The sequence below is a fragment of the Chiloscyllium plagiosum genome, unplaced genomic scaffold, assembly GCF_037043375.1.
Source record: "Chiloscyllium plagiosum isolate Xiang-an unplaced genomic scaffold, Cpla_swu_hap1 HiC_scaffold_12, whole genome shotgun sequence".
Lineage (NCBI taxonomy): Eukaryota > Metazoa > Chordata > Chondrichthyes > Orectolobiformes > Hemiscylliidae > Chiloscyllium > Chiloscyllium plagiosum.
The window spans coordinates 33,520,987-33,650,692 of NW_028270150.1; the positions used below are offsets into that span (position 1 = coordinate 33,520,987).

A 129,706-nucleotide genomic window follows, 5' to 3' on the forward strand; every position below is an offset into this window, starting at 1 on the left:
GGAGAATTAGCTGATGGGCAGAAGGCAGAGAGCATGGATAAAGGAGTCTTTTTCAAGATGGCAGCAGGTGACTAGAGGGGTTTCTCAGGGGTCCATGTTGGGACCATAATTATTCACGTTATACATTACAATTTGGATGAAGGCTATGAGGGCGATGTTGTTAAGTTTGCAGATGACACAAAGATAGAGAGCCGGTAGTGTTGAGGAAGCTAGGGCATTGCAAAAGAATCTGGACAGGCTGGGAGAGTGGGCAACGTAGTTGCAGATGGAATACAGTGTAGGAAAACACGAGATTACGCACTTGGTAGAAAGAATAGAAGTATAAACTATTTTATGAATGAGGAAATGCTTTTGAAACCTGAAGCAGAAAAGTAACTGGAACCCCCAGTTCAGGGTTCTCTTAAGTTTAAAATGCACGTTTAGTTGGCAGTTAGGAAGGCAAATGCAATGTTAGCAATCTTTTCAAGTTGGCTGAAATGCAAGAGCAAAGGTCATCTACTGAATCTGTTCAGATCATATTTGGAATATTGTGAGCAGTTTAGGGCCCCGTATCTAAGGAAGATATGCTGGTGTTGGAGTAGGCCAAAATGATGATTCAGGGGATGAATGGTTTGTTATGTGAGGAGTAGTTGAGGACTCTGGGAGTGTACTTGATGGAGTTTAGAAGGATGAGGGAAATCTGATTGAAAGCTAAGGAATACTGAGAGGCCTGGATAGAGTTGACATGGAGAAAATGTTTCCACTGGTAGGTGAAACCAGGATACGAGGGCACAGCCTCAGAGTGAAGGGACTATGCTTTAGATCTGAGATGAGGAGGAATTTGTTCAGCAAAAAGGTGATGAATCTATGGAAGTCATTGCTACAGAGGGCTGTAGAGACCATGTCATTGAGTGTGTTTAAGGCATAGGTTCTTGATTGCTAAGGGAATCAAGCATTATGGGGGGAAAACACGAGAAATGGGTTGAGAAACATAGCAGCCATGTTCACACTTGATGGGCTGAATGGCCTAGTTCTGTTCCTCTGTCTTATGATGTTAAGACCACTTTTGGCATTTCGCACACAGTTTTGGTCTCTGTATCTGAGGAAGGATGTTCTTGCTATAGAGGGACAGCAGGACTGACATATGAGGAGAGGTTGAATTGGTTAAGATTATATTCACTGGAGTTCAGAGGAATGAGGGGGAGGTCTCATAAAACTTACAGTAAAATTCAATCAGGACTGGACGTGATCAATGCTGGAAGGGTGTTCTCAATGGAAGGACAGTCCAGACCAGGGGTCACCATCTAAGGATACAGGGTAACCCATTTGGGACCGAGATGAGGAGAAATCTCTTCACCCACGGAGTGGAGAGCCTGTGGAATTCATATCATAGAAAACAGTCAAGGCCAAACCATTGTATTATTCCAAAAAGGAGTTGGATGTGATACTCGGAATGAAAGAAATCAAAGGATATGGAAGAAAAGCCAGGTACACCAAATAATGCCTGGGAAATATGCAAACACTTTGACCAGTTCATTAATCATAAAACACATTTAACCAGGTGGTCTTACTGTATGAGACAAACGAAGTACTGCAGTTCAATATAGTTTTATTAAAACACTTACAAGTTAAAGAAAATAATATTCTTACACAAATTGAATTACCTTTTTTTCCAAACCATGCTGATTGCCTGAAAAGCACGTATACTGCCTTCTCTGGTGAACATAATTGAGTTGCTGGACCCATTCACTGAGCTCCATCAACTGGGCAATCAGACTTATTTTGGTACGAAGGTGGATCTCACACGGAGTCCTCATTTGAGTCTTTGTTGAGGGAATGGCAGGCATCCCATACTATCCTCCCTTTCTGAACCCTTCTGGAATATTCTCTAATTTCAGCCAATAGGTTACAACACCAATGAGATTAGGCCAAATCATTCTTGTTGTATCCATCCCCTTTCCAAGGTATGATTACTGCACAGAGCTAAGCTGTGTGGCCAAAACTGAGGAATACACAAACATATTGTTTCTCCCTAATGTTCTGTCTGAGTACAATTAATGAGCTTTGGGTAATAACAACTCTCCCATTGTTAGTGTCAAGTACTCCTTTTCATTTTGCAAAACAGATCAGGGTTGGTCCTTGTTTGCTTTTGACTTGTAGTAACCATTCCTATTCAATGCAGAACTTACACTTATGAACCAGGCATAGTCAAAAATCACATGACACCACGTTACAGTCCAACAGGTTTATTTGAAATTGCAAGCTTGTGGAGTGACACTCCTTCATAAGGTGTAGTGAGAGAGGGCTCACCGACACCGAGCTTATAAGCACAGAAATCAAAGGATCGTACAATTGGAGTAAGTGTAGTGAACAAACTGAAGATGGCAGATGCAGAACTCTGCAAGAAAGTAGATGTAATTTTTGATTGATTAACACGCAAATTCAGAATCTGTTCCAAGTCACTGCCCAGAGATAGTTAAAGGTTTTATCAGTGTCTGCCTAACTTTCCAAACTTCAATCAGGCATAGATACAAAAGGGGACATCTCAGGTCAGACACTGAATTGTAGGTGTGAGACCTCGTTCAGAATCTGTCTCTGAGTTTTTTTTTCCGAAAGCAGGAATTTATCAACGGATGTTATAGCTCAGTTTCCATAGCTTCAGTGAAAAATCAGATTGAGGTCACAAAATCCCCATTTGGTGTCATGCATTCTCCTACATTGCCATCTCCGAAGCAGACATCAGTACTCAATGGCTTGCAGAATCTCATGTAGACAAACCAAGCAGCATCAGGAGGTGGAGAAGTTAACGTTTCAGGTGTAACCCTTCTTCAAGACTGGGGGTGGGTGTAGGGGAGCTGCAGATAAAGAGGGTAGGGGGACAGGGTGGTGAGATGGGGATAGGTGAACACAGGTAGACAGCATGACCGGTTAGTCGATGGGACAAATGATTCCAGTAGGTGGCTGAGAGGAATGGAAGGGAAGGAAGAGGCTGGGAAGGGAGTCGGGGTATGAAATTGGAGAACTCAATGTTGAGTCCTTTGGACTGTATGCTAACCATGTGGAAGATGAGGTGTTATTCCTCCAATTTGCAGCTTGATTCATTGTGGCAAAGGATGAATCTCATAGCAATCCTGAAATCTGTTATCCAACAGGTGGTGCAACCTGAAGCCAGAGCTGCTTGAATCCACTGCGCGGTTTCCCCCAGTGAAATCAGCAGCCATTGTGTTTATAGTATATCTCAAGTGATGTGCACACAAAAATCCAGTGTAAGCAATGGACGGTGCCCTGCACCATAAGAAACCTGTGGACTTGGCAGAGCCACATCCTCACTCTGGTCAGAGAGAACATAATGACCTACCCTTTGCTGGCATAAAGAGGATTTGCAACTTTTCCAATACAGCTGCACTGAACTGCAACATGATTCACACTTGCTTCATGCACAACAATTCAGGGCAATAGTCACATTTATAATCACTGCCAACACCACTTTTACCATGCTCTGAATCTGCAGATCTGGTTGCAAGGGAAGGCAGAGTTCCATATGTGCACATGTCTCACCTAAACTGGGGTTAATGTTTCAAGAACACTTTTGATAGATACTTCCTGCTGAGATTTTAACTTACTTGCTAGTTGTTGATTACATCACGCTTGCAGACTATTCTTTTTTTCTACTGATATATGTTCAGCTACATATATATTTAAGAGAGGGCATTAGCTGAATTGGCATGATGAAAATGACAGTACTGGTTTGATATCAGCACTTCTTATGTAATCTACTCTGCGTAATTCCTCCTAACACAGTCATCAAGAAGACACTCAGCGCAAATGTGTTGCAAATGCGTACAACTGAAATGGACACAATTTTGCTACCAAAATACCACCTATGGCTCTGAAACTAGGGGTACCATAGAATCAAATTTTGTGGTCTCTATTTGATTATTTACCTGTTTTTTGTGGAAGCTGGCATTTGTAAATTGACTGCCATATTTCCCTTTGGTACAATAGTGATTAAATTTCAAAAATACTTCACTAGCTTTTTTTGGATGTTGTGACTATATTCTTTGCAACACTCATTCCATTTACATTAGTCACACAGATGCCAGTCAGGTGTAGATAAAAATAACTTTTATTGGCAATGAACTGATTTACCGAGTTGACCACTCTCAGACAAAATCAGAGACTCCACAACAAGAAAATATAAAAGAAATAAATAGTTTTCCCTCTCCAGCAACATTTCTAATAAGCAGCACTTCTTAACGTTAAAGAGTTCCTGTTAATGCCACAGACTTAAATTGAGTACTTCACACATCAACAGCCAACCATCCAACCTCCTTGAATCATGAATCTGCCCTTGCAGGGTCTGACTCAATTGCATAACCTCTGTTGTTCTCAATCGGGCACAGAATGATGGATAAGAATGAAAGAGGGTAAACTATCAAAGTCACCTAGAATATAATACAAAATTAACAAGCATCATAACATTTAAATGCAAAGTTCTACTTGTTGCAGTTGACAACATTCAGCAACAGACATTAGTTTTCCAAGGTCTACAGGTACACACTAATACAAATTAATGACAGAGATTCAACTGCCACAGTCACTGAGAATACATATAATAAACAAATAATGTAAAGCATAAATGCAAAAACTCTACTTGTTACAGATGACCACATTCTGCAAAAGTCATTAGCTTTCCAAGATCTGCAGATATGGTCTGAAACCTGCGGATCACCCTAGCATGTCCTCATTCACTTTATAACATCTCAAGCATGAACTATTCTATCCAGGTCACCTTCAAAACAAACGTATTGCATAAAAAAAATTAGTTCCCAAATTATTCAAAATGTCTCACAATAAACAACATAAGTGATAAAATGTGCTGCAAACATTGCTAGAAACTTACAAATGTCTTTAAATAAAGCTTTTAAATCTACTTCTTTAAGGACGCCATCACAAATAAAGTAAAAGTGATGAAATCTATCAACTCTTGCAGATTTTGCCAAATGATCAGCTTTTCTTTGCCTCAAATATATCATTTGTAATCTAAAACCAGTAATATTTATCTGTCCTGCATACTATTTTTATCAATGTTTCAGTTCACTGTGCAACCTGTTGCAATCTCTGAGAAACCATCTTAAGTGAATTTCTGTAGAGGTTCTGCCAAACTGAATTTCTAGTTGATCATTTATATTATTTTTCTAAGGTTTTTTCCTACAATTCCTCCTACTGCAAAAGAACTGGGACATCTCTTCCTGGCTTAGTTTGCTATATTTTATCATGTAGACAGGGACTGTACTCACTAGAATGAGGGAGGGATATTATAATTCATTGAGGCCATGTTTTTGCTTGTAAACAAACAAAGTACTCGTGTTGTTTGGACTGATATCTGAAGTAGGACATTGTACATGGACAGATATAGTAGACTTAGTGTTGGATTATCAGTCTCTAGAGGAATGTAGAAGTTAGTGACATTTCTAAACTGACAGTATCATCACCACATTAAACTGCACTTCAGAAAGAGAACTTTTAATACTCAGGTAGAATTAGCAGGTGTTCAATCACATGCAACTGAACAAATCTGACCATCGACATATTATTAAAACTTTGTTCCATAAGATATTTTGTATCATTTTGTAGGACTACAGGGTAGATTGGATAAAATATTCTTTATCTATTCAGAATAGCAATCTCATTTGCTTCCTATTGTAGGATCTATTTCTTGAATGAACTCTTGCTTTAAGTAGACTTGTGGTAATCCATTGCATCTTTTGATCATCATCAGAATGAATGTATTCTGTAACCATAAACACGCTCTCCTCACCTCTGAAATTGGGGCCCTGTTCTATTGTTGTTTTGCTATTTTTGGAAATATTATTCCACACTTTCATTCTGAATTCCATTAAAAATCCTATACATGTCCATAAATGACTTCAGCCACAAAAATAAATTTCATTGAAGGGTGGTTCTATAATAGGAAGCCAAACTGAAATACTAGATTGCATGTTCAAGCAACATGACGAAAAGCTAGCCCACTTTGTCTAAAGTATTTCATTCTAACATAAAATAGTCAACAAAAAAAGAATTGGGGTTCTCCAGGCATAGTAGTAGCATCCCTAACTCTGGGCTGAGTTCAAGACCCACCTGGAACCCTGGAGATATCATAATGTGTTTGAAATGATTGATTAAAGTTACTATTAAAAATAATTGTTCAAAAACACTCTGACATGTGAGTATAAATATATAAAAGGAGTTTGAACTACAGAAGCAATGGGGACTAATTTCAAGTTAGCTTTCTAGATATAAACTCACATGTCTGTGGTAGAATCCATAGATGCAAAGTCAAACAGATATTTTTTAAATAAGTTACTTGAGAAATACAGTTAATTCATTGAGGTGAGCCACTAGTGCAGGAAGCCCAATAGACAAACTGGGTTGTATGATTTCTAGTTGACCATTCAAAGCTTTCACCTTAAGGTTAACATATTGGATTTTCCAGTTGCTTCCACCAACAGGTGTGCGGATGAGTCCAAAAAGTTGCTCAAAGATACTCACACACTGTTTGTTCTTATGAATGGTTCCTGCCACAGCAATCCCATGTAGAGGGGTTGCACATCTCATTCCATTCTTGCTGATGTTGGGATTGAAGAGCAGTTCTTCATCCTTGACCAGGGACAGCAAGCGCAGACTGATGATTCTTGAGCTCTGATATTGCTCTGTTTTGTCTTCATGGACAGAATAAGCAAAGTGAGGCATTGCATCATCCCAAAAGTGCTGTGGATCCCACTCTTCTGGTTGTCGGCCAAATAAAGGATTTTGGGAATTCAGAAGAATAAAGAACCATTAGCAGACCTCCTTTCCTATTATTTGGCAGTCGAAGTCTCCCCATCTGAGATGATGCCTTGGACTAGAATGTTTTAAGAAACAGAAATAAAGTCAGATCATTAGAACATATAAATTAAGAACAACAACAGACATTATTACATTTATTGTGTAGGGAATGCAAGAGGGGGTTGCAACTTTGCTCTTTCTCCTTCCTGAGAATTAATGGTTGAAATCTTCACCAATAATTATGTGGTGAACATAGAGGAAATTTGTTAACTACTTGAGAGGACCTAAAATCTACAAACAAAAAACAAGATTTTCTCAGTTTGTGAGAAGAACACAGAATGCAATGAGAGGTCTTCCCTAGATCCTCAAGGAACATAAACATCCACAGAATAATAAATTGAAAATTACGGGATAATATTCAGATCATTAGAAAGGCAAAGAGCATGTTGCACCACCATACCATCTATCTCCTAAACTTCCATCTCTTGAATTAAGTTAATACAATATGTAAGAAAGATGTCAGAGTTCTGTTCACAAATATGAAAAGAATATAGGAACAGAAATAGGTCAGTCACTTGATTCAATTAGATTGTACCTGGTCAGTATTTTCTCTGCATCTATTTATTTTTATTTACTAACTTATAATTCTCGTGTGTGTGGGAAATAGTGTCTCACAAACTTACAGTCATCAAGTCATATAGTACAGACACAGACCTTTGGCCCAACTTGTCGATGCTGACAAGGTTTCCCAAACTAAACTAGCCCCATTTGCCTGCATTTGGCCCATATTCCTCTAAACCTTTCCTATTCATGTACTTGTCCAAATGTTTTTTTTTAAACTGTTGTGAATATACCTGCATCTACCATTTCCTCTGGCAGGTCATTCCACATATGAACTACTATCTATGTGAAAAACTTGCCCCTCAGGTCCCTGTTAAATCTTTCCCTACTCTCTTTAAACTTATGTCCTCTAGTTTTGAACTCCTCTACCCTAGGGAAAAGACTTTTGCAATTCACCCTATCTATGCTCCTCACGATTTTATAAATCTCTATAAGGTCACTCCTCAACTTTAGATGCTCCAGTGGGAAGAAAAAAACCTTTCAGCTTTTCCTTATAACTCAAACCCTCCAGTGCCAGCAACATCCTTATAAATCTTTTCCGTACCCTTTCTAATTAGAGTGGTTTCAAATTGGAGCTACCAACAAATATTCTATCTAAATATTTGCTTTGTAAACACTGCTACAAAACAAGACATAAAGGAATCCGGCATTTAGAAAATTCTATTGTTCCTGCAACACTCATGCAAGAAGAGTAGAAATCGTAAGTATTTGCCATCCATTAACAACATACAAAATTCTACCCAGTAACCATGGGAGTGAGAAGGTCAGACAATATCTTGTCCGCTCCACCTGAATCCCGAAACAATATGTACACCTGGAAGCAGCACATCTCATTAACAACCCATTTGGCCACAAGCAAACTTCTGTTGTTGTGCAGTAACACTCCAGCAATTTGATACCTTTACCTTACAAAGTGCTTTGCCTAGTATGCAAATGATCTAGAATACTAATAGAATAGGCAACCCTAATTCTGGGCAACTTCCATCACCCAACGCATCTACATGGTAATTTCTTTCCAAATCTGCATTCCTGAAAGAAGTATCACATATGTTTTACTGTTTCATTTTTCTCAGATTCTAAGATATTGATTGTGTTTTTAGAGGATGTAACCAAAAAGATAGATGAGGGTAGAGAGGTGGACGTTGTCTACATGGACTTTGCAAAGCCTTTGACACGGTATGCATGGTAGAGTAATTAGTAAAGTTAGATCACATAGGATTCAGGGAAAGCTTTCCAATTGGATTAAAAATTGGCTTGACGGTAGGAGACAGAGTGCTAGTGGAGGGTTGTTTTCAGACTGAAAGCCTGTGACCAGTAGCATTCCACAGGGATAATGCTCATTTCTGAAGGGCTTTTGCCCGAAACATCAACTCTCCTGCTCCTCGGATGCTGCTTGACCTGCTGTGCTTTTCCAGCACCATACGCTCAACTCTAATCTCCAGCATCTGCAGTTCTCACTTCCACAGCAATAAGGGGCGGCACAGTGGCACAGTGGTTAGCACTGCTGCCTCACATGCCAGAGACCTGGGTTCAATTCCCACCTCAGGCAGCTGTCTGTGTGGAGTTTGCACATTCTCCCCGTGTCTGCGTGGGTTTCCTCCGGGTACTCCGGTTTCCTCCCACAGTCCAAAGATGTGCAGGTTAGGTGAATTGGCCAGGCTAAAGTTGCCCATAGTGTTAGGTGTAGGAGAATGGGTCTGGGTGGGTTGCTCTTCGGAGGGTGGGTGTGGACTTGTTGGGCCGAAGGGGCCTGTTTCACACTGTAAGTAATCTAACCTAATATTGTGTCCATGTTTGCTTGTCATTTCTATAAACGGTTTGGATGAGAATTTAGGTGGCACGGTTAGTATGTTTGTGGATGACATCAAAATTGGTGGTACATTTGACAGAGAAGAAGGTTATCTAAGATTACAAAGTGATCTTGATCAATTGGGTCAATGGGCTGAGATGTGACAGATGGAGGTTAATTTGAATAAATGCGAGATAATGCATTGTAGTAAAACAAAATAGGGCATGACATATAATTGACGGTAGTCCCCTGGATAGTATTGTAGAACAGAGAGACCAAGGGGTACAGGTATATGTTACTATGAAGTTTGCATCACACATAGATAGGGTAATTAAGAAGGCATTTCACATGCTTGCCTTTATTGCTCAGACCTTTAAGTATAGGAGTTAGGATGTAAAGTTAAGGTTGTACAGGACATTGGTCAGGCCTTTTCTGGAGAAATGTGTGCAATCTGGTGAACCTGCTATAGGAAGGATATTATTAAATTGGAGAAGGTTCAGAAAATATACACCAGGATGTTGCTAAGACTTGAGTTATAGAGATATGCTGCAGTGAAAAAAGTCCCAGCCTAAGAGGTTGAGCGGCGACATTACAGGGGTCTATAAAATCAATGAGGAGTATAAATAAGGTGAACAGCAAAGATCTTCCCCCCCTTATGGTGGGGCAATTCAAAACTAGGGGAGACATTTTTAAGATGAGAGGAGAAAGGTTTAAAAGGGATCCGAGGGACAACTTTTTCACATAGACAGCGGTTTGCATGTGGAATGAATTGGCAGAGGAAATGGTGGCTGCAGCTACAAGTACACCATTTAAAAGGCATTTGGATAGGTACATGAATAAGAAAGGTTCAGAAGGATATGGGCTAAATGCAGGCAAACTAATTTTGTTTGGGAAACTTTGTTGGTATGGATGAACTGGACCAAAGTGTCTGGTTCCATGCTGTATGACTCTATTGCATAAATCTGATAAATCTCAGTTTTGAAATTTTCAATTCAACAACGTATTATGGGAAAGAGTTTCCGACTTCCACTGCACTGTGAGTAAAGAAATGCAAACATCCCCTAAATGACGGAGCTGTTTTGGACTCACCCAAAAAGAACAGAAAATGCCCTGAACCAAATGAAACAAAAGCAGGAAATATTGGAAAAGTACAGCAAGACTGCCCAACATCTGCAGAAAGAATATAAAAGTGTTTTTTTGGATGTGAGTATCTCCCTCTAAAGCAGGAGTCAGTTGAGGATCAACATAAGGTACATGCACTGCTAGCTTGACAATGAGCTTCTAGTATTTTCTGTGGTTTATCAGATTTTAATTGCTACAGTATATTGTTCATCCACAATAAATGTTGCCTACAGTACTGTTTTGGTGCTTTTCAAACTGGTATTAAGCAACAATGACAACTTGGAAAGATCAGTGACCCATGTCTTTAATATAGAAGGCACCGATGAAGTAGCAAACTTAATAAGATTCAGTGAACCACAACTTTAGATAATTGAATCACATCCCAAATCAAGATATTTATCAATTCTGAACCAAGTTATAGGAATGCAATTAATTAAAAATGTGAATAAATCATTTCACTCAATCAGTCTGGTCCATAATTTTGTTAGTCACATCTGTTTTATTGCTTTGAACCCAAATCCTTTTCCAGACCCCTTAACAATTATTTCCTTAGAAAGTATCTCCCATCTTTTATAATACATCATCTAATATTAAATCTACTACAGTTTGCATTCGCAATCTTTTGTGCAACTTTGTTTTTTCTGCGATTTGTGAACAGTATGATAAAAGCTAATGAAAAAAATTACTTCCTTCTAATAAATATGAACATATAAAGACCTTGAGTAAACTTTGATAATGTAGGGGTTCAGACTCAAAATCTCTGCAAAACATGAAACATTTTTCATGGGAATTGTAATTACCTGTGTAATATTCAGATGTATATTAATTTGCATTGTCAATTGCCTCTTTGCCTCATCCTGTGCTTGTGCAGTTATTTGTTCCTGCAATTCTCTCTGGACTCCCTCCTCAGCTTGTCTTCTCTGCTGCTCATTGGATTACTTACAGTGTGGAAACAGGCCCTTCGGCCCAACAAGTCCACACCGACCCTCCGAAGAGCAACCCACCTAGATCCACTCCCCTACATCTAAGACTACAGGCAATTTAGCATGGCCATTTCACCTAACCTGCACATTTTTGGACTGTGGGAGGAAACTGGAGCACCCGGAGGAAACCCACGCAGACACGGGGAGAATGTGCAAACTCCACAGTTGCCTGAGGCAGGAATTGAACCCAGGTCTCTGGCGCTGTGAAGCGGCAGTGCTAACCACTGTGCCACCGTGCCGTCCAAAATGCTCATCTCACCAGCTCCTCACTTTTCCTTCTCTGCTCCTCGAATTGTCTTCTCAACTGATCCTCCCTTTGCCTTGCCTCCTCCAGTTCTTTCTTTGCTTTTTTCACTTCTTGTGCCATTGTTTGTATCTTTGCGTTTTCAATTTCCTGTTTCACCTTTTGCTCACTCTTCTTTCCTAATTTGTGCCAGAAGGTTGTGTCTTGTTTTATCTGTTGCCTCTTTGCTCTTCCATTCTTGCTGCATCCAACAGAACAAAGCTTTATCAATAAGTTGCCGTTTGTCTGATGCAACAGATACGGTGACACCATGTCAGATTAAGTACTTCAATATAACCTCTCGTACAACCTTCCTCTGTTTTAGTAGTTCTTCAGCACTTTGGCTACAGTTTAGAATGACACTGATGACATCTACAAGAAAGTCATGTACATTTTAAAATTTTTCATATATGCAACATTCATATAACTTTCATGTAAACAACATTGTTCAGTTGCTTACTCAATTTCAACTTGAAACCATTCTCTTTGGCAGTGCATTCCAGATCCTAACTAATCACCACATACAAAGTTTTCTTCATGGTGCTGCTGCTCTTTCTACATTCACTTTAAATTTGGCTCTTGTGCTCAAGACAGCAGCTTCTCTCTCTATCTGTTCCGAACAGGCCCCGTGATTATTAACAGTTCAGTTCTGGTCTCCCTACTTGAGGAAGGATGTTGTAAAACTTGAAAGGGACCAGAAAGGATTTACCAGGAATTTGCCAGGGTTGGAGGGTTTGAGCTTCCGGGTGTGGCTGAGGCTGTTTTCCCTGGAGCATCGGAGCCTGAGGGATGACCTTATAGAAGTTTATAAAATCATGTGGGGCATGGATAGGGTAAATTGACAAGGTATTTTCCCTGTGGTGGGGGAGTCGAAGACTAGAGGCCATAGGTTTAAAGTTAGAGAGGAAAGATTTAAAAGGGATCTAAGGAGCAACCTTTTCACGCTGAGGGTGGTGTGTGTATGGAATGAGCTGCCAGAGGATGTACTGGAGGCTGGTACAATTATAACATTTAAGAGGCATCTGGACAGGTACATGAATAGAAAGGGTTTAAAGGAATATGAGCCCAATGGGACTGGATTAGTTTAGAAAGTCTGGTCGGCGTGGATGAGTTGGATGGAAGAGTCTGTTTCTGTGCTGTACATCTCTATGACTCTATGTTGAATGCTCTACTGCTCCTTTTTCTTATGTTTCTCCCTGCATTATGAAAGGGATTGTGAAAAAAAATAGGGTGTACAGCAGGTGCCAGCTTGATAATACAAGTCAGAACAAGGCTAAATACAGGAAGTTCAAGATGGAATTGATGAAGAAAATGAAAAAAGAGCTAGCATTAAATGATCCAAAAGTCTTTTGGCATGTAATAATGAAAGAATGGATGGATTGACTTGGGATCACTAATGTGATCTATACATTAAGATTGAGGTATTTATTGAATGTTTTACATCTGCATTTATTGTGAAAGAAAATGCAATCAAATTCATGTTGGAAGAGGAGGTATTTGACATGATGAATGTGTCTTAGAAAGGTTGTACTTGTAATTGAAAAATCACCAGAACTGAATAGGATACATTGAATGAGAATGGGACAAATAAAGGTGGAAAATGCAGATGCAGTTGCCATATTTATCTAATATTCCTTTGATAAAGAATTAGTGCTGGAAGACTGGAGAATTACAAATATTAAATCTATATTTTAAAAGAAAGGTATGTAAGAATAAGCTAAAGTAAACACAAACCAGTTGGTACAACATGGGTGATGGTAAAGCTTTTAATAATACTAATCCTGAACAAAATTAATAGTCACTTGAATATTGGTGGATTAATTAAGGAAAACTTACATAAACTTGTTAAAGGCAAATGGTGCTTAAATAATTTGGGTCACTTGATAAGGTAAAAAGAGAGGATTAATGAAAGTAATGCAGTTGATGTATACAAAAGGTATTTGATTATGACCCACACGATCAAGGCTGAAGTTCAATTTAATGGACTAAGTGGGACTCAGAGCATGGATGTGAAGTAGACAGAATGTTAAGAAACAAGGAGTTTTGTGGGTTAAGTGTATCCAAACTAATAGACAGTTGGGATAAAAGAGGCTATTTTTGTAGGCTGGCAACTTGGAACTATTGGAGTGCCACAGTATTGACATTACTGTATAATGACTTGGAAGTTTGTAGGTGATATAAAAATAGGCATGAAAACAAGTGTAGAATGGCACAAGGAGTCTGGAAAAGGTATTAACAAGTTAAGTGAGTAGGCAAAAACTTGGTAAATCAAACATAATGTGGAAAACTGTGCACTTTGACAGGAAGAAGAGGAACACAATGTTATTTAAATAGAGAATGACTGCAGTAAGCTATAGAACAGAGGGATTTGGGGGTGCTAATGCATGAATCACAAAAAGATAGTTTTCCTATTACTGGGTGAAGAGGGATGCTAAGTGCAACATTGGAATAAAGTAACCCTTGGGAGGTCTTGCTAAACCTATAGAAGGCGTTCATCTGACCACAGTTGGAATACCATGAACTGTCTTGGAAGCATACTAGCATTGGAGGCAGTCCAAGGAAAGCTGATGTAAGGGATGGAAGGATTTTCTTATGAGGAGTTGAGTAGTTTGGGCTTGTACTCATTGGAGTTTCGGAGAATGAAAGAAGAGCATAACAATGCCTTTTTCACTACTCTGCCTACCCATGACTCCACTTTCATAGAGGCATTGAGTGACAGAGATGTACAGCATGGAAACTGACCCTTCTAATCCCATTTGCCAGCATTTGGACGATATCTCTTTAAACCCTTCTTATTCATATACCCATCCAGATACCTTTTAAATGTTGTGATCGTACCAGCCTCCACCACTTCCTCTGGCAGCTCATCCTATACATGCACCACCCTTTTCATGAAAACGTTGCTCCTTAGGTCCCTTTTATATCTTGCCCCTCTCACCTTAACTCTTGGGCCTCTAGTTTTGAGCTCCCCCACCACAGGAAAAAGACCTTGCCTATTCACCCAATGCATGCCCCTCATGATTTTATAAACTTCTATAAGGTCACCCTCAGTCTCCGATGATCCAGGGAAAATAGCCCCAGCCTATTCAACCTCGCCCTAAAGTTTAAACCTTCCAACTCTGGCAATACCCTCGTAATTTTTCCTGAAGCCTTTCTAGTTTAACAACATCCTTCCTATAGGACGGAGACCAGAATTGCACGCAATGTTTCAAAAGTAGCCAACTCAATGCTCTGTACAGTCACAACATGTCCTCCCAATCCCTATGGTCAATGCATTGAATAATAAAGGCACGCATACCAAACACCTCCTTCACTATCCTGTTTTCCTGCGACTCCACTTTCAAGGGACTATGAACCTGACACTCCAAGGTCTCTTTGTTCAGCAACATTCCTCTGGATCTTACCATTAAGTAATAAGTCCTGCCCTGATATGCCATTTCAAAATTCATCACTTCACACTTATCTAAATTAAACTCTGCCGCTGTTCGGCCCATTGGCCCATCTGATCAAGATCCCATTGTATTCTGAGGTAACCTTCTTCGCTGTTCACTATACCTCTCTGCAAACTTACTAACCATACCTTCTATGTTCACATTCAAATCATTTATATAAATGTCAAATAGCAGTGGACCCAGCATTGATCCTTGTGGGCATACTACTGGTCATATAGATCACATCACTGCTCTGCCCTCATCAATCCTCATTACTTCTTCAAAAAACTCAATCAAGTTTGTGAGATACAATTTCCCATGCACAAAGTCACATTGACTTTCCAGCATCTGCACTCTTCACTTTCTCCTGATTAGGGACAGTCAGAATTGAATTGAAAAGTGTGGTGCTGAAAAAGCACAGCAGGTCAGGCAGCATCCAAGAGCAGGAGAGTCGAAATTTCGGGCATAAGCCCTTCATCAGGAATCCCTAATTAGTTCTTGCCTTTCCAAATACATGTAAATCCTGTCCTTCAGGATGCCCCCCAACAACTTGCCCACCATAAATGTCAGGCTCACCAGTCTAAGGTTTCCTGGCTTTTCCTTACCACCTTTCTTAAATAATGGCACACTGTTAGCCAACCTCCAGTACCTGACCTACGGCTCACAATGACAACAACCTCAGCAAGGGGCCCACCAAACTCTTCCCTAGCTTCCCAAATAATTCTGGGTACACCTGATCAGGTTCCAGGGATTTATGCATTTTAAGACATTCAGCAGCTTCTCTCTATAATATGGACATCTTTCAAATTGTCGCTTTTTATTCCCCCTTGCTATCTTCCATACCTTTCCCCATAGTAAACACTGCTGCAAAATACTCATTTAGTATCTCCTCCATCTCCTGCAGTTTCACACATACGTGGCCTTGCTATTCTTTAAGGGGCCCTATTCTCTCCCTAGGTACTCTTTTATCCTTCATGTATTTGTAGAATCCCTTTGGACTTTCCTCAACTCCATTTGCCGAAGCTATTTCATGTCCCATTTTTGCATTCCTGATTTCCCTCTTAAGTATACTCCTCCTGCCTTTATACATTTCTAGGGATTCACTCTATCCCTGCTCTCCAGACCTGACATATGCTTCTTCCTTTTCCATGACCAAAACCTCAATTTCGCTCATCATCTAGCATTCCCTACACCTACCACCAGAAACTATGAACCAATGCCAGTAAATGTAGGAGCAGAAGTATGCCATTTCACCATTCAATGCGATCATGACTGATCTGATAATCCTCAACTCTGCTTTCCTACCTTTCCATAACTCTTGATTCTCTCACTCATTATAAATCTATCTCAGGCTTGAATATACTTTATGGACCCAGTCTCAGGGACTAATGGTTCAGATATACTACCCTCACAGAAGAGATTTCTCCCCATCACTGCCATAAATGGACAACCCCATATTCTGAGATCACATTCTCTGGTCTATGACTCATGATCATGGATGTTTTGTGTTTAATTCAATTTCCCCATCAAATCACCATATTGCTTGATTCTTTGTGGTCAAAACCCTGTCATATCAATCATAAATATACTGTATTCAACAAAGAAGCATTGCCAAACTCTTTCTGGACATAATTTCAAATATTCAGAATGGAGGAAGTGAGGACCGCAGATGCTGGAAATCAGAGCTGAGTGTGCGGTGCTGGAAAAGCACAGGTCAGGCAGTATCCGAGGAGCAGGAGAATCAATGTTTCGAGCAAAAGCCCTTCCCATATTCACAAATGCAGAGTGAAGCTCTTGCTTTATTTACCCTACTTCTACTTGCTCGCATGAATGTTCATGACTGGATCATAAGACCATAAAACACAGGAGTGGAAGCAAGGCTGTTTGGCCCATCAAGTCCACTCCGTTATTTAATCATTGCTGATGGGAGTATCAATTCTACTTAGCCGCACTCTCCCCGTAGCCCTTAATTGATCAATCTCTGCCTTGAAGACACCCAACGTCCCGGCCTCCACGGCACTCTGTGGCAATGATTTCCACAGGCCCACCACTCTCTGGCTGAAGAAATGTTTCCTCATTTCCGTTCTAATTTGACTCCCCTCTAATTTTAAGGCTGTGCCCATGGGCCCTAGTCTTCTGCCTAACGGAAACAACTTCCCAGCATCCACCCTTTCTAAGACATGCATTATATTGCAAGTTTCTATTAGATTTCCCTTCAACCTTCTAAACTCTAATGAATACAATCCCAGGATCCTCAGCTGATCATCATATGTTAGGCCTACCATTCCAGGGATCATCTATGTGAATCTCCACTGGACATGCTTCATGTCCTTCCTGAGGTGTGGGGCCCAAACTTGGACACAGTATTCTAAATGGGGCCTAACTAGAACTTTATAAAGTCTCAGAAACACATCACTGCTTTCCTATTCCAACCCTCTTGAGATAAATAATGCATCTTCCTTTTTAAATGCAGCCTATCCCACCTTTTGGTTTTACATGCTAATCTTTCACTTCCACTTATCTGGAACTGATCAATTCTCACCCTACTATAAGTTGGTACTGATTCAATTAAATATTTTGCCATAGATTATTTAGTGTTGTTCTCCTTATCTTGTGAGATAACTCCTCTACCTGATAGAAAAATGATCCTTTTAGGCAGCCATAGTTGGATTGTGACCTGGACTGAAATTACATGGACAAAAATTCCAACCTATTAAGGGATTGTGTTTTGTTTAGTTCCAGGAAAGAGGGAATTAGTTGGTTGTTATGCATTCTTTGAGATGGTGCTGAAGTTAGGAGAATTGACCAGATATTTTGCCTAATGACCTCAGTGCAATTCAGTATAAAATAATGCAATTGAATGGAGAGCGTTCTCTTTGCCCTGCCAAACTTCCTTCTCTGCAAACCCCAGTCTTGGGAGTCATAAGGCTGAGTAAGGCTCTTATAACTGCAATGGTGTATTCATCTTCTTTTTGGCAGCTGCTATCATCATTTTGGTGTTCCACAATACCTTTAGGTCTCCTCCTTTGTTAGTTGGTTCTTTAACCTTTTATTTGGTGTTGGCATATCTCTTAAAGCCCTGTTTGATTATAAACTAATCTACATTTCGTACTGTAATGTTTCGCATCTTTCTTTTTTAAAATCCTGGCCAAATTTAACATTAATATCTAGTCGCCATTACACCTCTTTGCAGATCCGTGCAGACTCTAGCATGTTTTTACAGTTTTGGAGGTGACATGCAAATGGAGTAACACATACTGGAATTGAGGAACCCCACCTGTTTCTGGAGAGTTGACATATTCTGAAACAAACAAATTGTCTTACATGAAAACAGAGAAACACCTCAAAATATTTAACAGCTCAGGTAGCATACCTTTTCTTGATGTAAACAATCAGCAGTGCAATCTAATTGTTCTAAAACATACAAAAATTGAGAAAAACAACATAGTTTGAGGTTCTGGTCCAAGATTTTGCCTGATAAGGAACGGGCAAAAAATACTTTCCATCCTAAAATAACCTTGGGCTGCTGAATTTTAAGTATTGTTTCCATTATGAAACATGATTAAGTGAAGTTTTAAGAGCTGTTTAGGAATACAGAAAAACAATACACACAAATTACCTTCACACATTTAAAAGTATCACAGACATTTGGTCACCATAGTGTGACCAACACTTGTAGAACTCACTCTAAAGGTGAGCCCCTACCTTCAAAAGACAGAAAACTATTTTAAAAAAATCAAGAGCTATTAAAAAATAGGCCTGTTATATCCTGCTCTTTAAAAATATTGCTTTTGATACATTAACATTTGGAATTTTTAAAATCTCAAAAGTTTGTTTTCTTGGCATCATTGGTTCAAATCCATTTTTCCCCATTAACGCAATTGAAATGCTGTCAAAATTACATTACATTGTGTATTAGTAAACTGATCTTAAATGCAGTGCAACCAAGTTTTAAACAAAGAAAAATATGCTTTCAAAAGTTTATGCATTATATTTGTGAAAATTTGTCCCATTCAATATTCTGAAGAGAAAAAATTGCCTGCACTGATTTAAACATGCATCAAAATCTAGCCTGCCTATCATCAAGTTAGTTACAAATTGAAAGCAGGTACTACTCTTAAGACACATTCTGGCAACTTGAGGCATGAGCAACTGCCCGATTCTACCTACCCTCTTTCATCCATATGTTCGTCAGCTTGTTGCTTACAGTGTCCTTCAGTACATACAAGTCACTGGGGCTTAAAGATTGTAGGATTTCAGTGCACCCTGCCTTTTGCTTCAAAGAAAAGTGAGAAATGCTTTTTAAGTCTGAATTTAGTAAAATGTTTAAAACAAAGCTGGAGAAAAAAAATCTAATTTCCTTTAAAGCGCCTCAGATATTGTTTCCAAAATTTGAAACATTCAAAATACAGATCAGCGTACTTAAAGCGAAGTCAGGATGAAGTGAAACTTATAGAAATTAATTGCATAATGGAAAATCGAAACTCAAGACGAGCTGATGTGAACAGGATGAATCAATCAAAAAGCACATGACACACAACTAATTTGTTTCACTTTGCTGAAAATGAGAGCTTTTGAAACACTCAACTTTGTAAAAACATTAGGGCAGTGTGCCCTCTACCTTCATTAACTTAAATTTTAAATAGTACACAAAATTATAGCAACAACTGACCCACAGACACCCAGATGTGACTTCAGAGATTAAATCTAAGATTTTGGCATTACATTGTGAAGGTGCCTTCAAAATAATCTGACTGCAGTCCCAGTTAGTGTGGTAAGTGGTTAGAGCAGGAGAGGCAGCAAGTAGGAGAAATGAGCAATGGGATTTGGCTCAATATCATACCATTATGATATTTTTTTATCAATGCACTAATTTTATTATTATTTTTATTATTTTATTATTTTGTTTTTTTTATTATTTTTATTATTATTATATTACTAATATTATTTTTGTATCAATGCACTTTATACAGTCATCGTCTTCAGGTAGTAGATGGCTTTAATTATAAACAACAGCTTAATTTTACTCTGGTTAAAAGTCTTGGCCAAATTATATCACATTGCTCCAAATAAGCATGTTCAGAAATGCTCCAGGGAATTAAATTTATTTTCAACAAAACAAATCCAGCAGTTACTGTGATCAAAGACTGACTCAGCGACCAGTTTTATTTGTTGAAATATGATACAGTACCTACAATTCAAACACACAAAGATCATTTCTATTTATAACACATTCGCATTTCATTATGTCTACAATATCTTACATTAACATTTGTTAACTATAAATCCAATCTTCAATAATAATCAGCAGAAAATATATACCAACAATCAGAACTAAAATGTGAAATGTGTATTTAGGAAGAACACAAATGTAGAGCTGGTGCCAAATAGATCGTTGAGTCCTACTGTTCATACTTCAAATGGAGTGCTAACAAAAAAAAAATAATTTTCAGCTGTCTTCAGAAATGGATGCACAATTAAAGTTTAATACTTTGAAGTGTGAGCTTTACAGATCTGTTCACAATGCTTGTGTCATACTCTTAACACATACTAAAAATGTTAAAATTATATTGGTAAAATTGGACAGGACTATCATATTTCAACACGGCAGGCACTTTAGAGGTCAGCTATGATATAGTTAAATGGCAGAAAGGCTGAGGGGTTGAACAGCCTACTCTGTTCCTATATTGAGGAGATTCCTGGCAGAAACAAGATGGCTCCTTAATAATACTCAGCATATTGGACAAGCTGCTTAACCATTTAACTAAGCCCCAACAGTTTCATTTTATCAATGGTCCCAGCAGATGATATTTTGGAAGAAAGTTCTCATCTATCAAGTAGGTAGAATTAAGTGTCAGCAGAGTTGAAAATGGTATTAAGTAATGCCTGGTGGGGTACCTTGGGAGGTTAGCTAGGTATTACCTCTTTCTTTTCCTTGTATTTGCTTTTTTTGGGGGGGGGGGGGGGGAAGTGTGGGAGACAGATGTGGTTGCTGTATGTAAACCAAGATTCTATAAATAGCAACGTAATGAGTGAGTAGCTAACTTGTTTTTGACTTCTTCAACCAATACCGACAATTTTAATTTGTGACAAAAACAAGCCACTGAGGACAGTGGAAATCTGAAATGCACACAAAATTATAATATGCATTCAACAGATCTGGTACTGTGGAGATGGCATCAGAATTAACATTTTAGGTTTTTAAACTTCCAACAGTTGTGAAACATTAACTCTGTTTCTCTCTACAGATGCTGACAGACCTGCTGAGAACCTCCAGCATTTCCTATCCTGAATTCTGGATCTCATCTGAGGATCAGCAACTCATACTCCTACAGCACTACCATATAGCATCAACCTAGTTTATTTGCTCATCGGACTAGAAGGAGGTCAAAGCCAATATTCTTAGTCAGGAGCCAAGTGCTAGCAACAAGAAGTCAAGCCGAAACTAAGAAAATAGCCTTATAGCCTTATCAAATACATAAATTAATTATGATCTAAGGGGAGAGCAAATATTCATCAGCAGCAAAGGTAGGGGCAGAAAAAGCAAAAGAATCTGGTGAAACAACATTTATCTGTTGAAGACTAATTTTGTAACATTTCTTCGCTCAGGAAGTTAGACTAAATCGCACATACTGGTAGTATGCTGCATGAGCAATAGTCTGTTTCCATAAGTTTTTATTTGGCACCAGAATTTACACACTAGCATGAATGGTAGTACTAGTTGCAGCACAATATAATTTATTGCCTTCTAGCACAAATGAAACGTTGCACTTCAGATTTTATGAAGCAGTAATGAGCAATTAGCAGACAACAATCTTCATAAAGGGCAACAGGCCACGCAGTTTCAATCACAAATTCCTAAGCTGTGTTCTTCAAAAACTTGCAGTAGCTCATTGGATTCATATTTAATGACAGGTGGCTCTGAATCGTCACTAGTCTGGACAGTTGGTGGCGTTGTTGTTGCACCACGACCAGTAATCTTTAGGTGAACAAACTTCATCTTCCAATTGTTCTCACTGTTCGGACAACGGATAAGACCAAAGATTTGCTCAAAAATTCCCAGGCAGACTGACTCTCTGTGAATGGTACCAGCCACTGCAATAATAACTAATCCATGAGGTGAATGGATGCACTTCAGTCCACTATTAGTCAGGTTAGGATTCAGGAATAGATGTTCCTCTTTCGTCAGTGCTAATAAACGAAGGCTGACCATAACTGCACCACTGTATACCTCCATCTGCTGTTCAGAAGTTCTGTAGGAAAACTTAAGTATAACATCTTCCCAAAAATGTTGGGGGCCCCAGTCTTTCGACTGTTCTTCCAGTAATGGATTCTGAGAGTTCAGAAGCTGATAAAACCACTTGCAGAATTCTAGTCCCATTGCTTGGTTATCGTTCCTGTAATTGGCTCTTAAATCATTCTGTGGGACATAACTTGCTGATGTGCTTCCTGAAGAATTATTTGTCTAATAGAGAGAGAGAGAAAAAAAAGTACATTTATCCACAGCAGAGAATACACTCTGTGTCTGAATAATAAACAGATTGAGCAGAGGATTTATTTTTTGCTTCATTTCATTTGAAAGTAGCTATAAAACCATGCACAAATATTCTGTCACAAGATTAAATTGAGTAACAGCATTTGCGAAGGCCTCTTTCTTGTATAGGATTCTCTAATTAGCCATGATTTCATTGAATGGCGGAGTGACTCTATGAGCTAAATGGCCTACTTCTCCTCTTATGGTCTTGAGTAAGGGAAAGGACCAGAAGAGCATGGAGGGAGCAATAAACAGATAATGGTGTGGCTCTTTTCATTCATACCTTGGGTACATCTAATCATTTTTCTTGCTACTTATGTAAAATCCTTGTTCCCAGTAGTCCACCCAAGCACTAAGTCACTATGCTATAAAGTACTGATCTTTGAATACCACGTTGATTTAACAAATGGATGTTCATTAACTTAAATGATTTTAAAAAGAGACCAAAAAATGACAACTTCAGTTGGCCACACACATCATCTAATCAATGTAAATTGGGCAAGTTCCTGAAATTATTGTGGATCAGATAAAAGACAGCCTGAATGGAAATTGACACATTTCCCCAAGGTTAATGAAACCAGTCAGCTAGTTTCTTGAAAGGTGTGCAAAGGCCCTCATCTCCTATTTTGAATTATACCAATATGAGAATAATCACATGTTGGAGATGAAACCTTGCCTGCAACGATCAAGTCTGAAAATAAAAGCAGACAGGGAATATACAACCAACTATTATCCATTTTGGTGACAAAAACAGGAAGGCAGATTATTATCTGAATGGTGACAGTTTAGGAAAAGTTGAGGTGCAACGAGACCTGGTTGCCAAGGTGGAACAGTTGCTTAAGGTTGGCATGCAGGTACAGTAAGCAGCGGGGAAAACTAATAGCATGCTCTCCTTCATAGTGAGAAGATTTGAATATTGGAGTAAGGATGTCTTGCTGCAGTTATACAGGGCCTTGAGGCCACACCTTGGCATTATGTGCAGTTTTGGTCTGTTAGTCTGAGGACATTCTTGCTATTGAGAGAGTCCAGCAAAAGTTCACAAGACTGATTCCCAGGATGGCAGGACTAACATGTAAGGGAAGACTGGATTGACGGGGTTTGTACTTGCTGGGATTTAGAAGAATGAGAGGGGATCTCATAAACATATAAAATCTTGATGGGCTTGGATGTTGGGAAAGTCCAGAACTAGGGGTCACAGTCTAAGAAAAGGGGTAAGTCATTTAGAACTGAGATGAGGAAGAATTTCTTCACTCACAGTTATGAACTTGTGGAATTCTCTCCCACAGGAAGCTGTTGGGGGTAGTTCATCAGATATATTCAGGAGGGAGCTGGACATGGTCCTTGTGGCTACAAGAATCAAGGGGTATGAAGAGAAAGTGGGAAGGGGACACTGAAATTGCGTGATGAGCCATGATCGTATTGAATGAGGTGCAGTCTTGAAGGGATGAATGGCCTACTCCTGCACGTATTTTCTATGTTTCTAAAGTCAGCCCGAGCTCTGCTCACGTGCAAACTGTCTCGCTTGTGCAGGTGTCATCTTCCTGAGTGACACAACCAATCCGAAGCTCTGTCTCATGTATCACATTCATCTGGCTTATCCTCCTACATCTGTATTCATTTGCACATGGCACTGGGAGTAATATGGAGAATATTACATTTGAAATCCTGCTTAATAATTGTCTACCTAGCTCTCTAACTTCTGATTGCAGAAAGATGTTACACGTTGGGATTATTTCCCTTACGTTATCTTTAATCTATTTTGGATTACTGTACTTGGTATGCATTACATATATTTGTATATTATTTTGGTTATGATTTTCCCTCAATCAAATCCCAAGTATAGCAAATTCTCTAAAATACTTCTTTAAATTTACAGCACTTTGAAGCCAGTATAGTAGTTTATCACCAACCAAGGTGTGACTTTTCCTTCACTCTCCTTTCAAACACAGCATGGGCCTGGTTCCAAGCAGCTGAATGATGTTTCTCTTTCATTGCCATCAAAGCAGTGTGAGCCTCATGACGTGTTCATGATTTACAGCCTCCCAACAAACTCTCCAACCCATATTCAAGACCTTGACTTTCCCCATCTCATGTGTTCAGCATATTGACTATAAAGAGGACCTGCTCTGTTCACTTCCTCATTTTGCTTTCTAGCCACACACACCTTCCCAGTGCCAACCCTACTTCCTTTACTGTTTATTCTAGAAAATAACTCTCCAGATTCACTTAGGGCTTATTTTTAATAATCCCACTTTCTAATCTTTGGCCCTTCATTCACCATGACAGATTTGCAGTTACCTCTTAGCTCAAGCATGTCCTTGACTCCACCTGTAAGTTCCTCATCCGCTTTTAAAATCATTACTCTCACACAATCTGGGTACTGTACAGGCACGAACCCTACCCCAGTCCTATAAGTCCAAGAGATGCAGTCTTAAATGGGTATAGTGGACAATTGCTTTGTGCATTCAGTTAGATCTGCTTAGGCCTTAAAGCACCTCACTAGTTCTGCTTCCATCTGCCAAAATTGCTCACTTTTCCGGGATCATTATGAGTGCAAAGCTAACACCCCAGATTCTCTCTCTACTGCAAACCTTCCTAAATGCTTTTCTCCTGTGTCCTTCATTCTCACATCCAACAATAAGCAGGAGCAGCTCATGGGTTTCTTTGTAGCAAAAATTAAACCTTCAAATCGTCTACTTCAGCCACTTCCCTCTCTTCCCCTTATCTATCACGTCAATCTTCCAAAGATCCCACTTGCTCGATCCAACTGTCTACACTATCTCTCTAAGCTCACCTTGAGCACAAGATTGATCGAGATTTTTGAGAAAGTAACTAAAAAGATTGTTGAGGGCAGAGTGATAAATGTTGTTTACAAGGCCTTTAATAAAGCCTTTGACAGAGTTCTGCATGGTTGACTAAGTTACAAAGTTAGATCACATGGGATTCAGGGCGAGTTTGCCAACTGGATACAAAATTGGCTTGACAGTAAGAGACAGAGGGTGGTGGTGGAGGATTGTTTTTCAAACTGGAGGCCTGTTACTGACTAGGACAGACCATTCAAAACATTCTTAAGCAGGCAGCCTAGAACGTAATTTTGCAATTTGTTTCAGTAAGTGTACAGTGAAAATCACTCGGAGTAAATTAGCTAGATTGACTACCAACGTTTAAAACAGACAAAAAACTTTATTCACAAAATTACGGAATGAATCACAAAGACAGAATATAGAATACACACAGAACTCAGACTATCCCAAACTAGACTTAACTATGCTGTTCCGAACAGACACAACAGTCCCCATAAACAAACCCCTTAAACACAGAACAAAAAATAAAACAAAGGCTTACAGGTTGAAGTTAGAAGAGAGAAGGAGAGAGCGTCTAGCAGCCTGTTTCCACACAGCTCGACTGCTGAACTTTCTAAAGTTCTGAACTGAACTGTTTAGCTAGACAGCTGGCCATACCCCTTGACTTAGACAATTTACTTCTAAAAACATAAAAGCTTTGACCTAAAGTCTCATCTGCTTACGTAAAAACAAAAAGGCCTCCAATAACCTTTTATCTCCAAACCAAACCCAGTCATTTCAGAGCCCAGAGTGTTTTATGACCCGTCTGAAACAAATCAAGGACACAGTATCCTTGAGAAAAGGAACAGCTTTTAGAGAAAAAAGGACCAGCAGTGTTCCCACAGGGATCAGTAGTGGGTCAGCTTTTGCTTATCGTTTATATATAGAAGCTATGATCAGCAAGTTTGCAGACGACTCCAAAATTGGTGGTATAGTAGACAGTGTAGGAGGTTATCTAAGATTACCAAAAAGATCTTGATCAATTAGATCAATGGGCTGAGGAGTGGCAGATGGAGTTTAACTTGGATAAATGTGATGTAGTGCATTTTGGTAAACAAACAAGGGCAGGACTTATCCAATTAATCGTAGGGCCCTAGGGTAATGCTATAGAACAGAAAGACTGAGGGATTCAGGTACATAATTTTTTGAAATTTGTGTCACAGGTAGACAGGGTAGTTAAGGAGGCATTTAACACACTTGCCTTCATTGTTCAGACCTTGCAGTGTAGGAGTTGGGATGTCATGTTGAGGTTACTCAGGATGTTGGTGAGGCCTCTTCTGAAGTATTGTGTGCCGTTCTGGTCATCCTACTATAGGAAGGATATTATTAAATTGGAGAGGATTCAGAGAAAATTTACCAGTATATTGCCAGGAATGGAGTTATAAAAGTAGGCTGGGACTTTTTATCGCTGAAGCATATAAGGTTGAGGGGTGACCTTATCGTGGCTTATAAAATCATGAGGAGCATGAGTAGTGGGAAGTTGCGTGTGGAGGCTGAAGAGATTGGGGAGACACTGAATGAATACTTTTCGTCAGTATTCAATCAGGAACAGGACATTGTTGTCAATGTGAGTACTGAGTCACAATTAAGTAGAATGGATGGCTTTGAGGTATGTAGAGAAGAGGTGTTGGAAATTCTGGAAAGGGTGAAAATAGATAAGTCCCCTCGGCCTGATGGCATTTATCCTAGGATTCTCTGGGAAGCAAGGGAGGAGATTGCAGAGCCATTGGCCTTGATTTTTATGTCCTGTTGTCTACAGGAGTAGTGCCAGAAGATTGGAGGCTAGCAAATGTGGTTCCCTTGTTCAAGAAGGGGAGTAGGGATAACCCTAGCAACTATAGGCCGGTGAGTCTCACTTCTGTTGTGGGCAAAATCTTAGAGAGAATTGTAAGGGATAGGATTTATGAACATCTGGATAGGAATAATGTGATCAAGGATAGTCAGCATGGTTTTGTGAAGGGCAGGTCATGCCTCACAAACCTTATTGAATTCTTTGAGAAGGTGACTAAGGAGGTGGACGAGGGGAAAGCAGTAGATGTGGTGTATATGGATTTTAGTAAGGCGTTTGATAAGGTTCCCCATGGTAGACTACTGCAAAAAATACGGAGGTATGGCATTGAGGGTGAGTTGGAGGTTTGGATTAGGAGTTGGCTGGCTGGAAGAAGACAGAGGGTAGTAGTTGATGGCAAAGGTTCATCTTGGAGTGCCGTCACTAGCGGTGTTCCGCAAGGATCTGTTTTGGGACCATTGCTGTTTGTCATTTTTATAAATGACCTGGAGGAGGGGTTAGAAGGTTGGGTGAGCAAGTTTGCGGATGATACGAAAGTCGGAGGAGTTGTTGACAGTGAGGAAGGATGTGGCAGGTTACAGCGGGATATAGATAAGCTGCAGAACTGGGCAGAAAGGTGGCAAATGGAGTTCAATGTAGCTAAGTGTGAGGTGATTCACTTTGGTAAGAGTAATAAAAAGATGGGGTACTGGGCTAACGGTCGGATACTTGGTAGTGTGGATGAGCAGAGGGATCTTGGTGTCCATGTACACAAATCTTTGAAAGTTGCCACCCAGGTAAATAATGCGGTGAGGAAGGCATATGGCGTACTGGCTTTTATTGGTAGAGGAATTGAGTTCCGGAGTACTGAGGTCATGTTGCAGTTGTATAAGACTCTGGTGCGGCCACATCTGGAGTATTGTGTGCAGTTTTGGTCGCCATACTATAGGAAGGATGTGGAGGCACTAGAACGGGTGCAGAAGAGGTTTACCAGGATGTTGCCTGGTATGGTAGAAAGATCGTATGAGGAAAGGCTGAGGCACTTGGGGTTGTTTTCATTGGAGAAAAGAAGGTTTAGGGGTGACTTGATAGAGGTGTATAAGATGATTAGGGGTTTAGATAGGGTCGACAGTGAGAATCTTTTTCCACGTATGGAGTCAGCTATTACAAAGGGGCATAGCTTTAAATTGAGGGGGGGTAGGTATAGGACAGATGTTAGGGGTAGGTTCTTTACTCAGCGAGTCGTGAGTTCATGGAATGCCCTGCCAGTAGCAGTGGTGGACTCTCCCTCATTATGGGCATTTAAGCGGGCATTGGATAGGCATATGGAGGATAGTGGGCTAGTGTAGGTTAGGTGGGCTTGGATCGGCGCAACATCGAGGGCCGAAGGGCCTGTACTGCGCTTTATTCTTCTATGTTCTATGATAAGGTGAATTAGCAAGAGTCTTTTCCTAAGGGTGGGGAAGTTCAAAACTAGAGAGCATATCTTTAAGGTGAGAGGAGAGAAAATATGAAGGACAACTGGTTTGTTTTTTTTAAAACACAGAGTGTGGATCATGTGTGAAATAAACGGCGAGAGGAAGTGGTGAATGCAGGTACAGTTACAATGCTTCAAAGATATTTGAAGAAGTACGTGAATATGGAAGGTTTGGAGAGATATGGGCCAAATGCAAGCAAGTGGGACTAGTTTAGTTTGGGAATGTGGTCAGTGGGTCTAGTTGGACCGAAGGATCTGTTTCCATGCTGGATGACTCTATGACTACCCATTTCCTGCTTCTTTGACCCAATTCATATTAAACTACCAAACATCAAGATTCTTTTCCTGGCTTCTGCATTAGCTGAGATCGTTAATGATTCTCACCCCTGAGGCATTGTCTTGTCTCCTTTAGAACAGCTCGCATTTCCCACCCACACCCTCTCCAAAAAAAAACTGGGCTCCCAATCCAAGCAAACGTCCGACCTTTCCCCCACCCACTCAGTCCGTAAGTATAAATCTGCCTCTAAAGCCTGAAACCATATTTTGCTGAACAGTATCTGAACATCTCAAGTCAAGATTTTGCCTTAGCCATAGTTTCAAAATGGATATTACAAGTTATAAATGGCATCCTTTGGTAGTCTGACAAAGATGTACTCTCTCTCTCTCCATCTTTGTATAAGTTTTGACATGGTTGACCATACCATCACCCTCTCACATCTCTTCACAGCTGTCTTCCCTGATGGGACTGTATCAGCGAAAAATGGCTTCTTGTCACAGTGGTAATGGTAGTAATGTCACTCCCCCAGCAGTCACGAATCCGAGGCTAATGTTCAGAGATATAGGTTTAAATATCACCGATGTAGACAGTGAAATTTGAAGTCAACTAAAATCTAGAATTAGAAGATAATTTAGTGGTGACTATCTAATCACTGCTAATTGGTATAAAAACCCATCTGTTTCTCCACTGCTCTTTAGTAAGATGCTTGTAACATTGGGGCATCGTACAGGAATTATGAGGAACTTCCATATGGGGAGACAGTGGTGTCTCAGCAATAGCACTGGACCAATGATAAGGACACAAGCTTTCATTCGAAGGTCGAAGCTCAAATCCATAATAGCCAGTGGAATTTTGTTAATTTAGTTCAAATTAAAGTAAAAAAGATCTGGAATTGGAAGCTAGTCTCAGTGAGTGACGACGGATGTGTGCAAAAATTGATCTGAATCATTAGGAGGTATGTCCTTTCGGAGGAATAACATCAAAATACTGCAGAAGCTTAAAATCTCAAACAAAACCAAAATGCTGGAGAAACTCAGCAGGTCTACCAGCATCTGCACAGAGAGAAAAACAGGGTTAACATTTCAAGACTCTCCTTTGGAACAGAATTCCCTCTAGAAGGTAAATCAGCTGTACTTATCTGGTCTGGACTACATGTGACTCTAGACCCACACCAATGTGACTGACTCTTGACTGCTCTCTGAAATGGCCCCTAGTAAGCCACTTAGTTCAAGGGCAGTTAGGAAATGGCAGTAAATGCTGGCCCAGCCAGTGATGTCCAAAGCCCAAAAATCAATATAAATGGAAAAGAAAAATTCTAATGCACCTCAAGGACATATGTTCAGAGCCCTCCAATTTGATATCTACATGCTACCCTTACATAACATAATCCAAAAACCTTTGGTTTACAAATACTGATAAAAACCAGCTTTACCTTACCAATGACTCTCCACTGTCTTTAGATTGCCAAAACTACTTGTCTGTCATTCAGTAAAAATTAAGAAAACTGAAGCCATTTGCCCTCAATCCTGGTTCTGTTCACCAGCTACACACCTGTGTCATCACCGATATTTCTGGCTCTGCGCCCCTCCCAATGTCAGCAATGCATGAGCTCGTCTACTGCTGAAACTCTCATCTAACATTTTTTATTTTCAGTTGACCATTCCAACAAACTCTTTGCCAGTCAACTATGATTTGCAGTCTGGAAAATGCTGTTATCCAAAATATTGTTGTTCAAGTTCTAACGCATCCCATCCACCGATTCCTAACTTGCACTGACCTACACTGGCTCTTGCGTTAAGCAAGATCTTAATTTTCAAACTCTCATCCTTATTGTTAAATCATTCCATTGCCTCTCATCTCTCCCTATCTCTGCAAACTCCTCCAACTCCAAAACCTTTAAGTTATTTGCATTCTTTCTTCTAAATCACCTATAATTCTTGACTGAAATCCAACCTCTTTGACCAAGGTGCAAGTCATCTGAGCTAGTCTGCTCAGTTCTAAATTCTGCTTCACAAAGCTCCACTGAAGTGCTTTGGGACATTTTACTTTGTTAAAAGGTGAGAGATAAATTCAAGGTATTGTTGTAGCTTCAAAAAGATAAATTGACGAAAAGAATATGCAACCTCAGCAGTAATAATAAAGAATGCTGTGTTTTCTAATAGGTTAAAAAATTCTCTTGCTTGAATTCAATCAAGGTTGGAAATATAATTAACTAACTAGAAAGCTGGACTTCAGTGACCAACATTCTCTTCAATCTTTATTTCTATCTCCACTTGGCAATAACATCACAGAGCAAGGCATTATTAAAGCTGGTAATAGCTGAGAGTACAAAGACACAATGGAATTGAAAAGGGCTGATGTATGAAACAACCCATAGCGCACAACTTCTACTCTGGCCAACCTAATTCAAATAAATGACTAACTGTGGTTAAATTACTGTTTTGAGGAGAAAATATCTACAAATTGGCATAAAAGTTATTCAGGCAAGATCTCTATGGGGTTAAGATATGCTATTTGCAACATTAATTCATAATTTCATCAACTGGTCATATAAACATAGGACCAGGAGTAGTCCATTCAGCTCATTGAGCCTGATCCACCATTTAATATGAATATGGTTGTTTTTTTTACTCACTCATGGGATGTGGGCACTGGCTGGCCAGTATTTGTTGTCCATTCCTGGTTGCCCTTTAGAGATAATTGTGGTTGTGTACCCACTTCAATGTCTTTCTCCCCCACACTGTCCTCATATCTATTTGTGTCACTGGTATTTAAAAATCTGCCAATTTCTACTTTAAACATCTTCAATGACTGAATTTTCACAGTCCTTTGGGGTAGAGAATTCTAAAGGGACACAATGTTTTTCAGTAAATAATTTCTCCTCCTCCTCGTGGTGTCCCCCTCATCTTGAACATGTATTCCCTTGCTCTCAACTCCAAAACTAGGGGTACACTTTATCTGCATCTACCCTGTCTACCTCTACATATTTTGTAAGTTTCAATTAGATCACCATTTTTTAAAGGGAATACAGGCCAAGTTTCACCAAGTTCTCTTCATGGGATTTTAAAGGTGAGAGGAGAGAGATTTAAAAAAGGCATGAGAGGCAATTTGTCTTTTTTAACACAGAGGATGGTTCGGGTGTGGAATGAACTTCCTGAAGAAGTAGTAGATGTGGGTATAATTACAACATTTAAAAGACATTTGGATAGATCATGAGTAGGAAAGGTCTGGAGGGACGTGGACCAGGAGTAGGCAGTTGGGACTAGTTTAGCTTGGGATTATGTTCGGCATGGAGGGTTGGACCGAAGCGTCTGTTTCTGTGCTATAGGACTCTATGACAATTGCCACCACAAAGAACAAGCCTTGTGAATCTTTAATGCACTCCTCCTATGGTAATAGCATCTTTCATAAGGAACTACTAGCAGTATTCCACATGTGGTCTAATCACAGTTCTATATAAGTGAAGCAAAACTGTGCTATTACTGTGTGCAAATCCTCTTGTAACAAAGGTTAACATTCCATTATCTTTCCTACTTGCTTGCTGCACTAGCACATTTGCTTTCAATGACTTATTACGTTTTGCTTTGGTCACAACTAGAGTACGTGCGCAGTTCTGGTCACCACATTATAGGAAGGATGCGATTGCACCGGAGAGGGTACAAGAAGATTCACCAAGATGTTGTCGGAGATGGAGCAGATTAGCTAGAGGACAGTCTGAATAAGCTCGGCTTGTTTTCTGTACAGCAGAGAAGGCTAAGAGGGGGCTGAGGTGTATAAAATTGAGAGACAAAGAGGGTGGATATGAAGAAACTGTTCTCCTTTGTTGAAGGGTCAAAACAAGGTGGCATAATTTTAAGGTGAAAAGCAGGAGGTTTAGAGCAGATTTGAGGAAAATATTTTAGACACACATATTCTGAAATGCACTGCCTGGGAGGGAAACTGAGGCAGGAAAACTCTCAAATCCTCAAAAAGCACTTGGATGAACACTTGCAATGTCATAACATTCAAGACTATGGGTCAATTGCTGCAAGGTGGGATTAATGTAGTGTTTTTTGTTGATATAGATACAATGGACTGAAGGATCTCTTCTCCACTAAATGCTTTTATGATTAACGAGGATGATCAGGTCCCTTTGTACATCTACATTTTACATCTCATACTATCAATGAAACATGCTGTGTGTCTGTTCCTCTTAGCAAAGTGGATAACTCATTTTTCAACATTACATTCTATCCGCTACACCCTTGCCCACTCACCAAATCAATCCAAATTCTCTTGAAACCATCTTGCCCACAAACTTTCATACTTAGTTTTGCATCATTCACAAACTTTGAAACATTAAAGTTGGTCCCCACATTCCAATCACGAACACACATTGCAAATAGTTTGGGCCCAAATACTATCTCCATCAAAGCTCTGGGATGTAGAATATCATGTACCAGGGACTTATCAACCATCAGTCCCATTAATTTCTTCAAACTAAGCTCCCTACTATTTTCTCTCAGTTCTCCATTATTGCCAGTCCTTTGGGTCTCTAATTCAAGATGACAGACACAAAGCAATTATTTAGCTTCTCTGCCATTTCTCAAATATAAATTCTCCTATTCTGCCTGTACGTCTCTTAGCCAAATGTTTCCTTTTTACATACCTACACAAGCTTTTACAGTCTTTTCTTGCTCACTCATATTTTATTCTCCCTTCATCATCAAATACAGAACTCTTTTTCCAAAAACTAAAGATACCTTTGCTAAACAAAGCAAAGGACACTGACTTGAAGTGACTGCTATTTTCCAATCCATGGAGAGGCACAGGAGACCCAGAGACAATTACACCAAAGAGGGTTGAACAACTTCTTTCTGGTGGATCATTTATTCACACAATGTCGGAACATTAAATATTCAATCGCCTTGACAATGGCTAAAAGGAAACTGAATCATGAACCAGTCATCTACATCATTTAGAGAATGCAATCTACATGGAAAGATGCCATATGATCAGACAAATCTTCTCAAAACTCGCTAAAATGTTTAGTGTGAATATTTTTTAGATTAGATTAGATTAGATTAGATTACATACAGTGTGGAAACAGGCCCTTCGGCCCAACAAGTCCACACCGCCCCGCCGAAGCGCAACCCACCATACCCCTACATTTACCCCTTACCTAACACTACGGGCAATTTAGCATGGCCAATTCACCTGACCTGCACATCTTTGGACTGTGGGAGGAAACCGGAGCACCCGGAGGAAACCCACGCAGACACGGGGAGAACGTGCAAACTCCACACAGTCAGTCGCCTGAGGCGGGAATTGAACCCGGGTCTCAGGCGCTGTGAGGCAGCAGTGCTAACCACTGTGCCACCGTGCCACCCAAAATTTCAATTTGGAATTTAGGTAGAGAGCACCCAAGCTGCCAGAATAAGGGACTAACCGACTATCTCTCTGGGAACTCTCAGGAAAGCCTTTTGAGTCAAGTTTGTAGCATGATAACCCATGTTAAATCTTCTCTGCTGCAGAGTATCTTAAAAAACAATTTCAACTCAGCAACAGTAATTCCAGGGGAAGGGGATCCACAGCTATCACCACAAAGCAAATGTTTCAGGGAAAAAACATCCAGATGCAGTCAGTAAATTCATAATGACTGTACACTTTAATCTTCATTTTGGCCTTAGCCAAGTTTAAACTTGGGATAATCTGTAAAGCTCTATTTTTCTGCATGCTTGAGGCTTGAATGGGTGCTTGGGCACCTTAATGCAAAGAGAAAGTGAGGACTGCAGATGCTGGAGATCAGAGCTGAAAATGTGTTGCTGGAAAAGTGCAGCAGATCATATGACCTGCTGCGCTTTTCCAGCAACACATTTTCACCTTAATGCGAAGTTTACATTTTTGCCATTTTCTAAATATTTTTACCTGAGAGGGCATGAGCAATAAAATTGACTCCTCATTTGTAACTAGAAGTGGTTAGGCCTAAAGACCCCATTCTTGAGGAACAGTTGCAGTAACACACTGAACCTGAGATAATTGTTACCCAGCAATCAAAAGCATGTTCTTCTTTTGTTTAGTGTGATTTCACAATCGGAAGGATGTTGTGTAACTTGAAAGGGTTCAGAAAAAATTTACAAGGATGATGCCAGGGTTGGAGGATTTGAGCTATAGGGAGGGGTTGAATAGGCTAGGGCTGTTTTCCCTGGAGTGTCGAAGGCTGAGGGGTGACCTTATTAGAAGTCTATAAAATCATGAGGGGCATGGATAGGATAAGTAGACAAAGTCTCTTCCCTGGGGAGGTGGGGAGTCCAGGATGAGAGGGTATAAAGTTTAGGGTGAGGGGGAAAGATATAAGAGAGACTGAAGGGGCAACATTTTCACACAGAGGGTGGTACGTGTATGGAATGAGCTGCCAGAGGAAGTGGTGGAAGCTAGTATGATTGCAACATTTAAAAGGCATCTGGATGGGTATGTGAATAGGAAGAGAGTCAAGATTAGAGTGATGCTGGAAAAGCACAGGTCAGGCAGCATCCTGATGAAAGGCTTTTGCCCAAAATGTAAATTTTCCCAGCTTCTTGGATGCTGCCTGACCTGCTTTGCTTTTCCAGCACCACTCTAATCTTGACTCTAATCTCCAGCACCCACTTCTGCCTCTATGAATAGGAAGGGCCAGGTGCTGGCAGGTGGGACTAGATTGGATTGGAATATCTGGTCGGCATGGACTAAATGGACCGAAGGGTCTGTTTCCGTGCTGTACATCTCTATGACCAAGTAGAAAGTTCTCCCTCCAAGTTCCATTGAAATTTTGTGGGTATTCCTTATGGCCACATTTGATCCTTGATCTTAAGAGCAATCATTCTCACCTCATCAAGAAGCAACACCAAAACTGAAAAAAAAAAAGTGAAGGCTACTGAAAAAGTGATGTTCACGGAGTTAAAGATATGGATGATAATTTAAAATCTATCAATATGGCTCAAATTTCTAAAAGAAAGGGTCACTAGGTTACCCTCATCCAGGATGATGATACTGATAGTCCACTTGAACATGAAATATTTGCTTACTCTTTCACAGAAGAGCATTATTAGGAACCACTTTTACAGAGGCAGAAAAATACAGAACTGATTATATAAAGGTGGCTGAAGATTAATATCATTATAATGAGGTTTAAAAGATTATATTTAGGGATTATTTTTAAAGGTAAACTGAATTACTTTAAGGTAAACTAAGTGGTCTGTGCTCAAGTCTGCCTGACTGCAAGTCAAGGTGCTTTAGTTTTTAAAAGAGATTAAAAAGGGACAGAGCTTATTTTACTAAGAAAAAAAGTGCAAAATGTTCACACCGGGAGACAATGTTAGTATCTTGTGTGCTAACAGTAGATACACTTAGTTTCCAAAGTCCAAGAAAAGTGTTGAGAATGTCAAGTTGTAAGCAGTCCATTTACTTTCACGACAAAAAAAAAGAGAATGGGCTTTAAGAGGGAATGGGTTTCTAAACAACCACAGAAACGTGGGCTAGAATGCCAGGATGCAGGAAAGGGACAGCAGCTACAAACAGCAAAATGCTATAAGCCCATGATGAGATCTTGCATCTGTACCACAAGGGGTCAAATTTGTTATGGGTTAAAACAATGTGGGGAAAAATATCTTCAGGAAAACATGAACCATGAAAGACAGTTCTGAATTAAATTGCAGGCTGGAGATGGAAAAGATCAAAGACAAACATTCAACAGTTAAGAATCTGTTTTGCATTATTCTGGGAGAGTTGAATGTCTATTTAAAATATGGTATATGATTACTTGCATTAATTTTTCCCCAGTTATATTAAAATATCTGTTCTGCAGTTTAAAATACAAGTTGGCAACAAAAATAACATTGGTTACTGTAAAAAAAAAAGACAAAGTAAAATATCATGCTGTGTTATTGTTTTAGCAATGAATTGAAAGTTGAAATTCTTTTTGTTAAAATGTAAACAATCTCTACAGGGATTAGAATAATTAACTCTTCCAAGAGAGATTATCCTGTATCCAATCTATTCAAAATTTTTTTTGAACAAATCTAAATCAGCTGGACACTAGTCCTCAAAAATAAAACACTTATTTGAAGAGAGTAATCCGAATTACAAAATTACGATTTTCAAACTTAATTTTGTTTTGAATTTCATTGTAAAAATATTTGAAAATAAAACTGTTACAAGATGATGCCACTTCAAGTTAAGTACCTGGGTTTCAGCGCTGCCTTCACTCCAATATTCTATAACTTTCTGAACAAGCTGGTATTTCTCTGCATTAGATGGCATAACAATATTATGTCTTGCTAAATATTGAAATATTATCTCACGGTGGATCTTCTTTCTTTTCAGCAGCTCTTCGGCACTCTGACTGTAACTCAGTATCGCATCTATGGCTTCTGCAGATGAAACAGCAGTAAGATGGTTATAAAAGTTAAAATGCTAATCCAAGTTGCACAGAAATTATTTTGGCTAAGCCTTTTGAAAACTCTCAATATTGTATTTCATTCCTATTGCTGTGGTTATTTCTCCCTATTCTTGCAACCCCCCCATCACTTCTTAATAGAACAATAGCATGGTTGAAGGGGCCTTCACTGAAAGGAACAGCAGACTTAGTCTCCTGAGAAACTTTTCTCCAGTACTTGTTGCATTAAATGTTGAAATATAATGTTGATATATCACAGAAGTCCCTACAGAATAAAAGTTCGCTTTTGCTTTGATTGTTCAAAATTTATGAACATTCTGGCACGCCATTTTTTCCATTTCCATGGTTTGAGAAAATACTCACACCCCAAAAGTTTGTACTAATACCAACAGATTGCCCTGATATCCTCAGGTCACTGCTTTTCCTCCTCCATTATGCAAAGGCCAAATATAGACTAAGAAGAGAGTTAACATTTTCAGTCCATTGTGACTCTTCTTCAGAACTGGCATGAACTGGTTCAGACCTCTGCACAGACCAGCTGGATTTCTCCAGCATTCAGTTTGTTCCAGATTTCCAGTATTTTGCTTTCAATGGATTAAGAAAAAAATTGATCTTTCCAGCAATTATCCACATTAATTTGACCAAAATCTTAAAACCAATGTGCTTTATATTTGTCATCAGCTATTTGGGGTGTTCGATAAGTAAGGAGTTACAGGATTTTCAGCCAGCAATGAAGGAACTGAGATATTGCTCCAAGTCAAAAGGTGTGCGGCCTGCAAGGGAACTTGTAGGGTCATGGTTTTCACATGTATCTATTGCAGCTCTAGTGTCAGAGGCCACGAATTTGGCAGACATTGTCAAAGGGACTGTGTGGAATTGTTGCAGTGCATATTGTAGATGTATTATACCATTACCATCAAGCTGGGGGGAATCAACCCTGGTTCAACGGTAAGCATAGGTGGGCTTGCCAAAGATGTCTAAAAGATTAGATATGAATATGGCGAAGATACAACACAGGACCTATCTGCATGCCAAACAGAACCATCATGCAATATATAGAGCTAGGTGACCACCACCCCTCAAGTTCTAGTTCACGTCTAGCCAAACTGTCTCACTGCTACAAGACGGGAATCTACCAGATATGAAAATTTGCAAAGGTAAGTAATGCCCAAAAAAAGGGCAAACTGAACATGGCCAATTAGTGCTTGATTTGAGGCATTCCTTGGCTTTCATGTTTGTTTCAACATTAAAAATGTGTCTATGAAGGCTATTCGTCGTGATATTAGATTAGATTAGATTACATTACAGTGTGGAAAAAGGCCCTTCGGCCCAACAAGTCCACACCGACCCGCCAAAGCGCAACCCATCCATACCCCTACATTTACCCCTTACCTAACACTACGGGCAATTTAGCATGGCCAATTCACCTGACCTGCACATCTTTGGACTGTGGGAGGAAACCGGAGCACCCGGAGGAAACCCACGCAGACACGGGGAGAACGTGCAAACTCCACACAGCCAGTCGCCTGAGGCGGGAATTGAACCCGGGTCTCAGGCGCTGCGAGGCAGCAGTGCTAACCACTGTGCTACCGTGCCGCCCGAGAATTGTGGCTGGGAATTGCAGAAATGATCCACCAACTCGGACCAACCGTTTCACTGCACAAGTATGACTACAGTATCTTTGAAAATACACTGTAAACTATATATAGAAAAGTCAGATTTGAGTGGTGGGCAATGAAGACTATTGGCTACAAAGTTGAGGTTAACTTTAAGGGGAACAAAGTTACTTGGCTAGTTTTCACAATTAATTTAGTTGAGATTTTCTGGTTTTTGGATGAGATCATGTGATTTTCAGTTGCAAACCCTTAACTCTAATTGAGGCTGTTTCATTTGGCCCCTAAAACAAACCCATTCGGTTCTGGTCGCTCCATCATAGGAAGGATGTGGAAGCATTGGAAAAGGTGCAGAGGAGATTTACCAGGATGTTGTCTGGTCTGAAAGGAAGGTCTTGTGAGGAAAGGCTGAGGGACTTGGGTCTGTTCTCATTGAAGAGAAGAAGGCTAAGATGGGATTTGATAAAGACATACAAAATGATCAGAGGATTAGACAGAGTGGATAGTACGAGTCTTTTTCCTCGGATGACGACGTCGGCTTGTCCGAGGGGACATAGCTGCAAACTCACAGGTGTTTGATTTAAGAAAGATGAGAGAGGCAGGTTCTTTACTCAGAGTGGTCAGGGCATGGAATGTCCTGCCTGCCAATGTAGTTAACTCAGCTACATTAGGCGGATTTAAACAGCCCTTGGATAAGCATATGGATGATGATGGGATAGTGTGGGTTAGATGGGCTTCAGATTGGTTCCACAGGTTGGCGCAACATCAAGGGCCATATATGTTCTATGCTTTATTGTTCTATTTTCTATTTGTCTACACTATCTACACAGCAAGGCGATGGAAGTTGTCAATGCAGTCAAGTAGAATTCGCTTTGCAATACACTGCTCACTGCCCTTTAGTTCCTGTTCCACTAAAGCCACTCGGCTCCTGAGACCATTACACCCTTGCTCCAAACATGGACAAAAGAGCTGAACTCCATAGGAGAGGTGAAAGTGACTGTCCTTGACATGAAGGAACCCTTGCAAAACTGGAGTCAATGGCAGTTAGGGAGAAAATTCTTCACTAGTTTGAAACATATCCAGAACAAAGGAAGATGGTTGTGGGTATTGGAAGTCAATCATCTCATTCCTGGAATATCACAGCAGGTGGGGAGACAAGGGAGGTGCGGTAGTAGTTTGGCGCACCGACCTTTACACCGCTGAGGCCCAGCAGACAAGGGAGGCGCAGTAGTAGTCTGGCGCACCGACCTTTACACCGCTGAGGCCAAACGCCAGCTCGCAGATACCTCCTCCTACTGCCCCCTTGACCATGACCTCACCCCCCACCACCAAACCATCATCTCCCAGACCATCCATAACCTCATCACCTTGGGTGATCTCCCATCCACCGCCTCCAAACTCAGTCCCACAACCCCGCACCGCCCGCTTCTACCTCCTGCCCAAAATCCACAAACCTGACTGCCCCGGCCGACCCATTGTCTCCGCCTGCTCCTGCCCCACCGAACTCATCTCCGCATACCTTGACATCGTCCTGTCCCCCTTAGTCCAAGAACTCCCCACCTACGTTCGGGACACCACCCTTGCCCTCCACCTGCTCCATGATTTTCGCTTCCCCGGTCCCCAACGCCTTATTTTCACCATGGACATCCAGTCCCTGTACACCTCCATTCCCCATCACGAAGGACTCAAAGCCCTCCGCTTCTTCCTTTCCCACCGTACCGACCAGTACCCTTCCACTGACACCCTCCTTCGACTGACTGAACTGGTCCTCACCCTGAACAACTTCTCTTTCCAATCCTCCCACTTCCTCCAAACGAAAGGAGTAGCCATGGGCACCCGCATGGGCCCCAGCTATGCCTGCCTTTTCGTAGGATATGTGGAACAGTCCATCTTCCGCAACTACACTGGCCCCACCCCCCACCTTTTCTTCCGCTACATCGATGACTGTATCGGCGCCGCCTCGTGCTCCCACGAGGAGGTTGAACAGTTCATCCACTTCACCAACACCTTCCACCCTGCCCTCAAATTCACCTGGACAGTCTCAGATTCCTCCCTCCCCTTCCTCGACCTTTCTATTTCTATCTCAGGCGACCAAATCAACACGGACATCTACTACAAACCGACCGACTCCCACAGCTACCTGGACTACACCTCCTCCCACCCTGCCCCCTGTAAAAACGCCATCCCATTCTCCCAATTCCTTCGACTCCGCCGCATCTGCTCCCAAGAGGACCAGTTCCAAAAACGTACAACACAGATGGGCCTCCTTCTTCAAGGACCGCAATTTCCCCCCCAACGTGGTCGACGATGCCCTCCACCGCATCTCTTCCACTTCCCGCTCCTCCGCCCTTGAGCCCCGCCCCTCCAACCGCCACCAGGACAGAACCCCACTGGTCCTCACCTACCACCCCACCAATCTCCATGTACAGCGCATCATCCGCCGTCATTTCCGCCACCTCCAAACGGACCCCACCACCAAGGATATATTTCCCTCCCCTCCCCTATCAGCATTCCGTAAAGACCACTCCCTCCGTGACTCCCTCGTCAGATCCACACCCCCCACCAACCCAACCTCCACTCCCGGCACCTTCCCCTGCAATCACAGGAGGTGCAAGACTTGCGCCCACACCTCCCCCCTCACCTCCCTCCAAGGCCCCAAAGGAAACTTCCATATCTGCCACAGATTCACCTGCACCTCCACACACATCATCTATTGCATCCTCTGCACCCGATGTGGCCTCCTCTATACTGGGGAGACAGGCCGGCTACTTGCGGAGCGTTTCAGAGAACACCTCTGGGACACCCGGACCAACCAACCCAACCACCCTGTGGCTCAACACTTCAACTCCCCCTCCCACTCCACCAAGGATATGCAGGTCTTTGGACTCCTCCATCGCCAGACCACAACAACACGACGGTTGGAGGAAGAGCGCCTCATCTTCCGCCTAGGAACCCTCCAACCACAAGGGATGAACTCGGATTTCACCAGTTTCATTTCCCCTCCCCCCACCTTGTCTCAGTCAAATCCATCAAATTCAGCACCGCCTTCCTAACCAGCAATCTTCTTCCTGACCTCTCCGCCCCCACCCCAGTCTGACCTATCACCCTCACCTTGACCTCTTTCCACCTATCACATTTCCGACGCCCCTCCCCCAAGTCCCTCCTCCCTACCTTTTATCTTAGCCTGCTGGACAAACTTTCCTCATTCCTGAAGAAGGGCTTATGCCCGAAACGTCGATTCTCCTGTTCCCTGGATGCTGCCTGACCTGCTGCACTTTTCCAGCAACACATTTTCAGCTATCACAGCAGGTATTCTACAGGGGAGTGTTCTGGCCCAAATATCTTCATTTGCCTCAATGACCTTCCTTCCAATCAAAGTCAGTGGTGGCAATTTCTGCTGATGGTTGCACAATGTTCAGCACCATTCAGATACTGAAGCAGTCAGTGTACATTTGCAGCAAAACTTGGGCTGATAGGTAGCAAGCAACATAATTGTTTAAGTATCAGGAAATGACCACCTCAAAACAAGAGAGAATTTAATAATTTCCCCTTGCCATTTAATGGCAATACCATCACAATCCCCATTGACCAGATCAGAGGCTGTGAATTCTAAGGCATCTACCCACCACTGACAGAGCACCAGTGAGATGGTATACTCTCCACTTGGATGAGTGCAGCTCCAACAACATCTAAAAGCTTATCATCCAGGACAAGACAATCTGTTTGAAAGGCAACGCAGCCATCACCTTGAAAATTCACTTCTTCCACCACCATTGCACAGTGTAAACAACTTCTTCAGCTCTAGACTAATGAGTACCTCAACCGCCAATAAATGAAGCACTATTTATATGAGCTGTACATGGACATCAGTCTCCTGGCAAATGATTGAATCACCCGTTTCACACATTGTGAAACAACCACAAACTGATCATTTCCATGGTTTGCAGCTTGATGCAGTGCAGAGGCTTGAGTGTTGCATTGATCCCAAGAGCAATGCAGTCAGCAGTTCTCAATTCCTGGCAGGACCATCCATGACAGTAAGTTTGAAGGGGAGGAACCAGACAAGACACAATCCAAAACAAGTCCTCGATGGTGATCCCAGGCAGTGGATATTTGTGTCATATTAATGGCTTTGATGATGAACAAAGGCTGCAGCAGGAGGGAGATCACCAGTTGTCAAGATTTCCTTGCCACTGGAACTGGATCGACTTTCTATCAAAGAGTGTATGCCGACTGATGTGCAACAGTGTTCCATCGTTAAAAGATCCCGCACAAGTGTCTACCTAAAGGAATTCAAACTCCCAATCCCAACACACACACGCCCTGCGATGTTTGGCAACAGATAATGGGGACAGGATAGAGAGATCTGAAATGCAGGTGATGAAATTTGAGTCAGTCATTTCGCTCTTGGACTGGGAACAGGAGTGAGTTTTAGTAGCCCTCTTCAGGATCAACTCTGCTTGCCCCACATAGGGAAGGGGCTAGAAAAGGTGCCCTAAACATAGTGTGTTCCATCACCCACTTGACTAGAAAACCACATCTAGCAAGCTCATCAACCTACAGTGCTCAGCAATTCCAAGTGAAATACCAGGAGCGACACCAACCATTCTACTGGCCTTCATTGATCTGACCAAGGCTTTTGACTCAGATAATCAGGAAGTGCTACTGAAGAACCTGTCAAGGACCGACTGTCTACTGCAATTCATCAACAACAGCTGAACTTTCCACAGTAAGATTTTGGCGATGGTCCTCACCAACTCTAATAGAGAAGCAGCCTGAGGTCAAAGGAGTGGTCAAGCAGGGATGAGTCACTGCCACTATTCATCTTGTCAATAACAACCTTCCTCGTGGTGTGGACATTGACTACAGCATTGACAGGAAACTTCTCAACCTCAACTCATTAAGTCCAAGAGGTAAATGACATCTCACTTGCAGAATTTCATTATGCGGATGACAATGTCGTCTCTGCTCTCTCATAAGAAAATCGTCAAGCTTTGCTTAACACCTTCAGGGAAGCATATTGAAGAATTAGTCTCAGCCTCAACAAGACTGACATCCTTTAATAACTCATCACTGGTTAGGTTTCAGTTCCTCTGATTTGAATGAAACAATTGTTCAAGAATACCTGTTGGCGTAAGGAAGTATGAAAAAAGAGAACTGGAGAAAGGAATGCCAGCAACCTCAAGGCTGAGGACCACTTCCATCACCTGGAAACACCTGCCAAATGCAGGATTAGCAATGTGGCTCCAGGATCAGGCCCTTCAGCCACACGAGAATGCACAGAACCCATGACCAGTGACTCAGAATTTCCTAGATAGGCAAACTACTCTTTAGCATAATTGCTAACAACAAAACATCTTCAATGATTGTAGTTCGTGATTCAAAGTTTATAACACTGACTTCCAAAATAATGGTCAACGTCACATTCACTCTGACTGCAAATTTCAGCTATCTGGCAAATAAACTCTATCGAAGGTTCAAACAAAGAGTAATTTTACACACTTAAAACATACTGGCAGGAGTGATGCTGTCTAGGCAAAAAAAAGTGTTCATTTGCATTACTGTTGACTACACTACAGAAATTGACAGAAAGAGAAAGAGAAAGTGAAAGTCAAGGAGGCTAGAATTTAGTTTTGGGGGAAGGGGAATATCAGGAAGATGAGTAAGTTGGACTGGTGGAAATAATTCAGAAGCAACCCAGAGTAGGTGTTGGGTCAGAAAAGGGGGCAGTCTTGGGGAGGATGTGTCAGACTGTGAGGGTGATGGGGGGGGTAATCAGACTGTGAGGGTGATGGGGGGGTGTCAGACTGTGAGGGTGATGGGGGGGTGTCAGACTGTAAGGGTGATGGGGGTGGGGGGGTCAGACTGAGGGGGCGATGGGGGTGGGGGGGGTCAGTGTAAGGGTGATGGGGGGGTCAGATGATGGGGGTGTGGGTCAGTCTCAGGGTAGGGGGTGTGTGGGGGTCAGTCTCGGTTTAGGGGTCAGTCTTGGTTTGGGGGGGGGGGGGGGGGTGTGGGTCAGTCTCAGGGTGGGGTGTGTGTATGGGCCAGTCTCGGGGTGGGGGTGTGTGTGTGTGTGTGGGTCAGTCTCGGGGTTTGGGTGTGTGTGTGTGTCAGTCTCGGGGTTTGGGGTGTGTGTGTGTGGGTCAGTCTCGGGGTTTGGGTGTGTGTGTGTGTGTGTGTGGGTCAGTCTCGGGGTTTGGGGTGTGTGTGTGGGTTAGTCTCGGGGTTTGGGTTAGTCTCGGGGTTTGGGTGTGTATGTGTGTGTGTCAGTCTCGGGGTTTGGGGTGTGTGTGTGGGTTAGTCTCGGGGTTTGGGTGTGTGTGTGTGTGTGTGGGTCAGTCTCGGAGTTTGGGTGTGTGTGTGTGGGTCAGTCTCGGGGTTTGGGTGTGTGTGTGTGTGTGGGTCAGTCTCGGGGTGTGTGTGTGTGGGTTAGTCTCGGGGTTTGGGTTAGTCTCGGGGTTTGGGTGTGTGTGTGTGTGTGGGTCAGTCTCGGGGTTTGGGGTGTGTGTGTGGGTCAGTCTCGGGGTTTGGGTGTGTGTGTGTGGGGGGGGGGGTTAGTCTCGGGGTTTGGGGTGTGTGTGTGGGTCAGTCTGAGGGTGGGGGGTGAGTCTCGGGGTGGGGAGGGTCAGTCTGAGGGTGGTGGGGGGTGAGTCTGAGGGTAGGGTGGGTCAGTCTGAGGGTGGGGGGTGAGTCTGAGGGTAGGGTGGGTCAGTCGGAGGGTGGGGGGAGGGTCAGTCTGAGGGTCGGGCATGAGTCTCGGGGTGGGGGTGTATGGGGTCAGTCTGAGGGTCGGGCATGAGTCTCGGGGTGGGGGTGTATGGGGTCAGTCCGGCCGGCCGGGCCCACCTCGGTCGCTGTCGATCTTTAACATGCGGTTGGTGACGGTGTCGGCGACACTGAAGAGCTCACAGTGGCCCAGGCTGTGCAGGATCTCGCGGAGGCCGCACCGCTCCCTCTCCGTCAGCACGGCCATGGTGATGGCCACCCGCCTCCGCTCCGGGCACCGCAACAACGTTCCCCCACCCCAGCACCCGCCTTAATGAGGACCCGGAGCCTCATCCCCGCACACAGCGGGCGCCATGACACTGACGGAGGGTCTTTGACTCTGTCTTTATCACATCCACCGCACGCTCCTATTATCGCTTTAGGATTTAAAACAAAAAAAACAATCAGGTCGAATCAATAATTCCACTCTCTCGGGGTGGGGGTGCGGAGGCTGTATTTTGTCGATCTATTCTGATGTTGGTCAGAATGTCCTCGGTATCACGGTCCGGCCGGAAACATTTGACGGGTGCACCGTCTCTCTCCCCCCCCCGGCGGTGCGTAGGGAGGGCACTAGGACCGTGAGGAAACCCCGAGTGAGGAATCTGGAGTCACCGGGAGACGATCTCTGTGAGTACACCCTCCACCCGGGAGTATTACAGAATACCGTGTACATCAACCCCAGAGAGAGAGAGAGCAGACCCCCACCCGGGAGACACTACCCCCCAGACAGACAGAGAATACACCCCCAGAGTGTGTCCTTCTAGAGAGAGTTCACCTGCACACCGAGAAAGTAAGTGTGTGCGCGCGTACACTTGAAGAGTAAGTGTGTGTGCATGTGAAGAGTGAGTGAGTGTGTGCGCGTTTACACTTGACGGGTGAGTGAGTGTGAGCGCGCGTGTACACTTGAGTGTGTGCGCGCGCATGTGTACACTTGAGTGTGTGCGCGCGTACTCTTGACGAGTGAGTCATTGTGTGCACGCAAATGTACACTTGACGAGTGAGTGCGCGCGAGTACACTTGATGAGTGAGTGAGTGCGCGTACACTTGATGAGTGAGTGAGTGTGCGCGCGTACCCTTGACGAATGAGAATGTGTGCGCGCGCGCGTGTACCCTTGATGAGTGAGTGAGTGCACGAGCGCGAACCCTTGATGAGTGAATGAGTGTGTGCGTGTACACTTGACGAGTGAGTGAGTGTGCGTGCACGCGTACACTTGACGACTGACTGAGTGAGTGTGCGCGCGCGCGAGTACACTTGACGAGTGTGTGCGTGCGTGCGCGCGCGTATCCTTGACGAGTGAGTGAGCGTGTGCGCGCGCGTACCCTTGACGAGTGAGTGAGTGTGCGCGCGCGTACCCTTGACGAGTGAGTGAGTGTGCGCACGCGTGTACCTTTGATGAGTGAGTGAGTGCGTGTGTACCCTTGACGAGTGAGTGAGTGAATGTGTGCGCGTGCGTACCCTTGATAAGTGAGTGCACGCACGCGAACCCTTGAGTGAGTGAGTGAGTGCGTGTGCGTGAAGAGCGAGCGAGTGTGTGTGCGCCTAAGTATACTTGAAGAGTGAGAGTGCACTTATAATTTGGAGGAATCGGTGTTGGACTGGGCTGGAGAAATCAACTAGGAGAAAGTGAGGGCTGCAGATGCTGGAGATCAGAGCTGAAAAACGTGTTGCTGGAAAAGCGCAGCAGGTCAGGCAGCATCCAAGGAGCAGAAGAATCGACGTTTCGGGCATAAGCCCTTCTTCAGGCAGGCTGGAGAAAGTTTAAAATCACACAATGCCAGGTTTTGGTACAATAGGTTTATCTGGAATAAACCAAATAAACCTGTTGGACTATAACCTGGTGTTGTGTGATTTATTTTTAGCTGTGTGCACCTAGAGAGAGTGTATTTTTACGGATAGACCACACCAGACTCCATTCCCTCCTCCCCCCCCACCCCATCCCACCCCCAAAAAATAATTAATTAAGGAGATAGGCTTAGACCCTTTTATTCTGAGACTGTATCCTCTAGGTCATGATCCTATAGCTAGGGAAACCTCCTTTGCAGCCCTTATGAATTTTCCATGTTTCTATGAAATCACCTCTCATTTTCCTAAATTCCATCCAGGTAATCTCCTCAGATGACAGTGTCAGCGTTCCAGGAATGAGTTTGATGAGTCTTTGCTGCACCCTTTGTGTAATATATATACATCTTTAAGCAAGAAAACCAAAACTTTGGTGATGTGTACAGTTGCAGCAAGACTTCTTTGCTTCTGTTCCCAAATATTTTTGTGAAGAAGGCTAACATATTGTTTACCTTTCAAGTTGCTTGCTGCACCTGCGTACTGGCTTTCAAAACATCAAAACTTTCCGACCTCTCACCATTTAAAAAAAAATGCACTGCTTTACTACTGTCAGAGTGGAAATCTCACACCCATTTATATTATATTGCATCTGCCACTTTTTCCTCACTTTCACCACTTGTCTTAATCCCCATGAAACATCTTTGGATCCTCTTCATAACTCTTATTCCCACTAAGTCTCATATCACCTGCAAACTTGGAAATGCTGCAATCGTCTGTATTTGGATGCATTTCCAAATGACATATGTTGGAGACGCCGGTACAGTTTCGCTTACTTATTATAAAACCATTGCAGCAGAATTAGGCCATTCAGCTCACTGAGTTCACTGACATTCAATAACATCATTGGGTTATTATGATCATTATTATAGATCATGATAATAAAAGTACCAGTGCCCAGGACTAGAACTTTTGTAGGAGGTATCTCCAGCTGCAGCTCCTGAGAGCCTGAGTTTTGGAGTTGGTGTAGCGTTTGGGACACTGCAGAGCATCTGCAAATCTGAGAGTATCGTGGGTACTATATAGAGAGGTAGTTACTCCACAGGCTAAAACTCCACAAATAGGGAGTGAATGGATAACTACCAGGCAGAATAAGAGTACTTGACAAGCAATGCAGAAATCCCATGTGGTCATTACCCTGCAGAACAGATTTATAATTTTCAATACTGTTGTGGGGGAAATGGCCTCTCAAAGGCAATGGCCAAGTTCCATTGCGCCTTTGTTAGCTTTGCTCCGCAGGAGAGGAGGAACAAATATGGGAAGGCAGTAGTATTGAAGGGTAAGTAGATAAATATTTTAGTCACCACAAAAGCAGTTTGCTAAAATAAACTAAGAACTGCAGGTGCTGGAAATCTAAAGCAAAAACAGAAATTGCTGGAGAAACTCAGCAGGTCTCGCAGCATCTGTGGAAAGAAAGCAGAGTTGCTTCTTGGGTGCTAGGGTCAAAGATATTTCACAGAAGCTACAGGATATTCTGAAATGGAAGGGTGAACAGCCAGTGGTCGTGGTATACATCAGTACCAGCAATGTAGTTAAAAAAAAAGGAATGAGATCCTAAAAGCAGAGTGTAGGGAGTTAGGAAGCAAGTTCAAATACAGCATCTCAAAGGGAGTGATCTCAGTCAAGCGTAGAAAATAGCAGGATATTATCAAATAAATGTGTGGCTGCAGAGTTGACGTGAGGGGGAGGGTTTGAGATTCCTAGGATGTTGGGACTGGTTCTGGGGAGGTGCGACCAGTGCCAGCTGGATGGGTTATACCTGGACGGGAACTTGTCCCCTATGGATGTATTTATTAGTGTGTTTGGGAAGGGTTTAAACTAAAATAGAAAGGGGATGGGAACCTATTCTAAGAGACAGAAGAGAGGGAAACAAGTGAAACAAAAAAAAGAAACAGAATGGGAATAAACAGTGGTAGACAATTCAAGGGCAAGAATCAAACAGGGCCACAGTGCAAAATAATGTGAACAAGACTGGGCATGTTAAAAAGGCAAGCCTTAAGGCCTTTTGTCTTAATGTGTGAAACATTCAGGATTAAGTGGATAAGTTATTCGTGTAAGTGGATCTAAGCAGGTCTGATATTGTTGGGATTCCAGAGGTGTCGCTGTAGCATGATCAGGGAAGAAAATTGAACATCTAGGTGTATTCAGTTTTTTGGAAAGACAGACAAAAAGGGAAAGCATTACTGGTTAATGAGAAAATTAAGGCAAGAGTGAGGAAGAATATTAGCTTTGGTGAAGTTGAATCTCTATCAATGTGTAGAGCTTAGAAAAAAAATACCATGGGCAGATAATGATTCCAAGCATTGTATATATACACTCAAATTGTAGTTGCAATGTTAAGGAAGATATTCAACAGAAAATTAGAAATCCAAGCAATAATGGTACAGCTGTAAGTGATTTTAATTGGCATTTGGAGAAGGTAAATCAAATCATTGGTGTGTCATAAAGGAAGAATTCCTGGAATCTATATGGGATGGATTTCTGGATCAATACAGTGAGTAATCAACTAGATATCAGGCATTCTTGATTATGTACTATGTAATGAGAATGGATTAATTATCAACTTAGCTGTGTGAGAACACCTGGGGAAGAGTGACCATGGTATGATGGAATTCTTCATTAAGATGGAGACTGGCATAATTGATTCTGAGACTAAGTCCTGAATCTAAATAAAGGAAACTACAATAGCATATGAAGTGGAGGAACATTACTTAAACAGATAAAGGTGGATAGACAAAGGCAAGCATTTAAACAGTGACTGGATGAACTACAGCGTTCTTACCTGGCACAAAAATAAAACGAGAAAGGTGTCCTAACTGTTGCTAATAGGAGAATTTCAGGATAGTATTATTGGCATACAAATTGGCAGCAGACCTGAGGATCAGTTTCAGTTTCAGCAAAGGAGGACACAAGGATCGATTAAGAGGAGGAAAATAGATTATGAGAGTAAGCTTTCGGGGAATGTACAAAGTGAGTGTAAAATCACCTATAAGTTTGTGAAGCGAAAAGGATTAATAAAGGCAAATATAGATACCATACAGTCAGAAACGGGGAAAGTTATAGTGTGGAACAAAGAGATGGCAGACCAGTTAAATACTTTGTTTCTGTGTTCACAAGTAACATATAAGAAATATTGGGATACGCGGGGTTTATTTAGTGAGAGGGAGGAGCTGAAGGAAATCTGTATTAGTCAGGAAATAGTGTTGGCGAAATTGACAAGATTAAATGCTGATGCATTACCGTGTTAGAGGCAAAAAATTGCAGATGCTGGAATCCAAAGTAGACAGACAGGAGGCTGGAAGAACACGGCAAGCCAGGCTGAATGGAGGTGAGGGGGGGTGATGTGCTAGCAGGTTCTGCATCTTTTCCATTTGCAGGAAAGGTACCTGGGGGTTCGGTTGTGGGTGGGGGGGGAGGGAAGGGAGGGTGGTCGTTGGGGTCAGTGAGGAGAGTGGCACAAACCAAAGACTATCGAAGGAAATGGTCCTTGCAGAAGGCAAAGAGCGGTGGGATGGGGAAGATGTTCTCGGTGGTGGGGTCATGTTGGAGTTGGCAGAAGTGTTTAAGGATGACGCATTGGATGCGGAGAATGGTGGACTGGTAGGTGAGAACAAAGGGGACTTTTTTTTACGTTGGGGGTGTTTAGAGCAGTGGAATGAGGCATGGAGGTGGTGCAGCGAAGGGCTATGTGGATGACAGAGGGAGAAAAGTACATTGCTCAAAATAGGTGGACTTCGGGATGCTCGCGAGTGGAGTGTCTGCTCATGTGAGCAGATGTGACAGAGCCAGAAGAATTAGGAGAATGCGATGGAATTCTTGCAGGATACTGGGTGGGAGGAGTTGTAGTGCAGGTAGTTATGGGAGTCTGTGGGTTTGTAATAAATGTCCACCTGGAGACTGTCGCCAGAGATGGAAGTTGTGAGGTCCAGAAAGGGGAGGAAGGTGTCTGAGCTGGATCAACTGAATTTGAGGATGGGGTGGAAGTTGTGGGCGAAGTCGATGAACTGCTCCTGTTCAGCCCAGGTGCAGGACGCCTCATTGATGTAATGGCATAAGAGTTGGGTCACTGTGCCTGTGTGGGTACTGAAGAGGGACTATTCGACATAACCAACAAAGAGGCAGGTGTAGCTGGGGCCCATTTGGGTACCCATGGCCATCCCCTGGAATTGGAGGAAGTGGGAAGAGTTAAAGAGAGGGTAAGGACCAGTTCGGCAAGGTAGTGTAGGGTATTGGCGGAGGGGCACTGGATGGATCTATTGGAGAGGAATACGCGGAGGGCCTGGATGGTGTCCTTGTGGGGTATGGACGTGTCTAATGACTGTACATCCATAGGGAAGAAAAAACACTGGAGGCCAGAGAACTGGAAGTTGCTGAAGAGATGGAGAGAGTGGTCGGTGTCGCGGATGTAGGTGGGAGTACTTGAGCTAAGGGGGACAGGATGGAGTTGCAGTGGGATAAGATGGGTTCGGTGGGGCAGGAGCATGCCGAGATGGTGGGTGGGCTGGGGTAGTTGGGCTTGTGGATCTTGGGGAGCAGGTAGAACCAGGCAGTGCAGGGATGGGGGGGCTGTGAGTTTGGAGGCAGTGGAGGGGAGATCCGCTCCCCACCTCTCTCTGCCTTTTACAAGGACCATTCCCTTAGATAGTCCTTGGTTTGCGCCACTCTCCCCATCGATTTCTCCCCCTCCCCACCCCCCAGTACCTTCCCCTCCAAATAGAAAAGATGCAGAACCTGCCGGTACACCACCTCGCTCACCTCAATCCATGGTTCCAAACAGTCCTTCCAGGCGTGACAGATGTTCACCTGCCTCTCTTCCAACCTAGTTTATTGCATGAGATGCTCCTGATGTGATCTTCACTACATCAGGGAGACTGAACGTTAACTTAGGGAACAGTTCAACAAGCATCGCAGGCGGGCCCACAGGGGTCAACTGGACCTCCCAGTCACTGCCCATTTCAATTCCCCCAACCACTTCCATTCCGACATGACCATCCTTGGCCTCCTCCATGGCCGCAATAGAGCAAATTAGAGGAACAACACCTCATCTTCCGTCTGGGCAGCCTACAGCCCGGAGGACTCAACATTGAGTTCTCCAATTTCAAATAACCTCCCTCCCCATTCCTGACCCCCTTCCCACTTCCCCCCACTGCCTTCCATTCCTCCCAGCCAGCAAACAAATTCATCCCTCCCATTGACCAACCAGCTCGTACCCTCTACCTGTCTTCACCTATCCCCACTTCACTACCCTGCTCCTGCCACCCTCTTTATCTGCAGCTCCCCCCACACCCACCCCCAATCCTGAAGAAGGGTTGCACCCGAAACATTGACTTCTCCACATCCTAATGCTGCCTGGCTTGCTGTGTTCTTCTGCTTCCTGTCTGTCTATGGTACATTACCAGGGCCCAATATTCTACATTCTAATATACATAAGGTGTAGCCATAGAACACGTGGATGCATTGAATTGAATTAGCTTTATTGTCATGTGTACTCAAATGAGTTCAGTGAAAAGTTTATATGTCGCCACTTACAGCACCATCTTAGGTCCAAAGATACCTAGATAGTCTCTTCAGTTGCAAGATTAGTTACAGTGTAACAATCCCACCAACACAAGGCATTGTCTTTGATACAGAGTAGCTAGGTGCAATCTTTAGTTACAGAATAGAGAAATGAAGAAAAAAGTTACATTATAGCTATATACCATATGAACATAGGTCAGAAAAAACCAAAAGCAAAATTAAAAAGACAGTTGTCACAGTCTCTGTCCAAGGGCTGTTCAGAGTAAACCAGCACAGGGCACCTCCACGTGGTCTGACCATTGGCTGCCACCATGCTCCACAAGCATACGCTCATAAACATAATTAAGAACTCATTATATTAACAAAAAATTGACAAGCTACTTGTATCATCAAAAAATTACTTATTGTTATGCTGTACGTTCACAGCATTTCACAAACAGTTCTCATTCTGTGTTCACCTTGTTGCGAAACAGTTGTTGCATCAGCTTAATCTCCTGTTACATTACCCACCCAGATATATCCTGCACCCAATTTCTAGTTTGCTAATTTCTGTATTCATTTCTACATTATCCCAGTAAATGATTACGAGCTTGCTTGCCAATAAACAGTGTCCCATTTTAGCCCTTGGCCCAAGTTAGCCATACACCAGTATCCTCTATTTATGATTGACCTGGGGCCCTCAAGGCACCATAAATTTCAGATACTACTCAAAGCCACATGTCTCTGATGACTTTGCATTTGATATTTCTCTATTAGCCTCCTCTAGTTCTGGATAAATGTGAGCAAATGGAGCAATATAGACCAAGCTATCATTGTTTTATTTTGAGACCTCTTACTGGTTGGTTCTAGTTGGCTCCTTTTTTGTTTAGTGGCACTGTTTTGGCCTTTGTTAGAGTTTTAGCAAATTCTTCATTTCACTTTTATTTCAAACTGGACAAAAGAGATGGGGTCCATGATGAAGTGTGGAGCAGGCTCTGAATGGCCAACTTCTGCTGTAATATCTTTTGTTCTTAGGGAGGAATGTAGGTGAGGCTCAGCAAAAAATTGGGAATTTAAGTTTTCACTATTGTCAAGATAAAAATAGTTACACATTTTGGGGCAAGTTTGTGACTGACTTGGTTTTACTGTTTTCAAGGCTATCCACATACCAAAACACTAGCATGACTTCCCTTAAAAGGGTGCACACATTTGCTGAGGGCTTCTGCTTTTATCATTTCCGTTTTCAGCAAGTTTTAAACATATTTACGCAACCTGTTTGGATGTGCTATGACATATTTCCATTGCCATCATGTCCTGAGGTGGGACCTTCATTTATTGTTTTGCAGGATTTGGGTGTCACTGGCTGGGCCAGCAAGTATTTCCCATCCTTAGTTGCCCTTGAGAAGGTGCTAGTGTGCTGTCTTGAACTGCTGTTAGGGAGGGAGTTCCAAGATTTTGACTGTGAGACAATAAAGGAATGACGGTATATTTTTATGCCAGGATGGTGAGTAGATTGGAGGGGAACTTCTAAGCAATGGTGTTCCCATGTATCTAGTGCTCTGTCTTTCTCGAGGGAATTGGTTGTGCATTTGGTGTATGATGTCTGAGGAGCTTTGGTGAATTTCTGGAGTGCAATTTGGAGACAGTACAAACTGCTGACACAGATGTAGTGGTGGAGGGAGTGAATGTTTGTGGATGTGGTGCCATCAAGCTATCCATGTACAAGGATATACCCAGGCATGTGGAGAATATTTCATCACGCTCCTGAGTTGTGCCTTGTATATGGGGTGGGCAGGCTTTAGTCAGTGGTAATCCCTTCGATGTTGATCCTGGGGTATTCAATGATAGTAATAAGCTTGCACCTGGACCTCCTGGCCCAGGAGTAGGGACACTGCTACTCAGCCAAAAGACCTGTTTGGCAAACTTTTAATGTCAACATCTACAGAGTAAGAAGTAAGATCTATATAGTTACAAAGAGAGATCTAAATGCAAAACAATTGTGTCAAATTGTCTTATTTATTTTGAAGGATGTAAATTTAAACTTGACCCATTTTATTGTTGTTATTTGGTGTATTTAATTAATTATTTATTCTGTCCATTTTCTTTACCCTGTTTATTTTTAAATTGCTTTACCTCTCCCTTTCTCTGTATTTTCTCCGACCCACAATTCTCTGAAAAATCCATTGTCCACTGTTTCTGGCCTCTTGTGCAATTGTAAGTATAACTGCTCTTCTGAAAACCTACTTCTTGGACCACACTTTGGTCATCTGTCCAAATATCTCCTTGCTTTGTTTCAAAATACTCTTGAGAAGTGTTTTGGAATATTTTGTTGCAATAGAAATACTACATAAATATTTATTTTAAAACAAATTCTTTCATTTATACATTGCAAATCAAAATCACTGGATTCTCAAAGTACCTTAAAATTTGTAATTTCCCTTAGACAAAAGAAAATCCCTGGAAACGCAACAGCAAGTTCAATGGAATTGAAAAGGCTATGCCAATATTTTGGACTGAAATTATTCTCTTGTAGAATATGAATGATGAAAGTGACAAGCATTTTAACTGAAACTCTGAACAAGAGGCAGAGCTGGAGAAACAAATATAAGAAAAATAGGACATTGTATTTGCCTAAAATAATCTGAATCAGAAAAGACAAAGGACAGAATAAAGAAACCAAGAACATTTAACAGAAGGAGTGAGAGACACAAATTGCAGATAAAAAGAAAGAACCTAAATATCTAATGTATCTTTCTTGACTTTAGGATGTTCCAAATTAATTCATAAAGTCTTGCATGAGCATAGCATCTCTCTCAATCTCAGGAAGTCCCAAACTGCTATACAGCTAAAGGAATGGACATGTGAGAAGCTGTTGCTGAGAAAGTTTGTAGCTTTGCCGTTACACATCCGCTAAGGAAATGCAGGAAAGCGCATGGTCGTCAGTGCCAATTTGTTTAGAAGAATTGGGGACATCTGTTCTTAGTGTTAGTGGTTCGGTGTAAATAAGGTGAGAACATTTGTTCACTTGTGCAATGTGTGGCAGTATTTCTTTCTCACTCAGGGGCTGGAGGCACACATATTTCACAGTGAGATGTTGGATAACTAGGAATTCTGGTTATTTCGAAGACTCTTAACAAAACTCATACTCAGTAGGAAAAGAACTTGTGATTTAATAAGCTGAGTGGAAAATGCACATAATAGAATAATCCTGATACACTTTAATGCATACCACACTGAGCAGATGTGAATTTATGAAGCTGAGGTCCCTCATTTTGACTGTTCTGGAATGTGAATGTCTCATTACCCTTACAGGCTAGGAAAACACGAAGGCTGAAAACTGACATAGAAAGGAAATTGGAAGATGTTCATGTGTGAGCGAGAGAGAGAAAAAATTCTTCTGTAAATTACATTCACTGACCGAAGGGTTCAAGGTTCACAGAGTGAGAGAGACGACAGACAGGACAGAAGCTGGTGGAAAGATTAACCCTTTGTGGTCTGATTTGAGTGAACATTGGCTTGTCATGGATTGAATGTTTGTGTGTTGTTCCCTGGAGCTCGAGATCCGGGAATGAAGTAACAAAACAGGATTGATGAGGGCAGAGCGGTAGATATGATCTATATGGACTTCAGTAAGGCGATCGACTAGGTTCCCCATGGGAGACTGATTAGCAAGGTTAGATCTTATGGAATACAGGGAGAACTAGCCATTTGGATACAGAACTGGCTCAAAGATAGAACACAGAGGGTGGTGGTAGAGGGTTGATTTTCAGACTGGAGGCCTGTGACCAGTGGAGTGCCACAAGGATCGGTGCTGTATCCTCTACTTTTATGTCATTACATAAATGATTTGGATGTGAGCATAAGAGGTACAGTTAGTACGTTTGCGGATGACACCAAAATTGGAGGTGTAGTGGACAGCGAGGAGGGTTACCTCAGGTTACAACAGGATCTTGACCAGATGGACCAATGGGCTGAGAAGTGGCAGATGGAGTTTAATTCAGATAAATGCGAGGTGCTGCATTTTAGGAAAGCAAATCTTAGGAGGACTTATACACTTAATGGTAAGGTCCTGGGGAATGTTGCTGAACAAAGAGACCTTGGAGTGCAGTTTCATAACTCCTTGAAAGTGGAGTCACAGGTAGATAGGATAGTGAAGAAGGCGTTTGGTATTGCTTTCTTTTATTGGTCAGAGTATTGAATACAGGAGTTGGGAGGTCATGTTGCGGCTGTACAGGAAATTGGTTAGGCCACTGTTGGAATATTACATGCAATTCTGGTCTCCTTCCTATTGGAAAGATGTTGTGAAACTTGAAAGGATTCAGAAAAGATTTATAAGAATGTTGCCAGGGTTAGAGGAGCATCGGAGACTGAGGGGTGACCTTATAGAGGTTTACAAAATTGAGGGGCATGGATAGAGTAAATAGGCAAAGTCTTTTCTCTGGGGTTGGGGAGTCCAGAACTAGAGGGTGCAGGTTTAAGGTGAGAGGGGAAGATATAAAAGAGACCTAAGGGGCAACCTTTTCACACAGAGGGTGGCACAGGTATGGAATGAGCTGCCAGAGGAAGTGGTGGAGGCTAGTACAATTGCAGCATCTGGATGGGTATATGAATAGGAAGGGTTTGGAGGAATATGGGCCGGGTGCTGGCAGGTGGGACTAGATTGGGTTGGGATATCTGGTCTGCATGGACAGGTTGGACCGAAGGTCTGTTTCCATGCTGTACATCTCTATGACTCTATTTAATTTGCATTCTGTGAATCTAAGATAATTTTAAAAGAAAAATCATTTTGTAGGACAATGATACTGGACATGTTAGCTGAGAAAGGTTACTCCATGACCTTTCTACATAGTTTAGAGACTAGTCTCTCATTATGATGTACTGTTAAAAGAGAAGGTTATCTAGCCAAAGCAATCAGCCATTTGGGGCCTTCTTGGATCAAAGTTTCCCTCGTTGATGTGCTTGTAGTTTAAGTAGTCAGGCGTACACAGACCTGTCAATGGGTTTCTCTCTTTTGCCATTTTATTGCTGTTGTCTGATTAAGGACATGTCATGTTTTTGTAATTTTAATCCCAAATTCTGTATAAAAATAGCTTGTTTGCAGCAATAAGGAGTGTAGCCTGAGAGAGCTCTGAGGGGTAAGAGCTGGCACCACTACTCTGCTAATGTTTTTTAGAACCTTAGCTCAAGTCTGGATTGTAGGAATCTGTGTTATAGTGTAACATTGATGCCATTGTTAAATAAAGGTAATAATTTAAACTAAACTGTCTGTAAGAGTTTTATATTCCAGACTATCACAGAGTACGATCTCCAGGACGAACCCAGAGAGGCTTACGGGTCGAGTTCATCAGGGATTCCCTGAGCTGTCTCAAACATTGCAATGCAGGAAAGGTGTAATCGTACATAGTGTAATTTGTACACAGCAGACTTCACACCCCAAGGATATAAGGAATAGGGCAGGAAGAGACTAATCAAGCCTGCTTCATCATTCAATATGATCATAGTTGATCTTGAACTTCAACTTTACTTTCCAGGTGCTCCACAAAGAGCAGTGAATGACCTGACTGGATAAATCTATCTTTCCAGTGATGTTGGTAAAGGTTTAAAAAATAGACTTTCCAACAGTTCTCTGCTTTTCCGGTAGTGCCATGGGATCTTTTCCATCTACCTGACAAGGCAGTGAGCACCTCAGTTTAATATCCCACCTCAAAAATAGCACGTCTGACAGTGGAAATCTCATACAGTTCTGTATTAAAGTGTCAGCCTAAGTTAGTCTTTGGAATGGGACTTCAACTGCTAAGGCATTGCACAAGTGTCTCACAGGAATCTTACGATTGAGGCAAGTCTTCTACTCAAAAAGCTTTGAGGAGAAAGTGAGGACTGCAGATGCTGGAGATCAGAGCTGAAAATGTGTTGCTGGAAAAGCGCAGCAGGTCAGGCAGCATCCAGGGAACAGGAGAATCGACGTTTCGGGCCCTGGAAGGGCTTATACTCAAAAAGCTTCACAACATACCTAAAATTATAACAAGGTACTGCTTATACAATGCAGACATATGAAATAGGAACAAAAATAGATCCTCAGGCCTGCTTCCTCATTTAGTAAGATCATGGCCGAGGACAAATGCTCACTTTACTTACTTTTTTACTTTTTCACCATCTGTAGTGACTCTTGCTATCCATTTTTACATTCCAAAGTAATTTCCTCACAGACACTAATTTCTTACTCTTGATTAACCTTTTTAATTGTTCTCTGCATTCTTTGCATTCTGACCAATCGTCTCACCTGCTAAGTCATCGTTGTGTCATGGGTTTGCTTGTCCCAGAATAGAACAAAGATTCAAATCTTCCTGCTAAACTTTAACCCACAGTTTGGGAATCAAAATTGTGCTGTAGCTATAAATGGTTTTGAAGGATAGATAAGAGCTGTAAAAGTGTCGTTATCTGAAGTTCCTTCAAAATCTAAATTTAGGGAAAGACAATGGCCTGGTAGTATTGCCACTGGATCAGTAATTCAAGTAATCTTATGGGGACAATTCTGACAATTGTCGGAAAGGTCCTTTAGGGTAGGTGACTGCCTTCCTTACCTGGTCTGGCCTACATGCGACTAACATCCACAGTAATGTGGTTGAATCTTAAATACTCCTTAAATGGCCCAGCAAGCCATGTATTAACGTCTATAAGGGAAACAAAAGAATGAAACCAGACAGACTACCTGGCAACAAGTAACGTACTGGAAGTAACAATGGCAAACAGAACCTTATTAACCCAAAATCCTCTCTAATAACTTCTGGGGACGAGTGCCAAACTTGGGAGAGCTGTCTCACAGACTGGTCAAACAACAGCCGGATTGTAGGCATTCTCACAAAATTGTACCTTACACACAATGTACCAAACAACACCATCACCATCCCTGGCACTGGCAGGGCAGTCCCAGCAGAACATAGAACATAGAAAAATACAGCGCAGTACAGGCCCTTTCTCCCTCGATGTTGCGCCGATCCAAGCCCACCTAACCTACACTAGCCCACTATCCTCCATATGCCTATCCAATGCCCGTTTAAATGCCCATAAAGAGGGAGATTCTGGATCAGTGGTGCTGGAAGAGCACAGCAACTCAGGCAGCATCCGACGAGCAGCAAAATTGACGTTTCGGGCAAAAGACCCTCGTCGGAGAGTTTTTTTTAAAAGCTCTCAAGTGTGTCTGAGTGACAGGTCTGAGAACATAACATGTAGGATAAGAGATCGGCCATTCAGCCCATCAAAACCACTACGTCATTCAATGAGATCATGGCTAATCTTTTAATCCTCAACACCAGCTTCTTGCCTTTTCTGTAAAATACTTGATACCCATGATTATTAGAAATTTCTCTATCTCAGTCTTGGATATACTCAGTAAGACAGCTTTCTGTAGTAAAGAATGCCACAGATTCACTATGTTTTGAGAGATGAAATTCCTCCTTATCTGATGTAAATGGGTCACCCCTGACACTAAAATGGTGCCCCCTGGTCCAAGACTCTTCCACAAGGTGAAATAAACTCCTCCATATACCCTGTCAAGTCCCCGTGGAGTCTTGTATGTTTCAGTAAGGTCATCTTCTAAATTCTAATGAGTACAAACTCAACCTACTTGACCTCTCTCCTCAGGAAAATCCCTCCATACCCAGGTTATACTTAGTGAACTTTCTCTCATCTCCCCCCCAATGCCAGTAAATTTTTCCTTAGTTCAGGAGACCAAAACTATTCACAGTCTTCCAACTGTGGTCTGTGCCTCATGCAGGTTTTGAAAGACCACCTTACTTTTACGCTCTGTTCTCTTAGAAATAAAGGCCAACGTTGCATTTATCTTCTTTCACCATCTGAACATGGATGCTAGCTGTGTGTGATTCATGCAGAAGAACTCCTAAATCCTTCTGTTCCATTGGTTTCTGCAGTCTTTATCAATTTAAATAATATTCAGCCCTTGTTTCTTCCTGCCAAAGTGTGTAACCTCATGATTTTCTACAGTTGTATGTGAAATTTGTTTTAGATCTTGTTTTAATATCCCTGCACAACTCCAGTGTTTTTCCAGTAGATAAGTGACTATGGTGGTGACATGAGGACTCTGAAGGAGCTTGTAGAGGTAGGTTGTGTGGAATGGTGGTGGGAGGAATGAATTGGTATGGAGGCCGTGATGGATTGGTACGAATAGTCCTAGCACAAGAGGGAATGCAGCAAAGACTCACCAGGCTGATTCCTGGGGTGGTAGGTTTGTTGTATGAGGAGAGATTGGGTTGACTGATATCTACTGGTGTTGAGAAGAATAAGGGCAATCTCATTGAAATAAATAGCTGGATGTAGGCTTGATGTTTCTCATGGCCAGGGCTGTCTAGAAGAAAGTGTAACGGTCTCAGGATACGCAATTAGACTGAGATGGGGAGAAACCTCTCCACTGGAAGGGTGGTGAACCTGTGAAATTCTATATCACAGAATGCTACAGAGGCCAAGTTGCTGAATATGTTTAAGAAAGAAATAGATATATTTTGAGAGACTAAAGGTATCAAAAGTATATGTGGAGAGAGCACGGTATACTGCTGAGATAGAGGATCAGCCATGATCATGTTCAATTATGAAGCCGGTTCAAAGGGTCAAAAGATTTCCTGCTGTTATTTTCGATGTTTCCATGAGTTGACATGCGCAGGTGATGGTGGCATTGGCATGGGGGTATGAAATTTTCTAACTTGAACTCTCCACCTCAGTTGCAGAATTCCAGCCTCTAATAGGCCCCACCAGGATGCTGTCAGAGAATTTTGATCTGAAGAGCTACTAACTGAATCCTCAAGTGGTTGCAATTATTTATTTTACATACCCAAATTATTCAGTGGTAATAATAATAGATTTGATGTCACTGAAGGTGCTTTGTGACCTCATTGAAGTGGCTCTGGGTTCCAAACTTATTCTTGAGATTTTACTTTGCACAACTGTGGGATGACTTCTGTACTGTGGTAGTTTTGATTGGTGATTCAATGGTATGTGAATCATTATGATTGATAGATACAGGAAGGACATTTATTTCTTCAGCTTAAGGTTTAATATGTATGTCAAAGTTTTGGGGACCACTCTCGTGCTTAAGTTTGTTTCAAAACTAGGAGACTTCTGTATTTGCTTTCATGTAGGGGAGCATTGATTGGCATTTTCCATTTTGCAGCACCATTGTGCATGGCTGGAGTGTTGAACGATTTCTGGCTCATGATCTCCACCAAGGACAGGGTATGCCAAGTTGAGCTGTAAGTTAGCTTGACAAGAGTTGACTGATGAGCTTCTCGGTGAAACACAGGTCTTGATGCTGAAGTCCCACTTAACCAGAAGCTGGTTAGAGGTTGGCAAGCTTGCCAAACAAAAGCCATCCCCCAATTGGGTAAAGCTGCCATCCTGGTTTCAAGTCTAGTCACATTTCTGCTTGTCAGGAAAGCAGGTATTTGAGCTAGTGGCAAATTGAGGGTCATAATAGGCCACGTAATGGGCCTTAAATGCTGGCCAGTCTAGAAGGTCTCAAAGATCTTCTCATTCAGCTCTTAATTACTGAGTTGCAAGAAGAGGGCAAGTAATTCTCCAGGGCCTATTTGTCCTTTTTGCAAACTTTCACACCACCTTCAGTGAAAGCACAATTGTCCCCTAGGGCAGAATTTTTTTTTGGCTAAATCTGTGATGCATTGAGATGTTTGGAATGTTTGTCACTGTGAGGCCTAGTGAGTTATCTTATCCTACCTTAACAAACTCACTACATTAATTACCTACACCACCCCTATGGAATATCTCCAGTCTGATTTCAACTGGATCTTACTGTGTGCCGTTCTGCGAATAAGTTGCCACAAAGCACATGTCCTGGAATTCACCAGTATTTCTTGCACATGCATGATTTTTAAAAAGCCTTTTGCAACCAAATAATGCTGCAGAGGTAGGACTTCCTCTTTCTCCAGGACCTGCATTCAAGGCCGAGAAAGTAGACCATGCCAGCCAGATCTTAGGTTGCCACCCAGGTTGGTGCTGTCTTATCTGTCTGAAGGAATACAGTCAATGATCTGGTCCAGTCTGCCAGTGCCACCGTCAACATTCACAGTCATTCTTTTACTATACCTCCCTCCCACTAAGGTACGTGCCCTACCACCTTCACTCACGTCTGCAACATCCTCCTTCACTCACTGCTTACCACCTCAACCCTCACCAGCACTAACCTTGTGTGCTCTGTGCACCACTTATTTACTCGCTTGAGGTATCTCCCAACATGGTGTCAAAAGTAACATGTTTCCTTCCTTTGGTCTGCACTAAACTGCAAGCAATTTAGATGTAATATGAGCTTTGTGTCTCTGGCTAAGGAGGAAAAGTACAAAGAAAACGAGGCGTTGTAATACAAGGCAGCGATGCTATGAGCATCCAGTTAGCCTCTGAGTGAGTGAGTGAGGAGAAAGTGAGGACTGCAGGTGCCAGAGATAAGAGTCAAAAAGTGTGTTGCTGGAAAAGCACAGCAGGTCTGGCAGCATCCGAGGAGCAGGACAGTCGATGTTTTGGGCATAAGCGAGCACCAGCGAAGAGCCTGGAGATGCAGCTTGGTCCAGCCCATGAGGTTGGTGCAGTTTCCTAAGTGTACAGTGTCCTTGTTGCAGAAAGGACAGTTGCCATTGCAGTTTTGGAATTTTGGAGCATCCTGTGTATGGAGATATGTTCCAAATATCCATCGTAACATTAATTTGAGTAAAGAATACTCCCACTCAAAACTTTATAAAATATCTCAAAGGCTGAATCCCTTGTAAAGCAAGCAGACTTGTATTCATAATTCATAATACCATAGAAAGCAAATCTTATAAACTGCAGTTATGAAGTTAGGACACCCTACTAACATAATTGATATTTAGAGAAAAGCAGCCAAGCATTAATAATGACATGAAAGCCCTTGGGGAAATGTCAACAAGTAGCTATTTTGTACTTGCAATAAGTTCTCCTGGTCAAAGACAGACTTCTTAAAGGGCTGGAGATTTAAATAACTGCATTTTAACATTTTGATGTATAATTTAGCCTTCATGAGCATCTGGGTCTACTCTAAAGAATTGTGATCTCCACACTATGAATTAAGGGCCTTGCTACAGCAAAACTTCAGACTGTTTAAACTCTGTACTGAGTGCAAATGAACCTGCTGTGTTTTGTTTCTTGAGCATGTGTTTGTGTGTATGTGACAAAGACATGCCTTGTCCTATTCACCCAACAGTAAAATTGGGGTCTACTGGAAATAGGTGCTCTGCAAATATCCAAGCCCTTTAATCCTCCTATTTGAGTGTCAGGCCAAACAAGTTGACTCATTTTATAGCAATGTTTCAGAGTCAGTTATAAAAAGTAAAAGAAGGTTGAATATTAGCCAGTGTGCTTCCATCGTTTAAGAAGGGCAACAGAAATACACCTGGAAACTATAGGCTGATCAGCCTTCCATCAGAGACAGTGAAATTATTCTTCGGTTCTTCGGGATAGGATTTCCTCGCTTTTGGAAAAGAATGGACGTAAGTCAGCATGGCTTTGTCTCGGGGAGCTTTTGTCTCATAAAGTTCCATTTTTAAGGAAGTGATGAAGATTGGTGAGGGTAGGGTCGTGGATGTTGTCTAGATTTGACTTTACTAAACCATTTGACAACGTCCCTCATTGTAGGCGGGTCCAGAAGATTAAGTCATATGGGATCCATGGTGAGGTAGTAAATTGGATACAAAATTGACTTGATCATAGAAGACAGGTTGTTGAGGGGGGTTATTTTTCTGACTTGACATCTGTAACCAAGGATCGATGCTGAATCTCCATTGTTTGGAATCTGTATAAATCATTTGGATGAAAATGTCAGCAGTCTGAATAAGTTACAGATAACGTGAAAATTGGTATAGAGCTGTGGATTGTGAGGAAGGTTTCCAAAGGATACGGCATGATATAGGTTAATTGGAAAGTTGGGTGGAAAAATAACAGATGGATTTTAATCCGAACAAGTGCAAGGGAATGAATTTTGGGAGGTCAAATGCAAGAGTAAAGTATACTGAAAATGGCAGGACTTTAAGAGCATTGATGTGCAGTGGGATTTTGGGCTACAAGTCCAAGTTCCTTGAAAGTGGCAGCACAAATGGATAAGGTAGTAAAGAAGGCATATGGCATGCTTGCCTTCATTGGTCAGAGCATTGAGGATAAAAGTTGCAGTATAAAACTTTAGTCCTCATTTAGAGTATTGAGTCCAGTTCTGGACGCCACATTATAGGAAGGATGTGTAGGCTTTGGAGAGCATGCACAAGAGGTTTACCAGGAAGTTACTTGGAGTAAATTAACTAGAAGGAGAGTTTGGACAAGCTTGGACTGTTTTTGCGAGAGCATTAGAGGCTGAATGGCAACCTGATAAAAATTATGAGATGCCTGGATAGCATGGATAGTTGGTCTTTTTCCCAGGGCGAAAATAATGAGTACTTGGGGATGTAGGTTTAAGGTGAGTGTGAGAGAGAGAGAGACTAAAGGAGATATTCGAGGCAGGTTTTCTTACACATAGAGTGGTATGTGCCTGAAATGCACTGCCAAGGATGGTGGTAGAAGCAGATATGACAGCAATGTTTACAAGTTATTTAGACAAATACATGAGCAGACAGTGAAAAGAGGGATACGGACTACTATGTGCAGGTGAATGGGATTAGTTTATAATGGCATCATGGTCAGCATGGACATGGTGGGCCAAAGGATCTTTGCTGTGCTGTACTGTTCTATGTCAGTAATGTAAAATGAGATAACTTATATGGTAAGGGAAAAGCTGAACGTGTCGACTCACTCGTTCTATCTTTTACTTAGCTTTAAAGAAATGGAAATGTTTATGTTAATAGATAAACTATTGTGCCATTACATTCCTCCCAGTCGAGTTAATCTTGTCTAGACAGCATTATCTGAAAACTATCTCAACATCTGTTAGTTTGATGAGCTAGATTTGCTGGTTTTAGAGCCATTGCATGAGATCTTTAGTCTAAGAATATTGACTAAACTTAGTAGAATTTCCCTTTTTGTTCCTCAAAGTGAAGCACAGCATTCAGAACACATCTCAAATCAGTACTTGGGTTGCCACTAATGCCCCCCCCCCCCCAAATTAACTTTCATAAGTCTTCAGAAAGAAGAGAAAATTCGTAGGAAAGCAAGTTCTGACTGGATATTTTAAAATGTCTTATTTGCAGTGTTTTCTTCTCTACAGGTCATGAATGTTCTGATCCACTAAATTACTGTTACACATTGGCCCTGTAAGTATTTTTAAAATAATACTCAATTTTTTAAAAAGAATTTAAACTGTTGGCAAATTGTAGCATTGAAGATGTAAACTGTTATCCATGCTAAAATCTCAGTTATGTCCGTAATGAATTATCCCAGCTTGGTTATTATGATTGCATTTTGTTAATATTTAATTCTTAATGCAGACACTTAGCGTGGTATGTAGAATGTCTTGCTTGGAGATACAAGATTCACTTTTGGGGTTGTGTCCAGTGGGCCCAATGGCCTCACTAAGTAGGGATCCTTTCCGCTGCTCACTATTACCCTGTCCACTTAAATCCCTGTTATGTGAAGTGACAATTACATACCGGAGACACTCAGTTGGCTCACTGGTGGGAGAACCGGTTGACACCAGTTAAACTGCTGCTGATAACGTTGAGATGGGATGGTGGGGGGCACGATTGTGGGCAAGCAATATGCAAGTCAACCATTGAATTTTATGTGCCTAACCCAACTTCAAAACCAGCATTGAAGAAACATACAATCCAGACCTATGTTTATAAAACTACAAAACAAACTATATGTACCAATGTAATGAAAGTATATTAGTACACTGAAGCAAAGTATTACAGATGTTGGACATTTGAAATAGATTGGAAAAAGCCAACTATGAAGGAATTACAAAAGAGTTCAGGAAGGTAGAGTGAACATTTTTTAAAAATTGCCAAAATAGATCAGTAAGAAATCAATAGAGTTCACTTGTTAGATAAATACCATCTATAATTAAAGGTTAGGATAAAGTCTAAAGAAAAAGCCATTAATAATGTCTACTAACAAGAAAGAGGATAACTGAAAGAGAATATAATATGTTTAAGAAAGACACTAAAAATGGTCAATTAAAGATGTGGAGAAAACATAAAATGAAAAACAGAAAAAGAAATTAAAATATGCTACAAACACATGATAATTAAGATAAAGGTATACTCAAAGGATCAGATAAGCTCTCAGAAAATGATTGAAATTATGCAACCACAATATGATTAAATTTTACACTCTAATTGGAAAAGAGAAGATTGGTGCTAAGAGTTATCTTTTCAACGTAAAGACAACTATGTGGCTATAAAGCTGAGCTAGCTGAAGTGAACTGGTATACTGGGCTAGGGTGTGGATCAATTCACCTGGGTTGAATATTCCATTTTATTTTGGCGAAGTCCTAGTAGTTTTGAGCTTTTTTAGTATTTGTATTTTGCCGCGAGGCTGAGCAAGTTTTTCTTTCCTGTATCTTACCAAACCCGGCTCACTAATTGCTTACCAAGCCCCTGTGGCATGTCTCCCATCTGTTTCCCACCCCATTTTACTATGCATTGTTCTGAAACAGTTATTGTGAGTACGTCTGCTGAGCTGGGAAGTTGGTTTGCAGACATTTTGACCCCTTTCTAGATGACATCCTCAGTACTGTGGAGCCTCCTGTGAAGTGCTGCTTTACTGTGTTGGTTGGAATTTATTTGGTTTCATTCCCACTGCAGTTCGTTGCAGTGGTCGGTATATCGGGTGTAGGTCAATGTGTTTTTTGATGGAGTCTGTGGATGAGAACAGCCGGAGAATTTCGAGAAGCATGGTATTCATCCATAGCCTCCATTAATAAACACACTGACCGAGACCTGATATACCAAGTAACTGGAAGTAGGGGAATGAAACCAAATAAATTTGGGTGGCACAGTGCCAGAGACTCGGGTTCAGTTCCCGCCTCAGGCAACTGTCTGTGTGGAGTTTGCACATTCTCTCCGTGTCTGCTTGGGTTTCCTCTGGGTGCTCCGGTTTCCTCCCACAGTCCAAGAAAAAATGTGCAGGTTAGGTGAATTGGCCATGCTAAATTGCCCCTAATGTTCGGTGAAGGAGTAAAGGTAAGGGAATGGGTCTGGGTGGGTTGCTTTTCAGAGGGTCAGTGTGAACTTCTTGGGCCGAAGGGCCTGTTTCCACACTGTAGGGAATCTAATCTAATCTAACCACAGTAAAGCAGCACTTCACAGGAGGCTCCACAGCACTGAGGAGGCCACGTAGAAAGGGGACAAAACGTCTGCAAACCAACTTCTCAGCTCAGCAAACATACCCACAACAACTGACTAAAGTAAAGGTTGGTCCTTAAGAGGATGAGAAGGGGAATTTAGTAATGGGATATGTGGAAATGGTATGAGTTATTGAGTAGGTATTTCGTATCAGTCTTCACAGTGAACATCATGAATAACACGCCAGAAATTGACAAAGCGGTGAAGGTAGGTGAGGACCTGGAAACAATAATTATCATGAAAGAGGTAGTGTTGGGTAAGCTAATGGAGCTAAGGGTAGACACATCTGCTAGTCCTGGTGGAATGCATCCCATGGTATTAAAAGAGATGGCGGGAGAAATGGCAAATGCACTTCTGGTAATTTTCCAAAACTCACTTGATTTTGGGGCAGTTCCGGCAGTTTGGACAACAGCAAATGTGATGCCACTGTTTAAAAAGGGAGGCAGACCAGTTAGCTTAACTTCTGCCATGGGAAAAATGCTTGAGTCTATTTTCAACGAAGAAATGGCAAGGCATCTCGATAGAAATTGTCCTGTTGGGTAGACAGAGCATGGGTTCATGAAGGACAGGTCAAGCTTAACTATTCTACTAGAATTCCTGAAGAAATTACAAGCCCAGAGAACAGCGGGGACCCAATAGATGTGGTATATCTAGATTTCCAAAAAGTATTCAACAAGGTGCCGGACAAAAGGCTGCTGCATAAGTTACAGATGCAAGGTATTACAGACAATGTATTAGCATGGATGGAGGATTGGTTAACTAACAGGAAACAAAGAGTGGGGATAAATGAGTGCTTTTCTGGTTGGCAATCAGTGACTAGTGGTGTGCGTCAGGGATCAGCGTTGGAACCGCAATTATTCACAATTTACATAGATGGTTTGGAGTTGGGGACCACGTCTCGTATCAAAGTTTGCGGGTGACACTAACATGAGTGGTAGAGTAAAGTGTGCAGCGAACTGTGAAACTTTCCAAAGGGACCTAGATTGTTCAACTGAGTGGGCAAAGGTTTGGCAGATGGAATGCAATATTAATAAATGTGAAGTCATCCATTTTGGTAGGAATAACAGTAAAAAGGACCATTACTTGAATACTAAAAAGTGTCCTTGTACATGCATCACAGAAGGTTGGTCTGCAGGTGCAACAGGTAATTAGGAAGGCAAATGGAATTTTGTCCTTCATTGCTAAAGGGGTTGAGTTTAAAAGCAGGCAGGTTATGTTGCAACTGTATAGGGTGCTGATGAGGCTGCACCTGGAGTACTGTGTGCAGTTTTGTTCTCCTTACTTGAGAAATAATATACTGGCACGTGAAGGGATGCAGGGGAGGTTCACTAGGTTGATTCCAGAGTTGAGGGGCTTGGCTAATGAGGAGAGACTGAATAGACTGGATTATATTCCTTGGAATTTAGAAGAATGAGGGGGGATTTTATAGAAACATCTAAAATTATGAAGGGAATAGATAAGATAGAAAAAGAGAGGATGTTTCCACTGGTGGGTGCGACTAGAACTAGAGGGCAATGCCTAAGATTAAGGGTAAGCAGATTTAGGACTGCATTGAGGAAGAACTTGTTCATCCAAAGGGTTGTGAATCTGTGGAATTCACTGCCGAATGAAGCATTTGAGGCTACCTCGTTGAATGTTTTTAAGACAAAGATGGATTTTTGAACAGTAAAAGAATAAAGGGTTATGATGAGCGGGCAGGTAAATGGAGCTGAGGCTTCAACATGATCTTATTGGGTGGTGGAGTAAGCTCAAAGGGCCAGATAGTCTACTCCTGCTCCTAATTCTTATGCTATTTATGTTATGTTCTAACTACAGCTGGCATCCAGGCTACAAATCTTTACACAAACCTGGAACAACACGCCACTGAGCAGCTATCCACTGTAATAGTGGCATCCCTTGTATTTGCATCATCTTTAAAAGCCCAATGTGCATTCAGGCAAACATTTGTCAGTCCAGAGCTATTCCACATAATTCCTGACTGAGATGTGATAGACAGAGGGAAACTAGTGACTGCTTTGTGAGAAAGAACTTAGAGGTCCTGCTGGATAGTATAGTGGAGAAGTAAGACTTCCTCTTACTCCAGAACTAGCAGTGGAGGCCTTGACACCAGACCGTTAAGCCTGGTCTGGGTTTGCCACCCTGATTAAAGCAGTCTCAGCCATCTGGAGGAATGCTGAGCACTGTAGGAAGAAGATCAATGATCTCCATTCTGACAGGGTAAGTGCCACCATCCTCTCTCTGATACCTCACACTGTCTCTATCTCTGCTACTTGTCGTATCTCCTACTAAAGCTCATGCTGTACCATTCTCAATAATGCCTGCAATCTCTTTCTTCACTCACTGTTTCCCACCACAACTCCTGACATCACTAACCATCTGTGCCTTCTGCCCTGCTTACTCACTTGGTTGGGACATCTCTCCACATGCACCAACAGTAACAGCTATGCAACCCACTTTCATCTCCCATATCACTTGCCTGTCTCACGTTCCTGGTGATGAACAGCCCACAATGATGGCTTGCATCCTGGGATCCTAAAAGAGTGTATGCTTGTAATTTTCCTAAAATCCTTGGATTCTGGAGAAATATCGGAAGATGTCAATGTGTCACCCCTATTCAAAAAGGAAGGGAGGCAAAATGTGGGCAACTATGGACTGATTAACATCTATATTGTTGGAAAAATGTTGGAATCAATTATTAAAGAAAGAATAGCAGCACATCTGAAAAGTCATAATTTAATCAAGTAGAATCAGTATGGCTTTGTGAAAATGAAAAATGTCTGTCTAATTTATTCTACTTCTTTGAGGAAAGCCTAACCATAGTAAATAGAAGGGAATCAGTAGAGGTATTGTCTTGTAGAAGTCCAAATACATTCAACATGGTACCCAACAAAAGGGTAAGGCATAAGATGAGAGGCCATGGTGTGGTAGTATATTGGCATGCATAGAGAATTGACTAATGGATAGGAGACAGTGAGCGGAGATAAGGGGTTCTTTTTCACACATGTGACCGGTAGTCAGTGAGGTTCCACAGGGATCAGTGCTGAGACCATGGTTGTTTACAGTATGTATTAATGACTTGGAAGAAGAAAGCAATGTACTTTAGCCAGGCATGAACAGAGTGTTTATAACTGAGTGTTTTAAGATTAATGGGATTATATTTTTACTGTGCGTTTTAAAAAGTTTTAAAGTTTATTATAAGTAGATGGTTTGCTTTATTCTATTTTAATCATCATTTCTTTTGTTAAGAAACATCTGTTGTGCAACATTGCATGCTTATGTTTCATCAAGAGACCACTGTGTTGAAACCAAAACAAAATCCAATATGATCTATCCAGTTAGGTTTCAGTCTAAGATCTACCTTGTCCAGTAATAATATCCAACTTACAGAATGGTAACATCACTGCTGTGATACCTTCCTATCTATGCATTTGTCTGCTCAGCCTGTTTAACAGCATCTCCGCTGGATTCTTAGACTTGACACATGAATCGAATTAACATTGGGAAACTTTAGAATTCACACCCACGCTATCAGTACAATACAATGGGATGATCTGTGCCAACATGTATAACTATGAAAATATGTAGAAGTCCCAACTTAGTTATTGTATATTGTATACATTGTCTACAATTCCCACTCTGTTTTAGAGAATGATATTGCTGTTTTATCAACTTGGGATAAATTTTATTTCTGAGCAAGAAATGGTAAAATGTTCAGTGTTTACAGGAAGTAAGAACAGAGTTTAGGGAGTGAACATTTTTTCAGTCATCTGTGCTTGACTGTACTAGGATAAACTGAGATAGGTGATCTCACTACAAAAGTAGTTTATTTTTGTGACGTGTTTTGAGATGAGCCTGAGGCTGTGAACCGCGGCAGTTAAATACAAGCCCTTTTTCTCCTGTAACCTGAGCTCATTTGGGTCAATTCTATCTTTTAGAAATTGAGAATGCAGTGCCAGGCACAGGGAGAAGAAGGAACAAAGGAACACAGCATTGATAAGCCACAGTGAATGACTTATTGTACAAGGCAGCCGTGAAGGAATTCCAACAGTAGGACATAAACAAATGCAGATTGGCAAAACATTCTTCAGTCCACAAATCTGAAATGGAGGCAGAAGAACCAGTGGCCCTGCAGGAATTAAAAGGCAGGATTACAGTTTACACTATTGCAGGATGTCTTCATTGTTTACGGGCCAAAGCTCGCTTGAGTAATCTGGGTCTCCCGTTTTTTGAAGTCAATGTAAAGGAAAGCCCTGAGATACATCAGCAGATTATCAATCTCACTGGGTACTTTACTGTACCACAAATCTTCTTTAACAACATCCATGTTGGTGGAAACAATGATTTCACAAATTTGGTACGTATAATTGGTTATAAATATACAATCATATGATAATGCAGTAAGTGAATAGGATGTTTTCGTTATGACTGTTCAAGTTTCGGTGTAATTGTCTCATTTTTATTTGATTGGTAGAAAGTCAAGGACAAAAATGTTAGTGTTAGAGAAAAATTGCCAGTGACTTTGCTGGGTTAATGGATATTTGTGCATACTGCAACAATTAAAAGGTGTCTCAAAGTGCATGAAGTGTTGTGATTTATCACTGAATTAACATGTCATAATGCAAATTGGTTGATCCTCAACTGTTACAGCCGAATGAGATTGTCAAGAATAATTTTGTTTTGTGTTGAGCGTGTGTTATTTATAAACTAGAAGCTGTCAACACTGATTAGATTCCCTACAGTGTGGAAACAGGCCCTTCGGCCCAACAAGTCCACACCGACCCGCCTAAGCGTAACCCACCCAGACCCATTCTCCTACATTTACCCCTTCACCTAACACTACGGGCAATTTAGCATGGTCAATTCACCTGATGATGTAAAAGCAAAGCAATGTTCCAATATTGTAGTTTGTGAATAGTGTCTAATATATAGAAAGTTTTAATCTTTCATGTATCTCGCAACATCAGCAGATAGAACAGATATCCATTCCATTGAATCAACTGGTTCAACCTGTTCTGACAAAATAAAATGTTTGAAATCATTAAGGTTCATTTGACTCTGCCTTTCTTGGTGCAACATATTATTGAACAGGAATGTGTAAGGCAACAAAAACTGTGCAACTTATCAGGTCAGGCAACATTTTTGTTTCTCTCTCCACTTTTACTACCTGAATGTTCCCAGTAATACTGTTTGAATTGATTACGAAGAAGTAACATAACTTGTAGTTAAACATCTTGTTTACATTGTCACTATGCAGTGATTTTCACAGAAGAGCAAAGCAATATGAATTAAATAAAAATAGGAAGTGCTGGAATAGCAGGTCAGTCAGAATCTGTGGAAAATTAACATTTTTAATTACCCTTCCTCAGAGCTTTGGAGGTAACCTTAATTCCAAAAATATGAAAATGAACAGTGAATGGGGGAGGTGCAGATTCAATAAAAAAAACGTTGTGAATGCACTAACTTCTGATTAACTGAGACCCCTCCAACTTTTCCAGTCTACATGCAGGTTGAAACATGCCATGATTGTTGCCCTGCCTTTCTGACAAGATTTCATTACTTCCTCCTCCATGTTCCAATTTATTACAGTAGCAAACTGATTATTACGTTAATGCTGCCATTGTCTCAATAAGGGAGGAGTGAATAGAGAAATGGAATAGGATAAAAATAAATGACTAAATAGTTGGCAGCACAAAGATAAGAAGTTTTATTTTAGAGGTACCTAATAGAATGCATGTTGTCTTGTGGACGAAAAATTTCAAACAATTTGAAATGTTTGATGACAATATCTTAAGAATGGCCCTTTGTAGGAATAGTTTTGTTTGTATGATTGTCTCGATAGCTCTCTGTTGGGTTAAAAACTATGAGCAGTTCTACAAATGAACATTGCAATGTACCTTTTTTTCCGATTACTGCAGTACAGTAATGAGAGACTACAAATCACTCCTTTTTTCACCAGTCACCAGATCAGCTGGACAATCTGATTGACAATGTTAAGAATAATCCAGTACCTTCCGATGCACCTCCAATCCCTGAACCAGAAGCAGCTGTAAAAAAAGCACCAGTTGAAGGTAAGTAGAAAGGAAGGTAACATATATACTAAGTATAACTATTAAGATCATAAGACATAGGAGCAGAAATTAGGCCATTCAGCCCATCCAGTCTGCTTTGCCATTCAGTCATGGCTAATAAGTTTTCAACCCCATTCTCCTACTTTCTCCTCATAGCCTTTGATCCCTTGATAGTCAAGAACTTACCTATCTCAGTCTTAAATATCCTCAACTACTTGGCCTCCACAGCCTTCTGTGGCAACGAATTCCATAGATTCACCACTCTTTGGCTGAAGAAGTTTCTCCTTATCCCTGTTCTAAAGGGTCTCCCCTTTACTCTAAGGCTATGCCTTCAGGTCTTCGTCTCTTCTACCAATGGGAACATCTTTGTGGGCGGCACGGTGGCACAGTGGTTAGCACTGCTGCCTCGCAGCGTCAGAGACCCGGGTTCATTTCCCGCCTCAGGCGACTGACTGTGTGGAGTTTGCACGTTCTCCCCGTGTCTGCGTGGGTTTCCTCCGGGGGCTCCGGTTTCCTCCCACAGTCCAAAGATGTGCAAGTCAGGTGAATTGGCCATGCTAAATTGCCCGTAGTGTTAGGTAAAAGGGGTAAGTGTAGGGGTATGGGTGGGTTACGCTTCGGCGGGTCGGTGTGGACTTGTTGGGCCGAAGGGCCTGTTTCCACACTGTAAGTAATCTAATCTAATCTAATCTAATCTAATCTAATCTTCCCAACATCTATTCTGTCCAGGCCATTCAGTATTCTGGTTGTTTCAACTAGATCTCCTCTCATCCTTCTAAACTCTATTGAGTATAAACCCACAGTCCTCAAACGTTCACATACGTTAAATTTTTCATTCCTGGGACCATTCTCGTAAATTTCCTTGAACACACTCCAAGACTAGGACATTCTTTCTGAGATATGGGGCCCAAAACTGCACACAATAATGTGGTCTGACCAGAGCCTTATAGAACCTCAGAATTACATCCCTGTTTTTATATTCAAGTCCTCTCAAAATAAATACCATCATTCCATTTGCCTTCCTAACTACTGACCCGACCTACAAGTTGACCTTGAGAGAAACCTGGACTAAAACTCTCAAATCTCTTTGCACTTCAGACTTCTGAATTTTCTCCCCATTTAGAAAATAGTCTATGCCTCTATTCTTCCTCCCAAAGTGCATGATCTCACACTTTCCCTCGTTGTACTCCATCAGCCACTTCTTTGCTCACTCTCCTAACCTGACCAAATCCATCTGCAGCCCCCCCCCCCCCCACCTCCTCAATACTACCTGTTCCTCTATCTATCTTTGTACCGTCTGTAAACTTAGCCAGAATACCCTCAGTTCCTTCATCTAGATCCTTAATGTATAAAATGAAAAGCCGTGGTCCCAACACTGAGCCTTGTGGAACACCTGTTGTCACTGGCTGCCATCCTGAGAAGGACCCTTTTATCTCCACTCTCTGCTTCCTGCCAGACAGCCAAGCTTCTATCCATGCTAGCACCTTGCCTGTAACACCTTGGGCCCTTATCTTACTCAGTAGCCTCCTGTGCGGCACCTTATCAAAAGGCCTTCTTGAAGTCCAGGTGATAACATCCATTGGCTCTCCTTGGTCTAACCTGTTCATTACTTCCTCAAAGAATTCTAGCAAATTTGTCAGGCATGGCTTCTAAATGTAAGGTAAGTACACCAACCAAATATGACAGGCTGTTGTGTCTAATTTTGTTTTCTATTCAGTCTATAATTAGTTGAATATTCAAAAGCTAAAAAGTATTAAATGTATCTTGAACTATTCAAGAATGGATGAAGGATGCCACAATTTATAAAATATTATATTATTGTTGAATAGCAATATTAAAATGATTCACCTTAATGGGGTACGAGGTATGTGGAAAATTAGAAACAGAGTCCTAGAACTGTATAGAAAAATGCCTTTCAGTCCATTGAGAGAAGGGGAAGGAGTGGACAGGAGAAGAGGACAGTTGGGGCGAAGGGGGAGAGGTGTGCAGATATGTAGAGAAGGAGCCCAGAGGGAGATATGAAAGAGGTAGGTAAACAAGGAGATGAAGGATAGCAGGAGAGAAGGAAGGCTGAATAAGTGGCAAAAAGAGCTAAAAATGAGAAAATGGGTTAAGCTATGCTGAATGCAACCCACATAATGTGACAATGGGCCCAGGAGTACATGGACGTGGGTGACTGTGCTAAAAGCAACTCATTTGTTAACATGACCGGGTTTGGGGGGAGGGGGGTGTAAAAAAAACATGAAAAATGGAATCAGGCTCAAAAGTTGAATACAATGTTGAGTCCTAGACGTTACAGGGTTCCCAAGTAGAAAATGAGATATTGTTCTTTGAGCTTGCATTAAGGCTTGTTGGAACACTGTAGTTGACCTGCAACAGAAATGTTGGCATGGGAACACAGAGATGTGTTGAAATGACAGACAATTGAAAGCTGTGGGTCATTTTGCAAACTGATCAAGTGACCACCCAGTCTTTGTTTTGTCTCCCCATGTAGAGGAGACCACATTGTCAACAGTGAATACACTAGACTAGGCTGAATGAAATACTAGATTGGCAGGGGGGGAGGAATCCTCAGCATCAGGGAGGCAAATACAAGGTTCAAAGGAGATATAGTAATCAGAAATAGTAAGTTGAAGAGACAGGTCAGGCTGGAACATGATAGGGAGCAAGGAATGCCTGTTGGATTAAATGGCATCTATCTCAATGCAAGAGGGCTGACAGGTAAGGCCGATGAACTTGGGGCGTGGATAGATAAGTGGGACTGGGATATTATAGCCATTACAGAAACATGGCTGAGGGAGGGACAGGACTGGTAGCTTAATGTGCCAGGGTACAGTTTCTTTAGGAAGGACAGAGGTGGTGGAAGGAGGGGATGGGGAGTTGCATTTTTGATTAAGGCATGTATCAGAGATGAAATAATTGAAAGATCATCCAGTGAGGCTTTGTGGGTGGAGCTAAGAAATAAGCCGGAAATTGTGACATTATTGGAGTTGTACTATAGGCCCCCAAATAGTCAATGGGAATTAGAGGAATAAATAGCAGGGAGACTGGGGAGACTTGCAGGAACAATAGGGGTGTCATAGTAGGGAATGTTAATTTTACTAACATAGATTGGGACGGCCAGAGGGTTAAGAGCTTAGATGGGGTGTAATTTGTTAAGTGCTTTCAGAAAAGTTTCCTCAAGCAGCATATAGATGGTCCTACTCGGGAAGGGTCAGAACTCGACCTACTCTTGGGAAGTAGACAGGACAGGTGACTGAGGTGATAGTGGGGGAACACTTTGGGATCAGTGACCATGTTTCTATTAATTGTAAAATTGTTATGGCGAGGGACAAAACTGGTCCACTGGTTCCAATTCTAACCAGTGTTTTTATGGAATTAGACAGGAGCTTGCAGGGGTTGATTGGAGTAGTTTGTTTGCAGGCAAGGGAACCTCTGGCAAGAGGGAGGCCTTTAAAAGTGAGATAGCTAGAGTTCAAGGTCTGTATGTTCCTGTGAGGGTGAAGGGCAAGGTTGGCAGGAATAGGGAGCCCTAGTTGATGAGATATTGAGGTTTTGACCCGAAAGATTAGATTAGATTATATTAGGTTCCATACAGTGTGGAAACAGGCCCTTCGGCCCAACAAGTCCACATCGACCCTCCGAAGAGTAAACCACCCAGTCCCATTTCCATCTCACTAATGCACCTAACACTATGGGCAATTTAGCATGGCCAATTCACCTGACCTGCACATCTTTGGACCATGGCTCCGGTACAGGAAGCTGGGATCGAGGGAATCCCAGGAGGAATACAGGAATTTACTGAAGAAGGAAATCAGGAGGTCGAAAAGGGAGCAGGAGATAGCCTTGGCCAAGAAGATTACAGTGAATCCAAAGAGGTACTTTAAATATATTAAAGGAAAAAGAGTAACTGGAAAAAGAATAGGGTCCCTGAAGGACCAAAGTGGACATGTATGTGTCGTACCGCAGGAGGTGGGCAAGGTTCTCGATGAATATTTCTTCTTTGTGTTTACCATGGAAAAAGACATGAAGACTTAGGAACCTGGTGATGTCTTGGGGACAGTCCATATCACATTAGAGGAGGTATTGGATGTATTAAAATGTATGAAGTTGGATAAATCTCCTGGTCCTGACCAGATAGATCCAAGAACACTGCAAGAGGCTAGAGAAGAAATTGCAGTGACCCTGGCTAATATGTTTGCATCATCGTTAGCCATAGGTGAGGTCCAGAAAGACTGGAGGGTAGTGAATGTTATGCATTATTCAAGAAAGGCTGCAAAAAAAGCCTGGGAACTATAGACCAGTAAGCTTAACATCTGTGGTAGGTAAGTTACTTGAGAAGATTCTGAGGGATAAAATATACATCCATTTGAAAAGACATGGTTTGATTAGGAGTGATCAGCATAGCTTTATGAGTGGGAGATCATGCCTCACAAATTTGCTAGAGTTCTTTGATGAAGTGACCAGGATGGTTGACAAGGGCAGGCTGATTGACATAGTCTATATGGATTTCAGTAAGGCCTTTGATAAGGTTCCATATGATTGGCTGCTCTGGAAGGTTAGATCATATGGAATCTAGATTAAGGTGCAACTTGGATATAAAATTGGCTTAATGGTAGGAAACAGAGGGTAATAGTGAAGGATGCTTGTTGGACTGGAGGCCTGTGACTAGTGGAGTGCCTTAGGGGTCGGTGCTGGGCCCATTACTATTTGTTATCTATATCAATGATTTGGATGAGAATATACAAGGCATCATTAGAAATTTGCTGATGACACTAAAAAAGGCAGCATTGTGGACAGTGAGGAAGGTTATCAGAAATTGCAACAGGACCTTGATCAGCTGGGGAAACGGGCCAACAAATGTCAAATGGAGTTTAATATAGATAAATGTGAGGTGTTGCATTTTGGTAAGTCAAATCAAAGTAGGAGTTCCATGGTGAATGGTAGAGCCTTAGGGACTGTAGTGAAACAGAGGGATCTTGGAGTTCAGGTTCACAGTTCTCAGAAAGTGGAGTCACAGGTAGACATGGCAGTGAAGAAAGCTTTTGGCACACTGGCCTTCATCAGTCGGGGCATTGAGTACAGAAATTGGGAAGTTATGTTGCAGTTATACAGGACGTTGGTGAGGCCGCACTTAGAGTATTGTGTTCAGTTTTGGTCACCTTGTTAAAGGAAAGATGTTATTAATCTGAAAAGAGCGCAGAATAAATTTACAAGGATGTTGCCTGGACTCAGTGGTCTGAGTTACAGGGAAAGGTTGTACAAGCTAGGACATTTTTCTTAAGAGCATAGGAGACTGACAGGAGACCTTATAGAGGTGTACAATATCATGAGAGGCGTGGATAGGGTGAATGTACTTAGTCTTTTCCCAGGGCTGGGGAATTGAGGATTAGAGGGTATCAGTTTAAGGTTAGAGGGCAACGAATAAAAGGGAACCTGGGGGGCAACTTCTTTACACAGAGGGTGGTACGCATAGTGAATGAGCTGTCAGCGGAAGTGGTCGAGGCAGGTATATTAACAGCATTTAAAAGGCATTTGAATAAATGTATGAATAGGAAAGGATTAGAAAGATATGGGCCAAGTGTAGGGTAATGAGGTTAGCGTGAGCAGACATTTTGGTTGGCATGGACCAGTTTTAGTTTTTTAGGTTTTTTTTTTAGGTTAGATTCCCGACAGTGTGGAAACAGGCCCTTCGGCCCCACAAGTCCACACTGACCCTTTGAAGAGTAACCCACCCAAACCCGTTTCCCTCTGACTAATGCACCTGGCACTATGGGCAATTTAGTATGGCCAATTCACCTGGCATGCACATCTTTGGTTCTGTTCGCCGAGCTGGAAGTTTTTGTTGCAAACGTTTCGTCCCCTGTCTAGGTGACATCCTCAGTGCTTGGGAGCCTCCTGTGAAGCGCTTCTGTGGTGTTTCCTCCGGCATTTATAGCGGCCTGTCCCTGCCGCTTCCGGTTGTCAGTTTCAGCTGTCCGCTGTAGTGGCCGGTATATTGGGTCCAGGTCGATGTGTTTGTTGATGGAGTTTGTGGATGAGTGCCATGCTTCTAGGAATTCCCTGGCTGTTCTTTGTTTGGCTTGCCCTATAATGGTAGTGTCCCAGTCAAATTCATGTTGCTTGTCGTCTGCGTGTGTGGCTACTAGGGATAGCTGGTCGTGTTGTTTCGTGGCTAGTTGATGTTCGTGGATGCGGATCGTTAGCTGTCTTCCTGTTTGTCCTATATAGTGTTTTGTGCAGTCCTTGCATGGGATTTTGTACACTACATTAGTTTTGCTCATGCTGGGTAGCGGGTCCTTCGTTCTGGTGAGTTGTTGTCCGAGAGTGGCTGTTGGTTTGTGTGCTGTTATAAGTCCTAGTGGTCGCAGTAGTCTGGCTGTCAGTTCGGAAATGCTCTTTATGTATGGTAGTGTGGCTAGTCCTTTGGGTTGCAGCATGTCCTCGTTCCATTGTCTTTCCCTTAGGCATCTGTTGATGAAATTGCAAGGATATCCGATTTTGGCGAATACCTTGATTAGGTGTTCCTCTTCCTCTTTTTGCAGTTCTGGTGTGCTGCAGTGTGTTGTGGCCCTTTTGAATAGTGTCTTGATGCAACTTCGTTTGTGTGTATTGGGGTGGTTGCTTTCATAGTTCAGGACTTGGTCTGTGTGTGTGGCTTTCCTGTGTACCTTAGTGGTGAATTCTCCGTTTGGTGTTCTCTGTACCCTCATGTCTAGGAATGGGAGTTGGTTGTCCTTTTCTTCCTCTCTCGTGAATCGGATTCCTGTGAGTGTGGAGTTGATGATCCGGTGTGTTTTCTCTATTTCCGTGTTTTTAATGATTACAAAGGTGTCATCAACGTATCTGACCAGAGTTTGGGTTGAATTTGTGGTAAGACTGTTTGTTCTAACCTTTGCATTACTGCTTCTGCTATGAGTCCCGAGATCGGTGAGCCCATGGGTGTTCCGTTGATTTGTTCGTATATCTGGTTGTTGAATGTGAAGTGTGTTGTGAGGCACAAGTCCAGTAGTTTAAGTATGCCGTCTATGTTGATGGGTTCAACGTCCTGTTGTCTGTTATGTCTGTTCAGCAGGTTGGCTATTGTTTCTCTGGCTAGGGCTTTGTCAATAGAGGTGAACAGTGCTGTTACGTCGAATGAGACCATGGTTTCTTCCTTGTCTTTGTGTATATATCTGATGATGTCCAAGAATTCCTGTGTTGATTGTATAGAGTGTCTGGATCCGCTGACCAGGTGTTTCAGTTTCTGCTGTAGTTCTTTAGCCAGTTTGTGTGATGGTGTCCCTGGTAGTGATACTATGGGTCTGAGTGGGATGTCTGGTTTGTGCACTTTAGGTAGACCATAGAATCTGGGGGTGTTGTTGCTTTCAGGTTTCATTCTTTGTAGGTCAGACCTGGTTATCTGTCCGTTTTTTGTAGGTTCCTCAGCGTGTTGTTTATCCTATTGGTGAGCTGTGGGGTGGGGTCAAACTCCCTCTTTTGGTAGGTGTTGGTATCTGCAAGTAGTTGTTGTGCTTTTTGGATGTACTCTGCTTTGTCCAGGAAGACCGTCATTCTGCCTTTGTCTGCTGGTAGTAAGATTATGTTCTTATCGTTTCTTAGTGATTTTAGTGCTTCCCCCTCCTTGGTGTTGAGGTTATGTGTTTGTCTTTTCCTTGTTATCAGGGGTACGATACTTTGTCTCACTGTTTGTTGTGTCTCTTCTGTCAGTCCATTGTTCCCGAGTATGCATTCTAGTGCTGCTAGGAAGTCTGCTGTCTTGGCGTCCCTGTGGTTGTAGTTGAGTCCCTAGGCCAGTATTGTTCTTTCCGTGTCTGTGAGCTGTCTGTGGGAGAGGTTTTTAACCCAGGTGTGTGTTGTGGTGTCCTCTTTGTTGTGTGTTAGTTTGGCCATTTTTTCTTTTAGTGCCGTTTTTTTTGCGGTGTGTAGTCCTGTTCTGTCCTATGGTGACAGCCTGTTCTATGGTCCGGGTCCATTCCTGATTAGTGGTTTTTGAAATTAACGACTTTTGGCGCGCAATTTCTTGTCTGTATCTGTGAAGTCGGTTGTGCGCGTCTGTAATCATTACCTGGATCATCCTGAGTCCGTTCTGTCTGGCTGTGTCTCTGGCTTGTGGGTTGTTGACTGGCGGTCTGTATCTGACACTTGGTGGAAGGATTCGATTCTTTCGGCATTCATGCAGGAACTGGAGTTGTTCGTATGTGGCGCTTAGGCGGTTAGCGCAGGATTCCCATTTCCTGGCTTGTCTTAGCGTCTCTCGCCCGTAGGTGTTCAAAGTTTGTGAGAAGATTTGTAGCTCGGGTGCTCGTTGCTGTGGTTCTGTTCGCTGAGCTGGAAGTTCTTGTTGCAAAAGAGGAACACCTATACAAGGTATTTGCCAAAAACGGATATCCTCGCAATTTCATCAACAGATGCCTAAGGGAAAGACAACGGAACGAGGACATGCCCCAACCCAAAGGACTAGCCACACTACCATACATAAAGAGCATTTCCGAACTGACAGCCAGACTACTGCGACCACTAGGACTTATAACAGCACACAAACCAATAGCCACACTCAGACAACAACTCACCAGAACGAAGGACCCGATACCCAGCATGAGCAAAACTAATGTAGTGTACAAAATCCCATGCAAGGACTGCACAAAACACTATATAGGACAAACAGGAAGACAGCTAACGATCCGCATCCACGAACATCAACTAGCCACGAAACAACACGACCAGCTATCCCTAGTAGCCACACACGCAGACGACAAGCAACATGAATTTGACTGGGACACCACTACCATTATAGGGCAAGCCAAACAAAGAACAGCCAGGGAATTCCTAGAAGCATGGCACTCATCCACAAACTCCAACAGCAAACACATCGACCTGGACCCAATATACCGGCCACTACAGCGGACAGCTGAAACTGACAACCGGAAGCGACAGGGACAGGCCACTATAAATGCCGGAGGAAACACCACAGAAGCGCTTCACAGGAGGCTCCCAAACACTGAGGATATCACCTAGACAGGGGACGAAACGTTTGCAACAAAAACTTCCAGCTCGGCGAACAGAACCACAGCAACAAGCACCTGAGCTACAAATCTTCTCACAAACTTTGAACATCTTTGGATTGTGGGAGGAAACCGGAGCACCCAGAGGAAACCCACGCAGACACTGGGAGAATGTGCAAACTCCACACAGTCGCCCGAGGCTGGAATTGAACCTGGGTCCCTGGCGCTGTGAGGCAGCAGTGCGACTGTAACTTGGCAGGGATCTGGGAATCAAGAGAGAATAGTAGAGGAATGTAGGAACAGGAGTAAGCCATTTACCACCTTGAGTCTGTCTCAACGTTCAGTAAGGTCTTGGCTGATCAGTCGCCTAACTCCATATGACTGTCTTTGGTCCATATCCCTTAATTCCTTTGCTTAACAGAAACGTCTCTATCTCAGATTTACTAGAGCTTACCAGAGAGTATCAGGACTTAAAGAATACTTAATACAGCTGGCGCTAGCATGGAGAATAATAAATTAATAGGTGAAGTTGGAGAAAGGGAGAAAAATATCAAATCCAAATCAGAATTATTGTGCATCTATGTAATGCCCAATGTACAGTAAATAGAACTGGAAGTTATAGGTGCAGATTGCCATGTCAAAATATGATGTAGCAATAACAGAGACCTAGCTCAACGAACGGCAAGGCTGGGTATAAATATTTCTGCGTATAATTTATTCAGGAAAGATAGAAAAGAAAGGAAGGGGGAAGTAATCTTGGTTAAGGAGTATATTGCTGTACTGGAGCAAGAGGGTGTTTCAGATGGTTCAGAGACAGAGTGAGGAAGGAGGAGTTGAAAGGGCTAGTGTTACCTTCTGCGATTAGATGGGAAATGGATATTGAATATACAGTTTATCCCCAGAAATGGCAACACTGAAGTCAAGTAAGGTGAGGCAAGGATGGAAAATAGAAGTAAGATTGATGAACTTTCCAATTCAGGACGAGAGCAGAATGACATTGTTGATGTTCTGGGGAAGGATTTGTGGGTGGAGTGCCCAAGTAGGACTGGAACAGTGAATGTTCCAAAAAGAGGCATGTGTGGTTAGGACCCATGCATGTGTGTATAGCCACACCTTTGACCTGGAGGAATTCTTTTTCCCTGTTTTCCACAGTTTTTCAGCTACACCAAACATATACATTTTGTGAGCTTTTCCACCACACTGTCTGAAATATTAGTGCTCACAGGCGTCTTCTAAGTCCTTCACCCCTTTTCCCAACACAGAGCAAGTGACCTTCCACCTTTCTCAACTCCTGAGTCCTAACTCCAATACTTATGTGCCTGCTGGTTCTTATTACAGCTTCCTGAGGTCCAGTAGGAAGTTATTCAACTGCTCTTGGCTGCCTCCCAATTCCACTACACAGCATCTTGAGTAGTTCAACTGTTTTCTCAGTGAATTGCAACATTCCAACATTGGTCCTACCTCTGTCTGTCTTTCTGTAATTTCCTGTAATTTTTTAACCCTTCTTTAGTCATTTCCAAACTGTCCTGACTGAGCTATTGAAAACCTTGCAGTAAGCCTGTACCCTTCCCTATGCTGGCCAGAACTGCATGTTATTAATATTTTGAAACAGTCAAATGGAGCTCCCTTGGAATTGAATGTACGTGGACGAATATATTCTTGCAGAATGCTGGAAATGGATTTCATCATAACTGGAGTGACAGAAATTTACCTGATTTGATGGAATAATTATGTGGTTAGATTTTGTGGATGTTGTTCAAAGAAAGAACAAGCTCAATCAAAGAGTTGTGCAGGATGGGGACTGTTCATGCCTCTTTTCAAGGAAGAAGACCTGTCTTGATTAGAGACGGTTATATACATGGTGAAGAGGAGGTGGCTAGGGCTAGAAGACAACTTTGGTTTTGGTGTTAGGTTTTGAAAGTTAAATGGGCTTATAAATGACCTGAAACAGAAGTGTGATTGACAGGGACAAGCATTCATTATTGAGCTTAATTTGCACTTGACAATTCAGCTATACCGCATTGTTGGACCACAAATCAAATTTGTAGAATCCCCACTGTATGCAAAGAGGCCATTTGGCCCATCGCGTCCACACCAATCCTCTGAAGAGCATCCCATGCCTTATCCCTGTAATTCTGCATTTTCCGTGGGTAATTCACCTAATCTGCATATCCCTGGACACTATACGCAATTTAGTATGGCCAATCCTCCTAACCTGCATATCTTTGCGACTGTGGGAGGAACCCAGAGAACCCAAAGGAAACCCATGCAGACATAGGGAGAATGTGCAAACTCCACACAGATAGTCGCCTGAGGCTGGAATTGAACCTGGATCCCTGGTACTTTGAGGCAGCGGTGCTTTGAGGCAGCAGTGCTAACCACTGAGCCACCGTGCCAGCCCAAATCTGTCCCCAAATGTCTGATTATTCCAGATTGTATTTGCTGATGAGAAAACTAATATAAAATGTGGAGGTGTAGGGTGGGCAAAGTCAGAAGTCACACGATACCAGCTTGTGGTCCAACAGATATATTTTAAATCCCAAGCTTTAGGAGCGCTGCTGCTTCATCAGGTAATGCTTTTAAAGCGATTTTAATGCACCTATACCTGAAAATGCATGAATATTTTACTTGGTTTACAGAACTGAAAAGCAAAAGAGATGAATATGCGGACCTGATCTTGGAATTCAAGGAAAGTGGTATTATTGGCAATCACTGGTCTTGTCTGAAAATGCATCAAAATACCTTCACTGGGAAGAAATTAGTCAACTGGCTGATGGAAGTCAAAAATCTTGGTGAGTCAGCTCGGTGAAGCTTCTTGTACACACCATGATTTGAAAAATCATTCAAACAAACGCTTCCCGTCTCTCAGTTGCATACAGAGGTTTGCTTGTGTGCAATGATAACATTTTAAAATTCTGAGAAGTTTCATCAAGTTGTATGTTTAAAGAAGCTCAGGTGCCGCAATTAATTCATCAAAATGAAAAGTTCTTTGTCCATGCTTTATGAGCACAATTTTTAAGGGAATAAATTTTTGTTCGAAACAGTAAGTTTTTTCTAAAATTAAAGTGAATAACAAAGTGTTCTTTCCAAATCTGTACTTTGTTCAATTCAACAGTATGTTGGATTTGTGCCACACAGCAGCATGACACAGCACTTTTTAGAAAAAAATCTGCCTGTAATTTTCCAACCGCCTAATGTAACCTTGCATTGTTTACAGCACCAGTTTCAGCTGGCATAAGGCAGAAACTGAGATATGAATCTGATATTTACATGGAGTTAGGGAGGGAACGGGGGGCCACTTTCAACAGCGAAGATGGCTAGTAATGTTCAGAATGTGAACATTCTCCTGTATGATGGACAGCAGGTGAAGTCTCTTACACCCTTCTGCCAATTGCGGCCATCCAGTGGCAAAATGTTGGGAACTTCACTTCATCTCGCTACTTTTTTCCACGTGGTAGGTGTCTGTGACTGATATAACTTGATTGGGCCTCCAGGTGGGAATTTGGGGTGGAGGGAGCAGAGGAAAAGTCTCCTTCTGATCAGAGTTTCCTCCAACTCACTCATAATCTGTGCACCCAGCGACTTCCCTGCCACTCTTTCAGACCTCTTATCATGGGCCCCACGAGGACATCTCCTGCCGATTCCCTCCAACTTACCTGTCATTCTGTTCCTGTTTGAGGACTGCACCCAATACCAGCACTAACCATGGGGCAGGAAAAGGGTGGGGACGGGACAGCAGAGAGCTACCTCCTATTACATTGTTCCACAGCTCTCAGGCATGGGACTTTCTCCGCAGATGGGGCAGATTACCCATCTCAGGCCAATTAACACTCCTCAGATCATTAAATAGCTGACAGCTTCCTTCCCCAGAACAAGTTGGGATTTTCGACAGTCCTTCTGCTGGGAAAAGCAGGAATCTCCACCACCTGTAAAGTGAAAAACTATGTAAGGGTATTTGAGACAATATTGGTAATGGATACAGTGTGGATCATTTTCTTTGCATGTGAATACTGAGATGGCAGGGTGACAGATTGAGGGCTTGTGATGGAAGGGTCAAAAGAGACAAAGTCTGGCTCTTTTGGTACTTGTTTCGTTAACACAACATTTCATTTTGTAGTACTTGGTGTGTTATTTACAAGAATCCCCGAACATAGCTCTATTAATGTTTTCACAGATCCATTGCGAATCAAGATGATCATCTTCGTTTGTGCTTCTAAAAAGTTAATAGCAGTAAAGAGATATCAAAAACAAAAAATATTTTTCAATGTGCATTGTAAAGCAAAAGTAGTCAGAATTTGAATTCAGTCCGCAGTGTTATGCACCTCCTTTCTTGTTCAACTACCTAATTTTGACACTTTTTTATTAAGAAGTGCCTCATTCAAACTTTTACACAAACACTTGGCTATTTTAAGCATGAACTGATACCTGGTGTTTTGATTTGGAACATTTTATGAATGGAGTGTCCAGTTCTGAATGACTGGAATGGAAAACTGGTAGATTTAGTACATAATTTCTTAATATCTGGGGTTCCATTTTAAAGCAAATTAGTCTGAAACAGAATGTGTCTTTCACCAATTCGATTACAAAAAGGAAGCCATAAAATTCATTTTTACGTAGCTGAACAAATAGAGGTGGGATAGAGTGGAGGAACCTTTTTATTCTGCATTTGACTCTGCTGTATGGAATGCTTCATTCTGACTGAATGTGAACATTATGGAATGGTGTTCCATTTCCTATCACTCCAATTTCCAAATGTAGAATGCTCTACATAATGTAGAGCAGAAGAATTAGCAGCAGGAGTAGGCCAATTGGCTCCTCAAGCCTGCTCTGCCATTCAGTAGAATCATGGTCAGTATGATTGTTGCCTTAACTCCAATTTGTTTCCTGTTTCCTATATCAATCTGTGAACAATTTAGGGGAGGCAGTGGCCTAGTGGTATTACCACTGGACTGTTTATCCAGAGACCAAGGTAATAAATATTTTGGAGACAGGCTTAATCCTACATCTCTATGACTCTAATAAAAATCTGGAATTAAGAGAGTCATGATGACCATCCATCCAAATCCATGACCATAAAACCCACCTGATTCACTAATGTCCTTTAGCGAAGAAAACCACCACCATTACCTGGTCTGGCCGACATGTGATTCCAGATCCACAACCATATGATTGACTCTTAACTACCCTCTGGGCAATTAGGGATGGGCAATAAATGCTGACCTATCAAGCAATGCCCTCATCTCATGAATGAATTTTTTAAGAACTTGGGATAATGGTGTCAATGCTGAGCTATTAATTATAGTAGTCTTTTGTTATGCAAGTGACATATTTGCTAGGTTCTCAAGGAACTCTTCAGTTACAGATTTCCAGGTAGGAAAAAGGGAAAGAAGATGATCCTAGAGGAAAGATAAAAAGGCTAAAGGAACATGAAAAGTTGGGTAGGCCAAATGGTCACTTGAACCTGCTTCAAAATTCAATAAGATCATTGTTCATATTCTACCTCAACTCCTAATCTCTGTATTGCTGAAATCCCTTTCATGGAAGTTTTAGTTCAAAGATTTATTTCAAGAACAAACTAGTAAAGGGAATTTCTTTTCTTCCCATTGCATGAAGGGAAGGGTGAAGGACTGGGCAGTAAACCAGCCATCAATATCTGTAAAGGAAAAATTTAGAACCTTACTGCACTGGTGCCTTACACAGGAATGGTAGGGAAAACTGATGTGTAAAAGCAAAAATACTAATTTAACATTTGAATCTATTATGTGTTTGGATTATTGAGCATTTAACAATGAATACTTTGTATCTTTTGCTGATGGATCTTTATTTAACATAGAAAATGCTGCAGCAATTGACATAGCGAAAGATTTGATGGTCAAAAAGTTTTTAAGCCCTTTGACTGCAAAAGAATTTGAAGACAGCGACACTCTATACAGATTAATGGAGCACGATTTTACTGCATCACTAAACACTGGAGCTACAGCAGAGTATGATGCAGTTTCTGGTAGGTAATGCCTTGTGCTTTTTTTACTGATGTCTACTGCAAGGTTGATTAGCAAGAGTTTCACAATTGTGATGGATAACATTTAAAATATATTGGTTACTGTTAGTAAATTTGGCTATCTCTCTCCACACTCAAATGGTTTTAATATCAAAGCAATGCTATTTGTGATTTCCATCTACGAAGCCTTATTGTCAACCACTGCATACATACATTCAATATTTTTGCTTAAACATTACTTTACCATCCCTAACCAATATTCTAACTTTAAGAATGATGTTAGATTGGACGAAGGGATATTCGAGACTGAGAAGCAAATAATAGAGGACATTAAATTTGCAGAATGGACAAATAATTGGCAAGTGAAGTTTAGCACAGATAAACATGAGAGAGTACCATCTGCTGGGAAGATTAAAGATGTCACTTATTAAAGATGTCACTTTAATCAGATCACGAGATATTGGAGCAATTGTAGGCCAATTGGCTCATCAAGTCTGCTCCATCATTCAGTAAGATCATGGCTGATCTAATAATCCTCATCCTCACTTTCGTGACTTTCTCCCCCATAACCCTTGATTCCCTTACTGATTAAAAATCTGACTATCTCAGCGTTGAATATGCTTAACAACCCAGCCTCGACAACCGTCTACAGTAAAGAATCTTACAGGTTTACTATCTTCTGAGAAAAGAAATTCCTGCTCATCTGGGTCTTAAATGGGTGACACCTCCCTCTGAGATTATGGCTTGTAGTTCTAGTCTCTCATACACTGGGGAAAAGAACTCTCAGATCTAACCTGTATCTCTTCCTTAAGAACCTTATGTATTTCAATAAGTTTGCTTATTCTTCAAAGCTCCAAATGAGTACAGGCTTAACTTCTGAACCTTTTTTCATCAGAAAATACCTCCACCACTAAGATCAACCTGGTGAACCTTCCTTAGACTGCTTCCAGTGCTCATATACTTTTCCTTAGATAATAGGCCCAAAACTGAACAGTGTATTCCAGATGTGGTCTGAATGGTGCTTTGTGTAATTTTCACAAGACTTCCCTGTTTTTATATTCCACTCCCTTTAAATTAAGGCCAACACTCTAATTTCTATCCTGACTACCTGCTGAACTTGGATGAAAGCTTTTTTTGTGTTTACACACGAGGTCCCTAAACCCCTGTCTGCTGCAGCTTTCTGCAGTGTTTCTCCATTTAGATAATAGTCAGCTCCTCTATTCTTCCTTCCAAAGTGCATGTCTTCATATTTTCACATTATATTTCATCTGCCGAGTTTTTGCCCACTCGCATAACCTCCCAGAATATATCAACTCTCACTTTTAGGATTAAACTGCATCACCCACTGTTCTGTTCATCTGACTAGCCCACTGTTCTGTTCATCATTTTGTATTCTAAAGCTTTCCTCCTTGCTGTTTGCTGCACTACTATTTATTGTGCCATTTGCAAACTTACAGAACAAACCAGCTAAATTTGTAGCTAGATCAGTATGAACAATACAGAGGTGCAATGAACTCTGCAGTGCACTGTACATAGAAACATAGAAAACAGGTGCAGGAGTAGGCCATTGGGCCTGCACCACTGGTCAATATGATCATGCTGATCATGCAGTTTCTGTAACCCATTCCCACTTTCTCTCCATACCACTTGATCCCTTTAGCCACAAAGTCCACATCCAGCTCCCACCTGAATATAATGAACTGACCCTAACAGCTTCCTGTGGGAGAGAATTCCACAGATTCACAACTGTAATTTGAAGAAATTCTTCCTCATCTCAGTCCTGAATGGCATACCCCTTATTCTTAGATTGACACCCCTAGTTCTGGACTTCCCCAACATTGAGAACATTCTTCCCACATCTAGCCTGTCCAGTCCCTTCAGGATTTTATCTGTTTCTATGAGATCCCCCCTCATTCTTCTAAATTCCAGCAAAGGCAAGCCCAGTACGTCCAATCCTTGTTCACATGTCAATCCTACCATCCAGGAATCAGTTTGCTGAACCTTTGCTGGACTCCCTCAATAGCAAGAATGTCCTTCCTCAGACTAGGAGACCAAAACTGCACTCAATACTCAAGGTGTGGCCTCACCGAGGCCCCATAAAACTGCAGCAAGACATCCCTACTCCTACACTCAAATCCTCTCACTATGAAGGCCAGTATGCCATTAGTTTTCCTCACTGCCTACTGCACCTGCATGCCAACCCAGGTCTCGTTGCACCTCATATTTTCCGAAACTGCCACCATTCAGTTAATAATCTGCCTTCTTGTTTTTATGACCAAAGTGGATAACCTCTCATTTATCCACATTATATTGCATTTGACAGATCTTTGCCCACTGAGCCAGCCAGTCCTAGTCACCCTGCAGCCTCTTAGCAATCTCCTCACAGCATACTCTGCCATCCAGCTTAGTGTCATCTGCAAATTTGCAGATATCGCATTCAATTCCTTTGTCCAAATCGTTGCCGCTAACTCAAATATCCAGTCACCAAAAACAGCCTTCAACCACTTCCTCCTAATATTAAGTCAACTTTGAATCCAGTTTCCCAAAGAATCCTGAACCCCATGGATTCTTGCTGCCTTGTCCTATCATATAACACCTTGTCAAAAACATTACTGAAGTCCATTTGGATGACATTAACAGCTTACTACCCTACCCTCATTAAACTTAAAAGGGTGCAGAAAAGATTTACAAGGACGTTGCCAGTGTTGGAGGATTTAAACTTTAGGGAGAGGCTAAATAGAATGGGATTATTTTCCCTGTAGTGTCCGAGGTTAAGGGGTGACTTTATAGAGGTTTATAAAATCATGAGGGGCATGGATAGGGTAGCTAGTCAAGGTTTTTTCCCCAAGGTGGGGGAATCCAAACTGGAGGGCATAGTTTTAATGTGAGAGGTGCAACCTTTACATGCACAGGCTGGTGTGTGTATATGGAATGACTGCCAGAGATGTGGTGGAGACTGGTACAATTACAATATTTGAAAGGCATCTGGATGGGTACATGAATAAGAAGGGTTGAGAGGGATATGGCCCAAATGCTGGCAAATGTGAACAGTTCAGGATATCTCATTGGCATGGACAAATTGGACCATAGAGTCTGTTTCCATACTGTACAACTCTGTGACTATCTACACACACAGTCACCTCAAAATATTGAATCAAATTGTTCGACATGATCTCCCCAGACAAAGCCAGACAGACTATCCATGATTAATCTTTGTCCCTCCGCAAGAAGGTTAATTCCGTCTCAGAATTTTTCCAAAATTTCCTCTACCACTGGTGTTAGACTCACTGACCTATACTTCTCTGGTTAATCCCTCCCACCTTCTTCACCATACTAGCTGTCTTTCAGTCCTCTGGCACCTCTTTTGTGTTGATAGCTGCTAAGGTTAGAGGCTCTGCAATCTCCTCCCTTGCCTCCCACCTGAGAGCAATCTGGGACACATCTCACTGGGCCTGACGATCTATCCAATTTTAACCATTAATACCATCTTTCCTTGGAGATAATTTATTCAATATTATCATAGTCCCATTTGTCGATTTCTGTAGCTACACCATTCTTATTCGTAGTGAATATAGATGCAAAGTACTAATTGAGAATCCCCAAGTGTCTGATGGCTCCACACACATTGCTATTTTGGTCTCTAATGGGCCCTAATCTTTCCCTGGTTATCTTTTTTGCCTCTAAAATAAACTGACTTTGGATTTTCCTCTGTTCTACCCACCCTGTGTTTTTTCATGTCACTGTTCACTAATTTCTATTTTGAGTAACTTCCTACATTTGAAATGTGCTTCTCAAGCTTCTGATATTTTCAGCCCTTGTGATAAACCATAAGTTCCCCTTACTAGTATAGATTACCAAGAAGTTGCAGAACATGGCAATTTCCCGATAAAGCCACCCCCAAAGACACGAAGAGTGATCAAGTGATGTTGAACATTTCTAGCTAAACTCCCATCAACATCAACTTGCATTTATAGAGTGCATTTAACATAGATAAATGCCCAAGAAGCTTCATGAAAGTTGTCAAAGAAAAATGTTTTAAGGTGTGTGTGTGTGTGTGTGTGTGTTTATATATACACACGTGCGCACTTACATCTTCAGTGTTTAGAGCCTTTACAACTAAAAGTACACTAGAATGAAGCAAATCATATGATTCAGAAAGCCAGATGTTACAAGAATAGGGAGAAGTGAGGCCATGTAGAATTGTAAACAAGGAAGAGAATTCTAACATTCGCTCCCAATCTGTTAACACTGCAAGTTGGTACTGGGTGGAAAGGACCAAATGCAAATTAGGATCCAAGCATCAGAGGTTTGAATTCTGGATGTAGGTTTCCTCGCTGAGCTGCAAGTTCGGTTTCAGACTTTTAGTCACCTTACGAGGTAACATCATCAGTGAGCCTCCGGATGAAGCTCTGGTGGCCCACTTTTTATTTATGTGTTTAGGGTTCTTTGGGTTAGTGATGTCATGCCATGACGTCATTTCCTGCAGTGATGTCATTTTCTGTTTTTTTTCTCAGGGGGTGGTAAATGGGATCCAAGTCAATGTGTTGTTGATAGAGTCGTAGAGACGTACAGCACAGAAACAGACCCTTCGATCCAACTCATCCATGCCGACCAGATATTCCAACCCAATGTAGTCCCACCTGTCAGCACCTGGACATATCCCTCCAAACCCTTCCTATTCATATACTCATCCACTTGCCTTTTAAATGTTGCAATTGTACCAGCCTCCACCCTCCTCTGGCAGCTCATTCCATACACGTACCATGCTGTGCATGAAAAGGTTGCCCTTAGATCTCTTTTATATCTTTCCCCTCTCACCCTAAACCTATATCCTCCAGTTCTGGACATCCCCACACCATGTGCCTCTATAAGATCACCCCTCAGCCTCCGGTGCTCCAGGGAAAACAGCCCTAGTCTATTCAACCTCTCCCTATAGCTCAAATCCTCCAACCCTGGCAACATCCTTGTAAATCTTTTTTGAACTCCTTCATGTTTCACAACATCCTTTCAATAGGAAGGAGACCAGAATTGCATGCAATATTCCAATGTCCTAGTGGCCTATATTCCAATATTCCAAGTGGCCTAAACAATGTCTTATATAGCTGCCACATGACCTCCCAACTCCTGTACACAATGCTCTGACCAATAAAGGAAAGCACTCCAAACGCCTTCTTCACTATCCTATCTACCTGTGACTCCACTTTCAAGGAGCTATGAACCTGCACTCCAAGGTCTATTTGTTCAGCAACCCTCGCGAGGACCTTACTATTAAGTGTATAAGTCCCATTAAGATTTGCTTTCCCAAAATGCAGCACCTCGCATTTATCTAAATTAATCTCCATCTGCCACTTCTCAGCCCATTGGCCCATCAGATCAAGATCCTGTTGTAATCTGACGTAACCTTCTTCGCTGTCCATTGCACCTCCAATTTTGGCGTCATCTGCAAATTTACTAACTGTATCTCTTATGCTCATGTCCAAATCATTTATGTAAATGATGAAAAGTAGAGGACCCAACACCGATCCTTGTGGCACTCCACTGGTCACAGGCCTCCAGTCTGAAAATCAACCCTCCACCACCACCCTCTGTCTTCTACCTTTTGAGCCAGTTCTGGATTCAAATGGCTAATTCTTCCTGTATTCCATAATATCTAACCTTGCTAACCAGTCTCCCATGGGGAACCTTGTCGAACGCCTTACTGAAGTCCATATAGATCATGTACACCGCTCTGCCCTCATCAATCCTCTTTGTTACCTCTTCAAAAAACTCAATCAAGTTTGTGAGACATGATTTCTCACGTACAAAGCCATGTTGACTATCCCTAATCAGTCCTTGCCTTTCCAAATACATGTACATCCTGTCCTTCAGGATTCTCTCCAACAACTTGCCCATCACTGACATCAGGCTCACTGATCTATAGTTCACTGGCTTGTCCTTACCACCCTTCTTAAACAGGGTGGTAAGGACAAGCCAACCTCCGGTCTTCTGGCACCTCACCTGTGACTATCGATGATACAAATATCTCAGCAAGGGGCCCAGCAGCCAGTTCCCCATTTTCCCAAAGAGTTCTGGGGTACACCCAGGGGTGTTAAGTGTTTAGATGGAGTACAGGTCCTGGGGATTTACCCATTTTTATGTGTTTCAAGGTATCCAGCAATTCCTCCTCTGGAATATGGACATTTTGCAAGCTGTCACCATCTATTTCCTCACATTCTATATCTTCCATGTCCTTTTCCACAGTAAATACTGATGCATAATACTCGTTTGGTATCTCCCCCATCTCCTGTGGCTCCACACAAAGGCTGCCTTGCTGATCTTTGAGGGGCCCTATTCTCTCCCTAGTTACCCTTTTGTCCTTCATGTATTTGTAAAAACCTTTTGGATTCCCCTTAATTTTGTTTGCCAAAGTTATCGCATGTCCCCTTCTTGCCCTCCTGATTTCCCTCTTAATTATACTCCTACTGCCTTTATACTCTTCTAAGGATTCATTTGATCTACCTTGTCTATACCTGACATTTGCTTTCTTCTTTTTCTTAACCAAATGCTCAATTTCTTTAGTCATCTAGCATTCCCTATACCTTCCAGCCTTTCCTTCCACCCTAACAGGATTCCACCCTAACTTTCTCTGGATTCTCGCCTCTTCCCATTTTCCATCCGTACCTTTACCTGCGAACATCTGCGCCCAATCTGCTTTTGAAAGTTCTTGCCTTAATACCGTCAAAATTGGCCTTTCTCCAATTTAAAACTTCAACTTTTAGATCTGGTCTATCCTTTTCCATCACTATTTTAAAACGAATAGAATTATGGTCGCTGGCCCCAAAGTGCTCCCCCACTGACACCTCAGTCACCTGCCCTGTCTTATTTCCCAAGAGTAGGTCTAGTTTTGCATCTTCTCTAGTAGGTACATCCACATACTGAATCAGAAAAATTTCTTGTACACACTTAACAAATTCCTCTCCATCTAAACACTTAACACTATGACAGTCCCAGTCTATGTTTGGAAAATTAAAATCGCCTACCATAACCACCCTATTATTCTTACAAATAGCTGAGATCTCTTACGAATTTGTTTCTCAATTTCCCTCTGACTATTAGGGGTCTATAATAAAATCCCAAAAAGGTGATCATCCCTTTCTTATTTCTCAGTTCAACCCAAAAAACTTCACTGGATGTATTTCTGGGAATATCCTCCCTCAGTACAGCTGTAATGCTATCCCTTATCAAAAACACCACTCCCCCTCCTCTCTTGCCTCCCTTTCTGTCCTTCGTGTAGCATTTGTATCCTGGAACCTTAAGCTGCCAGTCCTGTCTATCCCTGAGCCACATTTCTGTAATTGCTATGATATCCCAGTCCCATGTTTGGAACCATGACCTGAGTTCATCTGCTTTCCCTGTTAGGCCTCTTGTCTTGATATAAATGCAGTTCAATTTATCAGTTGTGCCTTGTTCTCTGCTTTGTCCCTGTCTGCCCTGACTGACTCGCTTCTTTTCTCAACTGTACCAGTCTCAGATTGATCTCTTTCCTCACTATCTCCCTGGGTCCCACCCTTCCCCCCCCCACCTTACTAATTTAAATCCTCCCAAGCAGCTCGAGCAAATCTCCCTGTCACTATATTAGTCCCTTTTCAATTCAGGTGCAAACTGTCCTTCTTGTACAGGTCACTTCTACCCCAGAAGAGATTTCAATGATCCAAAAATGTGAATCCTTCTCCCATCCACCAGCTCCTCAGCCACGCATTCAACTGCTCTATCATCCTATTCCTGCCCTCACTAGCCCGTAGCACCGGGAGTAATCCAGATATTACTACTTTCGAGGACCTCCTTTTTAAATTCCTGCCTAACTCTCTGTATTCTCCCTTCAGAATCTCATCCTTTTCCTTTCCTATGTTATTGGTTCCAATGTGTACAAGGACCTCCTGCTGGCCCCTCTCCCCCTTGAGAACATTCTGCACCCATCTCTGATACCTCCTTGTTCCTGGCACCAGGGAAGCAACAGACGATTCTGAGTTTTCGCTGCTAGCCACAGAAACGTCTGTCTGTGCCTTGGACTAGAGAGTCCCTTAACACAATTGATTTCTTGGAACCCAATGTACCCCTCATTGTATTAGAGCTGGTCTCATTACTAGAAACTTGGCTGTTTGTGCTACATTTCCCTGAGAATCCATCACCCCCTACATTTTCCAAAACAGCATACTTGTTTGAAATGGGGGTAACCACAGAAGACTCCTGCACTAGCTGTCTACCTCTCTGACTTTTCCTGGAGTTAACCCATCTATGTGACTATATCTGAGACTTTCCCTCTTCCTATAACAGCCATCCATCACATCCCCTTGCTCTTGTAATTCCTCACTGCCACTAACTGTCTCTCCAACCGATCCATCCAATCTGATAGTATTCACAACCAACAGCATATATTGCAGATATAATCCTCAATAGCACATAAATTCTCAATAAGCTCCCACATCCGACAAGAAGAACATATCACTCTACTAAAGGCCGATTTTGCTTCTTTCAGTCTATAGACCCAGAAAAACCACTTACTTATTTCTCCACAAATAATTGCTCCAGGCTAACATAATACTTATGGCTTATATTTTTAAGTTTACTCAAGACCCATTCTGAATAATACATTAATCAAGAAAGAACCCAGTCTACTCACTACTGCAGACTTACTGTAAGGCCACACTTGGAATGCCATGCTTCTCGGAATTCTTGTATATGTCTCTGTTTGGCTTGTCCGAGGATAGATGTGTTGTCCCAATCGAAATGGTGTCCTTTCTCATCTATATGTAAAAATACTAATGAGAGTGGGTTAACTGGCTCAAAGGTAGAAGGTGGTGGTGGAGGGTTGTTTTTCAGACTGGAGGCCTGTGACCAGTGGAGTGCCACAAGGATCGGTGCTGGTCCTCTACTTTTTGTCATTTACATAAATGATTTGGATGCGAGCATAAGAGGTACGGTTAATAAATTTGCAGATGACACCAAAATTGGAGGTGTAGTGGACAGCGAAGAGGGTTACCTCAGATTACAACAGGATCTTGACCAGATGGGCCAATGGGCTGAGAAGTGGCAGATGGAGTTTAATTCAGATAAATGCGAGGTGCTGCATTTTGGGAAAGCAAATCTTAATGGGACTTATACACTTGATGGTACAGTCCTAGAAAGTGTTTCTGAACAAAGAGACCTTGGAGTGCAGTTCATAGCTCCTTGAAAGTGGAGTCGCGGGTAGACAGGATAGTGAAGGCAGCATTTGGTATGCTTTCGTTTATTGGTCAGAGTATTGAATACAGGAGTTTGGAGGTCCTGTTGTGGCTGTACAGGACATTATCGGAAAGATGTTGTGAAACTTGAAAGGGTTCAGAAAAGATTTACTAGGATGTTGCCAGGGTTGGAGGATTTGAGCTATAGGGAGAGGCTGAACAGGCTGGGGCTGTTTTCCCTGGAGCGTTGGAAGCTGAGGGGTGACCTTATAGAGGTTTACAAAATTATGAGGGGCATGGATAGGGTAAATAGGCAAAGTCTTTTCCCTGGGGTCGGAGAGTCCAGAACAAGAGGGCATAGGTTTAAGGTGAAAGGGGAAAGATATAAAAGAGACCTAAGGGGGCAACTTTTTCACACAGAGGGTGGTACGGGTATGGAATGAGCTGCCAGAGGAAGTGGTGGAGGCTGGTACAATTGTAACATTTAAGAGGCATTTGGATGGGTATATAAATAGGAAGGGTTTGGAGGGATATGAGCCGGTGCTGGCAGGCGGGACTAGATTGGGTTGGGATATCTGGTCGGCATGGACGGGTAGGACCGAAGGGTCTGTTTCCATGCTGTACATCTCTATGACCATGACTTTATGTCTTTTTGTGGGCTAGTTGATGTTCATGTATCCTGCTGGCTAGTTTTATGCCTATTTGTCCAATTAGTGTTTGTTACAGTTCTTGCAGGATATTTTGTAAATGACATTAGTTTTCATTGTTTTCTATATAGGCTCTTTCAAGTTCATTAGTTGCTGTTTTAGTGTCTTGGTGGGTTTGTGGGCTACCATGATGCCAAGAGGTCTGAGTAGTTTGGCAGTCATTTCCGAGATGTCTTTGATGTAGAGGAGAGTGGCTAGGGTTTCCGGACGTGTTTTGTCTGCTTTTTTGAGTTTGTTGCTGAGAAATCGGATTGTGTTCATTGGGTACCCGTTCTTTTTGAATACACAGTATAAGTGATTTTCCTCTGCTCTTCGTAGTTGCGGTGTGTTGTGGCTTGTTGAAATAATGTTCTAATGCAACTTCATTTGTGGATGTTGGGATGATTGCTTTTGTAGTTCAGTATTCGCTCTGTATGTGTTATTTTCTTGTAGATGCTGGTTTGAAGTTCCCCATTGGCTGTTCATTCTACTGCGACATCTAGGAATGGCAGTTTGTTGTTGTTTTCCTCTTTAGTGAATTTTGTGCCAGTAAGGGTATTATTGATGATCTTGAAGGCTTCCTCTAATTTGTTTCATTTAGTGATGACAAAGGTGTCATCCATGTAGCAGACCCAAAGTTTGGGCAGAGCTGTTTGTTCGATTCTCTGCATTACTGCCTCTGCTCAGAACCCTGATATCGGAGATCCTATGGGTGTTCCATTGGTTTGTCTGTAGGTTTTGATTTTGAAGGTGAAATGGGTGGTAAGGCATAGGTCCACTAGTTTGACAATATTGTCTTTGCTGATGAAGTTGATGGTGTTTGTTGTATGTGTCTTTGGTTCTTCTAATAGCATAGTCAGTGTTTTCTTGGCCAGGTTGATGTTGATGGATTTAAACAGGGCTATTACATCAAAGGAGACTATTATTGGTATAATAGTCTATCTTGGTATCTTTAATGGTCTTCAGGAATTCTCGGGTAGAGTGAATGGAGTGGCGTGAGTCTTCTACTAAGTGTTTTAGGCTTTGGTGTAGCACCTTGGCCGATCTGTAAGTTGGTGTTCCAGGTAGCGAGACTATGCGTCTGAGGGGGGCTCCTGGTTTGTAAATTTTGGGTAATCCGTAGAAGCGTGGTGTGTTGGATCCATCTGGTTTCATTTTTTTTGGAAGTTGGTCTTATTTATTTCTCCGGATTTCTGAAGTTTTTGAGTAGGGCTGTGATTTGGTTCTTTAGTTGTGGGATTGGGTCTATCGCCACTTGTTGGTATCTGCAAGCAGTGCGTTCGCTTTCTCAAAGTAGTCTCTTTGATTTAAAATGGCTGTCAAGCGTCCTTTGTCTTGTATCTTTTTTGAGTCCGTCTAGTGCTTTCCTTTCTTGTGTACTGAGTGTGTTTCCTTCCTTTTTCCTGCTTAATGTTGATGCAACTGTCTGTCTGATGGTTTGCTGGGTTTCCTCTGTGAGTTTGTTGTCTTTCAGTATTGTTTCTAACGCTGCTAAGAAGTTTTTCTTGTCCGCATCCTGGAAGTTGTAATTTTATAAAACATAGAACGACACAGCGCAGAACGGGCCCTTCGGCCCTCAATGTTGCGCCGACCTTTGAACTATTCTCAGCTCGTCACCGTACACTATCCCATCATCATCCATATGCTTATCCAAGGATTGTTTAAATCTCCCTAATGTGACTGAGTTAACTACATTGGCAGATAGGGCATTCCACGCCCTCACCACTCTCTGATAATCCTCTTACTAAGATGGCTTTTTCAATGTCTGTTAAGGGTCGATCAGATAAGTTTTTATCCATGCTTCTGTGTTGTTTGTGTAGGTTTGTCCAGTTATTTTTCCATTTTCTGTGTCTGTTGCTGTCAAAAGGCTTGTTGTACTGTATCTGTCCATTAATGGTCTATTGCATTAGTGAGTAAGGTTTTTTGGCGCAAAATTTCCCGGTTGTATTTACAAAGTCTGTTGTAGGCATCATTAATCATTTCTCTAAGCATTCTGTGGCCCTGCTATTCTTTTGGCCAGTGGGGTGTTAAGGGGAGGTTTATATTTGACATCCATCCTAAGACAAGCCAAACAGACACACGTGAGAATTCCTAGAAGCATGGCATTCAAACTGAAACTGTACAAACAAACACATTGACTTGGATCCCAATTACCACCCCTGAGAAAAACACAGGAAATGACATCACCACAGGAAATGACACCAACCCAAGGAAACCTAAACACATCAATAAAAAGCGGGCCATACCACCAGTGCTTCATCCACAGGCTCACTGATGATGTCACCTAGCATGGTGTCAAAATGTCTGAAACCAAACCTTCCAGCTCAGCGAGCAAAACTACATCCAGAACCTCAACCTGAGCTACAACTCTTCTCAAAACTCGCTAGAGTTTTGAATTGGCTAAAGTTTATAATGGAACTTAATTAGAACATCTGAGATTTTCAAAGTACATGAACTAGGAGAAAGTGAGGACTGCAGATGCTGGAAATCAGAGTCGAAGAGTGTGGTGCTGGAAAAGCACAGCAGGTCAGGCAGCATCCGAAGAGCAGGAGACGTTTCAGGCATAAGCCCTTCATCAGGACTGAGGTTTGTGGGCCAACCGGACTGAGAGATAAATGGGAGGGGGGTGTGGGGCTGTGGGGAGGTAGCTGGGAATGTGATGGGTAGATGAATGTGGCGGTGACAGTGATAGGTAAGAGTACATAGATGGAAAGGAAGGTGGGCAGGTAGGACCGTTCAAGAGGGCTGTGCCAAGTTGGCAGGTTGGGACTGGGATAAGGTGGGGGTAGGGGAAATGGGGAAACTGATGCAATCCATATTGATCCCGTGTAGTTGAAGTGACCCAAGGCGGAAGATGAGTGTTCTTCCTCCAGGTGTTGGGTGGTAAGGATTTGGCAATAGTGGAGGCCCAGGACCTGCATGTACTTGGCGGATTTGGAGGGGGAGTTAAAGTGTTCAGCTACAGGGCGGTGGGGTTGATTGGTGTGGGTGTCCCAGAGATGTTCTCTGAAACGATCCGCAAATTGGCATCCTGTCTCCCCAATGTAGAGGAGACCACACTGGGTGCAACGGATACAGTGAATGACGTGTGTGGAAGTACAGGTAAATTTTTGTGGATGTGGAAGGATCTTTTGCGGCCTTGGATGGAGGTGAAGGGGGAGATGCAAAGATGTCTTCTTCTTTGGGAAGTAGGTGGATGAAAATTGGAAAGAAACATAAATAAAAGCAGAAATAAAACCTGCAATACTGGGGACTTGAAGTGAAACCAGAAAATGCTTCGAAAGAGCTGTTGCATACTTCCATAACTGAAGTACATTGACGGATTTTCCAAAGTGACAGCTGAATTTTAGAGTATGTTTGACCACACAATGTAATAATTTGCTAAATAATTTTGTTGCAGAGTGGTATCACGGCGTTTACTCATTCGTAATTTTCTGCATCTGGAAGCTGAGATGTCCGTAAAGGCAAAAATTGGGCATAAATAAAACAAAGTGAAGTGCTCCCTAAACCAGCGCAATGTCCCTCAACCATCCTCCAAAAAGAACAATTGTATTAATAACTTAATTTCTCATGTTCATTTTTAACGTTAACCTGCTGAATATTCTGTTATACTTCAGCTTCTAAACATTCTGAAGCTATGAGAGACTTAACTCTGAAGCTATTCTCAGAACACATTACGCCTGATGGCAAGGTTAGTCAGTTTATTTTTCCTGAAAAAATAGTCTATATCTAATACTCACTATACATTGTTAAATTATTATTGAAATGTTCAACCTTAATCCTAGTTTTAGTAATACACTGTATACATTTAAAGTATTAAGTGCCTACTTAGATTTCACTACAATATTTATAATAATTATTTCATGGATAACTTTAGCTTGACTTGAGATACAATTAGGAAATAAAAGTTTCTTTATCAAAATGTAATCTAAAATTGCAGAGTAACTGCAGCAGATTAATCAATAACATTTTTTTTAATTGTAGTTTGTAGATTACAAATCCATGGTGAACAGTCCAGTTTTTGATGATTACTGTGAACTTGCAACACAGCTACAACGTATGGATGTTGAAAGTCTCACGAGAAAGGAGAAGCTAGCTTTCTTCATCAACATATACAATGCATTAGTTATTCATGGAAATATTAAACAAGGATCACCAAAAAACATGTGGCAGAGATATAAAGTAAGATGTTATTTCATGATGAATAACAACTTGCACATGTATTAGTAGTGTTTCATAAAGGAGCCTCATATCTGAGTACGGTTAGAGTGTGTGCCAGGGAGGGAGGTTTGGAGAATTAAAGAGAACGTCAAGGCAATAGAGCAGGGTAACGATACAGGTGATAGTAACCAAAGTGTGCCAGGAAGTGAAAGATTATGCAAGCACAAAAGTCAACAAATAAGGTCAGAATAGGGAAATACAATAAAAAGGTAGGAGGCTCTTTTTTCTGAATGCGGACACTTAAGATCAAACATTAAAATTTTAAAACCTTGAACACATTTCAAATCACTTCCAGGTTTAATAGAGGCAAGCTTAAGGACAATCAACCAACCCACTCCTAGGAGACAGCTTGGCAGTTTAAATAATCTTAACGAGGCTGATCGACTCTGATTAATGCATTTTGCAGATTTAACTGTCGTGCAGGGTTTCTGAGGCTTTCTGAGGAGATCCCAAAATGAAAGAGGTGAAAATGTCTTTATAGCACTGCTTGTGGGTTAGGACAAGAAAGATGTGTTCCCCCTGCCCTCAAATAAAAAAACCCTTCTTCAAACTCTCCCAGAATGAGGAATTTGCCAGACCCCACCGGCTTGTTCAGATACATGGGTGTTGATCTAGCCTTATTAGTTTCATGTCACATATTTCTACAATTACCCTTCTTTTGAAAGCAAAGGACATTGCTGATCTTGAGGTTATTTATGGCAGATTTTAATTCATAAATGTCACATTGAAGGTTGCTTAATAAAATGCTCCCATGTGATCAAAAAAAGGATAGTTAGTTAAATAATTTTAAAGGATATCTATTGTATATATAAATAGAACCATCTAAAAATTGGTTTGTGATTGTTATAGCAGACAGGGATTTTCATACCAATAGTTTGATCTAGATTCAAATCTAGATCATGCAGGTACAAGACTGATTTCTAATCCATTGAGTCACTCTGTTTGCTACATAAACATATATAGTGATACTTCCTTAATGGTCATTGATACAATTTATTAAAAATTATAATATTTCATGATGTAAGTGTCACAATATCTCATGACATCATTTGTAATCTTGAGTGAAAATTCTGTAGCAATCTACCATAGCATTCTTATTCATGTTTAAATCTACCTCTTAAGTAGCTTTGATTTGCTTGCCATATTGGAATCATCCTCTGAACTTAATTTCTGCATTTTGTTTTTAGTTTTTCAATTCTGTAAGTTACGTGATTGGTGGAGAAGTCTATACGTTGCAAGATATTGAAAATGGGGTACTTCGTGGAAACCGTAAAGGCATTGCTCAGATATCGAAACCATTCTCAAAGGGCGATCCACGTCTTAAGGTCAGTTGTTAACGGTCTTTCTGTGTACTGCTGAGTATATGTAAATAAGAGATTTTAATGGGTGATTTTTATGTATATAATTACCTATAGATTGATCATTTTTGTTCTTCCCAAAATGTATTCATTTTAAAATTATAAAACTGGACAGAAATCATCACACGATGTCATTCGAACATATGGCCTTTACCCTGCTCAAGATGCAACTGTTATAAGTTTCATCAAATCTTATTAGTAAATCCTTCAAACTGGAAATCAAAATAACCGAACAACCTTTAATAGTTAGCTATATCTGCCCAGTACAGCCAAACAGTTCAAATATTAAACTCAGAATTTGATTTGAGGCAGAGGCTAATTTATTTCAATAATTGTTCTGATCCAACCAAATTTTAAGATTAAAAGTAGCAAATTTTAAATATTCAGTGAAGGACTCAATGAGGACTTTTCAAATTAACTATACAGGAAATTATTCTTAATGTTCGAGTCATCATCACTATATTTACTCCTCTCCTAACTGATTACTGATGCTTCCACATTCAGGTGCGAAACTAAAGATGCTGGTGTTCTGCTTTATTCATCACACCCTATATTCAATTATTATAGCAAATTGTAATAATTCGCTGAAAATTTTACATCTGTTAAACTATTTTCATATTTCTCCACAGTTTCATCTTTGTGTGGGTATGTTTTTTGTTCCATGCTTTCATTGAAATCAGCTGTTCAGCTGTTTTGACTATCAAAGGCTTTCTTCACTGTTTTGCAAATGAAAAGTTTAACAGCTCAGATAACCTGAAGAGCTTGATATTATCTTTTAGAATTTTTTTCTAAAAATATGGGTTATTTAGAAAGTTTGTACAAGTACACTACATAAATATACTAATTTAATATTACAGGTAATAGGCACTTTGTACAGCATTAGAAGAAACAACCTTATTGTATTTCCTGTAATATTAAATTGTTTACTTTAATACAGTACAAAGTGCCTCCTTGTACTCATTATTACAGGATTTAATTACTTTGCACATTAAGATTTTAGAATCAAATCAGTTTGATACTGTAGACATAATTTTTGGAAAATAATTGTTAGAATTGCTAGGGGAGGGAATGCCTAGTGGGATTAATGTTAGACTATTCACCCAGACACTCTGGTAATAATCTGGGAATCCAGGTTTGAATCCTGTCATGGTAGCTGGTGGAATTTGGATTCAATTAAAAATCTGGACTTTAGAGTTTAATGATGACCATGAAACTGGTGTTGATTATCTGAAACACCCATCTAGTTCACTGATGTCCTTCAGGGAAGGAAATCTGCTATCCTGACCTAGCCTACATTGGACTCCCAAGCCACATCAATGTGTTGACTCTTAACTGCCCTCTGAACAATTAGGGACAGGTAATAAATCCTAACCTGGCAAGAGATGCCCAGATCTTGTGAATGAATTTTTTAAAAAATGTAATTGACATTCAATCATCATTGTTGTAAGATTCCATCTGGCTCTTCAAGTCACTGAATCGTGACCATAGACCTTTGAACACATAAGGCAGGGTGTTTTTCCTTCTGTGCTGTCACTCTGTCTCATCAATAAGGCATTGGATCTCAAAGCTTGATGACATTGTTGTTGTCATTCTTGATCCATAGCAAGTTCCTCCTAGTCCGTCACGTCAATGCTGTCACACTTCAAGGAGAGCTTTAGAATGTCTTTGAAGTGTTTTCTATATCCTGTTTCGATAGCTGAAATAGGTTCAGTAGATTGGCTATTGTTGCAGGAGTATTCTCTGAATGCTGTGGATCTGATCCTTTGGTTTACTTCGGAAGAGATAGTGGGACCATGGCTGATGCAATCTCTGTAGCACTCTTGTACATTGCTGATACACACTCCAGATCTCAGTACACTACAGGGACTTATTAGCAACAATGACTCTGTACTTTTGTTCAGATATGGAGACCTTTGTTGACAAACAATCTGTCATAGTTTTTACATGGTTGAACTGGCCCATCTTAACTGACATTGGATTCTGTCATCAATGGTGACCTTTTGAAAAAGGTATTTGCTGAGGTATGGGAAGTGCACAACATATTCCAAAGTTTCTCTTTCAGCATCTGTAAAAGGTGGAATATTTGACTGACCAGGTGTGAGTCAATATGAGTTCTGTTCTGGCAACATTTGAGGACAGGCTGAGTTTCTTGAATGCCGAATTGAAGAGTGAGAATGATTTGCAAATCTGCAGCAGAGTGGATAACGTCACTGTAGTTGTCCACAAACTACACATCACGTATATATATAGGGTCCAGTATCATTTCGGCATGGGAGATCAAAGAGTTTGTCATGGACAGTGACACCGTGGCCAGTTGTGAAATGCCCCTGTCACATTGATGATAAATAGTATACCGGTTACCTCTCAGCTTTGCTTAACAAGAATCTGAATTTTAAATGCATCGATTTCAGACTTCCTAATCAAGACGGTTTAGCTCTATGGTCTGGGTTCAAGTACCACCTCCCCTGGAAGTGTGCCATACCCTGTCCAACTGGTTGATTGAAAAATACTTCTTTTAGCATGATGAAACATTTAAAGGGTTATGAAGATGCTTGATCATCCATACATTTGGAACATAGACCATAGAGCCTTGAGGTTTACTGAGTCAAATGCCTTGATCTGATTGATCAATGCAATGAAGAGTTCCTGCTCTTGTTTTCAACACTTCCTTTGGATTGTGAGGCAATAGACACCAAGTTAGAGGTTCCACTAGTAAGCCTAAAGCCTCGCTGCATCTCTGATTGGATTTCCTTAGGAAGTAGGCCATTTAGGAGAATGCATTTGTCCTGCTACGGGCAGGAAGGAAATAACTCATTGTAATGTACACATTGTAATGTACTCCACATTGTAATGTAATCAAAAAACTCGGCTTGATTTATATTGCTTTGTGAAAATAGCTAGAATTGTCAAATTCCTGAAGTCACTGTGACTGGAGATGGTGGTGGTGTTTGTGGATGTGCGTGGATTGGGGTGTCAGAAAGTGGGTTTGATGGAGTCTTTTTCCTCCCAAATCCATAGGTAAAGCACATGGAGTCTTGATATGGGCAAGAGTAACAAACATAGAACACCTCTCCAATCAGAACTACTGACTGTGTTGTTTTACATACATTTGATTGCATGCTGCAGCTCACCATTGATGGTGTTTCACCATGATTCTACTATAAAAATGATTCTAAGATGGTGGCAGAGTAGGACTCCTCAGCTAGGGCTTGTCTGCTTTGTCTGTTCCTTTTTTCCCCCCTCTTTTGTGTTTTTATTCTTTCTTTCTTCGCAGTGATGTCCTGAACTCCTGGCTTCATGGACTTGGCCTCTTGGCGGATCTCGCATGGCAATCTCTTGGCCTGGTGTGGCAGTCTTTCAGCCCACCTTGGCCTCAGCGTGGACTTTTGGCCTCCAGATGATTCCGGAGGGCTCTCTAGGCCTTGCTAGCCTCAAGGTGAAGCCCATCAAGGTCTGAAGTGAAGGCCTGGTGTGGACTAGATAAGAGGTGTCAGAGGGGACTGGATTGGGAGAACTGTTATTTCTTTATTTTTCTAATTTTTCCTATGATCTGAAATGCTGGACTTTTTATTCCTTTATTTTTCTAAATTGTTTTTCCCTAAGGATTTGTACTTAAGAATCTGTACCTAGGTACCTTTGCATGCAAGATGGTGTAATCTTTCCACTGTACTCATTTGAGTACATGTGACAATACAGTCATAGAATCCCTACTTGTGGAAGCTGGCCATTAAGTCCAGACTGACCCTCTGAAGAGCATCCCACCCAGACCTCCCCTCCCACCCACCCTGTTTTATCCCAATAATCCTGCATTTCCTCTGGCTAATCCACCTAACCTGCACATCCCTGGACACTATGGGCAATTTAGCATGGCCAATCCACATAATCTGTACATCTTTGGACAATGGGAGGAAACCCATGCAGATGTGGGGAGAATGTACAAACTCCACACAGAGAGTTGCCTGATGGTAGAATCAAACCCTGGTCCAATGCGCTGTGAGGCAGCAGTGCTAACTACTATGCTACAGTGCCACCTCATGATAAATAAAGCTAATTCTAAGGTAATGGAGAATGCCCTGGCAGGTACCAACTGTCACTGTAGTCAATTTTTCAAAACATTTTTCCATTTGTTGCCAGGTGGGGTGTGTGGGATAGAGAATGCCCAACAGACTCTGTGTGGTGACCATCATGACAGGCCAAGCTTTTTTGAAGCCAATCTTTTGCAGACTGATGTCAAATGGACAAAATCCCCTTCATGCACAGAATGGTGTGTCATCAGCACTGATATCAGTATTGAAACGGGAGGGATCTGTACCGTTGGGACAGTCTCCACCTGAACCAAGCTGGGACCAGTGTTCTAGTAAAAAGGGAAAATAGGGTGGTCAACAGGACTTTAAACTAGGAAGCTGGGGGGAAGGGAAGGGTAAAACTCCAAAACGTAAAATGGCAATGCAAAGCAAAGCTGCAGGTTAAAATCAGTGGGAGTGGATTCAACTGCACTGGAAAAAATGAAAAGAAAAAAGAACTCAGGAGGGGGTTTGGAAAGGGTGAGGAATCAAACTTCAAACACAGTGGGTAAACAAGTGACAATGAGAAGAGGGAATGGTAAATACAGGACTGAAAGAGTTATATCTAAATACACACAGTATAAGGAAGAAGGTAAATGAGCTTGTGGCGCAGATCGAAATTGGCAGGTATGACATGGTGGGCATCACGGAGACGTGGTTGCAAGGGGGATTAGGACCGGGAGCTAAATATCCAAGGATATACATCCTATCAAAAAGACAGGCATGTGGATAGAGGGTTGCATTGTTCGTAAGAAATGAAATTAAATCAATAACAATAAATGAAATAGGGTCAGATGATGTAGAATCTGCGTGGTGAGAGTTGAGGACCCGTGACGGTAAAAAAACCGTAATGGGAGTTATGCACAGCCTCCAAACAGTAGTCAGGATGTGGGGCACAAGATACATCAGGAAATAGAAAAGGTGTGTAAGAAAGGCAAGGTTACAGTGATCATGGGGAATTTCAATGTGTAGGTGGACTGGGAAAATCTGGTTGTTAGTGGATTGCAAGAATTGGGTAGCACTGGTTAGCAATGCTGCCTCGCAGCACCAGGGTCCCAGGTTTGATTCCAGCGTTGGGCAACTGGCTGTGTGGAATTTGCACATTCTCCCCGTGTCTGCATGGGTTTCTTCCGGGTGCTCCGGTTTCATCCCACAGTCCAAAGATGTGCAGGTAAGGTGAATTGGCCATGCTAAATTGCCCATAGTGTTCGGTGCATTAGTCAGAGGGGAATCAGTCTGGGTGGATTACTCTTTAGAGGGTCGATGTGGACTTGTTGGGCTGAAGGGCCTGTTTCCACACTGTAGGGAATCCAAACTAATCTAAAAAGGTATTTGTGGAATGTCTATGATATGACTTTTAGGAGCAACTTGTAGTGGAGCCCACTAGGGAACAGGCATTTCTTAAGGTAAAGGAACCCTTAGGAGACAGTGACCATAATATGATAGAATTTACTCTGCAATTTGAGCGGGAGAAGCTAGAATCAGGCATAACAGTATTACAGGAGAAAGTGAGGACTGCAGATGCTGGAGATCAGAGCTGAAAATGTGTTGCTGGAAAAGCGCAGCAGGTCAGGCAGCATCCAGGGAACAGGAGAATCGACGTTTCGGGCATAAGCCCTTCTTCAGGAATGAGGAAAGTTTGTCCAGCAGGCTAAGATAAAAGATAGGGAGGAGGGACTTGGGGGAGGGGCGTTGGAAATGCGATAGGTGGAAAGAGGTCAAGGTGAGGGTGATAGGTCAGACTGGGGTGGGGGCGGAGAGGTCAGGAAGAAGATTGCAGGTTAGGAAGGCGGTGCTGAGTTCGATGGATTTGACTGAGACAAGGTAGGGGGAGGGGAAATGAGGAAACTGGTGAAATCCAAGTTCATTCCTTGTTGTTGGAGGGTTCCTAGGCGGAAGATGAGGCGCTCTTCCTCCAACCGTCGTGTTGTTGTGGTCTGGCGATGGAGGAGTCCAAAGACCTGCATATCCTTGGTGGAGTGGGAGGGGGAGTTGAAGTGTTGAGCCACAGGGTGGTTGAGTTGGTTGGTCCGGGTGTCCCAGAGGTGTTCTCTGAAACGCTCCGCAAGTATTACAGCCGAATAAAGGCAACTAAGGAAGGTGCTGACCAGAATGGACTGGGAGAGGATCCGAGTAGGAAAGGCAGTGAAACAGTAATGGCAGGAGTTTCTGGGAGGAATTCAGGAGAGATAGCAAAAATTCATCCCAAGGAAATGAATCACACTAACGGGAGGATGACATAACCATAGCTGACCAGGGAAGTCAGGGACAGCATAAAAGAAGAGGAGAAAGCATTGAATGTGGCAAGGGCAATGGGAAGCCAGAGGATTGGGAAGCCTCCAAAGATCAACAGAGGACAACAAAGAAAGAAATAAGGAGGGAGAAGATTAAAGATGAGAGTAAGCTAGCCAGTAACTTAGAAATGATTGCAAGGGTTTTGTTATGTATCTGAAGGGCAAAAGAGAGGCCAAAGTGGACATGGGACAGCTGGAAAATGATGCTGGAGAAATAAGTGCCACACAGAAGGCTGCTGAGTAAGATAAGGACCCATATGTTAGAGGCAAGGTACTAGCATGGATAAAAGATTGGCTGTCCGGCGGAAAACAAAGAGTGAGGATAAAAGGGTCCTCTCAGGATGGAAACCTGGTGACTTGTGGTGTTCTACAAGGGTCAGTTGCACAGTGTTGGGACCACAACTTTTAATTTTATACATTAATGATCTGGACAATGGAACTAAGGGCATTCTGGCTAAGCTTGCAGATGATAGAAAAATAGATGGAGCGATTGGTACTGTTGAGGAGGCGGGGAGACTGGAGAAGGATTTGGACAGGTTAGGAGTATGGGCAAAAAAGTGGTAGGTGGAATATAACGTAGGGAAATGTGAGGTAGAATTTTCTTCCCACTTTGGTAGGAAGAATAGAGGTGTGGACTATTTTCTAAATGGGGAGAAAATTCAAAAATCTGAAGTACAAAGGGACTTGGGAGTCCTAGTCCAGGATTCTCGTAAGGTTAACTTGCAGGTTGAGTCAGTAGTTATGAAAGCAAATATAATGTCATTTATTTTGAGAGAACTAGAATATAAAAGCAGGGTTGTAATTCTAAGGCTTTATAAAGATCTGGTCAGATCACTTTTCGAATATTGTGAGCAATTTTGGGCCCCATACCCTAGGAAGGATGTATTGGCCCTGGAGCGGGTCCAAAGGAGGTTCACGAGAATACTCCCAGGAATGAAAGGCTTAATATATGAGGAGTGTTTAAGGACTCTGAGACTATACTTGATGGGGTTTAGGAAGAGGGGTGGGGATCTAATTGAAACTTAACAGAATACTGAATGGCCTGGACAGAGTGGACATTGGGAAGATGTTTCCATTAGCAGGAGAGATGGATACCCAAGGGCACAGCCTTAGGTGAGACCCTTCAAAAGAGATAAGGAGAAACCTCTTCAGCCGGAGAGTGGTGAATCTGTGGAATTCATTATTACAGAAGGCTGTGGAGGCCTGGTCATTGAGTACATTTAAATCAGAGGTAGATAAGTTCTTGATTGCCAAGGAGAGCAAAGGTTACAGGGAAAAAGTGAGAAAATGGGGTTGGAAAAACTAACAGAGTTGAGAGTGTGACGCTGGAAAAGCGCAGTAGTTCAGGCAGCATCCGAGGACCAGGAGAATCGACGTTTTGGGCAAAAGCCCTTCACCAGGAATCCAGCATCTGCAGTCCTTGTTTTCTCCTTGGAAAACCTATCAACCATGATTGAATGGACAAATGGCCTAATTTCTGCTCCTGTGTCTTACAGCCTTATGGTCTTATCATTGTGCATTTGGCACATATTGAAGCTATGATATGTTTCCAAATGTTTCAAATGTGATCCAACCCTTTGACCACTTCTAATTGGAAGGACAAAGGCTGCAGATACATGGGAACATCACTATCTGCAAGTTCCTATCCTCGAATATCGCTGGGTCCCTAAGAGCATTGTGGGTCAACCTACAGGTGGACTGCAGTGGTTCAAGAAGGCAGCTCATCACCACCTTCTCGAGGGGCAACTAGGAACGGACAATAAATGCAGGCCAGCCAGAGATGCCCATATCCCACAAGTGATGTAATGAAAATAAAAACAGAAAAGGCTGGAAAAGTTTAACAAAATCGTAGAACAAAATAAAGCTAATGGTAGAGGTCAGTACTGTTTCTGTATAATTTAAAACCTAATCTCAAATAAGTATAGGAGTTAGGAAACCAGGACAGCAGGAAGAACGTAAAGAAAGGTAGGAGAGACTAAATGACAACAGGAAAATTATGCAACACAAAAGGTGGGGGGTGATAAAAGAATAAATAAACAAAGCAATTTATGGATCTGAAGGTCTTGCAAGTGGTAATTATAAGATAAGAGTAAAGGTCAGTATTTAAAACTGTTGAACACAATATTAACAGCAAAAGGTTGTAAGGTGCCAAATTGACATTTTGGCTCTAGCAATTGACACTTCTTAACGAAGCATAAGGATTAGCACCTCATCTTTCAGGTTAAATTCTGATTTAATTGTGGAGCCTAGAAGAATGTCACTTGTCACCTTCATTCTCTGTTCTGAATTCTACCTCTTATTTTAAACGTGATAACTTTTGTTTTTTCAGGTTGCTCTGGAAGAAGTTGAACCACTGATCCACTTTGCTTTAAACTGTGGAGTCTTAAGTTGCCCTCCAGTCAAGACCTATTCCGCCAAGGTTTGTCTTGAATCATTCCAAGCACTGTTCAAAGATTGTTTTGTGTGTGTATCACACTGTTGCCATCTCCCCTTGCCTTCATTTTGGATGGTGTTTTAGAACAATCTCGTGTAATGGAATTTTTAACCTCTCATTAACTGTCAAAACTTAACAGTAATCCATTTCTCTGATCATTTTGTATAGTGAACTATAAGTAATAGACTTTGTGTGGACATTAAACAGCTTAGTGGAATGGATAAACACATGCAATTTAAATTTAATGCAAAAAAGTGCAAATATATATATAGGTAGGAAGAACAAGTAGACATTAAATGAAACATACATTTCTAAAGGGGATTTGGCAGCGAGAGATCTGACATATATGTGAACAAATTGTTGAAAATTGCAATGGAGATTGAGAAAGCAGTTAAAACATCACATGGGAACCCAGGCAGTTTAATTAATCCAAAGCAAATAATATAAAAGCGTACATTTTTTACAAAACCTCATGTGGTTTAGCCTCAGCTTAACTAGTGTTCAATTCTAGGTACCACATTTGAAGAAAGATGTGAGAGTATCAGAGAGAATGCAGAAAGATATTGATGAATGATTGCAGAGCAAAAAACCTTCCGATACATGGAGAAGCTGTTGCTGTTCTTAGAACAGAGGAAGTTGACAGTGGATTTGATAGAAACGCTCAAAGTTGTGAGGGATCTAAACAAGAAAAAACTGTTCTGGATCAGTGTTGCTGGAAGAGCACAGCAATTCAGGCAGCATCCGACGAGCAGCAAAATCAACGTTTCGGGCAAAAGCCCTTCATCAGGAATAAAGGCAGAGAGCCTGAAGCGTGGAGAGATAAGCTAGAGGAGGGTGGGGGTAGGGAGAAAGTAGCATAGAGTACAATAGGTGAGTGAGGGAGGAGATGAAGGTGATAGGTCAGGGAGGAGAGGGTGGAGTGGATAGGTGGAAAAGGAGCTAGGCAGGTCGGACAAGTCCGGACAAATCTTCCGCCTCGGAACACTTCAACCCCAGGGCATCAATGTGGACTTCAACACGTTCCTCATTTCCCCTTCCCCCACCTCACCCCAGTTCCAAACTTCCAGCTCAGCACTGTCCCCATGACTTGTCCGGACTTGTCCGACCTGCCTAGCTCCTTTTCCACCTGTCCACTCCACCCTCTCCTCCCCCACTCACCTATTGTACTCTATGCTACTTTCTCCCCACTCCCACCCTCCTCTAACCTATCGCTCCACGCTTCAGGCTCTTTGCCTATATTCCTGATGAAGGGCTTTTGCCCGAAACGTCGATTTTTCTGCTCATCGAATGCTGCCTGAATTGCTGTGCTCTTCCAGCAACACTGATCCAGAATCTGGTTTCCAGCATCTACAGTCATTGTTTTTACCAAGAAAAAACTGTTCTCAACCAGAGGACAGAGTTAGCAATAGAACCCAAGGGGTCATGAGAAAAGAAATTTATGTGTGCAGCAAGTAATTAGAATCCAGAAAGTGCTTCCTGTGTGTGTGTTGGCACAGATTCAGTTACAAAAAGCTGAATATAGGGTTCTTAGGGGGCTTGAGAGAGTAAATGCAGAGAGGATATTTGCCCTCATGGGAAAGTCTAGGACCAGAGGGTGCAGTCTCTGAATAAAGCTGTGTCAATTTAATGCTAAGAGGAGGAGCAATTTCTCCTCTAAGCATTGAGAGTCTTCAGAATTCCTTGCTATTGAGAACTGTGGGGGCAGAGTCATTGTGTATATTTCAGGCCAAGAAAGATAAATTCTTGATCAGTTGAGAATCAACAGCAGGAAGCTTGAAATTATTTTTTATTCCTTCACAGGATGATGGCATTGCTGGCTAGGCCAGCAATAATTGCCCATCCCTAACTGCCTTTACGAGTTAACCACATTGTTGTGGGCCTGCAGTCACATGTAGGCCAGACCAAGTAAATATCGCAGTTTTCTTCTCAAAAGACGTCAGTGAACCATGAGGAATGATCCTATTGATTGGCAGAGCTTTAATTGCTGGTCTACCATAAGTTGGCTGATTTCAGTTGGGAAGCAATGGAACATACAAAACAGTTGGTCTGTTTTCCCAAGTGTAGGGCAAGTCTATAGCCTATTGAATGATTCGTACAGTGTGTGTATGTATCCAGACACTGATTGTGAATAAAATTAAGCTCGGTTGTTTACCTTCCACAATTGAATGTATGCACGAAATACTGAGGCCATGGGTAAGAAGCAGGAGCGTTTTTGGATCCTTATCCAGACACAAGCCACTTAAATGAAATTTGGGGAGAGGAAGCAGATAATGTAGAATCTGGTCAATGAATGGTGTATTTTATTTCATTTCTTACAGCATATTGACAAGCAGCTGAAGCTTTCAGCTGCGGCTTTTCTTGATGGTCCTGATGGCTGCCAGGTTGATGTGTCCAAAAAGGAAGTTCGCTTAAGCCAGATTTTCAAATGGTACAAGATTGACTTTGGCGGAACAGATGAAAAGGTAAAGAAATAGTCACATGAACTTCACTCTTGTTGTACACAAGTGAAAATAAACTAATGAGTCTTTTTATAACACTATGTTTTAAGGCACTGTACTGGATTTTTATTCTGAGGCAGAAAGGGGGCTGGATTGAAATCGGGGAAATTCAAAAGAATTGACAACTCTCAGTGTTTCCAGCAGATCCTGATTGACTTTTTTTTGTTGTCTCCGAGCCCCAGCCAGTCAGTGAGTCTGAGAGGTTGGCTAGATGTCAGGCAAGTAGGCAGCCAGGGAGGGAAGTGGATGGAGAGAGTTGTGGGGATCAGAAGCCTCATGTGGGAGGTTCCTGCAGGGATGGAGGTCTTGGTTCCTCAATCTTGATAGGTGGGTGAAACAAGAACATTGGATCCACCAAGTAAGAGGAAAAAAACTCAGCATTTACACCCAGCAGCCCTTATCTTTTAGATGTCAGGTTTCCTCTCAGGAACCAGACCAGCGAACATTAAATTTCAAATCATCCATTAATGTGAGGTTCTTCCTGCTTCATAATATTTTAAAAAATTTCAGATTACTTCCTGGAAGTAGGTTGGTTGCCCTTGGCCTCCAATTTTTCACACTCACGTTGCCTATCATAATCTGAAAACACGATAGATTCCACATGTACACTAACAATTACAGCTCTTCTACTCCACCAGCACCTTTTAACTGCTCTGCCTGCAGTTCATCACAACGCTTGATAACATCAAGTATGGAATGAGTAGAAATTTCTTCCAATAGAAGTTCTGGAAGACTGAAGATATTGCCATTAGTCCTTGCCGCGGACTTCATTCCATCAGTTTTTGAATGAACTACCACCACACGTTTGCACCATCAGTAAGACTGCCTACCTTCACCTCTGGAAAATCATTTAATTCTTTGGTTCATCTGATGTAAAAACAGTCACCCTTATTAGCTCTAGAGTTAAATATTCCAATACCATTATAGTGGCCTCCCATTTTCCACCTTGCCTAAACTTAAACTTGTCCAAACTCTCTTGTGTCTGCATTGTTACTTGCAACATTCACCCATCATTCATGCATAACGAAATATTTAAATGGAGAAACGCTTCAGAAAGCCACAGAACAGAGGGATTTGAGAGTCTTCATTCATGAATTATGATAAGCTGGCATCCAAGTTCAGTGGGTAATAGGGAAGGCAAGTGGAACGGTGCCCTTTATGTGGAGCATAAAAGTCAGGAGACTTTGCTAAAACTGTACAAGGCACTAGTCAGATCTCAGTTGTGAACAGTTTTTGGCTGTTTGTCTCTGAAAGGATATACTGACATTGGAGACAGTTCAGAGAAGATTCGCTAGATTGTTATCAGATATGGAGGGGCGGTCTGAGTAGAAGTTGAGTAGATTGAGCCTGTACTCATTGGAATAGAGGGGTGACTTTATTGAAACATTTAGGATTTTTAAAGGACCTGACAGGAAAGTTGTTTCCCTTCACTGGGAGAGTCTAGGACAAAAGCATTTAAGCTCAGAATATGGTGTCATATGTTGAAGATAGAGACGAGGAATCTTCTCCAGGAGGATACTATATCTGTGGAATTCTTTACGACAGAGGCCTGTGAAGACTGGGTCATTATGTATATTTAAAGTTGAGATAGACAGATTATTAATCAGTAAAGGATTTAAAGGTTATGGGGAAAAGGCAGAAAAGTGGAGTTGAGTTTGGGGCGGCATGGTGGCTCAGTGGTTAGCACTGCTGCCTCCCAGCACCAAGGACCCAGGTTCAATTCCCACATTGTCTGTGTAGAGTTTGCACATTCTCCCCGTGTTTGTGTGGGTTTCCTCCGGGTGCTCCGGTTTCATCCCACAGTCCAAAGATATGCAGATCAGGTGAATTGGTCATGCTAAATTGCCCATAGTGTTAGCTGCATTAGTCAGGGGTAAATACAGGGTAGTGGAATGGGTCTGGGTTACTCTTCAGAGGGTCGGTGTGGACTTCTGAGGCCAAAGGGCCTGTATCCATACAGTAGGGAATCGAATCTAATTCGGCAAAAGTGAGGACTGCAGATGCTGGAGATCAGAGTCTAGATTAGAGTGGTGCTGGAAAAGCACAGCAGGTCAGGCAGCTTCCGAGGAGCAGGAAAATTGACGTTTCGGGCAGGGATGAAGGCAGGGAGTCTTCGAGGGAGAAGAGATAAATGGGAGGGGGGGAGGAGAGAAGGTAGCCAAGAGACCAATAGCTGGATGGAGGTGGGGGTGAAGGTGATAGGTCAAAGAGGTGGGTGGAGTGGATAGGTGGGAAGGAAGATTGGCAGGTAGGACTGGACATGAGGATGGTGCTGAGCTGGAAGGTTAGGTGGCGAGGGAATGAGGAAACTGATGAAGTCCACATTGATGCCTTGGGGTTAAAGTGTTCTGATGTAGAAGATGAGGCTTTCTTCCTCGAGGACACCTTGAGAATGTAATTCCGGCATTTACATATTAAAGAACCTAAACCACCATATTCCATTCTAAAAGATGAAACATTTAATCTAAACTTGTTTAAGAACAAGTTGCTTGATATTTAACTAAAGTTGTTTAATATATCATTACAACTCCATGACACTGTCACCCTTTTGCTATACATTCTGTGTTGTATGGTGATGTTCCACAACCACCTGACGTAGAGGCAGCGCTTCGAAGCTAGTGCTTCCAAGTAAACCTTTTTGGACTATAACCTGGTGTTGTGTGAGGTTCACATGTGGCATTCAAGAGGGCATTGGATGATTATACAGATAGAAAGTTTGTGCAAGGGTATGGGAAAAAAAAGCAGGAGATTAGCACTGGGTAATGATGCTTTATTTGAAGAGCTGGTGTAGGCAGAAATGGTCGTCTTCTATACCTTAACAACTCGGTGAAGAATGCATGTGACTTAACATAAATATCCTGATCAGCTGCCTGTAGAGGTCATTACTGAACGTTCACAAAGTTGAGCTTTATCATACAGAAACAGATGGTCAGCTCAGAAGACGTGTCAGCCTAGAAGATTAGTTTTCCAGTTTATAGAAATCCCAAGACTCCAAGGGTTTGTTAGTTTGTAGCAGTTTTCAGGCCATCAAACCTAGGAAAAAACGTCTTAAGCTGATGCACGAGTCAGTGAGGAAAAACTGGGAGGAGTGATTTGAGTGAGAAATTAAAGAGTTAAAATAGGAGTGATACTTCACTGAACTTGAGTAATTAATGGATGTTGTTGGAAGAAGATTCAAATCTTAATATTTGTTCTTGAAATTAAGATGTTTCTAAATTCTCTGAAAAAATATTGGTTTGTTTATTTTACAAACCTGTATTCTTTTGTTTAAAAAAAAGTGAATATATTCAGTGGCCATTGAAGCTAACTAAACCCTAAAACTTATTATTTATCAAGTAATATTGAGATCTAAATTGTTCAGTATTTTCATCTGCAGGGACTATTAGAACATGAACTTCTCTTGACAAAGCCTTATTTTGAGAGTCAGGGCCAAATTTTGTCTGATAAAGTGCCTGTAAAGCAGGGACTGTTTAACTATAATAAAGTCATTGTAGAAATGCCAATTTTTGAGCTGCTGCGTTGTCAAATATAAACATGAACAAACCTTTAGCACAATTAGATAGAGAATTTTCCCAGTCTTCACCCTCAATTTCAGAACTTGCAAAGAAATAAAATTGCAGGTTATTCATCTGTCTGTAAAATCAGCTGTGTAAATTAACAGCTATGTCATACACTATTAAGGCAATCGATTGGATAAGTAGTACTTTGGGATGACCTGTGGTGATAAGGTACTACATAATACACTGATGGTGAATGATCATCACCTTTCTTAGAAGGCTAAATCATACTTTGCATTCTTCAGTATAATAAATAATTTTATTCAATTTGAAGGTAAATATTTAGTTTAACATATTTGCACTTTGTCCCTTTTGTACAGCTATTGAATTGGGTATTGGAGTATCTAGGGGAATCACCAAAGAAGAAAGTACTAAAAGAACTCCAGGCTCAAGGGGACATCAGAGTTACATATCTTCCATATGACTGGTCTTCAAATGCTAAAGACTGATGACAGGTAGAAGTGGAAGTTACTGACTGCCTGCAATGCAGCCCAAGCATTGCATATACTCTGTACGCCTTCCAAAATAGTAACCAAAGCTCTTTTGAATAGAAATTTTAATATAAATTTCTATGAATAACGTGGAATTGATTGTGTGACAACTTTGCGCCCAGATTCAAGCATGGTCACTAACAATTTTATGATTTTTTTGCAAGGTTTGTATTTTCTTTTCTGAAAGGGAATCTTTTCACTTTTTCTCTTAGTGGGGTCTGATCTGAAATTGCATCTTTTATTCAAAAAGATAGTCTGTTCTATTTGCATTATTACTATTCTCTCCAAAGAATGTGAATGGGAACATAGACACTGTTAATTGCCCTTTAATAATTGTTTTTCAACTATCAAAGGTTGTAAGGGATGAATTATAATTTAAGTATTGTTTTTCTACAAGCTTGTTTTCGGAATCAAAATAAAGTCATTGCAAAGCAATATCTAGTTCCTGACCATTTTTTTAAACTGATTAAAAAGCCTTCTAAGCCTGATTGGATTTCCTGTCCAAGTTCTTATACATACCCATGGAAGTGTGTACTTAGTATATTCGCCTTATGGGTGGCACGGTGGTTAGCACTGCTGCCTCACAGCGCCAGAGACCCGGGTTCAATTCCCACCTCAGGCAACTATCTGTGTGGAGTTTGCACATTCTCCCAGTGTCTGTGGGTTTCCTCCGGGTGTTCCGGTTTCCTCCCACAGTCCAAAAAATGTGCCATGGCTATGCTAAATTGCTCGTAGTGTTAGATGAAGGGGTAAATGTAGGGGAATGGGTCTGAGTGGGTTCCTCTTCAGAGGGTCGCTGTGGACTTGTTGGGCAAAAGGGCCTATTTCCATACCAAGTAATCTAAAGAAACCTCAGCAAAAGGTTGGATGTGTTGCTCAAAGATGCTGATACAGCACCTTGGTTTTGTTTTTAGTTCCTTCAACATAACATTTCAAATCATTTTGCAAAGCCATGAAGAACACTGTGCACTCTGTCAGAGAAAGCAACATTTGTGTGGGTGACCAAGAATTTGGTCAGTTAGTTTTAAGGAACAGGTGGGAGCTAGGGAAAGGGAATTGCAGTACAGGTGAGCAGGAGAGGTTTTACATGTGGGGAGACAAAATCATAGGTAGGTTTAAATTTGTATTTTCAAGGACTAGGTATTTTTAGTGTGATCACGAGAAATGATGAACCTTTTGCACAAAATGTTAATGTTTAGCAGAAGTGAAGATTCAAGACTGAGACACAAATGTAATGTTGTAATTTATGGAGATAAAGTATGGATCTGTATGTCAGCAGTATAGAGGAAGAAATTGCACCGGTTTAGTAACTGGTCTTTTGTGATGGAAATTACATTAACTGGGAAGTTAACTCAATCACATTTCTTTGTGAATAAATAAGATTGCAGAATTTGGATGCAAATGCAAACCAACCATTCATGATTGACAGAATGAGGTTGCAGGGCTAAGTGGTCTACTTCTGCACCTAATCCATTTGTTCATGAGTTACTTAGAATGCCAAGGTTAGAGCAGTCAGCTTTAACCAGAGATTGTGACCAAAGGGGATGATAAAATCAATGCCAAAAGCACAAAGTACATAACACGGATCCAACAAAAAACGTAAGTATGATTGCTCAAGATATTGGGATTCTTTATTGAAATGGTGTAAATTAAAATAAGTTGGGAATTTGGAAGTGAAAGCAACAGTGATCTCAGGGCCTCACTTGTAAATTGTGTAGTACGTTCAGCAAATATTGTTGGAGAAAGTGCTGTAATGTTTGGCAAACATGGAATTTTTCAGGGTCCTGGATCGTAGTGTAGGAAGAAAGCAAACATGTATGTATTATATTTCTTGTATCTACACAGAAAGGTGTCAGAGAAATAGGTTGTTTTGTGATGGATTGTACAGAGATAATGGTTCTGGCCAATCCCAACCCTCTAAAGCCTGGCCCAAGGTGCAACTAGAACAGAATACACTCTTGCCTGGATGAGTGCAGCTCCAACAATACAAGAAGCTTAATAAAATCCAGAACAAAGTAGGTCACTAGCTCGGATCTCCATCTATCATCTACAACTTCACTCCCTTTGTCACCGGTACAGTGGGAGCAGTGCATATGGTCCACAAGATGCACTTCAAGTCACCAACATCTCCTTCCAAACCTGTGATGTCCACTATTCAAAAAGACAAGGCCACCACATACTACCTGCAAGTTCATCTCTAAGACACACACCATCCTGACTTAGAACTATATCACCTGGATGTAGGTTTGCTCGCTGAGCTGGAAGGTTCATTTTCAGACATTTCGTCACCATATTAGGTAACATCTTCAGTGAGCCTCTGGACGAAGCACTGCTGATGATTCCTGCTTTCTATTTATATATTTGGGTTGTGATGTCACTTCCTGTGGTGATCATTTCCTGTTCTTTTTCTCAGGTGGTTGTAAATGGGGTCCAAGTCTAACAACAAACACATTGAGTTCCGGTTGGAATGCCATGCTTCTAGGAATTCCCGTGCGTGTCTCTTCTGTGTTCCAGCCACAAAACATGACCCTCTCCCACTAGTATTCTTACATACAGATGAGGAAGGACACCACTTCGACTGGGACAACACATCCATCCTAGGACAAGCCAAACAGAGAGAGACACACGAGAATTCCTAGAAGCATGGCATTCTAAACAGAACTCGATCAACAAAAGTCTTGGACCCCATTTACCACTCCCTGAGAAAAAGAACAGGAAATGACATCACCAACCCAAAGAAACCCAAACATATAAATAGAAAGCAGGAATCATCAGCAGTGCTTCGTCTGGAGGCTCATTGTGAAGATGTTACCTAGAATGGTGAGGAAACGTCTGAAAATGAACCTTTCAACTCAGCGAGCAAACTTACATCCAGAATCTCAACCTGAGCTACTTCTCAAAACTATATCACCATTCATTGAATTGTCAGTAAGACACTGCGTGTGTCCATGTCAGACCCCAGTGATAGAACAAGGTGACTCAACATCACCTTGAAGGCAAGTAGGAATGGATAACAAAATGATGGCCCAACCCATGACACCGAATTCTTGTGAATGAATAATTTTTAAAAAACACTAGTATTTCCACCTTCAGTTTCATAGATCCCAAACTCTGGGATTCGCTCTTAAATCTCTCAATTTTATTTTCCTGTTAAGACATTCCTTTAACTCTCTTTTGACCAAGCTTTTGGTCACCTGAGATAATACTTCCTTTTGTTGCTCAGTGTCATATTTTATATTATAATGTTGATGTGAGATGCTCTGAAATGTTTCATATATTAAAGTTGTGATATGAATAATTAGCAGTAGTTATCCAATTAAACTTTATTATTTGGTTTGTTTAAGGTAAATCACTTTGCTATGACCAAGCAAGAATTCTCAATTCTAATTCTAAACACACCCCAGGTAAGATAGCATCTGTGGGAAAAGAATGAGTTAAGATTTCAAGTCATGCATGACCTTTCTTCACATTTTGGACAGCTACCCAGAACATTACCTTTGGTCCTGTCTCCACTTTCCAAATACTTCCTAAATATTTTCAGTGTTTGTGCTCATGGTTTTAGTATATCTATGTTTGTATGTTGGACCTTAAAATTCCCAATAATGTCTTCCCCTCCCCAAATAAGGTTATAGGTAAGACCATAAAATACAGGAGCAGAATGAGGCCATTTGGCCCATCAAGTTACTCCTTAATTCCATCATGGTTGATATGTTTCTCAAACTCATTCTCCTGCTTTCTCCCTGTAACCATTGATCCCCTTATTAATCAAGAACCTACCTATCTCTGTCTTAAATACTCTTGACCTCCACAGGCTTCTGCATCAATGAGTTCCACAGATTAACCACCTTGTGACTGAACAAATTTCTCATATTAATTCATCACTTCAAAGGGTCATCTTTGGGTCCTAGTCTGCCCTACGTTTGGGGACATCTTTTCCACATCCATTCTATCCAGGCCTCTCAGTATTTTAAGTTTAAATCAGGCTTCCCCCAACCCCCTCACAATTCCTTATGAATTCCAAGAGCAGATCCAGCATTTTCTGCTCCTTATATGACAAGCCCTTTAACCCTGGGATTCTTCTTACTAACTTCCTCCAATGCCAGCTCATCCGTCCTTAGATACATCGTGCACAACTTCTCAAAATATTCCAAATGCAGTCTGACCAGCAGTTCATCTTTACTCTTGTACTCCAGCCTTGGAAGCATTACAGAAATAAAAATAAGTAACATTAACATTGTGAATGGCAAATAGAGTTTAAAAAGACAGATCTAAAATGTGTGTGTCTCAGGCATTATTAAAGAGATCCTTGTATCAGTTTAAACATTACTTACTCAGGATGTCGCTGATACACACTTTGTGTATTCAGAAGATATAAACATAAGATAGCCATCATTACTTTGAATCTTTTTAGCAGTTCATTGCTTGTTAGAGGCATGACCCAGTGCTTTACAGATTGAGGTGCTAGATAACAGGCACTAAAGAGTAGGATTTTCTGTCATCCTGAAACTGAGCATAGTGTTCAACATTATCAGCCAAACCCTGCTGAGGCATGTCCCACATGCATTTCCTGTTCCTTCAAGGGCTGCTGACAGGCTCCAGTGTCAATATACGGACTGTGCAGGTGACAAAAATGGACTAGTATCAGTATAGCCACTGTTGTTACATTTACCAATGTGCATGTGTGGTCAGGGCAAGGTTGGAACAGTTAGAAAGAAGCAAAAGGAAAAAAAAAATCAGGTGAAGAATAAGATTTTATTAACGACTGCACCAGAAATGGAGGATAATGCAGTGACAGTTCACAATCACAATGTAAAAATTTTGTGGGCCCTTAAACTTCTCAAACTCCTTGTTGTAAATCCAGTCTTGAAAGGACATTCAAGTATCTGTCTGGTTTCATACAACATTGATAATCTCATGGTCACCATTGTAGCTTTTTTTTAAAAAAAAAAAATTTTTGATTTAACTAACTGCATTTAAATTCCCTGGCCGTCGTTGGTGGAATGTGAATTTGGATCATTCATCCAGGCCTTACTAGTCCAATAACATAAGCACTTTGCCATTGTACCCCCTGGTGGTAGAAATGGTGTTGTGAAAGTCATGGATTAGTTTATCGAGCTGCCCATGTGCTTTTCTGCAAATGTTTTGTCGTCTCGCTAGGTGTTGGTGGTATTTCCTGCCTAGTGTGCATATGTCTAGTGTGGGGTGCTGGAAAAGCACAGCAGGTCAGACAGCATCAGAAGAGCAGGAGAGTCGATGTTTCAGGCAAAAGCACAATCTGACGAAGGGCTTTTGCCCGAAACATCGACTGTCATGCTCCTCGGATGCTGCCTGACCTGCTGTGCTTTTCCAGCACCACAGACTCAACTCCAATTGCCAGCATCTGCAATCCTCACTTTCACCTGGTGTTTTTTGTTAGTTCTTACAATTCTGTATCTGAGTGGTTTATATACAGGGTCCAGTTCAACATGTAAATTAATTGAGTTCCGTTTATAGTGCCAGGCATAAAGAAACTCTCTGGCATTCTCTGTTTTGCCTGTGCTATGATGGTTATATAGTCCCAGTTGAATTTGTGTCCTTCATTGTCTGTGTTTAATGAGAGTGTGCTGGTCGTATCGGGCAGTGGCAAGCTGATGTTCGTGCACTCATATGGTCAGTTTTCTTTCCGTTTGCCCTGTGTAGTGTTTTTCACTGTGTATACCGGAAGAACACCTATACCAACCAGATACTGAACTATAACAGCAACTACCTAGACGCACAAACGGAGCTGCATGAGGACATTATTTAAATGGGCAAGGACACACTGCAGCAACCAGGAACTCCAGAAGACAGAACAGGAACACTAATTCAAAGGATTTAAATGAAACAGGTGTCCTAAGAGCACTGTCCTCTGGAACCTATGAGACAAACCCAAAGATGAAAACACTACACAACCACACAATAACGACCATACCATACATCAAAGACATATCAAAAATAACTACTTGACTATTCAGACCCCTGGGAATTTTACTAGCCCACAAACCAGTAAACACATTCCACCCCAGCTCCTCACAAAGTTTAAAGACCTAACACCTACATCCAACAGGACAAACGTTACCTACAAGATACCCTGCAAAGACTGTGAAAAACACTACACAGGACAAACAAGTAGAAAACTGACCATATGAGTGCACGAACATCAGCTTGCCACTGCCAGACACGATCAGCACATGCTCGGACAAAGTAGGACACAAATTAAACTGCAATGATTGAATTATAGGCAAAACAGACATACCAGAGAATTCCTTTAAGCCTGGCACTCCAACTGGAACTCAATCAATAGATACATTGAACTGGACCCCATATACAAACCATTCAGATACAGAAGCAGAAGAAACAACAGAGATACCTCTGAACACCTTATTAGAATTGTACGATGATATCACCTAGCGAGGTGATGCAACATTTGCAGAAAAACACACCAGCTCAGCGAATGAATCCTTGACTTCATTCCACAACCCAAGCTACAAATCTTCTCAAGAATGATGTTAATTTAGTAAATGTAGATAGAATCATAGAGATGTACAGCATGGAAATAGATCCTTCAGTTCAAATCGTATTAATGAAGTATCCATGTAGCAAGGTCGAAACAGAAGAATGAGAATTGGGACAAACTTATGACAAAGGTCCTGTCTAGCACATTGGAGAGAAATCCTCAGTCGATGACAAGAGAAAACTCTTAAGAAATTCCGATGAGAGATTATAACCAAAATAAAGAGGAAAAAAGAATTTGACTTGTTTAAAGCTTGTTTAAAGTGAAATATTCAGCAGTTCCTATTTTCTTTTTTTGTGTGTGTGTGGGGGGGGGGGGGGGGGGGGGGGGGGGAAAGAGAGAGAGAGAGAGAGGAGGGGAGCATAGGCAGAATAAAGCTAACTTAATTAACACTCCTACACATACAGTCATAGCCAGCACAGACTTCAATTAAGGCTGAGCAGCTCTCACCACCAGATCCTGGTCAGAATAAGTTACACTTACTCTCAAACTTACTTTTAGTTCTCAGCAAGTCTTGGCACAAGTTGCTGTCTAGGTTACTGAGTGCTTCACAGGAGGTCTTGAATTGTTCGCAGTTTATTTTGTAGCATCCTGTGTGGACAGTGTCTAAATTGTCATTAATGAAGTTTTGGCCATTAGATTTGTCAAATCCATGGCTAATGCATTCTGCAGAGATGTTATAAAACATAGTAGGGGACTGTGAAGGGTCGGGTTCAGATCCTGGACTGACGTACGCAGTGGAAATTGGTAATCACTCCTGCTTTCTTTTGACATCACAAGCAGCAGGTCCTAAAATTAAAGTCTTATCCATTGGTGTCATTTAGTAAGTTTGGTTCTTTTAGACCTCCATGGAAATCATAAAATGGAACATTTCAAAAGTAAACGTGTTCCCTTTTGAGGGGCACACGATTATGAGCAATATTTAGGAAATGATCAGTCACAATAATTTTGAGGTTTTAAAAGATCATTTCATCGGATGCAAGCATCACTGGTTCGGCCATCATTTGTTGCTCATCTCTAATTATCTCAGAGTTGGTGGTAAAGAGCTTCTTTGAACTGCACAACATCAGTAGGTAACCTGTAGTGTTGTTGGGGAGCTCTGGGGTTTTGATCTGGTGACTGTAGAGGAAAGGCAAAGTATTCTAACTTGGAGTTTTGCATGATTGGAGGGGAATTTGCATCTAAGGACTTTTCTTTAGATGGAGGAGTTTGTGTCTTTGTAAGTTATTGCCACAGCAGCCTGCTGAGTTCTTGCAGTAAATCAAATGTATACACATTACAGATAAGATACATAGGTTATGGAGAGGTAAATGTTTAAATTAGCAAATAGGGTGCTAAACAAGCAAATTATTTTGTTCTAGATTATATTGAGCTTCTTGAATGTTGCTGGACAAATGGAGAACATACTATTTCATTCCTGACTGACGCCTCATAGATGGTTGTTAGACTTTAAAAAGTCAATCAAGTTACTCACCACAATACCCGAATGCTGACCTAATCTTGGAGCCATTCAATTTATATTGATAGACAACAGTAAACCCAAGATGTTCATGTGGGGAAATTCAATGATTGCAATGGTGTTTGGATCAGGGAATATCGTTGGAGATATTCATTATGTACTATTTGTGTGCCTCAATCACTTGCCACTTATAAGCCCAACCCACAATATTATCCCAGCTCTTGTTGCACATGCGTTTTGAAGTGATCCACACCCAAGTTGGAAATAATACTAAACCAATAATTCAGTGACTATCCCCACTTCTGACCTTATAATAGAGGAAGGTCATTAATGAAGGTGTTGAACCTAGGACTCTATGCTGGGGAATTCTTGCCAGTGTGCTGGAACTAAAATTATTGTATTTAACAAGCATTAGCCCTTGGGCTTGAATGACTTCATGACCAGATGCACCCTTTATTCCCAATGCCTTAAATTTTGCCATGTCTGCTTGATGCTTATAGTCTGTCTTTCAATGTAACACTGCCTTTTATCAGTGTTTAATGATAGACAAGAGAATCAAGTTATTGGGGGGAGGTAGGAACTGTGGAATTAAAACCATAAACAGTTCAGTCATCGTCTTAGTGAATGGCACAATATGATCAAAGGGCCAAATGGCCTATTCTGGCAGCCAAGTCCAATGCTGCTGCACCAAACGCTGCCTTTCTGTTAGGGGTGGTCACGCACCTGACCTCTTCCTTCCATATTTGAACCAAGACTGTATTGGTGTCAGGAGTCCTAGTGGAAGACAAACTAAGGGTCAATGAGTGGATGACTGCTATGTTAGTGTCACTTGAAAGCGCTATCAATGATACATTCCATCATTCAGGCAATGATCAAGTCCAGTGACAGGGAGATCATTAGTAGGATTTAATTTGCTCCTTTTCTTTGTGGTGTATGCTAATGTAGCAGCTGTAATGAAACAACCTATTGGAGAACAAGCCCTAGCACAACAGCCAGGATGCTAATGGGGTTCATATAACTTTTCCTGTATTCAATGCTACCTTCGTGAACCCTGACCATAAAATTTCTTTCCTATTAGTATCAAGTTTCGAAGTAGACAAATAAAATTCCAGGTGAAAATATTTCTAATATATAGAAATATTAGCACTGCGCTGGAGTAACCAGCAGCATTAGTGTATTCTGGCTCATTTGATTTGATTTGATTTATTGTTATCACATGTACCAAAGTACAGTGAAAAGTTCTGTTTTGCAAACACAACATACAAGTACATACATAACAAAGGGTTACTCATGTATGCTATATTTTAGTGCATAAATCCTAATAATCTTTTATGAAAATAAATTCTTGAATTCCTTTTGCTTCCAAAATAATTGGTTTTGTATCTTTTTGTAATAGACCATTTGGAAAAGAACCTTTTCAGTCACATTCAAAATTATGAAAAGAATTGCATGTTCTATTCCGATAACATTTTATGGG

The 129,706-nt window shown here is 41.7% G+C and overlaps 2 protein-coding genes and 1 pseudogene across 3 annotated transcripts; 1 reads left to right on the forward strand and 2 right to left on the reverse strand.

The window, feature by feature from the left end:
* Positions 1-4,093: 4,093 nt before the first annotated feature.
* Positions 4,094-20,449, reverse strand: LOC122555569 (uncharacterized protein C3orf38 homolog; annotated as a pseudogene).
* LOC122555321 (uncharacterized protein C3orf38) lies at positions 20,172-46,199 on the reverse strand. The gene is made up of 3 exons (XM_043701194.2): positions 45,811-46,199; positions 37,135-37,322; positions 20,172-22,501 (listed from the first exon to the last, which is right to left on the reverse strand). The coding sequence occupies exons 1-3, from the start codon at positions 45,935-45,937 to the stop codon at positions 21,881-21,883; spliced, it is 936 nt and encodes a 311-aa protein (XP_043557129.1). The 5' UTR covers positions 45,938-46,199; the 3' UTR covers positions 20,172-21,880.
* A 64-nt stretch (positions 46,200-46,263) lies between these two features.
* On the forward strand, positions 46,264-120,673 carry LOC122555319 (uncharacterized). 2 transcript variants are annotated; one of them, XM_043701190.2, is made up of 12 exons: positions 46,264-46,356; positions 66,285-66,330; positions 72,300-72,718; positions 74,321-74,432; positions 86,077-86,229; positions 89,271-89,438; positions 102,939-103,012; positions 103,306-103,503; positions 104,730-104,867; positions 113,588-113,677; positions 116,011-116,154; positions 120,068-120,673. In XM_043701190.2, the coding sequence occupies exons 3-12, from the start codon at positions 72,467-72,469 to the stop codon at positions 120,194-120,196; spliced, it is 1,458 nt and encodes a 485-aa protein (XP_043557125.1). In that variant the 5' UTR covers positions 46,264-46,356; positions 66,285-66,330; positions 72,300-72,466; the 3' UTR covers positions 120,197-120,673. The 2 variants fall into 2 exon arrangements, with proteins under 2 accessions (XP_043557125.1, XP_043557124.1); XM_043701189.2 differs by lacking the exon at positions 46,264-46,356 and adding an exon at positions 46,383-46,519.
* The last annotated feature ends 9,033 nt before the right edge of the window (positions 120,674-129,706 follow it).

What these genes read in the sequence shown, in the direction of transcription:
- LOC122555321 (XM_043701194.2), bottom strand. Translation starts at nt 45,937, where the DNA reads ATGGCCGTGCTGACGGAGAGGGAGCGGTGCGGCCTCCGCGAGATCCTG. An exon ending in AAAGATCGACAGCGACCGAG is followed by an intron (nt 37,323 to 45,810) that starts GTGGGCCCGGCC and finishes TTTCATCTGCAG; the next exon opens with AAGCCATAGATGCGATACTG. An exon ending in AAGGCAGCGCTGAAACCCAG is followed by an intron (nt 22,502 to 37,134) that starts GTACTTAACTTG and finishes TCTCTCTATTAG; the next exon opens with ACAAATAATTCTTCAGGAAG.
- LOC122555319 (XM_043701190.2), top strand. Translation starts at nt 72,467, where the DNA reads ATGGAGGCAGAAGAACCAGTGGCCCTGCAGGAATTAAAAGGCAGGATT. An exon ending in ACAATGATTTCACAAATTTG is followed by an intron (nt 72,719 to 74,320) that starts GTACGTATAATT and finishes TTTTTTCACCAG; the next exon opens with TCACCAGATCAGCTGGACAA. An exon ending in TCAAGACCTATTCCGCCAAG is followed by an intron (nt 113,678 to 116,010) that starts GTTTGTCTTGAA and finishes CATTTCTTACAG; the next exon opens with CATATTGACAAGCAGCTGAA.